The sequence below is a fragment of the Struthio camelus genome, chromosome Z, assembly GCF_040807025.1.
Source record: "Struthio camelus isolate bStrCam1 chromosome Z, bStrCam1.hap1, whole genome shotgun sequence".
Classification (NCBI taxonomy): Eukaryota; Metazoa; Chordata; class Aves; order Struthioniformes; family Struthionidae; genus Struthio; species Struthio camelus.
In genome coordinates, this window is record NC_090982.1 from 39,241,526 (window position 1) to 39,385,704 (window position 144,179).

General features: G+C 40.3%; 3 long non-coding RNA genes across 3 annotated transcripts; all 3 read left to right on the forward strand.

Moving 5' to 3' along the window:
• Window positions 1–5,617: 5,617 nt before the first annotated feature.
• On the forward strand, window positions 5,618–93,761 carry LOC104150262 (uncharacterized). Its single transcript, XR_695560.2, has 17 exons — window positions 5,618–5,913; window positions 6,277–6,485; window positions 7,301–7,362; window positions 32,539–32,596; window positions 35,782–35,871; window positions 37,503–37,567; window positions 38,472–38,734; window positions 39,977–40,126; window positions 52,250–52,351; window positions 54,569–54,607; window positions 54,739–54,834; window positions 55,675–56,856; window positions 73,097–73,591; window positions 74,505–74,599; window positions 77,189–77,383; window positions 78,829–78,938; window positions 93,606–93,761. It is a non-coding gene; the product is annotated as an uncharacterized lncRNA (long non-coding RNA).
• A 1,681-nt stretch (window positions 93,762–95,442) lies between these two features.
• Window positions 95,443–117,246, forward strand: LOC138064724 (uncharacterized). Its single transcript, XR_011137973.1, has 3 exons — window positions 95,443–95,536; window positions 95,637–95,756; window positions 117,061–117,246. It is a non-coding gene; the product is annotated as an uncharacterized lncRNA (long non-coding RNA).
• Window positions 117,247–125,363: 8,117 nt separating this feature from the next.
• Window positions 125,364–135,945, forward strand: LOC138064723 (uncharacterized). Its single transcript, XR_011137972.1, has 4 exons — window positions 125,364–125,572; window positions 126,523–126,587; window positions 126,971–127,106; window positions 133,827–135,945. It is a non-coding gene; the product is annotated as an uncharacterized lncRNA (long non-coding RNA).
• The last annotated feature ends 8,234 nt before the right edge of the window (window positions 135,946–144,179 follow it).

The following is a 144,179-nucleotide window of genomic DNA, read 5'->3' on the forward strand; positions in this document are numbered from 1 at the left end:
CCTCTGCTTCTACCATCTTTCTGTTTCTGGCATGGCTGCCCACTCAGTGTTTGTTTGCGATCATTCGGTTGGGCTCCAGTCAGTCCTGAAAAACCCTTCTCCATATGTTTAAAGTTAAATCATGTGCATATGTATTTAGACACCAAGTGTGGAGATACTACTTGGTGTGAGTAAAGAGTGCAGAAGCTGTACTTTACCTACCAATTATGTAATATAGAGCTTTATAGAAAAAAAATACCCTTATGAATCTGGTATAAATGAGTAACACCAATTATGACAATCAGAATCCCTCAAATACAAGTTTTTAGGGAGTCAGAAGCTCTCAAATATACAGTATTCTATTTATATAGAATACTTTCATGTAAATCTCTTTTGGGTGCTGCTTCTGTTTTCGGTTTTAGTTTTTTAAAGGGGTGGTAACTCTTCATTTGCACCACATGCCTTTCCAAGGCAGCATAACTGATCTGTTCCCCTTTGCAATGTTCCCTATTTTATATTCTCTTCAGCTCCTTCCCTTTTTTCCCAGCACTCCCAATAAATTCTTTATTCCAGAATTATTTTCTCAGAAGCTTCCTGACTTATTGTTTCTGTTTTAAGGAAATCCATAAAAAGATAATTGGTGCAGACATTGCTCATTTCAGTTTACAGTGTTACGACCTAACTTGAACAACGCTCATTTTACCGAGAGGTATGTGGGTTAAATCCAAAATTCAGGAGAAAGGAAGCCGTTACATTTTTGTTTTAGGAAAAGATATTGAAATGCCCCATATTGTAGCTTGTCAATTGAGACTGTGAATTTTCAGTAGCTGGGGCTTTTACCCTCAGTGAATAAATGCCTCAGGATAAGAGGTCAAGGACAAAGACCTCCCTCAGCTGTCAATATTCAGGCAATTGATCTTCTCATTGTATTTAATCTCACCAGTCACTTCCCTTCCTTTCCTCTGCCTTCCCTCCTGCCTCTCTGCCCCCTTCCCCCCGCTCTACTTAGAGCAACTAAATGTCCTGGCTGCCAGCAGTGCTTAGTGTAAGTGTAATATTACATGAATCAAAGGCCCTTTAGGCCATGATATAGACTGGTAATTTATTACTGAAGAACAGAGGCTTTTTTGAAATTTCCTTTAGTTGAGGCAGATCACTGTGAATTAACTAGGCAAGAGGGCAGCAGGTGCTCTCATTAAATTTACAGTCACTGGCAGCAGATAGGAAAGTATTTAAAAAAGGGACATGCAGCTGCACCGACACACGTAATAGCAACCATGCGCCGGCACGCAGGATGCAGCAGGGCGGCCGCAGGCTTTCGGTCGCCGCGCTCGAGCCGCGTCACGTGTTCGCCCCCAAGGACTGCTAGTCCTTATTGTGAGGCCCCTAAAATGGCAAATAGCTGGCGCTAGACGTCCGTATGGCGCGCAAGAAAGCGAAGTGCCTTGCGGAGCTGGGCTTGGTCAGCTCTCCCAGCCCAAGCGGCCTCCAGCTTCGGGGAAGCGCGGAGGCTGAGGGCAGCTTCGGGGATGAGACGTTTCTCCGCTCACCCATTTGCGCCTGGAAAGTTATAGCTCCAGCAGACCTCTTCGTCTGTTTTCTTGGCTCAGTTTCTTCTGCTGTCAGATAGTGTTTTGTGTATAGCAGGTATTTGAAACCACGGAAGTGCTATTTTCTGCAAAGCCAAACATGTATTTTCCTTAAAGGAAAGGAAATTCCATGCAAAGCTGCTTCCAGGGCAGTAATGATACCTTCTCAGTTTACCTTTGGAAGCGCTTATTACCAAAAATAGCATGGAAATGCTTATTTTGTCCTCTGAACTTTGCTTGGAGAAACGTTTGCAAAAGCAGCTCTTGGCATTGATCCAAAGCTCGTTTAAGTCAAGACTTCCATTGACTTTGCTAAGTTTTACATCTGGCCTTTAATACCTGGTTTTAGCTTGAGAAGTCTGTGCTTTGTTTTCATTAATTTCCATGGGAGTTGCACACACATGTCCAAAGCCACTATATTGACCAGAGTATTATGCCTTGTTATCTGAATTCAATACGCTCCCTCAGTGCAAATCTACTGAAGAGATATAGCACTGTCTACTTTAAGCGCCTTGTACTTTGGGTACTGTTATGCAGTGTATGTGGCTTGTATACTGCATATTGTTTTAAAATTGTACTTGTTTTTTCCTATGCTTCCTTTCAAAATATTTTAACTCAGAGATGAAAAAAATGAGTTTAATTAGAGAAAGTCTAAATTATGCAATTTATCATGAGTCGCTACAGGGAAATAGCCTTTTAGCATTAACAGACATTTTACATTTGCTTCTCTGTGACCAGAAATTAGCATTCTGGCCTTTTTGTTATTTTTGAGAGCAAGAAAATAACATAAACAATTAAATGTAGATTCAAGTTTTCCATTCTTTCTAAGCTTAAAAAATAAAGAAGCCTCTTATTGTGCTTTCTGGTATGTCTGACCTTTAAAGCAAATACAAAGAAGAAAATACTGCTACAATATTTTGTCTAAGTGTAAACTGCCTTTCAGGATTACAAATCACCAAAGACAAATACAGGCATCTGCACAAGGCCTGAGGAAGATGTTTCTTCTCTCGTTTCCTATTTACAGTTTCACTGGGTTCATAAAATGGTCAGATGCTACAGAGCCATGAACAAACTATGCTGCTTTTAATAGAGCCATTTATCTGCTCTTTGAGAAGGTTAGTGTGCAATCCCTAGAGACATTTCTCAGATAATCAGAATAAAATGAACGCTACTTGAGCACCTGTAATCAAATTACCCTTTATTCCCTAAACTCTTGTCAGACTCTGAAATCTTGTCGTTTCCTAGGCAGGCATTTTAGGGTTCCCAGTAGCGCAGTGCTGGGACTTTCTTTCTCCTCTTTCTTTTTCCCCATTTCCCATCCATCATTACTTGGGGAAAAAACCAAAAACAACCAGCCAAACAGAAGCCCCTGTCAGGATGCAAACCTGAGCGTTTTGGAGGGATTAAGCATGCTGCCAGCTGTTCCTCTGCAGCTGCCTCAACCCTGTCTGCAGCGGTGGTGGAACAAGGCCAAAGTATTATATATATCTTTTTTTGATGTGCCATGCTGTTTCAGGCTTGGCTGTTCCCAGATAACTGTCTCAGCAAGACTGAGACATCTATTAAAAAAAAAAAAAGATTAGTTTCAGGGAAGAAAAATAATAGGTGCACGTGTGTATGTATGTATTAAACCCTCTCATAGTTCAAATAAAAGCAAAACTCATTCTGTGCAACGTAGCTGATTCTCACTGAATTACAGCAGACATGAATTTGGTCCAGTGTCTTCAGACAGAACTGTGAAAATTCAGCAGTTTTAATTCAAGATATATTAAATGGATATTCTAAGCTTGTTATATGTGCATTTATGAACGAGGAGGGCCTTTGTTGCTAAACTCTGATATATTTTTCTCTTTTCTTCAGGGTCTGGAGTTTGGTTTTGTCTCGTCATACTAAAAAGCCCTAGTTGTGATACTTGGATCCATCTCCCAGATAGGGAAGCAGAAAGAATATTTTGCACAAAACTCATGGGTTGTTCAAGTTGGAATCCTGTTTAGATGTCTGTTGTTGTCCCTCTGAAGATGAATTCATCTAACTTGTCAATTATATCCTTAACTAATATTATTGCCAATAAATTTCCTAGACTACTAGGAAAAAAGCCAACAGAACAGAGCCAAAATACCATTAGGTTAAAAAAAAAAAAAGGCAAATTCTTGCTGAATTGTAAGCGATGGTTGAAAAGTTAGTGCATGACCATGTCAGATGGTCACATCAGAATGTCTTTTCACAGATTTCCGATGAGATGTGATGCCAATCTGAGAAATATTGACCGAACCTTTTATTCTAATCTCACTTCCTGTAATCTGTCAGCATAGGGCCCCCAAAAGCTTACGCTAACTGTATCTTTATGATGTAAAACACTCTCCTGTCTCAGGTGAAACTAATCAAAAAGATTCAGTCCAAAAGGACTTCTCCATCTGCCCCCACTTTCTGCGAGGATAGGCTGTTATACATGTTTAGAAAAAAGAGGAAGGAGTTGCTTGCTAGGAGTGGCTCTTATTAGCTAATACCTTTGAATTTATTGTAGAAAAATCTGGAAATGAACTCTTTCTCCCTATGAAGGACGTAGGGAAAGTATCTTGATTTTAGAACATCTTATTAAGACATGGTGTCTTGTGTGCTTCAAGAAAAATTGCATGGAAATGCCTCACATGACTTGAAAATCATGATGTAAAATAGGAATTGCTGAATGCTAGAGAATGGCATAAAATGCCCAAATCAATCACCTTAATACTGAAAATTTAAAAAATCAGTTTGATTTCATCATTTTAGAGCATGCTTTCTAAGTCAGGTTTTATAGGAAGTCACAAGATCAAAAATGTGATCCAACAGTTTCTGATTTGTTGTCTTTTTTTTTCCTTTTTATAAATAAATCCATCTTTGAACTTTGAGATGCATTCTATAAATCAAGCAGGAGTTGGCGCATATTACCCACAATGAGCTCATTTCCATAACAATGAACTCATTATCTTCATGGCTGTTGAAAATGGATGAGGCCACGCTCATGCCAAAAGCAAATGAGGTCCTACAGTGAGGGCCCTTCTGCTGCGAAGCTGCAGGAAACCTTAGTTTGTTTGTTTTTGAAGACAAAGAGCAAATTTTCCTTTTTCTTTTTCATTCTTGCTACTTTTGGCTGACTCGAGTTCACTTTTTTATGCTCTGGGTACTGCAAGGCAAGTTGAAACAAAGGGGAAAGGCATTCAGAAAAATCTGCATGGTCTTCATTAGGATTGAAATAGTAAGAATCCTTGAGAACACATGCTCAGCCTTAGAACGTAGTTTGATGATTTCGGGGGTTAATAGTAGTTTATGACCAAGGAAATATTTCACCTTGTTAATAACTCTTAAATGTTTATTTTATACAAAGTAATTGGAGCTTAAATTTATTATGTCCTTGATGAGTCACTTGCATTATTGAAAACCTAGACCAATTCTTGAGGCATCCTTCCAAATTTATACAGGAATAACCATTATCAAAATCTGGCACATTTTTTTCACTCCTCTTAGCTGATGTTCCACAGCAGAAAAAAATAATATGTTATCAACGACTTCTCTTCTCTTCAGAGGGTCCAGAAATTTCAGTTGGCTAATATTGAGACTCGTCTCTATAATAGCAACAAAAGCTATTGACCCTAAATCTCATCTGATTACCGTGCAAAAATCTGCTCTCAACAATGTCTTGTTACATGCCTGCCTAAACAGAACATTTATCTTTGCAAACTGCATGTAAGATATGTGACATTTAATGCACCTTTACTACAGAAGAGCTCATAATTTTAGCACGTATGTGTCCAAAGGGGTATCTGGTTTACCATCAGTTCAGTTATTTTGTTAATAGACATCACCATGACATTTGTTTTCAGTGCTAAACTCTTCAGATGCTTAACCTAGAAGCGACCAGTTTTACTCATGGTAAACACAATTTCTTTCCAGAGGGCCATATGCTTTCCATTATATTTATCATACAGACCATTTAATTAAAATTTCATTTAAAAGAATCTTTTGGCATGTGCTGTCCCTTTTTTTTGTCCCTCCCTGCAGATGAATGCCCTGCTTTCATGTCTCATTTTTAATGTTTTGCTGAGGAGCAAAAAGGGAATAGATACACCAATAATGAGGTGGGATGCGACTCGACCAAGATTATGAAGCACCAGGTGTTCTCCTATCAGTCCATATCTAGAATGAATATACTGGGACGCAACACCTTTAAGCGCCTTTGATGGATAGCTCCTCAATGCTGTGCTGCCTGGCTGACCTCCAACAAGGTTCTGCTCCACTCATCAGAAGTCGTGATGAAACTTGGTCATTTTAACCGCTGCTGTCCTACATCACCTCTGTCTTGTGTATGGTATGTAACTCTTCTCCTCGCATTAGCCATTCAGAATGTGTATGACATTTATTTATCCTGTTTGGATTTTTGCTACTTAAATTGTGACATTTAATGTTTTTTGAAAAAAATCACAGCATTTTACTTCTAAATTAGGATTAGGGGACAAAGTGACAGTAAAAATCATTATGACTTAATAAAATTTTCTAAGTTGAAATCCTAAAAAATTCTATTTTGGCATTGTTTTAAATCCAATTACAATCAAAAATTGTAAGCATATCTATTACATTAAAAAAAGCATAATTTAAAGGTATAAACCATCAAAGTAAGTTAATTATATGAATTCCTTATGTTGTTTTTTTTTATGTTGTTTTTATGTACCAGCTTAAACGTAGAAAAGTCCTAAAGCATTGGACCCAGCAGTGTTGGGATTCTGTATCCACCATTGTCTCTGAAATGCAGTGTGCAAACCATTTTGTGGCATCAAGAGTGTGTGGGCAAGAAAGCAGAGACTTAGCTTCTCCAGTTGAAACTCAAGGCAGGATTTATGCTTTCATCCAGGAACCTAAAAATAGTCCTATTCATGTATTCAGGTGAGTAGGTTGTATTACTAGAAACCAAAAGTGTAAGAAATGTAGGATTCAGTGGAACAAAATATGCATATTTGCCAGATATAGAAGGAGATGGGCAATGAGGGAGATGATGATGGCATTTTGTCTTGAAGCGTTTACCAATACCTTAAAGACAGCTTTATCATCAGGGGACCAAAATGAGTTGTTCAATCACCATGTTGCCTCAACTCTTTTATGCTTTCCCCAGAACCTTAAAAAATACAAATTAATTAAAAAATACAATTAAATAAACCAGTGGCTGACACACTAGTCATGTTAGGAAGGTTTGAATAGTTGATGCTGAGATGCACCAAATTATGTGGTTTATATATATATATTTTTTAATATGTACTTTAAATAGACACCATGTGTCACTGTCTTGCTCTAACCCAAATACATTTTTGGATGTGTTAAACCGCATAATTTTCAGTTTTTCAACTCAGTGTAGATGGCCAAGAAGTATTTGTCTAAAATGGATAACCAGTTAATCCTTTCCATTGTGACAGAACTGGTGTTATACTCTTTTTGGAGTGATTTTGTCAGTGAAGGAAAAAGAAAACAAAAAAATCTGTGTTATAATATCCTGTCTCGAGAGGACTCTGATGAAAGGAAAAACATAGTTTCTTGGTTTTCACTGGGACTTCAGCTGAAACTTTCTAACAAAAGTGAGAAGGTGATTACTACCTTAATGTTAGGTGTTTTTACTGGCCTACAGTTCTTTCATGATGACACCAGTTTGAATGACTGATTATTATTTCAATATGACAGACGAGCTTGAAAACTTCTGCTTTAAACAGTGTTTGCACAGAGCACGGCTTTGACACGAAGACTGAGATGCTGCTTCTCTCTGTGAAGACCGGTGAGTACTTGGACCCCTCTGTGTCTTTGCAGTCCAGGTGAAGGCATTCACCTGTTAAATGCCTGTCAGATCTTGTGCAATATATGCTTGTATATGTAATGAAAGACACCCGTGCATATTTTAGTCTGTACTTTAAAAAAATACATTGCTGTTAAGTAATCCTTTCTGAGAAAGACGATATTTTCCTTGGGATTGTGGAAGACTCATCTAACGCACACCGATACATTGAGTAAAAGAATACGTTGTATTTAAGTAATCCTTTCTGAGAAAGATGATATTTTCCTTGGGATTGTGGAAGACTCATCTAATGCGCACTGATATATTGAGTGAAGGGCTCAATGGGCATTGCAGGTGGGGTAAGTATAATTCAGCCATGGCGAGAGATTGGCTCGCCTCTAGTCCTGCTGAAGTGGAGGTGTTTTAGGGGGCTGTTCTGTTATCTTTGGGTTTTATTGTCCTTTTTCTTCCTGGGGTTGTGAATAATTCTCTGCAAATTGAGTAGTAAGTGTACGCTCTACAACCAGTTCCTCTCCTGTGTTTGCACTGGATGCATACATGCACGGGTTTGCTGAAATGTATGCAGCTAGCCAAGATTTATCCAGTCAACACAAGGTATTGTCTTCTGAATATACAGATGTGTTCAGAAGGAAATAGTTTGTTAAGGTGGTTGAGGTATCTGGATTGTAGTTCTAGTTATGTATGTCCCTCTCTCTGCCTCTTCTTTTTTCTTTTTTTTTTTCTTTCCGTGTTGCTCCTTCTATCTCTGTCAGCTGCAATATGCCTGGTAGGTAGTCCTGGAGGTAGACGCAAGTCTTGCATGTTTGCTGTACACATAAGTGAGGTACCAGCCTGTTAAAGCCTCCTGTGGCTTTAACAGAATCCCAGAAACTTTAACCACTCCTCCTGCTTTTTTAGTTTTTTTTCCTTTTTTTCTTCCAACCCCCACGATCCCATTCGGTTGGTGTGGTGTCATAACAATATAATGTGACTGAATGCTTGCTCTTTTTTACATAGTCACCGCAGGTTGGTTTTTCTAAAGAAAAGGAGCAAACTTTTTTTGCTCTGTCTAGGATGCTCAGTGAAGCAGTTTATATATAAATAAAGTTATTCACTTGCCAGCAGGGTGAACAGCAGTCCGTAAAAGTAAGAGCGTGCACAGGAAAGGTCCGTTCTTAGTTTTATCTGAGGCCTGTTGCAGGTTGCTTTGCGTTTTAAGATATTTTTCCAGCTTGGTCTATATTCTCCCACATGAATCTTAGTTGCTCACTAGTTCCCTGATACCTTTGATTATGTTTGGCCTTTGTACAGCGTCTGTAGTGTTCCAGTTGCAGACACCTATTCCAGATTAGATTTGACATCTTTTCTGAGAGAGTTTCAGTTCTCAGTGAATGTCTCTCTATATATACAATACTCTTCTGTACACTCATTTCATCTTAATAGTATCAGTGCGTTGAGGAAGCAGATGGAGCTCTTCCTATAGTGTCTGCCCGCTCTGACAGAATGATGGAAGTGAGACCTTTATCATAAACGTAGTGTATTTCTTATAAAGATAGAAAGTAAACCTTGATGTTTTATTTCCCCTCAAATTATTTCTAGTCCCTGCCTTGAAGTTGGCATACAATTGCTTTGATTAATGCTTTTTATCGGATTGAGGATCCTATATTCTTGTTCAGTAGCCATATTTCTAGGCTGCAAAACTGTTTTGTTGTCAACTATGTGCATAAACGCACAGAAAATAGGACTTGCATTCTAGTCTGGTCTGTGCCCCAAGTCAGATTATACCAGTCTGTTTCTAAAACTTTCCAGTGATGGGTATTTGACAACCTCCCCAGGCAATCTGTTCTAGTACTTCACCTTCCTTACCCTTAGGAAGCTTTTCCTAATCTAATCTGACGCTCCCTTATGCAATTTAAGTCCATTGCCTCTTGTTCTGACTGCCATTGATGTGGAGAACAAGTTATTTTCTTCCTTTCTGTACCCGTTTTTTATATATTTGAACATTGCTACTGTGCTCCCTATCAGTTTTATCTTCTTTGAGCTAAGCAATCCCAGTTCTTTTAACCTTTCCTCATGGTTCATGTTTTCTAGACGTCTGCTTATTCTAGTTTGCTCTCCTCTGGACTTCCATAGTTTCTTCTTGATATTTTGTGTCATTTTGTTCTGTTTTTCCATAAGAAGAGGCCGAGGAAGCTGGGTTTGTTCCTGGCTTCAGCTAGCTCTTCTTAGAGGTGCCCAGTGGAGGAAAGTGAGGCAATGGTCACAGGTAGCAACAAAGGACATTTTAGCTGGATATAACCAGTAAAAGTGGTCAAGCACTGCAACGGGCTCTGAGAGGCTGTGAAAGCTCTGTCTTTGGAGATTTTCAAAACTCAGCTGGACAGGACCTTGAGTAACCCAACCTAACTTTGCAGCTGGCATTGCTTTGAGCAGAACATTTGACCTAATGGCCTCCAGAGGTCCTTTCCAGCCTAACTTACTCTGTGATTCCGTGTTGCCTAAAACTTATCATGATACACTCTGCATCGGTAATAGGGGAGAAGATAACTGATTAATTCTGTAGTTATAAATTATAGTTTTGTTATGTATCTGCAAATTTTGTTCGTCTTTTTTTTTTTTGTGACTTTATTGACTGATGTTCACTTTATGAATCACTATAACCTCCAGACTGTTTTCCATAGAACTGCTACCCAGTAGGTTCTTCATTTTCTGTTTATTCAGTAGATTATTCCTACTTAACCCTGTTAAAGTCTCCTTACTTGATTGCATCCCTCTTTCTTTTTTCTTTTATCCAGTTTATGAGGATCATTTTGAATTCTAACTCTGCCCTCAAGAATGCTTATAGCCCCTCCCACCTTGCTTAGTATTTGGTAAAATTAATAAGCATCCTTTCCCATCTAGGTGATTAATAAAAATGTTAATATTACAGAAGCAAAATACATGCCTTCAGATTTGATAAGTCCCTTCTTTAAGATGGTTAACCATTGATAACTACTGTCTGAATACAGCTTTATAATCAGTTTTACATCTACCTTAAGTAATTTCATCTATACATGTTTTGCTAGCTTGCTTATGAGCCTGTCAGACGAGACAGAGTCAAAGGCCTTACTTAATTAAAAAGATGACATCTTCTGCTTCTGCTCTATCCATAAGGTACATTATTCTGTCACAGAAAGAAATTAGATTGGTTTGACATAATTTGTTCCTGACAAATCCTTGCTGACTGTTGTTCTTCCCTTTCTTTTTTTTTTGATGGTATTTTCTGATGATGTTGGCAAAATATTTGACTGTTTCAAGATTTTTTTTCCTCAGAACTGAAGCTACATGTCTGCACTAAAATTTTCACAAAGTCCTTTTTCTTTGTAAAGATACCCATATTTGCTTTTTCCAGTTTATTGGTTCCTTTTCTGTCTTCTACGATTTCTTGAAGATCCTAGATGACACTGCTTCTCTGAAAACCCAGGAGGGTGACACACAGCAGGACTACCTGATTAGAAGACTTTAGGTTTTCAGATAATCTGTAATCTACTTTTTGTTGCCTTAATTTTTATCCCAGAAGGCTCTGTAGTGAAGACTGAAGCAAAAAAGCAGTAAACTCTGTTTTTCTCAGCATGATCTCTTTCTGCTCGTTCCTCCAATGAGTAAGGGACCAATGCCCTCAATGGTCCCTTTCTTGCTAGTAATCTACAAAAAGCAGCATTTCTTGGTGCTTTGCTAGTTATTTTATGCCATAACCTTTCTGATTGCCACTGTGCCCAGTGGTCTCATCGAGTTTTCATTTTCAAGTTGCTTCTGTGAGAGGCTGTAGAGTGATACAACCTGTTTGCGTATAGCGTGTTGTGTCCGCAGCACTGTTTGTGCACCCCCAGAGTACGCAGCAGAGAGGGGAGCAGCTTGCTGAAGTCTATCTCCTAGGTGCTACATTATCTTTATGTTGTTCTTCTCCCTCTTTCCCTTGCAAGACTGAGGAGCAGTGTTCATTTCCAGGCAGTCATCCATGGCATCTTCTGTTTTCTTTTTCATCAGTGGTTTCTCTCTATTAGACTCAAGTCTATACGATCATTCTCTTTAGTGGTTTTTCCTCACCTTCTCTGTACTAATATCCATTTTTGAAATCCTGCAGTTGTGATGATTCCACTAATTGCTTTATTCGTCTGAACTTGTTGCTTGTTGGGCTCTCGAGTTGTGTCTTAATTGTTATCAGACTGTCATCAGGTCTATATTCCCCCAAAGCAAGGACTTGCTTGCATCCTTAGCATGCATATAACACTTTCTGTCTACTCACATCAGTTTTCCTAAGAAGTATGTCTTAGTTAAATTGCAGATTTAATTACAAATGAATACTTAGGTCTCTTCTTGATTGTTTCCCCTTCTTCTTTTATTAATAGACAGAAATCTGAAGCATTTGAGTCAGTGAGTCAGTTCATAACTTATTTCCTTTCTATGATGTTGTTATGAATAACTTTATCCTTCTTACTTTATGGGTCTTTACCCAGATTATTACACTTCCCAGCCGGTCACAGCTGAAGCCTCCCTTGTATAAAGCTTGTGAATGGCATGCAAAGATGTTGTAACCCCTTTTTCACGACGTGGAATCCATCCTCTGTCAATGGCTCATGGAGCATCTTCCTAAAGCCAAGGAAACTAAAGCCCTCCTGGTGAACCATCTGTGCAACCATACTTTCATCTGCAGGATGAATCTGTCCTGGCCTGATCCTTTGACCCTTGATGGAGGGATTAATGAAAATACCATCTGAGCCTCTGACTCTCTCACCCTTGCTCTGAGGCTCGTTGTCACTTTTGATGTGTTTAGAGGCATTCTTGGCGGTATCGTCAGCATTCAGGCCCTTTGTTATATCACTTCTACTTCAGTAGCGTGTGCTATTGAATAGCCATTTGGAGGGACTACTAGAGGATTTTCAAAAGTCCTCCTTAAGAATTTGCCATTAGTCTTTGTTCAAATAATCATCTGTCCTTGGGTATACTGCAAAATCTTTTTTTACATGCAAACACCATTGCAAGGCATTCTTTTTTAGTCGGGGCAAGTTCATGCTCCATTGGTGCAAGAGTCCTTCATTAAAGAAGCAGGACTGTCTCTTGTCTAGCACTTGTCTCTTACGCTCTGTCTCACTACCATCACACGACAGCTAGCTTGTTCACATCATAAAATGTCAGGATGTGATAACCATCAGTGCTACGGTAAGTAGGCTGGCTGTCTAGTGGAGAAATTTGTTCTCACCTGAGAACCTGGAAAAAAGTTATTTGACTTGAGTAATGAAAATAATGGCTTGATAGTCATTGAATTGATTTGATTCTTTAGACATGCACCTCAGGAGGGAAGTTAAAACACAGAGAGGTTGTAAAGTGTCCCAGGGATGATACTGTACTTACTTTTAAATTTTTTCTTTTTTTTTAATCAGTTATATTTATTTCCTGGCTGTAGCAAACAAATGTGAGAATGGCAATGATATGTTGTATCTACCTGCAAGTGTCCTTATGTTGCAAGGAGTTGAGTCTGTTTTTTTGCCAATATTTTTCTTTGGTACTAAGTAACTAGTAACCAGATTTAGAATAATTTTTCTGTGTGAATATTTCTCCAGTGATGATAATGATATCAGGAAGTAGGCTTTACCTAATTAAGTATTAAGGTTGGATTCAGCTAAGGCACTTGGACCAAGAGAAAGACTTTTCACTTTAAAGTCTAGACACTTTTCTTCAGCGTTTCCTTAATGGAACATTTGATTTCAGAAATGCCAATATTTTTATTTTTAAAAACTGCAACAAACTTTTTCACTTAAAATTCACTATGATGTTTTTTGTTTTAAGGTAATTTAAAATGTTAAACATAATGGATAATTTAGTTTTGGGTCAGATAGAGTATTAATTTCTTCTTAATAAAATTACAAATTACAGACAACTTAATAGAGACGGATGCAGAAGAAAGCCCAAGTTATCATCTTTGAGGATAGATATATGATGTAAAGTAGAAAGATCTGATCTTTTTTAAGACGTTCTGTGGGAGGAATGGTTAATCAGGTTAGGTGAATCCTCTGTGTTAAAAAAGGAACCAGTTGGGCTAGGTTAGTCAAGAGGACATGAGGCTAGCAAAAAAGGGGAACTGGAAAGGGAAGGCCTGAGGTAGCTGAATTCTAAATAACATAAATGTACTCAGAAAAAAATTAACTTGCTGTATCGAAGTGTGGTGGAGAGACCTGCAGGGCAGGGATGATGAAATCAGGGGCTCTGAGCACTGTAACTGGATAGGCGAGAGGGGAAAGGCGGCAGCCATCTGTCAGAAACGGCATTGCTTGTTGTGAGGTGACTGTCAATTTTGTCGCAAATGATGCTGAATAGTGTGGGAGCAAAGTCCTAGTAAAGCACAAGAGAGCAGATACCCAATAATATGCTACAAGCCACTAAATCACACTGGAGAACAAGATGGCAGCATCTGAAGCATCTATCTAGATATAAAAGAAAGAAAGCAAACTGTGTTACTGGGGAAAAAATCAATCTGATTGACGTGTGAGGTCTCATGCAGCCAGAGCAGGAGCATCCCAAGAAGTACTGAAAGGTAGTAATGACAGTTTTCTCACATAAAAATGGTTGCATTCAGCGTGGGCGGGGACTCAGTACTGGTCTTCACCTTGGCAGTCGGAGATCATGACTTTTAAAAAACAATACTTGTCTCAATGTTGCTGTGTATCTATTGTGCAAACAGAATGATGACCAAGCCATTAGAATACTTTTTTTTTTTCAATACAATATCTCTGTATCCTAAAGAGCAAATGTTTCATAATGCTGAAAACAATTTGGAGACAAATCAGCCAAAAATTAATTTGAACAAAAAAATATGAAGGATAAGTAGATCCCGTTACAGGAATATCATACTATGTGCCCCCAAACTGCACTTCTGGAATTAAAACAAGCAGCTGTTTAAGGTACTAACCTTAAGGGGAGCAAAAGTACTAGTTAGAGTAGATAACTGAATATTCAAGTAGTGTATGAGAGAGAGCGAGAGAGAAAAGATGAAAGTAATCAAAATGTATAGAAACTAGTACAGGGAATCAGAGAAAATTGTCTGGAACAGAAGTCGAAAAAAAGTCAAACAATGCGTTTTAAGTCTACAAGGATCAGACTGAATTCTAACGATTGTTTTTATTCCTTACCAAAGAGAAATGATAGGATTGTCAGCCGTAGAGTAGAGGGAAATGTTCAGTACGTGTTCTTATACTGAGACCAGACACTGCACTGCTATCTGATGGTGGTGGTGGATTTTTTTTTTTTTCTATTCTACAAGTAACTCTGAAAGATGTTACAGTTAAATCAACAGGTCTAAATTAGTTGAAGAGTTTTTAAATATTCTAAATAAGAGTGCTATAAAGAAGTTAGCTGATGATCTCTCCATTAACGCTGGTTTTCGTTCTGTTTTGAAACATGGGAAATTCCATAGAACTGGAAAAAAACCTAATGTTAAGATAGTATTTTTAAAAGGATGCTTTTGAATGCTGTAAATAATTAGAATCTGTCAAGTAAAATAATAGAATCTTTGATACAGTCCTTTTTATAGATAGTAAAGAATTAATAAAGAACTCAAGGCAAGTAACATTAAAACAAGGAATTTTTAATTCCAGTTGTTTGGAACAGGGTTTTGTTCATGGCCCTGCATTTTTTTAATGCTATTTTATTTATGGTGAGCAAGATATTTTAACAGTCATGATTGGGAAACATGCAGTTGATGCAACTGCTTGGTAAGTGAGAGGATAAACTTTATAAAGTGATCTGGTCATCCGTGCTTATAGGTAGATGAACATTAACGTATGTATATAGTCAATCCATACCGAATACGAAAAGGACAAGTAGTCTTTCCTGGGCAGCAATGCTTACAAATACCTTTTATAAGTAAAAAGATTATGTAGTGGATATTTGTGTCTAGCTGCCAGCAGTTCAAGAAAGATGTAGAGAAACTGCAAAGAGGAGGCATGGGAAAATACTGCTCTTTAAGAAGAAACTCAAAATTCTCAAGCTGATTGATCATAACAGAGAGAGTACTGAAAAGCATTGATACAGGGCTTTTCTGTTTAGTAGGAAAATTTTAAAATTCAGAGTAGAACTGGAAAAAAAAATTATAAATCAGAACTTTGCTAGGTCACACAGCCAGAGCTACAAACAAGTTAAACCTAGAAAATCATGTTTCCTTCTTAAGCATTTTCTGTGATTTTTATGATTGTTTCAATCACAAAATGTCAGTGATGAGTGAATTCATTTTCTTACAGCCTGGTAACTGCATGTCTTATATGGATACTCTTTTCCCAGATTCTTGATCCTGCTTTTTGTAGATATTCTTCATAACGGGCTTTTGGCAATAGGAAAACTATTTGCGTGCTTTCTGAATTGTACGTGTGCCAATGCTTTTTGTTATCAACACAATTAACTAACAATGGGGCATGTGGCAGTCTTTGCCGCCTGCAACAGCTCTTGCAGTTGCTCTTACTTTGCTTGGCTTTGTGTTGAGCTTGGTTGCGAATTCACATTTTTCCCCTTGTCATCCAAGGAATGTCCAGTTGCAAAACACATCCTCCTCTGCGCCCGTCTGCTCGGGAGACAGGAATTTGTTATGCTGCCATGATTATTGTTTTCCTTCCTTCCTTCTTTCTTCTTTTCTTTTTTTTTCTTTTTTCTTTTCTCTTTTTTTCCCCCCCCTCTCCCTCCTCCACATACTTAGTTTCTGATTTCATGCACCTGCAGGAGCTGGCTCATTGCTGACCCCGTGTTCAGTGTCTCTGAGTACAAAGCGAGAGAGAGTGAGCCAAGACAGTGGGGCATTTCAAGCTTCACTTTTTTCCTTCACGTATTCAGACTCCTCTCATTAAGCGCTTCCTGAAAATATATTTCCCTACTTTTCTAGACATAACTCTATACTAACATTACCTTTACATTTCTATTCCCATGTTGGTAAGTTATCTCTTGTAATCGATGGGACCAGTATATTATACTAATTCACCCTCAAATATGTTTATTCAGGTGCTTTGTAAATAGGTAAATTTTGTTTGTTGAAGAAAAAAATGCAAGATTAAACCTTCATTTTTCCAGTGCGGAAGCATCTCAGTTTTCTTTTTTGATAGTTACAGTATGCCTTTGACCTCAAACAGCAAGACTGAATCTCACTGTGGAACATGATAGGCATTTAGAAGTGCTTCATTGCAAAATACACGTTTTTTAAAAAAAATTGGGGAAGTTCTATGTTACTTTTCCCTTTGAATGTGACTTCCTTTGCCTGAACATGGTTTCAGAGGTGCATCTCCCTGCACGCCATCCTGCTGTACACTTAGAAGCCTGTTTTAAAAGAGGCTTAACTTTGCAGACATGCTGTTTTGTTTCCTTTGGAAGAGTTTGGAGAGATGCTGTCAGCAGATTGGTAGGAAACAAAGCAGCGTGAAGGAGTGAGGGGATAGTTTTGAGCATTGCCAAGAGCTAGTACAGCTTTTGGAATCCCAAGAAAAGTAATTCAGCAGGTTTTGGAATGCAACATTTAAAATTAACATTACAAATCCTTTTCCTATTATTAGTGTTATTATTTCTGTTACTCTTCTCCACTCACTTGCCAGAATCGTTCAGCTTGTGAGAAAGGAATGGAGAAATTTGTCCCAGGAGTCCCTAAAGAAGTTCTTAAGAATTCAGCACTTGGCTTAAAGACTTAGAAATTATGTATTTAAAAGCGGGGGCCAGGCAGCCTTGTTGCAGAATAGCCCTGTTATAAAATTCCCCTTTCTTCAAACTGTTAACATTACATGAGCTATGCCAACAGAAAATAGAGAAAGCAGTCATTTTATTATTAATTAAGTAAAATGTAAATGTTATTTCACATTTCTTCCGTTGTGCAACACCGCCAAACTCTGTCCAGCCTCAGGCAGGGTGCAGAGCTCATGCATTTGAATGATGGAGCTGCATAATGTGCTGTGGGAGCATGAAGTGCACATATATAAACGTGGAAGGAAGAGCCATTTGTAATTAAACACAGCCAAGGGAAAAAGATGGCATGTTTTCTGGGGCTGAAAATGTAGCAAATGCAAGGGAGCGGGTCAATTTAATGGAGCCGGGGGAGCAGACCTTTTGCCATCTGATGTGGCAAGTTTAAAGTTTGCTGAGGGGGACTGAGCTAAAGCTGGCAACCTGGAGGAATCAAGTCCTTTCTGAAATGAGCTTGGCTTAGTGTTATTAATCAAGCATTCAAAAATAGTTTACCAGCTGTGCATGCACCCACATGTGTACGCCAGCAACGGGCTCGTCCCTGTTCTGCGATGTTTGCTTGTTTGCAGCTACAAATTTTATTTTCCGCGCGTTGATGCAGAGCTAGGTAAGGACCGGGCAAGAGAAGTCTTTTCTCTGACCCTTTGTGTGAAAGCTAATCTCAGTCAGGGGTCTCCTGAGCCCCAGGCGTAGGCAATGAACCTCCTGGATTGGAGACGTGGGCAGTGCGTCGGGGCTGTGCTCGGGAGAGGACGGGCCATCACGTGGTGCCTCCGGAAAGCACGCTTTTGTGTTAACAGACACCCCCGGTCCGGCTATCGCTTTACGGACACAGTCTAGCTCTTAATCACTGCACATTACAAGCCTAAATGGGATCATTTCCAGTGCTATACACTAATAATATTTATTAGAAGGCCCAATAAAGCTTTCCACTATAGTCAGGCTCTTATTGTATAGTGTCATTACATAAACAAGCCTTGGAAGACTGTTTCCAGTTACAGACCTTCAGCAGAAGGCTTAATCTGAGAGGCTCAGTAGGGTGCAATTTTAGACTTTTTTTTTTCTGTCTACGTTATAGCAGACTAAATATTGAGGATAATTTGGGGGCTACAGCGTTTCAGCCAAAAACATTCCTTGCAATAAATTATTTCCTTCCCCCCCCCACCCCGCTTCACTTTAGAGACTTGGAGGTTTTCATCTTTTCTTTCTCTGTTTTATTCTTGGGTGTCTGTTCCAGCATCAGTTTCCCATATGTCAGAGGCATCTCAGGGTTTATTAGTCAGCCTAGGTCAATTGAGATTTGCTGTATTTGCTTTCATAAAAGCTGTGTGTACTATATACTTCTTGAACTGGAAATCACACAATGCTCCTTATTTGCCTTCAATCACTAGCAGATGCAGAACGGTCAGATCATTTCCCTTTAAATTGACCTAAGGGATTAAAGGAATTCAAAGGAATTTCCAACTAACTAGTGTCTCTGCTTTCCCTGACTTTACTTCTTGAGCCTTCAGGGTCAGAGTCGCTGGTAACTTAATCTGTCTCTCCCTCCCTCCGATTTGTTCACTTCCTTCCTTTTGTTTGCCCCCAGAGCAGCAACTGAGGAGCCAGGCTCAACTCCTGTGTTTTCTGGGCTCCAAATTTTTAAAGCAAACGTTTGTGTAAATCTAGCGGGAAGTGGGCGCTCGGTGAAAGCGCAGAAATCTGAAAACCTCTGTTGCTGCAGCGTGCAACCTTTAATCCGTAGGTATCAAGAGGTGTAAGATTGCACCAAAGGTAAATGGGAAAAGCAAGCCTATTGGCAGTAGCTTAAATTTGCAGCGCAAGGGTCCCAGCTGCCACTGGAAAAACGTGGAGGGATTTGAAGAGGGCTGAAAACTGCTATCAATATAGCAGATAGCGTACTGGGAACAATAAACAAGCACTGGTTTTCGGAGGTCATGAAAGCTGCCCTGAAGGGGAAAGTCAAGAGGTGATGACTCGTGGCAGAAGATGCTAGATGCAACAGGAGAGCGGGGCCGCAATCTGCTTCCAGTGAAAAATGTCTAATGACAGTTCTGCATCTTTTGCTGTTTTTTGTTTCAAAAACTAGTCTGGAGGCCTTGTGCAGATTGTCTTAACTATGAGGGGACAAGAACTTACTTAGCAGGTGGCTGCTTGAAAAGTGGATTTTTTTTTGTAATGCCTCGACCCCTTTTGTGCCCTCTCTGCTGCCATAACTTTGATTTTTCTAGTTTTGGCATCTGCTCTTCATCCAATTACTCATTTTGCCTATGTAGTTGTAGGGCTTGAAAGGGGCTTTCTTTCAATGGCTCTGCTTTTCTCTGCTGACTGCCATCTCTATAAATCAGTGTCCGTTAAAAAAACCCCAACTCTCTAACCAAATTAGTGATCAAAAACTCTAGAAGAGCTTTCTCAGCAGTTGTTCCATGAGGTCATTTCTAATGTAAAGAGTATCGATTATATTAAAAAAAAGAAAGGCATTTAAAAGGTCTGGCAGTGTATCATTGATGTATGAAAGTTAGAAATTCCTAATTGGCTGAAGAAAAAGAATTTCAAAACATGAACCAAATCTTTTTGAGGAAGATGGTGATTTACAACCCGTGTTTGCAAAGAACCTGAAAAAAAATCTTGTCATGCCTAGAACTGCTGTCTTTCTGCCCAATGAATGATGGTCATCCCAACAGAGGTAATTTAAGTGCTCATTTTACCTACTTTATTCCTTATTAAAAAGAGGAAAGCATGAAAAATAGGAGAAAGAGTATTATGCATGATTTTCCTGCAATAATATTTGATTTTTGGATAGTGAGCAGTTGGCACTCAGAGCTATCACTTGTGTTGTGTCTTTGTTGTAAACCAGGTGGCCAAAAAGCCATACGGATGAAGCAATGCTCAGGGTACCTCTGAATCCACCCAAAATAGTTGGGAGTTCTAGGAGTGTTTCCAGCAATTTGGGTATTATTTTAGGGGAAATAGAGAGAAAACTTAGATTATGAATCTGAGAAGCAATATTATAACTGTGATGTAATTTTTTTTGAAGTTCAGTCCTATTTTTACCTGTTTGGTTTCTAGAAAGGAGGAAAGAAGCGTGTTTGAAAACTGCTCTATCAGCATAGCAGCCTTTTAACCATGTGGTTTCTCCTTTTGTGCACTACTTTAGTAAGTGCAAGTGCTATCTCCCATCATTTGTTTCTTTCTGGTGACAAGGAAGAGAGAAATTACTTAAGTAATTATATAAAGTAAATAAAGCCCTAACTACTATGGGAAAGATGGAGGGAAAGGCACATTTCTTCCTTTCCACATAGGAATCTTGCCATAAGTGAAGCACTAAGTTAAAGCAGCCTCACGTGAAAAGCAAATGTCTAAATTTGCCTCAGAGCATACAATTGTTTCTACTAGCTTATCTAATTTAACCCTATTAGCCTTTTCAGAAATGCACATACTCTTAGATTTTCAGTCCAAAATATGGTCTGTCTGTCTTTTGTTTGGAATTTCTAACCTTTTATGCTCTTGATGAATGAGGCAGACCTATAAGTTTCCTAGGCAGAAAGCGATTTGTTAAATTTTCCCATTCAGCCCTATTTAGGAAGGAGGTATTGGCAGCTTGCTGGAAGCTGTCCGCTATGGATAAGCTCGTAGGCAGGAGGAGTGCGAAGGGGCCTTTGGCCTACTGAGGAAAAATGTGGGGAAATTTACTTCGTCCTTGGAAGTCCATGGCAGAGTGGCAGACAGTTATGGCCAAAGCGGGGACCTGCCTGGCCCCACCATGTGCCACAGAAATACCTTAGGTCACAATCTAAATGATGAGCGCTGCGTGAGTCACCTACGTAGACTCACTAGTGAGACCCATCATCTAAATCACTAAAAACTGTTCTTTGTAGTGTGGTCTACTCTTTTGTTTTAAATGATCCAACAGATGGTGTTACTTTCTTCCAAGTCTTCAGAGAGGCTAGACTTAGATTTCAGAGTAGGGATGTTTTTTCTGATATTCAATCTACATTTATTTTGGCTTACTTCCATCTTCTGACTCATAGTTATACCTTCTTGGACCAAGAACTCGCCGCAGCTCCGTTCTGCAGACCACCAGGCAATCTCCTGTAGCTCCAAGCTTGTTTTCTTCTGTGGATGATGAAGAGGAAGCGAGGCTCCAAGCATCACTCATAGTCAGGTCTTGACCAGAGTAATTTTGATGTCTCCCTGGTGGCTGCATCCTGCAGTTAATCATAGCAGCCATTATTTGTGATTTAGCTGATCTTGCTCCATTTTAAGTCCATGGAAATACTGTTACTGATTTCCACAGAAGAAATCTCAGGACCTGCATTCTTTAACACTCTGCACAATCATTATTTATGGAATTGTTGGTGTTTTCTGAATATTTCCTGATATGTTAGCAACTTTCTGTTTTCTCTGAATTGCCAAGAAATGAATCCTGATGACTTAAGTTCAGTCCCAGCAGTGCTATATAGAGTTGGATTGTCGCCTCTTGCATATGAGAAATGACGGCTTTTTCATATAGTTCAAAAAATGTATTGGTCTCTTTTGCCACTGCTTTTCGATTACAAGTTCCTAGCTGATTTTCAATTTTCTCTTCTTTCTTCTTTCTTTGTTATTATTCTCTCTTGCTGAACTTTTTTACCTTTGCTATTTTGCAAGTGCCTGCCTCCTGCTGAGTATCTGTTTCAATTTATTTTCCCTCAGACACATTAGCCTGCATTTTTTCAGGTTGATTCTCATTTTGTTACTTCCTGCCTATGTTTCTGACCCCTGTAGGACACTTTGATTAAACAAACCTGCTCATGAGCTCTATGAAAGAAGAGATCATGCATGTGTAGGTTTATTTTTATTGAATCATAGTGAAAATTGCACCTTGAGGGAGGGCTTTATTACATTTAACTACTTAGCCAGGATTTATTAAAATAAACAGCATTGGAATCAAGACCTTCCAGATGGGATCACACTCTAAATTGTGCTTCGAAATATATATGGACTTGCGGTTATCTACCGATGATTCCTGTGGTTAAAGAAGCCTAGTTACCCTCAGCCTAGATTAGTTGCCCATTAATATGGGATTAGGTACTCCAGAGCACTTTCTCCATCGTGGATTTGGACTGGTTGAGTGTGGCGACTGAGGGGGAGTTTCACATAAGAAAGAATTGTCCCATAGCCTGTGTTTTGCCGTGATGAAGATGGTTTCAGTGTTTTCTGGGACTCTGCCTTATTCAACAAGTATTAGTTTTTGTCCTGCTGAGCTGCACAGGGAAACTGTAGCTCAAAGCAAATTAGAGGCTGTGCAATATTGTGGGAGATGAGGGAGAACTGGATTCTGCACTGAAAGTGTCTTTCTATCAGACCATAACTCTCAGCATATTTAAGAATATTGCATGGAATCAATTCCATATTTTCCTGCTAGAGCGTTAAATAGTGCAAAACCTACAGTTACAAGATTGGATGGTTTGATTTTATAGAAACTTTTATAGGAAAAGTATTTTGCCATATAAATAGAAGAGTTGCACTGGGCCGGATTTTCATCTGTTGCATTAGCGTAATGTGAAATGAATTCTCCTGATCCTAGAGGGATGACGTGGGATTTCTTTCTGGATTCACACTGGTCTCACTGAAGCCAGCTCACTGAGTCCAGAGCACCATTTTTTAACGGACTTAAGGGAAAGTATTGAGGATATCTGAAGGATTTCTGCAAGACATGGGGGCTGTGTGAAGGTGTAATTTTTGCCTTACATATATAGATGACAACATTTAAGAGACAACAGCAGGGAAAAAAGTCCTTGACTGTGGGTGAGTTGCAGGCAGAGCATCTTCCCCCCCTCCCCAGCCCTGCTGTGATGGTAAAGTTTAAATAAGCATACTGCACAGCTATGGCAGAAATAAAACTCACAACTGTATTACATCAAAACTGGAGCTCAGGCAAGCTAAAATCAAAGCCTGTGTCAAGTACATCAAGATCACCATCAGGCTTTGTCTGCCTGCTCAAAGAGCTTACTCGTGATAAAGGGGAAAGAGGCGGGAGGGAGCGCGATTTTACACTCATAACTCACGTTCCCTATCAAATAGCAGCTGCTCGAGGCTTTGCCGCCTCCTTTAAATCTATTCTTTGCTGAGAAATATAAAAGAAAGGAACGCAAAGGCCGCTGGAGGAGGTGTGCGGGGAGAATCGCGCCGTGCTGACGGGGGGCTTGCTGTAACGCCGTTTACACGTAGCCACCACGAGCTGAGGAAACAGCAATACTGTGTGCCGCCTGTGTCTTCCCCTTACCCCCTACACACTCCTGCTCATTACAGCTCTTTCTTTAAACTGCTGGCTAGACAGCTGGCAGCGCCTCAGAGGAGCATCGAATAAGGGAGCATATAAATTACTGTTGCGTTTTACAGCCAAGATAAACTCAAACTGCAGGGTTATAGCCTGAGCTGACACACACAAAAAGAACCTAGCAGGCCCCTGAAAAAAAAGAAGGAAAGAAAGCGTATTTTGGTGAACCTAAAAATGACATGGCGGGTGGGGGGGGATGGGAAATGCACACAAAACGTGCTCCTTCGCTAGGCTCGCTGGAAGAGTTGAGCGAGGTTAATATGTCTGTGCTTGCATAAATGTGCAATTAAAAAAAAAAAATTTAACTAGCTTTAGGGTTGCTTGTCATTGCTGCGGGCTCTCAGAGATGGCAATGGATGTGTAGTGCTGATTTCAATAGCGTAAATTTTATTAGATGATGCTTAATGTACACGCCATTTTCAGATAGGTAGGGCATGGGTAAAGCTCACAGACAAACGCAGAGCAGATTGTGCTACTTGGCTGTAGCACAACCTGTGCTGGCTGGGTGCCTCCCGCATGGTATAGTCTAGAGCCCATTATTTGAAACGATGGGTTCAAGATATACTGGAGATGAGTGAAAGAGTTACCAGGGTTAAAACATGGTTCCACGTCCTATTGATTTGCTATTGCCTTTTCACAGGAAAGAGCAGGCTGTGGTTCCTAATTTGAATGACTTTATTTAATCCTGCATCCAGTACTGGGCAGGTTATCCTACAGCACATACCGGATTTGTTTGGATGCAAACATGGTTCTGCACTGCAGCTTATAATAGCAGTTGCCAAATATTCAGATATTTTTATATAGACACTGCAGTCCGTTACTTCACACTACTGCAAGTATTCCCTGAGAGTACTGCACGGTTTGTGCAACAAAGAGAAGCTGAAAATACATGCAATTTGATTCATTCTCTCAGGAAACAGTACTCAAGTGTTGGAAGACCCACAAAATAGGTACTGGACTTATTTTCAAAAACCGAAGGGCTGCAGCACAGTGTGTGGTGTGTATGACTGCTCTGCGGCAAGGTAACATAAAGCATGGAGCTTTATCTTTCAGCCAGAAACCTTCGAACCTCTGGGAGAGCACAGTCTAAATCAAGAGTCAAAACGCTTTCCCAGCGCAACTGCAAATTGAAAAGAGGCCCTTATACTGTGCTGGCAAAGATATAGACCTCCATCTTTAAAGGTTCTCATGTGCACTTGGTGACTTTGTGTGAAAAACATTAATATCAGAGCTCTATTTGTGCTGATTTGTGGAGGTGTGAGAAGAGGTGAGAAAGCGAGCTCTTAAGAGACGCAATTATTTGTTTGCTGGATTATTAACGATATAATCGTGTTTGTTTAAAAGTCATTACAGTGGGCATATAAAATCATGACTAATGAAAGTGAAGCAAAACTTTCTACGCAAGCTAGTATAATAAAAATGCCACAAAGAGGAGCCATAAAGTGGATTTGGGTTTTCAAAATCAAAACCATGCTGCCTTAGATCAGCGCTGTATTCTGTATACTAAGCTGAGTGAGACCGAACTGAACAAAACTCTTTAGATTTCAGCTCAGCTTCAAAATGTCATAGTACTGGTACTTAGTGCCAGGAGAAAAGTGAAATAATAAGTAGCACCAAGGTCTCATATCTTAGGCTCTTGCCAGAATGGAAGCGCATTATAGAATCGGGATTGTTCTGCTTTTCCCCCTGCCTCAGTTACAGTCGCCAACCCGCAAGGTAATTTGAGACTATTTAGACATAACCAGTTTACCAGAGGTGATTCTAACACTAAACTGAATTACTTACGTAGATATTAGCTGGGAGAGGAAAAAGCCTCTCAGCCCTATCTAGAACATTAAAATGCAACACTGAGAACATTTGTTTTAAAGTCTGGTTGTTGGCTGTCCCTGTGACCTCTTTTGCACGAGGCAGCCAGCGGAGAAGAGCCTGGGGAGCTGTGGGCCAGGGTGGTATTACTTTGAAGAAGTCCTGTCTTTGCAGCTTAGCTTTTCCTTTTGACATTTCCTTTGCATTAAACACTTCTCTATTTCTGCCCTGCAGCTAAAGCAAGGTGTTAAGTTTTCACAGTCAAAGATGTATATTTAAATTGGTTATTTAGGTAGGATTTGTAGGATTCCCAGAGATCATGTCTTGCTTTTCAGAGACGCTTGTTGCCTCTGTCCTCTGGAGATGTTTCTAGGAAGGGTCCCTGTTAAGTCAGGGATGACTACACTATGGTGTGGCCATGCTGACAGTTTTGTGATCCTGAAGGATACTGAAGCACAAAAATGCGCAAGGGAGGCGCGAAAGAGATTGTGTTCCCTGACACTTGACTCGGAGCTGACCTGGAGCTCACCGAAGCCTTCCTGAGGGGCTTCAGGTCCCCGCTGGTGCTCGTGCTCCCTGCGCCAGGGTCCATGGTGGTGGTGGGATACTGTGCGTGGCCTGGGGACCTGATTGCCCCAGCAGTGAGCCGGGATCTCACTGGCAGCACCCACGTGGTCCGTCTGCTCTGCGGCGTCCAGCATTGCTCACATTTGAGGTGCTGAACCTCTGTAAACATGGTGGGAAAAAAATCCAGCGCTGTGAAACAGGGCTCTTTTGTGCTATATTATTAGAGAGAGGAAGTCTGTATTTTATAGAGAACCTATGCGTTCCCTTCTTTACAGATGCGTAAAACTGCTGGGAGAAGCCCTGTACGGTCTGAAAAAGGTGGACTGAATCTGCAGAATTGCTTGTCCCGAGTGCAGTTCTCTCTCATACATTCACCTTATTTTGCTTATAGGAAGAATGTCGTATCTCTAGAGTCCAGCAGGCACCTCTACAATGCCTTAAAACTAGCGTTGATATATAGCGTCACCCACATGTGACCGGACATAAAAGCTATCTAAATACTGTAATCTGTTCTCAGCCCACAGCAACACAGCACATGTGCTTCCTTTCTGCTGTCTGTCATGAATCATAACGCTTGACAAGTACAGGTAATCAGCTTCCTAACATGGCACACGAGCGCGTAGGGGTGGTTTTTTTTTGTTTTTTTTTGTTTTTATCCCTAAGGAAACTGTGTGGTTGTACTTCTGGGGCTGTGGGCTCTTATTCTTCCAGGCACGTAGAGGCAGCTATTGAAAATGTTTTCCATTTTTTAAAAACTGTGCTGTCTGTAATTCCTGGCTTCTCCCATTAGGCTTATTTTAAATGAGTGGTAAATCTTACCTGGAGTTCAGTTTAAGTTCTTCGTGTGAAGCGATGTCTTTAAATAGAGTAACGTGTAGTGGTTTGGTAGATAACTATTTCCAAACTTGACTGTACTGAGGTTCTAATACTAGCTTTGCTTTGCAGATAGCCTTCTAGTGACTAAATTAAATTCCTGGTCAATAAAAGAAAAAAAAAACATTTCTATTAAATTTTTACTTTTAACATCAAAGTCCTACATACTAGTACTGTGCACTAATTTTGTAGCAAGGAAATTAGAATATTTCTTCAAAAGAATTTAGAACTGACATCACGATTTGCTTTCTCAAAACATTGCATACATTCAAGGCAGCTTTCAGCAGTTACTCGATATTATCTCAGATTTTAAACCCATGCTGTAACTTTTCAAAGACAAAACTGGAATCTAAACCAGATGGGACGTAGTAATAAATTGCCTTGTGATTGAAATAGCCACATTTTTGCCTTTAAAAATCATGCCCCCAAAACCTTTATTTTTTTTCTCCTAAAGACAGATATTTGCTAATGATAGACATTTGCTGTACCACCTTTTTTCGTGGGAGGCTGCCTTTATAAAAAGTCTGAGAGTCACAGTGCCCACGATACCGATAAAGCATCAAGTGCTATCGCAGGTGATACACTTCAGCTTTTCCTGCCAAATTTTAATTGTCTCATTGGTACCATATGCTATCTATTTCTCTTCCAAATCTCATCTCCATTCCTCAGTAATCTCATCAGATTTTTCTGCTTTTGTCATCTCCCACTTGCATCCTTTTAGGACAAGTCACATCACTGCAGTGTGTAAATGACTGTTTCCTAGCTGAATGGAACCCTGCTCACTTCCTTGACCTTCTTAATGACCTAAATAGGCTTATTTATTTATTTATTTATTATTGGGTTTAATTTACTGAGGTGAAGTCCAGAGGATGACAATGAGTTGTAAAACTTAGTCCGTTATGGTTTCGAAAATCAAAGCTAGCTTACTTACTTACTTTGGGATTGCATTTTTCCTGGATCCTCTAAACTTTGGCAATAATTTCTGATGAGATTCGTAGCACATCAACTGGTTATCTATACGGGCCTTGCTACACGTGTTTAGTTCGTTTACACACTGCTCATTTTCGTGTTTTTTGACTGGGACATATTCTGCAGTAACAACTTTCGATAACGTTCACAATTTACCCTTGATTCGAAGGCAAACAAGAGATTAATAAGCAGTAAAGCCAGCATCATTAAAATAAATAACGATTGTGTGCCATTTTCAGATGAACTTCATGGGATAGACAGAGATATATAATTCAGCTGGGCTCCATGTTTCCTGACTGTCACACCATTTGAGACAGCATATAGGTATTTCCTGTAAATATAGGGATAAGCAAATTTTGCAGGTGTTTTAGGGTTCCATTCCCTAGTAAACAGTAATGGTACAGACAATAATATTCTTAATGAAAAAAGACACATGTACAGAAACGTATGTTATTTTTCAAAGAGATGTATGGTCTTTCAAAACAAAAGTGTGTGGTCTTCGAAATCCGACTTAGATAAAACTGTGCATAGCCAGAGCCAAAGTATGTCAATCAATTCCTTGCTGGCTTTTCTTTGAAAAGGAAATAGAATAGCAAGTACACAGAATGTGGAACAAATTACTGGAAGCATGGAGATAAATCAATTATTCACTATTTATTATAAAATAAAACAGCTCAACAATTCATAAATTTAAGGTATGCTAAATGCCTAAACTATGACTGTTACACATGGTTTTATTTCTGCCTTTATTACATTTTGCTTTTAATAGAGCTCTCTAAAAGAGAAGGAGTATTTTTATGTGGAAAATTTAGTGGGGGAAAAATTTCCATTCCATTTTTGGTGATTTCATGCTCCTGAGATTTCACTCTTCCACAGAATTCCTCTGGGATAATGGAAATTTTTCACATTGAATCATGTGAATGTTTGAAAAGCCACTTCTGTGTGAAATGTCATGCTCCGCAGTTCTGATCAGATGCTTAAGAGGAATTGTGGCCACATTTTAAATTTGTCTTTTGATGGAAGATATCAGTAAAAGTGGAGAAAAGATCATTATCTACGCCGGCTGGCTGTTGAAATGCTGCTATGTATTCCTAATTTGCTACAAGACTTAAATAAAAAAAAAAATCATTCTGTCTTTAAGAAAGGAAACAGTGTTCCTGATACTCCAAGGGAGCCTTAATGTATGACATATTTGTGAACGGAGTGGGATGATTTCACAGAGCCTGGTCTGTTGATAGATCATCTGCCACAGCACTAGTTGCTGATAAATTCCTCTGCTTGGAGAAAGATAGGGATGTGCTGTGATTGAAGTTGCTGAATGCCTGCTTAAGAAAGAGGAAATGGAATCTGGTTTTCCTTTCTAAGGATTTTCCTTTCCAGATATAAGTCTTGGGAGAGCTGATTGTTTATTCCTGTTTTGGAGAGGAGGGCTCGTGCGCTGGCTCGAGCAGAGGGAGGAATGCCGCAGCTCCCGAGGTGAAGTCTTCGTTCCACATTGGTCCCTTTTTCTTTAGAGTGAAAAAGGTCTAGAATACCTAAAGGCACCCTAAAAACCCCTCCGTGTTGGTTGTAAAGGAGTGTCCTGCGGTGGGTCAAGCTGGGGAAGCCAGGCAGGCCCTCAGGGCTATTCTAATTATGATGGGGACCTAGTCCCTGGAGCAGACAAAGGAGTGGTTGCAGGCTGTGCTCCTGCCTGCTCCCTCCCTTGGCACCAAGTCCTGGACTCCACCTCTACAGGACACAGCTCTGGGGTCTAAGACAACGTCCAGCTTTACGGAGCTGTGGGCAATTCACCGTGCCGTGTCTTCCATGCACAGTGGTTATAAGGTTGGAGGCAGCACGCAGTCTGTGACAAAGCATCAGCACAAGCAACATGAACGTATATATCGCTAATGCAGGCAACTCCCAATGCTCTATGAATCAGGTCTTTAGAGCAAATAGTTCGTTCTGTGATCGCATTTCCTCATATTGCTAGTTATGATCTAAATCGCTTTGAATGAGTTTGATGAGGAGACACAAAATTTGTGAGCAATCAAGTTACTCTGGCTTTGTGGAGTTACTTTAATCCCTCTGTTTCCTCAGTTTCTCCACTTCTGGGATTTAACTGCTCTGTAAGAAGTATCATAGCTCAAAGATAAAGCTGCATTTTAAACAATCGCCCTGGCTTTTAAGGACCTCTGGTGATGAAGGAATAGAAGTAAATCAAGTGTTGTGAAATTGGGCAATCGTCTATTGGCTCTTTTTGAAACAATAGAGATTTTCCGTAGTCTTTTTGAATCAGCTTCACTGTTCCTCCAAAAGACAAACAACTGGAAAAGAGTTGCGGACTTATTTTCTTTACAGATTTTGAAGAAACCCTTCAATTGTAGCCTCTCTGTTTACCAGAACACCAAGAAATACTATGTTGGATGGTGTCAGAATTGATTTTGCGGTGCTGGTCTGAAATCCGTGGTAGAACATAAGTGAGCAATAGGCAATGACATGGAAGTGGACAGCTTTGCAGCTCTCATGCTGCATGTTTTGCTGCTCCTGGGAGTGAAGAAAAGACAGCAAAGTCAGTCAGGGAAGCATAGGGATGTTGCTTGGACATGCAAAAAGAAAGTTGGACATGAACGCAAGAAACACGTTTTAAAGGGATCTTAAGAGAATTAATGGACTGACTTCTCAAAAGATTCCCACGATTTATGATCAAGTTAGCAAACGTCAGGTAACGGAGCTGTGAAGGGGGCAGGTGACTGTCAAATCCAGAAATTATATTTGCATTTGCATTGAGTTTTCCAGTGAGTGAGTCATTACAGCTTTTCAGTAGCTGTGATGCCAGGCAGAGCCTCATGTGGAAATAAGACTTTGTTAAAAATATACTTGTTAAGCATTTCCTCTTTGCATCTGATGCATGCCTCAGTGGATGTCATAATATTTAAATGGTTGCTTACTGCTCAGAGTGTGTAAAACGCACAGCTTGGGAATGTACTTAGTCATTTGTGCAGAACTGTGAAGTCAAGGGCAAAAGGCAAGAGTGAGTTTCCAAGCTGAAGACTAAACTGCTGGATGAAAAACAATAAGGATGGTGTTGGATACAGACTCACAGCACTGCTCATACATCTTAAATAGATCTTTGTCAGGCACAAGAGCACACAGTCCCACAGTAATAATAAAGCAACATGCCTTCTGTTTTTTACACTCTTCTCTCTTTGAAGAATTATATTTAGGAGCCAAGTCTTTTGACAGATTTGACAAATTTTTATTACTGTGTGTCCAGCACAGACAGTTCTTCTCAATATACTCAGAGCACAGCAAAAAAATCTTTTTACGAACACAGAGGTGCATTCAGCTCCAGTCAAGTGAGATTGGCCAGTTTAGCGCGGCTGCATGGTTGCTGTCATTAATTGAGAGCCAAGGGAGAGCTATTCTACAGAGAGCAGAATATTTTACAGCGTATCTCAGATAAAACATCTTCTGGTCAGTATTAAGTCCCAAGCCTTGTTAAACAGCATAATTGAAAGAAAAATGTCACATAATTTTGCTTCTAAATAATTGATGGCGGCTGAGCACTAGACAAGAGGCCTGATTCTTCCTCCTCCCTACGGCTCTCCAGGCCAAGTCTGTAGAAACCTGCCTGCAGTCAATGGAAATGTTGGGAATGTAAAAGTATTAGGGCTGATAAAAGAAACAGGCTGGGTACGTTCCCGCACAATTCTTGCTTACTTCGGAATTTTTATTCTTTTGTATTTCTCTGAGTTTTAAAAGCCTTATTTTCTTTTGTTTAATGCGCAGATGCCTTCAAGAGAATGTTGGGGTAGTAGGGGAAAATACCTTCAAACATGCAAATGAAAGACAACTGACAACTTTTTCACAAACAGTGCTGGCATGTCTGTTGTGCTTAAAGCAGCTTGAGAGCTAAAGAAATCTAGGATTAACTTTTCTGTTGAGCGTTATTTTCCAGTGAAAAAATGAGAGCGAAATCGGGTTACAGGCAGTCAAAGACACTTAAAGGGGAAAAAATATATATATTTTCCTTGTATGAAAAGGCAGATGGACTTTAGAAAGAGAGATTATAAAACAGTTCTTTTTTCACATAAGAATTTTGAAAGCAATTCATTTACAGACTTAAGAATCATTTCCTCTAATGCTCGGGTGACCTTTCCAACTTTTTGGATTCACAAAGGACCTTATTCACAGCATGCAATTCATACATAGCTATGAAATTTTGCATAATGCAAGTGACACTTCTTGATCCATTTTCCTCCTCTTTCTCTTTCTTGTGAATTGCAGCTGTTACATCTGTAGCAGTTTCCATAGTAACAGTCAATTTTGGACTTTACTAAAGGGTGGGAATGAGTAGCTTGAGAATGATTGACCAGGAAATAGGTTTAAAATGAATAATTATAAAACCTTTAGAGGCTACTAGGAGGAGGGAAAAAAAAAACAACTGAACAACTGAAAAACCTTAAACCTTTTCCAACCCCTCAAAGTGTTAACCCACCCTTCCAAAAAAAACCCCCAAAAAACGAAAATCAGAACACCAAACCAAAGAAACAAAAACAACAAAAAAACCCCACCACCAAACAGCAGCTCTGAACAAATAAATCATTAGTGCTATGACCTGAGATTTGGTGGCTTGATTAGATGATGGTTTCTCCTGTGAAGATTGTGGTAAGTTAGCTAGGTACTAAATTTTAACGCTAAAGGCTCGTGTTTTTCTTTCTCTCAGGAGCGATGGAAGCATGTGAAGTAGAATTGAAGTGATCTGGGAGTGCATCAGAGTGATCTCTGTGCACGGAGATTTAATAGTGGTCATGGCTTGACCCTTCCTTGTTGCACGGAAAGGAGTTTGGAAATTTAAGAGGAGGCCCTTTCCCATATTCACTTTTCCTGTTTCCTTTTTTTCCCCGCAGTGTCAGCTGCGTGAGCTCCAACCATTGTCTCAGCCTCCACCAGCACTGCCTTAACAGGGTAGGTATATGTATTGGGCTAAAGTGGGAAAGAAGAACGGTGACGTTATGAGCTGGCAGAACCTGAAAAGAGTAGAAGACCGTTTCAGTGCGTCTGCCAGGACGGCTGCATAAGCTCTCCTAGTATGAATGCTCACTAAAAATAACTATAGCAAATAACATCAAAAGGAAAGGCAATAGAGGAAAGGGCAGAGATTTGAGAGCTTAGCAGCTAAAACCCTAAACCTTTCACCTTTGGATGCATGCTGAACGTCCAATTTGAAGTTCTCAGAAACAGCGTTTTCTGCTTCAAAATAGGAAGAACTTACCATACATAATTAGAAGTGATTTAGGATAAGAAGCTAGAATAGGAGTTTTATGGGGTCGTGACCTTTTAACCTGCACATTTTGTCATGGTGCTTTTTACAGCTGGTGACATTTAATCCAGGGAATAATTTGTCTTTGCATGCTTTTGTTTTGGTTTGGTTTTGTAGCAGTGGCATTTTTTTCGCATAGATGCTTTATGTGATAAGTGTTTAAATGTCTTGCATTTAATTACTAGAAGGTTACTTTATTGTGAAGATTATCTAGCTAATCTTTACCTAAATGGAATTCTATTTATTATAGCAGATAAGTTGCAATGTAACTGTATAACTAAAGCCATCATTACCGTAGCATGATTAAATTTATGTGGAATAAAATTCTCAAACAGACTAACTGGAAAAGGTGGGCTCTGTGCCCTCAATAATGCCTGGTAGGGATGGACCAGGTGATAGTGCCAGGTCTTCCCTATGCCCTCACTTTTGTGTGATCACAGTGTAGGCATCTCTTAGAACGCTGATGCAAGTCATACGATTGAAACTAGAAAATAGCATTCAAGTTTATCTTCTGTTATCATCCTCGGCATTACACAATTATTTCTGCATAAGATGACTTGGCCCTTCCCCAAACTGTGCTCTTCTATCACAGCTGGGCTTCTGTATAGGAGATGAAGATGCTTGGAAGCTCACACAGCTTCTATTTGCACTGTTTGTGAATAGTGGCTATAGTTCAGTTATTAACAAAGCCAGTGCTTAAATCTTCACCAGAACAAACATTGCATTATACACAAAAGTAATGAATATATATGTGTTTTTAAGCTAGAGTTTAAAGGTTGGAAAAAGATTTCAGGTTTAACCTGATATGACTTTGTTAATATTACTCAGAAATACTATGATGAGAAGAAGAAAAGCATCTTAAGAAACGACTGAGCAGAAATTTAGCCCTATGAATCATAATAGCTTAGGGAGAGTGGGAGAAGGAAAAACATCCCCCCCACCCCGCAAGTGAACTACAATAAGATGACTGGTGTAAGAGAGTTAAGTGTTTCAGTTCATGCAGCTTGGCAAATAGAGGAACACAAATCACTGCAAAGGAAAAAACATGCTTGGAAATCTCTGGAGACTGCCTTCACATGGCTAATTTACAACCACATGCTGCATCTGTCACTTTTACAAATCAATGAGAGTGCCTACCCTTTAATAGCATAGGGTCACTGGTAAAGGTTGCCAGTGTCGGCCATACAGACGAGACCTTTCAGGATGTCAGAAAAGAACCTTGGTGACGCACATTAACACCCACACGCTCCTTTATGTCACTTCCAATTTACTTTATCTTAAATTGTCAGCTAGCAGAACTCACTCCCATATTAATAACTAGAGGTTTGCATCCAAGCCAGGAAAAATAAACCCTGCTGATAGCTCCATGAGGCAGCTGGCTTGCTTTAAGGAAAGCCAAAAGGGGAAGATTGAGCTCTTAGTCTTAGCGGAGAGTCTGCAACATTATGGAAAGGAAAGAGATGATATGACTTACAGATGGCCCATGTGCAGTATATAGAGAAGCATTTGTGTTTTGTTATTTTCTGTAGATACTGTTCAATAAGAGTGATTCAGTTCTTTTGCAGTGCTGGACTGCAAAAAGAAGACATTAAGGCCAGATATTAATACAAAATGTTCCCATGAGCTGGAACAAGTTTTCCCAGCCCTGAGTTTATATTTCTCCATGGTATTACTAGGTATTTAATTCTCTTTCATATTCCTTTTTCCAGTCTTGTTGGAGAGACTTAATAGGTTTGATTCCCTTTTTGAATTCAGCTGGTGGAAGCTGAGCTCTGGGACTTGGTGCTGGAAACATTATTTGGGTAAATCAACAAGCCAAATGTGTTTCAGCCCAGCTAGCAGGCAGTTCCCCAAAGCGCATAAGTATTCTTACTCTTTAATAGCATAGGAAAGGATGCAGAGCTAAGTACTGTGGAGATGTGCTGATTCAGCTGGTCCCATAAGCATGCTTTGCCAGAGTTACTCCAGAGGAATCACAGCTCTCCACTGGGGGAATTCGCGGCGGCCCCCTAGAACAGCGCTCCCCATGGTAATTGCAGCTTCCTCCTTTCTTGTGTCTAAGCAGGTGAAAAACACCCTGGGTTTTCTTTCCAGCTCATTCACCTGAAGAATGTTTATCTGCAATGTTTGACCGAATTCACAAGCGAGTACTTTGCTATCGCAGACAAAGCTTAAGCATGTTCACTGGAATGCTTAGAAGTGTGGTAGAAATGTATTTCTATTTGGTTGGTTTTTAAACCTGCTGCTTGATAATGTTGCTGGAATCATTCCCTATTTTTGATTTCATTGACTTCAGCTGTATCCCTTTAGTCATTTCATTTTCAAGCTAAAGCATCCTGGTCCTTTTTATTTCTTTTTGTATGGAATCCATCCTTGCTTCTGCTGTTGTCGACAAGTTTTGCCACCTACGTAATTGTCCTGTTTTCCAGTTCATTTATAAATAGGTAAAATGCAAAGATCCCCACAATGATCCTTGTGTAATCCTCCCTTTTGAAATAAATGAGTGTATCTTTCTGCATTTTATTTCCTATGTGTAATACATTGCTATTTCTTGGCCATATCTTGTTTCCTACTTGTAATAGTTTTATAAATAGTGTTCGATGAGGAACATAGCTGAAGGCTTTTCTAAAAGTTCAACTATATGATGTCAAGATAGCTCATCCTTATCCACGTGAACTAGGTGATTTCCTGAGATAATTCTAGTAGCTTTGCAAGCTATAACTTCCAGCTACAAAAGCCACGTTGATTCTTTTTCAGTATGTCATATTGATCCAAGTGATCATTAATTCATTTCTTTGTCTTTCTGGAAACCAATTTCAATGGTCTGAAGTTTGACTTTCAAGTATGCAGTTTTCAGGATTGCCCTTGAAGCACCTTTAGAGATTGATGTCACATTTGTCACTTTCCGTTCCTCTAAAAGGTAAGCTAAATATGTCTGCTTCCTCAGCAGTCACGCTTTTGGATTGTAGTATATAGTCTAAATAGCAATCAATGTAGCAACTAGATACCTTTTGGTGTGGGAAAAAGATTGAACTAGATCCCGTCTGTGGAATGTTAGGAAATGACTAAGTGCACGTCTACAGACAAACACCCGTAACAAGTTTATGAAGGCTTCAGACTTCTGGTAAGAGCTGGCTCTGTTCAGGTAGCTGTACTCAGCTGACTGAGTTTTGCATAGGAAATAATAACTGAAGTACTTGTCAACGGTCTAAGCTGCGCACATTAAACAGCACCTGAGCTCAAGTCTGTTGGCAGGCAGGTGGAATAAAAGTGGGCTGTGACCACATCTGGCAGAGAAGCCCCCAAATTATGCTATTACGGAAATGATTTTTAAATTACAATGGAAATTTTGCCTGCAGATGTACCTCTCAGTTTGTTAGGCTGATATAGTTACACTACTTGAAGTGATAGCAGAACCAAAAATACCCTCACGGAATCGTTGCTGTTGTTGACAACAAAATGCAGTTTAGCTATTCTCCAGCAGCGACGCAAAACATTTTCTCTGTCAGAGTGATTTGCAAAAGTATATGATGTTGTATTAATGAAAAAATATATGGCTATGAAGGAATTGTGCTTTTGCAGCAGAATGCAGAACTTCAGATGGCCAGTTCAGTTCTCAGGTTCTTATGCTATCCTCATGGTCACGCACTGCCTCTCCAGACATAGGGCCGGAGTCGGCTGGGGAAGAAACTTCCTCAGCAACGTGGTGAAGGCCGTATGCTATTTTCTTTCAGGAGCGTATATATTGTGTGGTTGGGGTCAGAAGAAGGTGTGTCATAATTCCCAGCGCTGCTGCATTTTCTGTACGTAGCATAGGCTGTAGGCGAGAGTGGAGGCTACTGCAATTTAGAATATATTTCTGGACTTCTTTAAATTACATGAATGCCATCTTGGGTTAAAAAATTGGTCCTTCAGTGAACCTTTCCTCATGATTTGCAGCACCGAGGGACTGTGTTATACTGGAGTAATCATACTTTAATTACGGATACTTGGTTTCCCTCCGCGTACTTTGTCATGAACGTGTATGCTCCGTAGCGGGTGCTACCCCAATGTCGGGCATTTCAGTCATGTTTTTATTTAGCTTCTCAAGAGTTTTCCACTGCAAATACAGAGTGGAGCAACAGTTTGATAAAGAATAAAACATGGATGCAGTAGAAAAGATGCACTCATTCTTCCAGTGTAGGTAGAGGCTGGTGTTTGATCCGTCCGTGTTGCCTTTGCTTCAGTTTCTTACCAACGCTTTCCAGCTGACCTCACATGGAGGGGCATAAACTCCTCAAGAAGTACAGTTGGAGACATCTGCTCAGTGGCATTAGTGACCTATGTTCAGATTTTATGCAGTTGCTGTCAATTTATTATTGTCACTTGTTTAGGCCAAGTTGACGTTCTTGCTCATGCCTTCCTGGCTTCACTTCAAGTACTTCTATAAAAATATACTACTTACTTGGGGGTGAGATGCAGAAACTGTTCCTAGTTTGTTCTTTTCTTGCACTAATAGTAATTAAAAATGTATTTGGAATCAAACATTATTAAAAATAGTTTCTCTTGCAGGAAATCGACACGTCTGCTGAAAAATGCTGAACCACATTCACATACAGAGGAAACAAGTATTAAAGGTAGGCTAAAAGCAATCAGTGCCATTCAGAGATAAGTGCATAGTATTAATTTTAGCTTTTGAATTATCTTCATCCAGAAGATGTTGTACACAGGACCAGTCCTGATGTACCATATTGAAACCTGTTAATTTTATGAACTGTTAACAAATGCAAGGATCCGAAACCGCAGTCACTGACTGGTGAGGAAAAAATGGTGTTTTCAGCTACAGACTGTTTGGCTTAACAATGATAGTATTAGAGTTCCACGAGTTCTGTTACATATATTTTGGGCAAAGAGATATATTTTTAAATTTAGATACCTAACAAAAATAGGCATTATCCGTATTTCTCAGATCTCTTGCCTGGAGAGAGTTGTACTTTATTGTTTTAGACCCAGTTCTTGCCGTTCTATCTTTTTTCTTAATTCAAAGTGCTCCAAGGGTTTTTCTTCCCCTCTCCCTTCTCTCTACAGTTTTTGATGTTCTCTAGAGAATATAGGTGGGTGAATAATATCAAATTTTATCTCTGCATCACCCCTGCTCAGCATGATCCTACAGAAGAAAATGGAAAGAATAATTGACACTGGTCAAGGAACTGAAGGCTGAACGTGATCCATAATTAAACAATACTTTCACATGGCTGAGCAAAGAGCAAGCAGCTATCACTGCTCTCTGATGTTCTTTTAGAAGGCTCATCTCCATTTGAAAGCTTACTTTAGAAGGATTTTTTCCTGCCAGCGTTTTTAGCAAAATTTTAGGTTGTGCTCTAGATATGAACGTTATTTTTTCTTTTATGTATACTCTGCTACTTTTTCATCTGTTGATACCTAATATTATGGCATAAATGTGAGAATGTACTGAACTTAATAATAAATGAAATACCGGCACAAATAATCCAAGAACTGCTTGTCCTTTGCCTCTCCTAGGAGGAAGCAAGGAGAAGGAACTGTCCAGAGGGATTTGCATTCCTCACTTATTCAAGGCATGCTCTGGCAGTAAGGTGTTACCCAGAAACAAGATGCTCTTCAAGCATCCTTGGGACACTGGCAAGGTTCCCTTAGGATGGAGCGATACAGAGTAGAGTATCAGAACAAAACAACAGAAATCAAAGCCAAAAATAAAACCTGAGACATATACATGTCTGCGTCTATTATGCATGATCAGCAAGATGTTCTTGAATACATAACAGGTATCCTACCGTCTCTTTACGTGTAAAATTAGTTTGAACGCTACAGTTGTTAGCCCAAAGTTTCATCCTTTCGTTTTAGATGCAAGTCTGAAATCACAGGCCTCATGACAGCTCCAAAGCGCGCTCTCTGACTGTAGGTGCTCTCAGTACCCATGTTAGCAGTGAGGTTCCCACTATAGAGATGACTCAGAAATGTTGCTTCCTGATTTTTTACTTAAGCTTTATCTAACCAGGGTCTGACTGACTAAATGAGACCAGGCATAGCCTAGGAAAGGTGTCAGCACCCCTTGTGTTAGACAAAAATTAAATAATGGTTTTTCCTAGGGCAACTGGTTGCAAACAAAGATGTAGAAGCACTTCAGTGCTGAAGATCTTGTACCAGTTCTAGTCTTTTATGGACAGAAACATGTTGCAAAACGCCCACTTCTCACCTGGCTTCCCTACTGGAAAGTCTAGCTCAGACTCAGACCTTCAGCACTCATCGGGGGCCTAAGCTTTTTCCCAAACCTCCCAATCTGTCCTGTGTCTACCTGCACAGTATCCACCCAGCTCCCCATTTGGACCCCCTTTTTGCAGAGCATCTGGCTGCAATTGGGGGTGTGTAGCACCCGGAGGAAGATTAAATCACGTCACCAGTCTCGTTCACTTGGTGTTTGTAAAGAGCTCTTCCACTTGGGTGTCTTCTGCCTGCTAATCCTGGCAGTACAGGCCACCTGTCAATTTGTTAACATGTATTATTCAAGAAGCTGTATTTTGAGTCAATGAGAATTTTTGTCCATGTAAATCTACGTGATCCTTTTTATGTTGCCCATAAATAACCCTTTACTAATCACTTACAAAATAGGCCTAGGCTGTGCTATTGTATACCAGATAACTACCGTAGCATCATCTTTGCCATATGAATTTCAGTTATGCTCCTACACACTATATTGATAAAACTGATTGTAGGGAAACGATGCAATAATTTTTTAAAAAAGAAATAGGGTAGTAATTCTGTTAGTTATGATTTTTCATTACAATTATTCCTGAAATGCTTTTGGAGGCATGTACCCATACTCCATTCCAGTGGGGAAAAAATTAAGCAGGAAAAGCTCTGGGCTGAATGAATTCTTAATTTTTTTGATGATTTCCATAATACTCTGTTCTCTTGGTGTATTAGCATATTGCCATTCCTGCTTTTCTTTTTTTCTTTAAAAAAAAATCTGTTTGCGTAATTATGTTGAGTACAAATCTGTCTTTCAGGTTGTTCTTGGATGCCATGTATTTAGCATTGCATATTACTAAAGAGGATAAGCTTCGGTGTATTCATAATTTTCTGGACCTGGAAGAAACAGCACCAGTGATATTTACTGCGCTGTTACTGCTGTGCTTATGGAAAAAAACAGCCTTTGGGTAAAATCATTTTGGATGCTTTACTAGTATTGCACAAAATCTGGAATTGTGCTATTTAACTTGAGAAAAATTGCTTGGGATATGTGTGAATACAAAATCTTATTTGTTCCTAGAAGGAAAACTGAATAATTTTCCAAACCCAAATTTTGTCATGTGTTCTTCCTCCCAGATGTAAAACAGAGGTGTGTATCCATACTTAACCAGAGATCTTTTTTGAGTCTGTATCGTAGAAAATATGAAAAGAAATTTTGTTTTCTGGGATTCTGTTTCCCTTTCTGGAGAAAAAAGTGGGGGATATTACTACTCATGTTATTAAGAATTGATCAGAACTTAAGCATGAAAGCAAAAGAATAAGAGGCGAATAGATAATTACAATGAGACAGAAATGAAAAGACTTACAGGAATCCCATGTCTGTGTACTGAGATAGTATTACTTTGAAGGTCCAGTGAGTATTTTGTGATAATCATTAATCCATAAGTAGCTTTGGCTGTAATAAAATGTATCTGATAACTGCTGTAAATACGTTACCTGTATTGACAGAGAAATTAATTATTGTGTTAGTCATAAGGAAAGAAAAGAAAGAAGCTATGAAGATTACTGTCACTGCATGGAGAGCAGGATAAAAAGGTATGAAGAAGCAGGCACTGAATTTTGTGTAAGAACTGAGAGACAGCACCTACTCTGGAGAGCTCCTATATCTGCAATGCAAAGGAATAATATGATCTTAACCGTGTAAAATAGAGCCTTGAGAGCAAGACTGTAAAAAGCTGTGATTAGAAAGAGCAATAACAGGGCAGAAAAGATAACTGACCACAAAGAGTATAGCTTAGGAAAGAGGAAGAAGCAAGATTAAACACTAACTAGGAACCTATTTTTGGAAGATACTGTCAGAAATGATTGCCACCATTTTGCTTAGGAGAAGCAGCTTAGAAACGGCTGGTAAGTGTAAGGTAAGAGTCACGGAAGTGTATGATGTGGCTTAAAAATACGCTTTTCATCAATATGATACTAACAAGAAAGGGTGGGAGGCAGAAAGAGGTAAGGCAGGAGGAAACAGACTGTGGTTCTTTTATTTGCTTAAAGGATGTAGGGATCCTAATTAAATAATCACCCTTGATTTGCATTGAGCAATAATGACGTTTTCTTCCCCTGGCACTGAAGTGTGTTTTACAGTTTCAGCAGCACTCTGTGTTTAAATCCTATTATTGCCTACCAGAGTAAACAAGAGGTTTAACACGATTATTTGGGATGTTCCACTTATTTAAAGCTGGATTTGTTACTGCATCTATCAATAGGTTCAGCATTTTCTTAGACTGCAAGATAGACAGTAAGCATCTGTTTGCCTTTCTCTAATGCTTAGGGTGCTGTTTCATGAAAATTATGTGGGGATTAGGGAGAAATTTTCTCAGAATATTTTTAAAGGCCTATTTCCAAAGATACTATTCTTGAGAGTTACAGCTTTTGGAAACTAAGGGATCATGAAAACAACAACTAAACCTTGTACAGAAGTTTAGGAGGGAGGAATAAGATAGGTATGTCAAGGTAGGAATTGTTATGAAGCAAAGAAAAACTCTTCAGCACTGAAACTAGACATACTCTAGTATCCTCTACTATCCTTAGTTCGTATGGGTGACAGAGTGATCATATTTTTATTTCGAACTGAACACTGGGAAGTAGCTTGTATAATAAGGGGTTGACAAGTAATATTAAATAAAATGCTAGTGAATTTTTTTCAAAGTCAAAACGGGGGAATAAATAAGGCTGCCCAACTCTAGGTACTCGTCTTCAAGTATCCTGTCCGTGACCCTCATGCCGAAATGTAACTAAACGAGCCTCCTTGAATGCTGAAAAGTAGAACTGTAAAACTCTACATAGTCCTACTTTGAAATGTTTAGAGTGATTGAAAGGGAATTTCTTCTACCTCAAATGGATAACGCCATCGGGACTGGTTGTCTTTATGGGACTCAGATACCCTTTTAATGTGCCCACTGCTGCAAATTAGATCCTGAAGCAAAGGACACAGGTAGCTTAACCTTGTGCCAGGCTGCAAGGCTTGGTTGGTTTCTCTCACAGCTGCTCTTCTGTCAGCACAACCATAATTTCTGATTGGCTGCGTTTATCTCGGTGTTTTGGGTTGGCCTGGCTTCTTCGTTCTCCTAACAGGGGCTTTGGACTGGTGTAATTCTGACTTTGGCGTATCGTACTGTATCTGGTCCGAGCTCCTGTGAGGCTGTGCAGGAGGGAGGCAGGCTGTGTACCTTTACCCCATCGCTTGTTTCTGGTTTTCTGTAACAACTTTGTTGCAGCTTGTGTCAAACGTGGTGTTGGGATTTCATGGGCTATTGAGCGCTCATCCTGATGTTGGTACACCTCACTTTTCACTGCAGGACATCTCCACAAACACATCATCTTAAGCAAATGGGATTCCCTAAGAGTAAATTTATAATAGACCGAAATATGACTTGACCATCTCAGTGTTGACCTAGTGATGGGACTTAGCACATCTGATTTGACTGAGCCTCTTTCCTTACTGAGCTGCTGGGATGATGGGGATATGTGACACTGTAAAGCCTAGGATCCTGCAGGGGCCAGCGTATACTTTTAACTTATGCGGTGGATCATCCCATTAATTTTTGTGTCAAAGCACCATCCCCATTCTTCAGAATATTCATAAAGCAGACAGTTGACTGAAAAAAAAGGGCTAACAGTTTAACATGTGATTTGCCCTAATAATGTCAAATTTCTCGAAAGTAATACTCTGAAACCAATTTAGGTGCCACAGTCTCCATTGATTTTCTTAATATGTATATATCTTCAGTGAACTTTTTCACTCATTAGTACCCATTAGCTGGCTTAAAGCATGATATCATAATCATTAGAGAGTTACTCATTGCTAATTGAACATTTAAGACTTTTGCAATCCGTAATGGAGTAGATTTCTGTCTAAGGTATGAGGACCCTATCGATAACTTTCCATATTTGTAAATTTTAAAGTAAATGTTGTAAGTTAAGCTTGTTCCTTGTGAATACACAAATGCAATATCACAGCTATTTGGTTTTGAATGGAAATTTTGTGCAGTTTGGAAGGAGGCGGGGGATATTCATTAAATTTTTGCTAGAGGGTTTAAGCTGGCTGCTATTGGTAATTTTCTCAAACTCTTTCAAGCTTGAAATCATCAGCTGGCATGTGGTAAAGTTTACTGCAAATTTTGGTTTGCTTTTGTGATTTGAACTCAAGAGAGCATATAGCCTGGGATCATGGCTCTTTTTCACTGTTTCTTCTTATTAACCAAGTAAATAATACAAGAAATGTGTGTAAAAATGTTCCCATCTGCAACTTAACAAAGCTACAACGTAAAACAATCAGATAAAATTTAGCATTGATTGTAACTGAGCTCAAAGATTGTTTTAGCTTTTATTAGCAAGATGCCAGTATAGATGGACTCGACTAAGTTCTGATATGTTATAGGATCACAGTACCTATGTATTTAAAACTGCAGGGCATGATCAATATTTAAAGGCATGTCCATGAAACACAAGGTGATGCCATGGGATGATCCCGTGCCCCAGCACTTTTATCAGTTGGCTTATTGTATTAAAAATGCTATCGCTCATCCTAGCGGTAGCCTAGGCAGAATGCTGTGCTAACATGTTTGTGCTGTTTATAGTAGTTTTCATGTAAAATGACTTTAATTTTGTATTTTGCTTTATTACTGGTCTTCCAGTACCAAACCTGCTCTGAATTTTATTCAAGCAGTACTAGGTCTTTGTTTTGGTTTTCTGTCATCTCTGCTAACATGGCCTCATTCCCTTTTATCATATTATTGTTACGTTTTATCAAACAGCACAAGCATCCTCTGCCTTTTTACAGAGGGGGATTCTCTTTGGGAAGGGAGGTGCTAGGCACTCTAAGTTGCATACAGCAATTTACATTTAAAATTGGCAAAAGTGGGTGAGATATGATTTGTATATCCTTAGTGAATAACACCTATGATCTTCAATATATCACATAAATTCAGACATCTGTTCTGTTAAACTTCTGATTGCTTGAAAATTGTCCTTACACACAAAGCCCCTGTGACTAAAGTATCTGGATATCTTTAGTGCTACAGTTGTCAGCTCTAGTTAGATATAATAGAGACTGACTGTAACGTGCTTCAGAGAACCTTAAATGAGGAAGTCAGTGCTGTCTTGAAAAATAGAAACTGGAAGCGTCTCTGCTATGATATGATAGTGGGTATAATCGAAACTCATCTGATAATTCCCTATTCTGTGCTAGATCCCATTTTGCAAAACTGCACATATAAAATATCTGAATCTTTTACTTTTCCTTCAGTGTCTTGGAAAAAAAGCTTTTTGAATCCTTTAAAGTCATCACCTTGGAAAACAGTAAAAGATTTGGACAAGGATTTTCAAAACTGACTTTTAACAGCCGCTGTTCCATCTCTTCAAATTGGGGCTGATTTTCAGCCCACAGGCACTCAGGATATGCTGAACAACAGAGTTCTTCTGTGAACAGACTTTAAGCTTCCTCAAAATTATATTTGCTTTCATCCTTAACTCATGGCTTTTACCTCTGAATTCCACTTTTTTCAGAGCATCGTGTTCTGATTTGTCCCAGACATCATTCGTAAGTCTCGATCTAAGTCTGACCGCGCTACTTTTCTGACCTGACTTGTGGTTTTGCATTGTCTGCTGTTTCCACTTGGCCAATGATACCACTTTTCCATTCTGAAAAAAATACTCTTTCCTGGTATGGATTAACTTCATTGAATGGCTAGGTGATCTTACAGCCGTTGTTCCCATTTTCTTATGTAATTGTTATATGCTACAGAAATAGATTTTTACTTAATTAATGCCCAGAAATATTGTAATTCACCTTCTGCAATGTTTCAGAAAAGTGAGGAGGGTGTAATGGGGGTTTAAATTTATTTGATGTGAGGAATATTTCTGAAGACTCTAATTAGCCAGCCCTTTACCCTATTAGCGTCCTGTACTCTAATCTTCTACCCTCCAGCCTTCGAGGAGTGTTATAGGATAGAAGCTCATCCCAAGTCGCTCCCTCTGGCATCTGGGAAGGTAACTGGTAGATTTATCCAGACTTTCAGGTATTTGTCAGCTTTGCTGATTTTCTTCTCAGCTGTTGGAAGATTTCTTCCCTTAAAGTAAGCGGTGATACTTCTTACGCTTACTCACTTACTGTGATACTTTTCTGATTCTAGTTTTATTTCACCTCCTTTGGCCAAATCTTAAGGTGCTGCCTGCGTACAAACCTCACAAATGCAAATAATTTATAGCTTTTTTCCATTTCACAGAGCATTTTTAGAAATTAGACTCAACGACCATTTAATTTAATGTTTTCACCATGATTTTTTATACAAATATACTATATCTTCTTTTTTCTTTGAACTTCAGTAGCCATTGTCCCCTTTTAGAATAAATGAGAAGGAAGTGTTATTAAATTAAAGACAAAGCTGCTGCAAATATAGATAATGATGCTGCTAATCCTAATCACCAATGCAAAACTGATCTGTAGGAGGCTCACCAACTATGAAATTTCGTGTCTGTGGGCCCATACATGTGTGCCTATGTTCATATATAAATTATACATATAAATGTATGCAATGCAAGGTGCAATAAGGAGATAAGTATAAGTTCTTTTAGTTAAATAAGTTCTATTGTAGTCCTTTTTTAGTTTCAGTTTAAGTGGATGTAATCTATTTGAATGTAATCATAGGAATTTGACCCTTTACATTTTCTGATGAGAAATTCAAGAAGCTTTCCTTCCTGCTGTTTTGGTCAGACAGTGATATTATGAGGGGGATGTATTTTAAAATCCTGTCGCCTGGCAGGTGTCTACTTGAAATGTCCACTACTACTCTTAAAAGGAGATATCAGCAAAATAGAAACAAATGATTAAAGTTTTGCTGTGTTACAATTTGTTTTTTGCAGCTTGCCTAGTGGAATGTCACTGTTCAGCACTATGGTATTTTTTACAGTTCTCTTAGAATCTGTGAGCATGTGACTTTAAATGTGTTTTTGTTTCCAAATATGTTATATATTTGATATTGAAATATTCCTACATAATCAAGTAAAAAAATCTATCAGCATTTTTTAGCTCCTAATGAAGTGATTCACTCATACAAAATTACTATTCAGATTTTAGCGTTAGTCCTTTGATCTTGGGGTTTGCCTTAAGACTGAAGGCCTCGATGCTTTAAGCCTTAACGAAGAATCCTCATCTATATCTGTGTTTGCATGACCATGCCTCTTCTAAAGGTGGGTGTTTCCAACCTAATACACGTATACAAATGCTTTATTTTATTGTTTCCCATTTCTTTGGAACTTCTTCACATCTGGGTCCAGAAGATAGTCCTAAGCTATTTCACTGTAATATCTTCTTTGAGATCTGAAAGCAGTTTTTTATTAAAAGATGTATCTTCATAAATATAGATTTATCTGGCCTTTCCTTTGCAAATCCCAGAAGAGTTAGTATGGGCACTAATAAGTGTTTCACTGGGCCCTGAAGATTAAAATGAAGAAAGTCAACATTCAAATCCCGTTTCTTTCTGTTTAATTGACTTAAGTCTTAACAGAAATTATAATTATCTCTATTATATTTAAAACCTTGTTATAGGCTAATGAAGTTTGGTACCCCAAATTACATAAACTATATTTTTTTTCAAAATTAAGTTAGAAATAGGGAACAAAATATGCCTATAGTAAGATGAAAGATAAAAAGTGATTTTATAAGGTAACATCTTCAAATATCAAAATTAACAACCTCAAGAACCAAACTGATTCTTGCTTAATGTTTTCTTGTCAATTAAATATGAAGTAGAGCTCTACAAATTCTCCCTTCAATAATCTGCAAAGTAACAGTTCCTTCAAAGGAACTTGGACATCTCTATCTGCTTCTCCGAAAGATTAAATAGCACACAGCAGAGGCACACTTTTCCTAAGAGTTTAGCATGTTTAAAATGTATGCTACATAAATACTAGAAATGGGCTGAAACAAAGACCTTCAATGTGAGTAGTCCCAAAGGTGTAATAGCATCTTTGGGTTTGAACCTAATGTCAAACTTATGATTTTCTAGTGGAGATAAACCAAAACCTTGACCTTTAGGGAAATTGGGTCCAGAGGTGATTTTTTTTTCATCCAGCACCAGCAATAAATATGCCACATTAAATAAATACTATTCTGCGTAAAGAAAGTCTTAATTTTTAGACCCTATGCATTGATTTCTTTGCTTCTCCTGGGCAGATATTTGTTTCTTTACTTCATAAATATAAAAACCAGTCTTGAAGTTGGTCCCAATCATCTTTAATATTAGAATAAGGTAATTTTTTAGGACTCCTTTGTGATTTGCCTTATCATATCTTCGCAAAATAGGTGCTAAGTAGGAAAATTGCCAATCTCTCGTCTGCACTTTAGTAGTTATTTCTTTCTCTGCCTATTATTCCACATTTATCCTCACTTACAAAACACCTTTTACATTCTTTCTCTATTTGCATAGCTATATCATCATAATATTGTTCACGTGAGAAATTATCTCTCCTGCTCATGCTCTTCTCTATATCCTCATTTCCTTTTAAGCCTGTTTGCTGGCTCTATGTAATTTCTTTGTGCGTCTATGCACTCTCAAGCTTAATCTGATCCAGGAAGTACTGTTAGCAAAATTAACATATGCAAAGCTATTCTCCTGATATTTCTGGCCTATGTGAAAGTGGAAAGTGTTGGAAAAAAGCCAGCAGAGTCTATAGCTGACTCCTAGACTCAAAAGGGCTGGTAGGATTAACATTTGAAACAAATTTAAAACCATTTGAATGTCACCTAATACAAAAGTAGATGAAATATAGTACTTTCTTTTGCCTCTTAAAAGTTCTTATGAGTATTTTCTTTGGCTTTGTTTCATGTAGAATTGCAGTAGCATCTCTTTGTTATGGCTGTGGCGGTTAATCAGACCTATATTCATTAGAATTTTTGCAAGAATCTATTTTACATACTTATATTTCATTTGTTTTTGTCTATGAAAGGTGTTTAAGCTTAAACAGTTCCCAGAAGGAATTTTAAAGAAAATACTAGGACATAAAAATAAATAGTACTGAAGAGTAATTTTGATTTCAAATCTGTGAGTGTGCAAAGTACAAATATACTTGTAAGAGTCATATTCAGTCAGGAATTGGAAATCATCTATGTAAATTGTATGTCCAAGCACAAATAATCAAAACAGCTCTGATTTTGTATATCAAACACACAGCATATCTTTTGAACCTTTTTACAAGATAATGATTATTTACAGAAATTATCCTATGAATAACTTAGGGGAACAGATACTCAAATGAATTATAAGCTATTTTTGTAAGTGTTTTAGCTGAAAAGAGACAAAACGTATTGGCCTTTATCAAAAAATATTTGTCTGTTTTCAATGAATGTAAAGCAATGACGTTTTTTGCCCTGTTTTGCATTAAAATATTAAGATGAGCTTTGCTACAGGATCATAAATCATCCAAAACTCATCTGAAAGCCTGCGTAGGCTTATGAACTTTAAAGATCTTTTTAATGAAACTAGCTGAATTCCAAATTGAAAACCACACGCAAATCTAGGTTTCTTGTTATTTTAGTTTACACGCTAATCACATTCATCTTTTCTCAGCTATCAAATACACTATGTTGTGTCATGCCCTTAAATCTGCCCCATTTAGAAAGCAAGAGAAAAATTCAATGTCTCCTCCGTAGAAGACTACCACCCCTTTTGAAATAAAGGGTGATAAAGGGGAAATTTTTGTATAGCAAACGTATTTCCAGAAACGGACTCCAGCCTATGACAGGACGTGAATATGTTGACACAGTTCAGCCTTGTCATGCTTTGTATTTGATCTGAACAACACTCATTTGAAATGGTACATTACTTTGTTACATAAAAAGCAAGAACTCCCTAATTATGATTACCCGCATTATATTCAGGGAAAATACAGCAGCAGATGTATATAGTATCTTTTGTCTCCTTGGTTTTAAATGACAAAAGGAAAGAGCTATAAATGCTTCAAATAAATGTTCAAACACTTAAACATAAATAATTTCTTAAAGCACATGTTTTTTCTTGAGCAGCAGCATTTAGCCCTAATGACGTTTGTGGCAGGAGCACAGATGATACGTATGGGTTGGGATTTTTTTTTGTTTTTCTAAAGGGATATTATTCCTGCGTGACTAGTAAGCATGAGAAATAGAAATAAAATCCACAGAAAGCGTTTCAGTTTCATTTAAAATGTCACACAGTTGCCTCTATTATTCCCGCTGGCTTGCAGAAAGAAAGTCCTCTTTGTTAATAACAGCAGCACAACTCATCCCATTATAGTGCCTCTAACCTAATAAATCAGATATTTGCACATTTCTCCTGCACGCTCTTCCAAATACTATTTTGTTCTCATGGCCATAAACTCTAGCGCGGAATAGGCGTTGCAGCTGGATACTTTAGGAAATATGAATGAATGGAAAGGCCTGTGTCTAATTCCTCGCAGCATGGAGGGCTAGCCGAAAATATCCATGAGGTGGAGATGATGTGAGGTCCTGTCTCCTGTTCATGCCTGTGTATAGTGCTCAATAATGCTACCATAGCAGTAAGGCCTGAAAGTCTGTTTTGGAAGGCCAGTAATAGGTGCCCTAAGGATATTGTGATGGCTCCTATTCTGTCAGTAGCAAAAGCGTGCACTTACAAAGTGGGCAAATACTGAGGTGTTTAAATAGCCCTCTGAAATCCCTTAGAAGACCTAAGTATCCTATCGGTAAGACTTACAGAGCCTTCTGCTGTCAAGGATCTGTACAAGCAGCCATACATTTATTATTAAAATGCTTCCTCTGGCAGTTTTACTAGGGTTCATTCATGTATCTCTAAACATGGGAAATGGAATAGTTGCTAGGGCTGTTGGAGAGACAGTGTCATAAAACTCACTTAAAAATTGTCAGAATCTTAGTTGTTTTACCAAAGGAAAAGGGAGATGCACGCTGATGGTATGGTTTCTTCCAGGCAGTAGGGTGAGTTAGAAGTTATCATAGGCTCCTGGGCTTCAGTAACGTGCTCAGTGCGTGAGGTCAAACTGCTTTTTCTGATCAGAGCATACTTAGGAAGAAAAACTGTGCTAGTATGAGTCCTCTGACTTACCGCATGAGAAGGTTCGGTTGGTGCCATCTTCCCAATTGGTGCATGCAAGCCATCACCTAGTTTTTTTTTCCTAACACAGATAAGGGGTACAAACATTTCATTACACTTTAACAGGCTGCTTTGAAAAAGGTAGAAAACCCACAAAAGCTGTATTATACAGCCCACGAGTGTGCATCCAAAGGAGAATACGAAAGAGGCTACGCAGGAGCCCTGATTATTGGAAGGGGAGAAGAAGAGTGTCATGAGTGGCCTCAGCACAGGACAAGGCTGAGCAGCCCTGGAAGCAGCTCAGCCAAGCTTCCTGAAGGCAAGGAGGAAGGATGGAGCTGGGAAGGGAACACTTTGGGGCGAAACGGTGGCTTTACTGAAGTCAGCGACAAAACCAGAGCGAAGGAGGACCCAGGGAGGTCAGTGTTTCTTTGGAGGACTTGTGTGAGGAAGAGATTTATAGTGGGGTTTTGAAGGGTCATTCTGCTTGGCTCTGCTTGGTCAACCAGTAGGAAATTACACTACTTTGTGGTTATTTCTGCTGTAAATTACTCGGCTACTCTTGGCGCTCGGTGTGCTGAGAAAAGCAGCATCCCCCTCACTCCCAGCAAACGAACCCATCGTATTTGCTCTCCACTTGCTCACAGAAAGTAGGAATGAACAGCCCATATCCTTGGTTAGCAAGAGAACGCGTGGCAGAGGGGGAGGTAAGCTGCAAACTGCTTACGGTGGGCAGATTTGTTGGGTTTTTTTAGAGCTGTTTTGCATAGTGCATGCTCCCCAGCCCCTTTAGTTCAGTGTACTCAGAAAAGATAACTGTGAAGGCTTTCTTGTTATGGTGAAAATAATGGCGTTATTTAAACGCAGTCATATTCTGTGCTGCTTGTTTGCGGCAGCCCGGGGTGTCCTTTCTGCTGAGTTTCTTTTGCTCGCCAGAACCTGGTCCTGCTGCCATAAAATACCTGACAGTTTTACCACCGATTTATTGTTGAAGCTGGATTGGATCCTAAGAAAAGGTTATTTTTGCCTACCTACAAATAACTGCCGTCTGTTCTAAAAGATTTCTACTAACAAAATGGAGAATTAATTTCTGTGTAAAATACGAGAGGAAACACTGTTGATAATAACTTGTATGTGAACCTTCACAAGATAGAACTGTGCAGGTAACGTGAAATAAGTATGGCATTAAATATGCTAATAAGATAATGCCATGTTAGATTGGAAGGCAAAGACGTACAGTAAGCCTCCAAATATCTCCAGGATGAACTACATGTTTCCAGGAGCCTGGACATTACCTATAAAGGCATTTTTTTCCCAAAGTATATATACTGTTTACATTTCACGAATAAGATTAATTGAGCAGTATGGGCCATATTATTTCAGATGCCCGAAGTCAAAGGTGCAAACTTTGGAATTGGTCACAAAGGCAGATAAAAGTATGATTCAGGAGAACACAGAGGAATTGTATTTCCTCTGTAGAGACTCCCTTGTTGAATCATGCAGAAACTATTGATTATATTTCAAAGGTGTTTTTTTTTTTAAATACATGCCACTGACTTCATCTGTCTAGAGCTGTCTAAACTTCAAACAGATTTGGGAAACACAGTAGATAAAAGGAACGTATGAGAAATAAATTATGTCACCAAACTGGCAAAAGTCGTTCCCCCAAAAGAGGAGTCTTTTCATAGAAAAAGTATCCTTTTCCCTGCTTATTGATAATCAGGAAGTTTACACATAGGCTATATTTATCTAAATAGATAATTTTAAATGAGCGTTGCAATATAATCATTTTAAAATTCTATGTAAGAATCTGTCAGTTCTGGCAGATTATTGTGGAAAAAATGCCTTGCTTTTTGATTTGAATGTGTTATTAGCGTTTGCTAATTTAGAGTTTTCTATTCTGAATACGTTCACATCTGCAAAACGTTGATATGTGCCTCCCATATTTTTTCTGATCACATCCACGGAAAGATATGAAGAACCATAAGGAATCGAAGCTGTACTGTACGGTGTTCATTGTTCGCGATTAAAGACAACTCCAACAGTGTGTTGCACTGAGCCAATAGCTTCAAGGTAAGGAGGATATCCTGGGCAGCTCTATACTCGAGTCTCTGCTTAAAGTTGGGCAAAACAGTGATTTGAAAGCAGCTTGCCAGGTGGCAGCCCTTCTCACCAAGCCCCTGGGGGTGAGGTGAGATGAGATGTGAGCAGCCTCAGCTGTCTTTTTGTGAGGGGGCTAAGCCAGGCGGTGTGCTCCGATGTCTCCGCTTGAACCTCATACAAGCCTGCATCTTAAAACCATTGCAGGGTGCTGTTCCTGAAACAGCTACATACTGTTATTTGCACAAACAATAACCAGTTTGAATAGATAAATTAGAAAACTGTGATCTCCAAAACTTATTCTTGATTCAGAGAGGCGATATGTTTCAAAGAATTTATTCACATTAGCTGATTTTGGCTAAAGATTCCCAAGATATTAACGGCAGAACTAGGAATGAAAGCGATGTAAAAGCTTTAAAAAGGCCATAATGGTCAAAGGTCCATCTAACCCTGTGTCTCATCTCCAGCAACGATCAGAAACAGATGCTTAAGGAAATAGCGTAAGAACAGGGCGAGCATATCTAATACGTATGCCTTTCCCACTTGTTGCCATAATTGCCATAATTCTAAGTAGAAGGAATTTTTTCTTAGCTGATGATAAACCATATGATAGCCTATTCTGATCATAACTCCATCACCTTCATGAAATACTGGAAACGCTCAAATTGTTGTCAGACCCCACTAATAAAGCAAAAAAAATTCCATTAATTAAAGAATGAAAAGAGAACAGTGAAAAGACCATAGGATTTAAATGAAATATAATGGAATTTATTTCTGAGTGGGAAGGAATTTATTTTAAAAATGCAGTAATCTGAGGGTGAAGGCTTCCTCTCACAGCACCATGTGGGAATAATGAGTTTCCTGTAAGGGGGAATATCTGTAAACTATGCCATCCTAGCTTGATTGTTTTTTTTATGTTACTAAACATCCATTTTCAGGGCGATTAGTATTGGGGAATTATTTCATCAGCATTATCCTAGAGCGCCTGGTCGGATGGAGGAGGTGGCGGGGGAGAGGAAACGCGCAGCAAAGAGCGCAAAGGGAAAAAGAGCTTCTGCTCTGTGCAGTTACAGGCTCTCCGGGGACTGTTTGTCTGCCAAATGTTTCCTAAATTCCCGACTCTATCCTTTAGACGCTCAAACGTTAAGAGGCGGCTCGTAAAAAGAATAACAGCGATGCTGTGCTGGGGCTGCGCTGACTCGATGCGTCTGTGCTGGTGGTTCTCCTGTTTATTTGACATGGTTGACTTAGGACGTCTTGGTCACGGCTTGTTTTTCCAGCCCGGCTCTTCATCCTGGCAGATTTGCTTTCAAGTGCCAGCCACCTTTGTGAAGCTACCTTTAGATCTGCTTTTAGTGAAGCAGGTGGGGAGGGAAGCTGACAGGCAAAATTGCAGTGTTATCAGAAAGCCATGCGCTTGTGTGCTCTGCGAGAGGCACTACTTCAAATGCCTTTTCACTGACAGGTTTAAAAAGCAATGTTTGTTCTTAGCCTTTGTTGGCTTAGTTCGGCTGTTTTTCTGTTTTAAAAAGAAAAAAGGTGGCCGTCTCACCCTCAGATCCCCTCATATGTAATCTGCTAAACTACCAACTGGATCCAAGCGAGTAGATTTTGTGTATGTTTATTCAGCCAGCAGATCAGCTGTTATTGAACAACTTGTAGGGAAATATTAAGGGATGGAAAATTCCCATTATCCACCTATGGAAGGAAGGGAAGAATCTTTCTGTGTCTTTGTAGCATTGCTCTAACATCAGCAATGAGTCCAAGGTGCCTTTTGGCATCACAGAGCTATTGAGGCGCATGCTCCATCTCCGTGACACACGACAGAGTAACACCACATCATCCAGATTTGCCTCACACCCCAAAATTGCTAGGAGAGCTCTAGCACCCAGAAGTTATTTGGTGACAGCCACCCTAGCCCTGTGGCCAAATGGTGAGATGTGAGCACGAGCTCGGAAAGGGTAAGCCTGACCTGTGTAAGTCCTGCTCCAAGACAACTCACCGTCTCTGGTCCAGCAGGTCCAGTTGTGGTCCTGGACAGCTTGGGATTGTGTTTTTGACTTCATGTGTTTCACCCTTGACTTTCAGGGTGTTTAATTTAACATTGCTTCAGAAACCCTTTAGAAAGCAGTGGACCTGCAGCATTCAATCTGCTACAGGTGATGTTTTTGATTTCTATTCTTTTTCCAGCTATTCCTATTGTCCTCAAGGTTGCAGGCAACTTGCTTTGTGAGTAAAAAGATCTGTTATTTCCTAAATGAGAACCTACCCCTCTGCATTATGTGGGAGTAATGTAGGATATAAGGAGTGGTGACCCTTTATAATGGATTTTCTTCCATTTGCTTCACTGAATCTTCAAGGACTGCATTTCGATTCTTCCTTCGTGATTTTACCTCAGAGGTTGGCACGTTAGGGTTGCAAAAGAAGAGCTCTAGTCAGATCAAAAGAGGTGGCAAGTAAGTGCGTTAAGTGCATAAAATCCTCCCCTTCAACAAATATATGTTTTATATGAGCGCAGCATCAGTGCGTTATACCACAAAATCAATGTAATTTACACAACTCTACACTAAAGTTCTCTCTACCCTGCTTCTACCTCTCCCCTCACAGCATAAAATAAAATAAAATGATCCTTTGTGCGTTTCTCAATAAATGTGCTTCTGATATGCTTCTTATCAAATCAATCTGACACTCTTCCCTTTCAAGCCTGACATGCCATTAAATTGACGTGCAAAGATTTTCAAAAGCGCACAAACCGTCTTAATTTATATATTTCTTAATGGTATAAGGTATAAATAGCTTTTAAAAATTTGAGATGGTCTAATCATGTGTTTTAAAATCCATATCTTTGAGGGTTGAAGAACGCAGCTCATTTTAATGTGTTACAGTTGCTGCTTCTCTCATTAGTTGCTATGCCTCCTGTTAGAAACGTGTAGCCACCGTAACCATGAAAATTCAACATTCATCCTCCCGCTTGAGGACATGTTTACTTTGAAACAAAAACCGCACTGTGGTTCATTTGTGCAACGTTTACATGGAAGCGTTTGTGGATATTGTGAAATTTGCAGCCCACGTAACGATGCCAACATTACACCTTCAATTTATACATTTCTTGGTTCGTTTCGAGGAATGTCTACTTGTGCATTCAAAAAATTACTTTTAGTACTCCCTAAACAAATCCAATGGTAACGAGTGTAATAAATCAGTTTTAAAAATCCATAAATTTGCTTTTGTGGGAAGAGAAGAGAAGTTAGGAAACTTAACCAGCAACTTACCTTTGCTGCTCTTTCCTGTTCAAGGCATTGTCTGAACAGACGAGGCATCTCTGGACGGCATTTGAAAGCCTTTGAGCTTGTGTCCTGTCTGGTAAGAGGTTGCAAATATCAGAAATCAGAATTTCCAGCAGGTACTGCTGGGCCTTATCACTGTAGCACTGACTTAAGAACAAGTAGCTGTAGTACAGGGGCACAATCAGGGACACAAGAAACTCTTGGTGGGGCTGGATGTACTGCTCCTGTTGGTGTAAGGGGAGACATCAGAGTCTGTCCACAAAATTAAATGAGCTCTGTCCAGAGCTGCATCCAGAAGCTAATAAGAGATTGAAACTGGTTTTGAGATCTTGGCATAGCATAATAACTAACACGGTCTATTTATTGAGGTGCCCCTTTTCATTTAAATGACATCTCCCAAATCTCTCCCAGTGTTTCCTCCTGTAAGTGCATTGCAGCAAACATATCTAGAAGCTGCAAAGCTTTGATTGCCTCAAAAATTACAGTAACCTTGGCAAATTGAAAGCAATTCTTTTATCAGTATTACATCGGGAAACACTATAAAACACAAACTAGATTTGTAATGCATTGGGATGTGCAAGGGGTGGAAATCTCCCAGGATTTTGCCTCGGGATCTTTCCCAGGATTTACCAGATTAAATTCTCACTAGTCTTCTGTTTACTCCTAGCATATATTCACAGGCTTGCCCAAGTGGATAAATGATCATAGAATGTCTGGGAATATAACACATATCTTCTTCTCTTCAGTCATAGTGACAAAAATATAAATATTCCATCAGGGATAATCAATATCACCAATGCCGACAACTGTTATGAAATATTCTGTTCATTCACCTCTGTTTCTTCTTCCAGGATGTGGAAGAAATAGTTTGATTGGTTTCTTGGTTAACTGCTTATTTGCCTGTGCTTGTGGGCATTTAAGTGAGTGGGGTGTGGTAAGGATACACTGAGATAAAGCTAATTTAAAAGAAACTCATTGTGCTTTTGATTGTCTAGTTCATTAATTATTTTTTCCTCTTTCGAGGGTAAGCTCCACAGCAAACAGCCAGCATGCGTGACAATTCTGCCTGTAGCACTGACGTTCCCCCGGCTGAAGTCTTCATCCAGGAGAAAACATCCTTCATCTCAGGTGCTATTTCCCTTTTCAAAAAAATCGAGAGCAAGCTTCAAAAGATGGGCACTTTCTTAAACGGTAGGTGGGCTGACTACTGCCTGACCCTTTGAGGAAGTCATGGGATAAATACAAATGGGGGACAGTATTCTCCAAAACTTTTCAGAAAGTGCTATCAGCCTTGGATTGCAATTTCATGGGACAGAGACCCCCCAGCTCCTGGACTTATAACTGAGTTGGGCTGTGGGCAACTGAAGAGATTTTCTTTGCAAAGCACTGCTACTGATCTCAACAGAGCCATTTCTTCAGCCCTGGTTTACTTAAATCAGTATTAGAACAAATCTGGTTTTATTTTAGTGAAACAGAGGGTTTTGTGTTCTTGATTACAATGTTGGAAGCATGATACAAAAAAAGTCACCCCAAAATCACAGAATCACAGAATGGTTGAGGTTGGAAGGGACCTCTGGAGATCATCTAGTCCAACCTCCCTGCTCAAGCAGGGACCTCTAGAGCATATTGCCCAGGATCACATCCAGACAGGTTTTGAATATCTCCAGCGAAGGAGACTCCACCACCTCTCTGGGCAACCTGTTCCAATGCTCAGTCACCCTCACAGTGAAGAAGTTTTTTCTCAGGTTCAGATGGAACTTCCTGTGGTTCAGTTTCTGCCCATTGCCTCTTGTCCTGTTGCTGGGCACCACGGAGAAGAGGCTGGCCTCATCCTCTTGACACTCCCCCTTCAGATACTTGTACACATTTATGAGATCGCCTCTCAATCTTAAAATGTACGTCTTTTTTCTATTTCTCTCCTGAAAAAGTGTTTAGGTACCCAAAAAAGTCTTTTCCTAACTAAATCAGCCTGACTAGTTAAAAAAAAAAAAAAAATCTTTGTCTGCAAACCTCGCCCGCCGGGGTCTTGTTCTCGCCGTCACTCATGGATTGTCTTTTCTTCATTGCAGGCAGTGTCTTTGTAGCCAGGTGCTAACCCAAGAGTACTTCAGCAGGCGTTGTGGCCTTTAGAGAAGGACAATATCGCAAGTCCTCTTTACTCTGGCTGTGCCTGAGGCATCTGAGGCTGCCAATGCAATAGAATCATCAAAAAGTGTGTTGAGAATAACCCCCCCTTTATTTTTTAAATTATTTTTTAACTCGAGCTGCCAAGGGCTGTGCATTTGGTGAGCCCTGGGGATGCATATTAAGGATGGGTCTGGGTGTGCCCGAGTTAGCTTTTGAAGGAGACGGGCGCTATGAGATGTCACTTTTCCACGACAGGGCCGCTTCAGCAAGTCGACTGAACGGCTCGTTCATTTGATCCCTCTCTCCTTGCGATATGATTTGCGTATTGGCATTTTCATGGCTCTGCAAAAGCGAAAATGTTTTACTTCGTAGGAAGTATTACCTACATGATGTTTCTGCTAGTTTCGCTAGACCGCGTATGATGTATAGGCAGTTTTTTATAGAGATCACAAAGAGCACATTTAGTAATAAAGCTGGCTGAGCTGGCATTTAGATTTTCTTGCCTCCCGTTGTTTTTTCTTGACAGTTTGAGGTTTGGGCCGTCACCGCCGGTCACGTGGGTGACTTTGAAAGTCGTTAAATGACTCCGGAGCTGGATTTTGTGAGTGCGGGGGCGGGAGCCGGCCGCAGACAGCGGAGCCCCGTACTCGCCGCGACGGGAGGCTGCGCAGGCAGGCGGCTCCGTTTCGGTCCACCTGGATTTTCTCCAAAGCATATGGCTTCGTTCACAGCCGTAACGAGCCGCAGTAATCAGCCGTGAAGACTGCGAACGTGTGGATCTCCCTGAACCGTCGCTGTAGCCCCCGCTGGCTCTGAGAGGGTGGGACGCGGTCACCGGGCCAGCTGCGGGTGAAGGATAATGTCTTCGTCCCACCCGCGGGTGAAGGATTATGTCTTCGGCGTTAAGAGCCCAATTAGACTTAACTGTCTGAAGGGAGTTAATAGTCTAATAGCAGGTGATGTTGATAGCTGGGGCTGTTACACACCAGGGGGCTGCTTGCCCCTTGCCTTCTCCCTCCAACGTTTATATTTGGCCGGCTACCTCTCGCCGCTGGTTTTGACGACGTTTTGCGCAAGATAGGTACAGCTCTGGTTACGCTTGTTGGAGGGAGGCACCGGAAAGGATGCCGTCCTGAGAGATTTGCTTCACCTTTTTGTCCTGTGGTTATAGCCTCACTAAAGGTACGAGTTTAGGGCACCGCTTCAGTATAGCCTTCAACTGAAGAGGGGATCAGGAAAGAAAAGCACTTGTGGGAAAAAAAAAAATCCACATCCAGTGAGGGATTTTCCTCTGGGGAAGTCTCGAGCCATCGTGTGTTACATGTGTCTCTCCAGCCGCTTAGAGGCATTTGCTCAGCTGCTTCTCTCTGAATTTGTCAGATTTCTAGCGTAATGTATAAATCTGTTCCTGCTTGACTCCCACAGCTGGTTTTGATCAGGCTCCTATAAAAAGGAAGTTGCAATTAGCACTGATCCAAACATCTTCTGGAGATGTATTTTTACGGCCGCTCGACGAACCGCGCTCTTTGTTCGCGCGGGTGCGGGCGACGCTGCAGCGAAGCGCGGCTGGAGCTGGGAGTCACGGCGGCGAGCGCCGTGCTTCGCCGCAGAGGTCAGGCGCTGCCGGCACCGGAGGAGTCAGCTAGCCAGATTGAATTAGCGGTGGTGGCACGTTAATTTACGCTCTGTAAATGTTATCGTGGCCCTGTGGGCAAGCGCTTAGGTCACGGGCTTCGTGAAAACTATTTACCACTAGCGGGCTTGCCAGCCGTAGGTCAGCCCCGAGAGGCGCCTTTGCGAAGCCGTTTGGGTGCCATGTCGCGCTCCCCATCCACCCTGACCCCGTTTTGTGGCGGCGCTGTGCGCAAAAGGGGTGGGTTGACGGCGAGAGCGGAGCCAAGACGGGGTCTAGCTGAGACCTGGCCGTTCGTTACGCTTGTGGTCCTGTGCGCCCCGGCAGCTCGCTCGCCCGGGGCACGGCGCGCTGACTGACCCGGCCCCAGCCGCTCGAGTCGGCGCAGCTGGGCCGTGAGCGGAAACCGTGGTTTATCTTGAGCGCGCGCGCACGAGCCGGCCCTGACAGGGCTGTTCCCCTTCTGCGGGAGGAGGGGAACGAGATCCACTTTTGGCTGGATTATTTTAGAAGGGGGAGAAAGCAGAAGTAAGTGTTTTCTGGCTGCAGAGCGCAGTAAGCGAGGACACACGCCAAGACAGAATTATGCATAAACGATAGTGTTTAAGCTTGTTTTTATGTGTTTGGATGTGTCTCTGCCAAAAATCTGACAGGGCCTCGTTGTTGGAGCTTTTTCATCACGAAGCCACTGGCTGCACCCAGCGAAGGTTTGATAAATACTGAAATAACCGGGAGCCTTTGGTGCTTGCTGCCGGTGTCAACGAGCGCGCGTAGGCAGGCTGCGCTCCCTCCCCGGCGAGCCAGGCGAAGGCTGCGGCGGCACCGCCGGCCATCCCGCGAGAGGAGCCGCCTTTCTGAAGGAGCCCGTTTCGCTCCACGTTGACGCTTCCAGGCGCTTGGGTGGCGCCGGCCTGCGCACAAAAGCCTCGCTGGTCGCCGAAGGGCTGGGCCAGCCGCTGCGCCGCCGTCCCCTCGCCACCCCACCGCCGAGTGCCGCCGCCGCCATCTCGTTCCTAAACGGCCTGCAGCGCGCGCGCGCCCGCCCTGGCCGGGCACCTGCAACGCCGCTGCTGTCGAGGGCGCGGCGAGCCCGTTCGTGCCACGCGCTTTGGCCCCGCGTTGTTTGGGACCTGGGCGCGGCTGGTTTAGGCAGCTCGGACGTTAGTCAGCCAGGTGCGGACGGCGTTTTTCTTTTATGCCCAACGTTTCCGCTGGATCGCGAAAGGATGTTGTTGTAGCGTGAAACATTCATGAAGTCACGCTAAAATAGTTAAGAGGATATGAAAGAGATGAAGCCTGGAAAGCATAAATATTTTATATTTTAATAGCTTTTTCGTAAGGCTTTTTTTTTTTTTTTTTAGTTTTCCTACTATAAATGAGCACGTTTAGTCTACTTAATAGTGATTTGGTTTGATTTAGCTTACCGAAAGAGAGAGAAAAAAATTGGTGCCTGACGCTGCCAGCCCTGCTTGCGTGAGTAATCTCCGTTCATCCTGAAACACTCCTGTGCTGACTGTTTTTACTGCAGGATCCAGTTTTACCGTTACAAGGATTGCAAGATGGCTCTTAAAACTGCCAGAGTGTAATTTTTCTGCATAAATAGCTTTTTCGAGAAAGCAAATAAACGATCGTCTGAAGTGAGGTTGATTTTCGGCAATAATGAATCCATATGTTTCCCATTAAACCTGTCTTCAGAAAACTCACGACAGAAAGGAAAGCCATTAACGGTGACAAAAAAAAAAAAAAAAGAAATCGTGTGTGACTTATGTATGAGTTTCTTCTCTTTGGTTTTTTATCGCGGACGTATCTCTGTTCCCTTCAGGAGAGGAGAAAGGTGGCGCGTAGCGTTGGGTGGCAGCGCTGGTGCGCTTCCTAAGTGACTGCTTAATCAATACGAGCGGTAGGCTAGGTATTTACTACGTTTCATTAATTAGGTTAAGGAAGCAGGGATATTTATGACGATTATTTGGAAAGCTGTGTGAAAAGATAGCCAGACAAACAAACCTCCGTAATCCACTTAGGCCTCGCAGATGCCAAAGGGTTGAACAAGCCTATTAACAAGCTGTATGCCTGTCTGTTTGGAGGAGCTGTTAAATCATGAATCTCTGCTCAGCACCTGAGGCAGTCAGTTAATAAAGATCTTTTGTAGCAGGTTTCTGTTCTATTAAGAGTGGACATAAAGCAGAATAATTTAAAATGTGTCAATAACTCAAGGCAAAAATGCTTAATGCAAGCCACATCATCTTCATAAGATGTGGTCCGCTGTACACAATGGTAACTATTAGGTGGCATGTTGCTCATGGACAACAGAAATCATTTTTTGGATAGATAATATGTGTGTGGGGTTTTTTGGGTTTTTTTTTTTTTTGGGGTTCGTTATTGTGGTGTCTGTCTGGGAGCCAGATTCAAGCTTTAAAAACGGAAATTAACTTATTTTCCGTCAGCTCTCCCTAGGAGAGAGTCTGAAAAGTTGGCTGACCTTTCCGGTGGATGAATCCACGAAGTGAAGACGTTTTTGCATTGTGTTATTAGAGAGGAACGCGCCGTCGTTCGCTCGGGGGAGCTTTTGTTTCCCGCGGTCCTCGCTACGCGCTGCGAGTTTCCCCCGCGGCGAGCTGGCGCGTTTTTGCACCCGCAAAAGCCCGCGGTGGAGGTCAGGCCTGCGCAGCGTCTCTTCGAAGGCGTAGCACTGCGCAAAAAATGAACGTTGCTGGTTAGGGGCTGAGGCTGGCTGGCCTGATTGCCCTGTGCCCCTTTCCAGAACCGCCGTTGTGCCCCTCCCCGGCGCGGCGGGGCCGCGGCACCCTCCGCCGTGGAGTCGGGGGCGCGTTTGTCCTGCCGCTCCCTTGGATCTCTCTCCCATCGGCCAAGAAAGGCGGGCCGAGGTAAGGCTTAAAAAAAAGAGCGAAAAAGGCTGCAGGCCTGTCCTTTCAGTTGTAGTTGGATTGCCTAGAGACTCAGCGGAGGCTTTAATTAAATTCACTATATTTAGTAATTTTTTGGCAGTTTTGATTGATTTATTATGTGTTACATCTGGTCTTGATTTACTACATTGCATTTATACTACTGTTTTGTTTTTGTCGCTTATGCGCTGCGTATTAGTCATGAGTTTTTGTGGTTTGCAGTTTTTAAGTTACATTGTGCAAAACATGCGCGCTACAACTTGAAACCAGGTGTTTCAATATGAAAGCAAATCACTCCAAGGTTTACACAAACCACTGGGTTAGCAACCCACAGAGTTTGTCAAAATGTATTTGACTAGATTACAGTTTGGTTTCTAAAGATGATGGGGTCTGCAGTGAATTTTTAGATGGGAATGTTTTAAATATGCAATATATTTATATATCTTATAATTATGTATTTTATCAGTTAAGGGTGTTTATTGTTTTCAAGGCGCTTGCCCTGTCCCCATGCTAGTGTACTTGGCACACAACCAAGTCAAAGCAACCCCCAAATCCTGACAATCCTCTTTGACCCCTTCATTTTGATGGTGTGTTGTAGACTTGTGGAAGGGGCTTTAAAATGAACGCTGACACATAGCAAAGCGAGTTCTTTGGACCACCACTAAATTTAACAGGATGTTTACCGTGAAACACAGCATGGTTATGATGTAAAATATCTCCAATCTTAAGTGTCAGGAATTGTGCAGCTGCTTGAGAAATCAATGTACTTGTTTAGCTCAAAATGCTAGTAAATTATTGTAGAGACCACTTAATAGAAAAATCATCTCAGCCACGGAAGCACTGAAGAGAGTATTCTGAGCCTTAATAAATTGCAGTATTCATTGTGTCAAGCACACTGTCAAGGTCACTGAGGGCAAAGGAGGCATCGCAAATATTTTTAATGTGCTCATCACATCACAGGATTGAAAATGTTCCGTGATTTCTCTGCAAGGGGGTAGAGGATAACTGCCGATTCAAAGGAACATTTTAATGCTTTAATTATCATGCCTTTTTCTAGCGGTGATAATGTGGAACGGAAATTCCTCCTTTTTGCAGATATGTAAGTATGTTTGTATTCTTGGAGGATACTGGTGCGTTTCAAGGACACTAACCACGCTTATCGCTCTAAGCTGCCCTGGATTTTCTGAACCTTCGTGCAGCTGGCTCGAATCAGATCTTGTTTGCACCAACCTAATAATAGTGGTTTCACGGTTACACTGATTTCGGTGGGATTTCCATTGATTTGTGCTGGCATCAGAATCAGGTTCTTGTTGGTAAAAGAGGACTTTCTATTTGCTTGTTTTCTAACGTGGATGTTTTCATTATCCTCTGTATTTTTTGCTGCTTTGGATTTTTGGTCTCATTAGTTGTTAATCTCGGCTTTGTTCCTTTCTGTTTCCTTTAAAACATGACATGTTTTTGGAGCCTCCTCTTTATTTTTGTTTTGCCAATGCTGCAGTTTTATAAACTAAGACCTTCAGTGGCCGTACTGGAGTAAGGTATTTCTGCTTGCTAACTCTCCTTTCTTGCTGCTGCTCTGTATCACCGATGCGTACCCTTACACCCTCCTCAGTTGTGCTGGATGACCATTTGTGTGACTGCAAACAGACAACTGACTTGATATATATATCATTTTTTAATACATATTTTGCCAGTTTGTTTTTAATCCAGATCAGTTCTCCAATGCAGTTTGCGTCATGGCATAGCCGAAGAGAAGCGTGCTAAAGCGTGGGGATACAGAGAGCTCATGCTGTTAGTGGAGGCTACTTCGAGAAACCTGCCCTAGTTTCCGCTAATATTATCTAACAGGCAATCTATGAGTGGCTAATCCCTGAAGTCAAATAAAGAAAAAGAATAAGATGGAACTCAGTATCAGGTAAATCTTAGGCACAGGTCTCCAAAGGGTAATGTGATTTTAGGCTTAGCTGTTAGGAGTCCAGGAACATCAGCTGAGTCTAAAACAGGGGTCATTTTATAGCAATGTGTAGGACCTTACTGGTCAAGAGAAAGATAATAGAAAAATTAAATCTCTGTTCTGGAGAGCAGGGTGCTGACATTGTTAAAGAGGAGATGGTTCGTCGCTGACTCAATTTCTGGCTACTGTTATCTGAAGAGCTTGGGTATTTGCCAGTTTATGAGGGAAGTGAGCAGAAAATTCAGTGGTGATTATTTTTTGCCCATGTCTGGAGACCTTCAATTCCATGGATCCCAGTTGTTGCATCTTAAGCCTACATTTGATAGGGGGGAGAGTATATTCCGTTATTGTAACTACTGCTTCCACTGTTTAAGGTAGCATGGGAACATGCCCTGTCATTAATGCGCTAGCCGAAGCTATAGACAGCAAGATAAGAGAAAGAGACAGGAAGCACTGTAGAGGTGAGGATGACTGTATCTTCAGGCTGTATCTTCATTTTGTACAGTCTGGAGGTTGCCAGTCACCTTTTTTTTTTTTTTCCCTTCCCCCCCTCTTCAAAAATCACATTTAGGCCTACCGGAGAAATTAGAACCAATGGCATCAGTTCTGGAAGCCTGAGGAGCTGTTGATATGAAAGCTTGAATCTCTGAAGCTTAATTTTTGGATAACCAGCTGAAGAAATGAAGTGCGTTAGAACTTGTTCTTTTTTGGTTACGGAGGCCACGTCCTTATAGTTCAACTTGTAACTGAGGATCTTCAAATATCTCAGAGAGTCCATACTGCAGCTATCAAACAAATCCGTAAATAATAACTATTTTTTAAATTCTCATTGAAATTATATTTTTCTAAATGCCCTTTTTCATGAGTGAAGATACAGGCTATGACTAGAAAGGGAGCTGGGAGGAGAGGTAAAGAATTGGAAAGAAAGGGAAGCACTGGGAAGGAAGCAGTCAGCACTGAGATATCTGGCTTTGTTGCTACTTCCAAAAGCAGCAGTAATTCAGACACTGAGTACCGGTTCAAAATCCAATTTGTAACTGTGAGAAGAAAGGACACTATAATATTGTTTGCAAGTTTTCTTATTTCCTTCCGCTCAAAGGCTTTCCATTTTTGAAAATATGCCAATCCAGATGTGTAGTCTGTTGACCTAACTGAATGCTTTTTATGAATTCTTAGATAAAAGCTGGAAAAAAAGAGGACTCAAGTTAAGTTACAGCTAAATCCCTGTAATACAGCCTGGAAAAAACAATTTACATTTTTTAACCATGTGAAATTTGGCAAATGTAAATAGTTTTACAACGGTTCTATGAAGCAGCCTCTTACAGTCCCTCTGCTTTCAGAGGGATACAAGCCATCACATGTACAAAATATGCGGTCCTTACCCCTTGTTCAAGTCCACATTTGTATACGCTGTAGGTTTTGCTATCCAAAAATTGTATGTTGAATGTATGATTACTTGTTGTTATATGCAAATACAGGACTTTTAAAGGACAGCTGGGTAGCTGGGTATCCTGCCTTTTGTCCCAATCATTCGCTGCATATCATTTGATGATTTGTGCTTTAGAAATGCTAAATTGTGACTGTCCGTATCATGAATCTCACAATTGTCTGGGAAATAGCTGCTTGAGAGATTTTGCAAACATTTAGAACTTGACTACTTGTAATCTCAAATGCCATGAATAGAATAAAAGGAAATCAAGGGAGATTTTCCCTGCTAGTGGCTCGTGGCTCTCCACCATATTTTCTTACTTTACCTTAAATCTCTGGGCTGTCTCAATAAACTGTCAGGTACCACCTTTCCCTGAAATTTTGAGAATATTTAAGCAGCTTGTGGGGAAAATAAAGGTCATGATTCTTTTTGTTTAACTGTTTTGCGGCTACTTTCCTGAGATGGAGCTCCATATATATTGATATTGACCTTTTTTTTTCTCTGCACGTGAATGCCAAGAGGTGTGCCAAAATAAATAAGTATGCAAAATGTATGGAAAGATAGGCAGCTTGTGTTTTTCTTCACACACGAGATTCATCTCTTCATTCGAGAGATTTTACACAAGCTCCTACTAGTTACAGACTTTTTTCAATTGTACTGGCTCAAGCTAAATGATTGCATGATCTCCTTTGTAAATCACATGGTACGTTATTTGTTGACATATCAAGTGTATTACCATTAGAGAAAAAAGGTTTCTGTGTTCATCTTTCAACCATTACCGCATTAGTATTAAAATTGACAAATGACTTCTATAGCGATATGGATCCAAGGGTCATATGTGGTAGGTTATATGATTTATCCTACGGTTTTGATGTTATGACCCATAGTGTTTAATTTGCAAAATATTTGCCTGGCTTTTTCAATTCAACTGTTTCCTGGGTGAAATCTTACTTTGCAGGTAAGCAGGGTTATTTTGTAGTATGTCAGTCTGTTTTCTCGAATTTCCAAATGGCTCTTCTAAAACGTTCTAAAATTTCTAATTGTCTAATGTTTGGTTTCCATTTTTTATTATATTTCTAAAATACAACTTCCTTGCTATGAAGTCACAGGTCTAGTATCTAGGATAGCTTGCATTTATGTGAGCAGAATCTGATAAAAACAGAACTTCCTCCGGCTTTCTGGGGATTTACATTCACGGGCCCTCAGAGTTCAGGCCTGTATCTTCTATTTTCAACATCACTTTAAAATAACATATATTGTGGTTTTATTTTAAAGCACCACCAAACCTTGCAGAATTCTTCCAGCACTGCAAACTCATTTTTGTCATGGTGGATGATTCAGTGTTAATGAGCTTGGTTAAAAGAAAAGGAAAAGTAAACAAGGTGTTTCCTGGGAATAAGTTAAGATTAGAATTCCTGGAAATGAACTCGAGCTTACACTGGTAGATAATAATCAGTTTATTTTCATCTGACACCTTCAGGTATTGGAATGTGATATGGTAAATCTGCTGCTGTTTTGACTAAAAAGGAAATACAGCGTTTGGTCAGCAAAGACTGGGAGCGGAAGTTGGAGAGAACGAGGTGTTTTTCTCTCACTAAACCTCATAAAATTGCTGGATTTGCCAGATGTGTTCAAACTGTATCTGTATTGTACGTCCTTTATGTTTAATCTGTATGCATGTCTAAGGACAGATAAATCAGCAGACTGATTAGCCTGTTAACCTGATCCGAAGCCCTGCGGAGTCGACCCATGCGCGGTCTGCAGCGTACACCTAAAGTTTTGGATTACTGTATGTTCTGTGCGATTGCGTATTTGTGGAAGGGGGGGCTTTCTGCTTCTAGGATGAGAAACGGCTCATGTGGATGGTGCGTGTTTACTTACCTGTGGTTTTATCTGAATAATTACGGACGCTTGTGCTTTTTGGCTGAAACAATGCAGGACTGACCTTAAGTCAGGTCCCGGCTGCTGACCCTTCTCCTCTATCCCTTCTCCTCTTTTCTCCTTTGCTTGATGAAGGAACAAGGTTGGGATGCGTGGAGTCCCCACGCTGCCCCGTTCACGGCACAGTAACTCCTCTGTGCGTTTTGTGACGGTGAAGGCTTGCCTCTCCCTAGGTATTCTGCAAGGGAGCGACGAACCACATTACTGCAATGATGTAATTCTTTTTAATTTGTTATGTTCAAAACTGGCAGTGTTACAAGAGTTTTTGAGGGCCATTTATGCGAGAAAAAAAAAAAATTTAACTGTAAGCTTCTGCAAAATGCTAGAATTGTACCCCAAAGCCTTTTTATGCTTTTGCAGCACGGATGTAACTATGGTGACAGTTTCTTTCTTAGTAATATTAGTCTAGTGCTCCCTAAACTCTGAGCAGCATATTAAATCAAATCTGATTAAATCGGGTTCCCTTGATAGAGCAGAAGATTGCTTAAACCTTTCTAATTTGTGACCTATGATTGTGCTCAGTTAAATGTGATATTAAGGTCAAGGTCTAACATAAAGTCACAGAGTACACCACAAATTCATTACTACATTTTAATTCATGTAGTGGCACATCTGAGAACACACTCCTTTACCTTTGACCCTCTGTTGTAAAGGAAATCCATCTGTTCGTACGAGGGTACGCGAGCCTCTGGAGAGCAGCTTGCAAGGGCTGGTAAGGATATAGAAGGTCACAATAAGGAGACATCTGTATAAATACGGCATCATTAATATTCTCCTTCTCAGTGAGTATTGGCGCAATCAGTAAATAAAGGCTGCATTCAGCAATGTCTCGTGACACCTTTCAGAGCGGAGGACACATGGGGGAGATTTATCAAGTCCTTTCTGCTTCCGGCATCTAGCTTGGCTGCGATTAAGGGGACCAAATAGGGCACCTGAATTTCCTCCGCAGCCAATGGAGATGGGTGGTGACACAGCAGCTGTTCACCACCAGAGTTAGGTGCCAAGCAGGCAACGCAAATACTTTCTTTGTTCTGAAATATAAGGCAGGTGAACAGCCGAGAATGGGCACTAAAGTGCAAGCAAAAAGCTGAAATAAAGAAGAAAGTACTAATTTATAGTAACAATTAGAAGTGATTTTACGACAAGATGACTGTTCCCAACTAAGACAAATTCTTTTTACACACTCACCATTTATTTGGGTCATTCTGCATGAGTGTTTTTCATAAGGGAAAAAAGAGGAGAGTTTATTGCTTTGTTTGCTGTAGCTATTCAGCTGGTACAAATGTTATATATTCGGTCATATCTTGTTCTTTAGCACTGTCAACTGCCTGTCAATCTTCATACTTGCGAAAAAGAAAAAACACCCGCCACCCCACTGTGCTGAATGTGACAGCATTGTAATGTCGGAGGACCAGAAGACAGGTGATGGTTTATGATAGAAATAAATCTTTTATGAGAGCAAACTTGGGAGAATTGCTTGCTTTTGTAAGGGATATATCTCTGCACAGCTATCACTGCCAGTCTTCTCAAATGCCTCAGTTCTGTAAGGCAAGGTTTTCATTGTGTCTAATCATGTATTGAGTCACTGGAAAAAAAGAGAAGGTATCTGCTATATATATATGTATATATGCATATGTATGTACAAGTACTCACATGTGCATGCATATGTATACATTTGAAGAGAATTACAATCATTAAACGATCTTTAAATGGACTCCCCCATTTTATGGTACAATTCTGATTGCTACACAGCACGCAAGAATGCTTTGGCTTATTGCATTCTGAAATGAGACAAATGCTTTTTGGAAAAAGACCTTAATTTAAATGAGAGGACATGGAGTTTAACTGTATCTTTTTGGAATACAGAGGCATGCTGCATCTTTCACATCTTTCGAACGCTTTCAGTAGGCTGCCTGTAACTAGCTTACAGAATTGTTAAACTCAAGGGTCTTTTCTGGAGGAGGCAGGGCATGTATATAAAGAGAGTGACAAAATCAAAGAGCAGCTGGGGTTGGCGAGGGACCTCTCGCAATGGCCTTGTCCAACCACCTGCTCAAGCAGGGTCAGGTAGAGCCAGCTGCCCAGGACTGTTTCCAGTCGGATTTTGAATATCTCCAAGGATGGAGCCTCCACAGCCTCCCTGAGCAACCGGTGCCAGTGTTCAGCCTCCCTCACAGTGAATGTTTTCTTGTGTTCAAGAATTTCAGGTATTTCAGTTTGTGCCCATTGCCTGTGAAACAGGAAAAAATTCTTCTGATTCCTTGTTTAGCTCTTCCAAATTTTTTTGCCATTTTGTGCTAACCTTTCCTCTTCTTCTTATAGTGATGCTATTTTTATTATTGAATGTTATAGTTTCTTACATGACTGGCATAATTACTGCATGGAGCACTTAGTTATGCCTTTACCACAAATCCTTAGCAAGGGTCAGTACAGAGTCATGCAACCCAAGGGGCAGACAGATGTTAACAGTGTCTTTGTATATTGATCTAATCTTACTGATAGGCGAATTATTTTCCTTGATAGTTGCTAAGTGAAACCAAACTGGGGTCCACAGCCTGCATGGTTTAGGTACAAGGCTAGGAAGAGAAGCAAAATAGAGAATAGAGCTGTGTTTTATTTTTTATGGGATAAAAGATCCCATTTTGTTTGTGGTGCGAAGATCTATGCCAAGCATCCTATGTCCATGCCTAGCAAAACTCGATAGTTGCACAAGTTGGTGTGGTAGCAGGCTTGGGTGCTTGAGTGGGCCAACAAGGGTTGCTGACCTACACATGACATGTTTCCTTCTGATGGCATCAGCTGGGAGCCTGGGAAATTAAAGAATATACCTACATGCAGACATGTGGAAGGTATCCCAGTCTGGCCCCTGTGGCGTCAACCTTGTTCAATTAATTCCATCTACCAGTCCAGGAAAGTAAAACATATTATTCCACATATTATTTTGCCAAATAATCTCCATTAGTAAAATTGTTAAGCTCTGTAGGTTTTAGCTCTGTTTTATTTGCAAAGCAGTTCAGTCATTCTGCGGGTCTGTTGCATACAGTCTCGTGGAGATGCTGGTGATCATACTCCCAAATTCTGGTTATTTGTACAAGCACATGTTTTCAGAGACCTCTTTCTTTCTCGTTTTTCCATGACAGGTGTGATTTTTAGTAACAACAAACTCAGCTGAAGAAGGGTGGGAAAAGGGAATTCTCAACCCAGACAAATTCCCTCTTTCACTCCTTTTTTTAATGCTCTGTTTATTTGTGTGTTTTTTGTGTATGTAGTTTTTTTTTTAATTCTCTGAAACCCATCTGGTGAGCAGCACAAAGCGTCTCTTCCCAAAACTCCCACTCTGGGAAGGTTGCGTGATGCCAAAGCATGGGGTGTGCTGATGCAAAGGCCAGAGCTAGCCCACTCCATCTTCACTTCATCTGCTGCCAAGCACTGCTCCCCCGAGCATCAGCACAGTGGACAAACATCAAAGTTAACAAGCGTAGTTCAGATTAGCAGTCAAAGGTTTGGAGGATTATCCAAACAGTTCATACACTTATCCAAGTACTGAGAATGTGTAAGGGTGCCCATGCCGGCACCCACAACCCTGTTTCCGTAGCTCTGCGTAATCCTCCTTATAGCTTTCAAAGATTTTCCCTCCCATAATCTTCCTTCCTTCCTCCCTTTCAGCAGTTTCATTTCTTATGTGGGCTGTCTGTGGTCTTCTCTCATCTCCATGTTGCCACATTTCTTCTGAAATTCTCTTCCACAGAAAAAATTTCTGCTTGCTGAATGGTTTTATTGGGGCAGAGACAATGAGTTGGGCATCTAGCTCTGATGACTTTGGAGCATCTTTTTTGCATTTTACAGGCTGTATTTGCTCCCTATAATAGCGCGTCTATACATTCTCTGTGTCGGCGAGGCCATGCTAAGTTGTGCAGCCGGTATATTCCTCTTTCATCAAACGCTGTTGCAGGCTGTTGGTTTATTTAAGCAAGCTTGAGAACTCGCACAAGGTCACATAAAGAGAATGGCTGAAGCCCAGATTTCTTTTTTTCTAGGTTAATGACTTGGCTGCATTGAGAGCAGCTTTTTTCCAAACATAAGCACTGTCTGACCCATTGAATAGGCAGGAGGTTTGCCACTCGTGGAGGTTTCAATAGAATAATCTGAGCCATATTATGGGATGTTTAGAAAAAGGCTGGGTATCATGAAATTGAAGTCTGTGTAGCTGTTATTTTTCCAGATTGAAAGTGAGGTCTGTCTAAATGTTCATTTTTCGTTTAAGTTGCTTCAGACTGAGCTACAGAAGAGGCTAAATTAGGAAAAGAGGATTAAATCAGTGTTTACTCACAGACCTATTGGTAGAAATAGTATATATTACTCCCTATATTTTAATAAGTAGAGAGAATTACCATGAATTTCTCTGCAGTTAAAAACACTTTTAAAAGGACAGTGAGCTTATAATTGATTTTATAAATGTGTATGTGTCCACATATATAAATTTTCTAAGACAATGACATATGCAGATCAGTCCCTTACTTCATCCCCTTTTCTTTGTAGCATACCAATAAAAAAGGAATTAAAAACCAGAATCCAAAAATCCAGATGTTGCTCTGGCTGATTGTACTTCCACAAGGAAAACAATAACTAAAAGTACTTGCTGCAGAACCGTAGGGTTTTTTTTTAATTAATTTTTATTTCATGTGAGGAAAGAAAACTGTGAGGAAGTCTGATAACAGTACACTCCAGAGGCTCCATTAATTTAGAGACTGCAAGACTTTGACAGGAGCTTTTCTCTTGTTAGTGAACTTGTGGCAAGAATGGTATTCAAAGACCGGGTAATTGCAATAAGCTCCTTCCTGGAGGGCGATACAAAGTACAATCTCCAAAAGTTTTATACAGACTAGAAAAGCAGTTACAAAACATGTAATGTCACTAAGAAATAGAGATTCCTTGAATATAGGTGTGTGTCAAACTCTGTAAAAACTCTGTGAATACTTTTGTATATATGTAATATGTATAATAATGTAGATTTTCTTTAATGTTAGACTGTATCTTTAGAAAGGGTCATTTTGCATGGGAGTTTGGTAGCAGAAATGACTTTTTCATCTTTTCTCTGTCCTTTACTTCTCCTCCTCTTGCATACTCCGTCACTCAGATACCCCTACGCATCTGGTGCCCCTGTTCAAAGGTTTGCCCCTGTCTCCAGGGGCTGTTTTAAGTAGTCAAGGAGTATTGGAGAGCAAGAGCAGTCTGTCCAAATGACCTTTCCTTTAATTGTGCCCCCTGCTCATACAAATTAACAAGGCTCTACTGTCCCTAAAAACAGTCAGTTCTAATCCTACCTGTCCTTTAAATGTACAGAATACATTAGGGTGTAAATTATTGTAATCTTGGGGCAGCTGGGATTTAACTACTAAAAATCTGTCACGGATTATTTGCTTTTCTTTTTCTCACAAAATAAGAAACATCGATAAAAATCAATATAGTCTACGGACAGAAGATGGAGAACCTTGCCAGTGAATTGATCTGTGTGTTTCGTATGTGACGTGTAAAATGAAGGATTGTGGGGAAGGGAGGATGTTCAGGGTAAGTAAGTAGATGCATTCATTTGGAAAAGTGAATAAATACTACCTTAGTTAGCGACACATGTAAAAACAGAAGGGAGAAGGGAAGCATGAAAAGGAAAACAGTTAAATGATGAAGTGATCCATGTGGTTTGTTGTTCCATAGCCTGTACCTATTTTCTAATTAATCCGTGTTTACATTCCTAGGAAACCCTATTGGAAACTAAAGATTTAAAAGTCTCCTCAAAGAAAAATATTTTGGTGAATGATTTGAAAAAAGGAGACAGCTGAGGCATGCTGACTTGCCTGGTTGAGGGAGGAATTTGAAGCTGAGCAGACTGGGTGAAGTACTAAGGGGATGACAGAAGGAGAGAAAGGCAGAACAGAAAAGTGGTAAGTTGTGCAGATCAAGGGATCTCCATACTGAAAGCAAAATTAAAAAACATGAATGTGGTGAGTGATAACAAGTCAATAAAGAGACTTGCAGATGGGATGGACGTGGTCAGAGTAATGATACCATTACTGCCTTATTTTGGTTACACTAGGATTGTCCTGGGCATATAGAGAAGGTCAGAGTGAGAGAAAAAGGATAGAGAGGATGGGATAGTTTTTAAATAAATTGTAAGAGCATAGGAGCCAAACTCAAGAGTTTTCACACTACCAGTGAAACAAAAAATTAAAAGCAAAGCGTGAAAAGAGAGCACCAGAGGGCAAGAAGGTCTGAATGAGAAATGACACTCATTTGTAGATGTTTTGCAAGACATATAGGTCTGTATTCAAATGGAGGGTTAGAGGTAGAGAGAGAGAGCCGGGAATCATTGGAACAAATGCTACAGTATAGGCCACTGTCATCTTCTACAACTGTTAACATCACTGGTCATCTTCCCTGGGCTTCATTAGGCTTTGAATTAGATCCTATGAGATGAGAACAGAGAGAATTAGACAAGAGCCTGAGGGACGGTGAGGGGAACAGCCACTGTCATATGCCAGGAAAGATGCAGAGCGTGAAGGTAGCAACATCGGCAGACCGCTCGTTGTCGTGGCACTCGAAATCAGCATGCATGGGAGGAGAAGAAGGTGCAAATTAGGAGCTGTGGGTGGACTGGAGGACATGGGACAACCTACGTGGAAGAGACCAAGGGAGGCAACACCACGAAACAAACAAAAAATGCTCCTCTTAGTAGAAGGAAAGAGAATACAGAATTTAAAAAGTTCTGTTTCCCATAACACATCTTATAAAGATCAGCCATTCTAACAGCTAATATGTAAAAGAAGCAATTTTTTGCTTCTCTTCCTCTTTCCACAGATGTCTCAGGATTTGAAGATGGACTGTACTGGGTCAAGGGGTTGAACGGACCTTTTTCATTTTTTTCTGGACTTCAGAGTCTGAACTTCCCTCAGGTTTGTTTTACAGTGTATACAGATTGCCCTTTTATCAGATTTCAAATGCTCTAACTTAAATATTTAAGTTAAAAAGCACTTGCAGTAGTTATCACTTGTCACAATGGGGTTTATGTATTTTCACACAATCCAAACTGCCTGTGCATATGAAAGCCAAGAGTGGATTCACACTTCATCTACTTTTAAAATGTTGTTTCCTTCACAGGAGTGGAAAAAAACCTACTTTGCCATTTATCTCTCAAAAGCCCACATGCTGAAGAGCCGGCTATCTACATCACAAAGCAGAACAAACTTATTAAAATTCATGATAAGGTACATTAGCTACAAAGGGAACTGTGGTGGCCAAGATTCGCCAGTCCCCTAGATGCTTGACTGTTTTTGGTACCTACATCTTCAGATATATTAGGTATCAAAAACTGGATTCAAACCTCCATAAAACAAACAAGAAATTTGTTGAAGTGCTTTTATAGATGTGAAAGCAATGAATACTTGATCACACTTGAGAGTTATGTGAAATATCATTATTTATCATGTATTAACTAGTCAGGAAAGAAAACAGGGCTGTGAGTCTCTTTGCTGAGGACCACACATACTCTCATTGCAGGAGGTGCCTGAGTGAGGTTCTGGTTCTACAAGCAACCTATATAGACAGTCATTGGGGAAACTTCCTCTGTAGCTTCTTATTAAACAGCTACAGTAGCCTGATTAAAATGGTCAATTTTCCTGCTAACCATGCTACTATCATGTATTGAGGAAAGTAGAAAAATATTTGTCAACTAAACAAAAAAGCTTGAAGCAAAACATATATATGGAATAGTCTTTGAATGAGTGTTTGCAAAATAACATGTTGGATGTTCACTTCTCTTTGCAAATGGAGTATCACAGATTGAGAGATAGCCATATATAAGGTGGGATACAGTTGTGCAAACTTTAAAGTGAAGAGCTTTGTAACGTAATTTGTATGATCTTTTGTTAAATTAACAAATAAAGAATAGATTAGAGACTGCAGTTAGGAAACAATTTTATTCTCACTCATGAGGATGAAGTGGGAAGTGTTTTGGGTTAATTTGTCATTCACAGCTTATCTACTTTTGTAGCTGTGCAATTTTTCTTTATGCTCTTCAAGTTGCTGCTTATTTCTTGAAGTCAGCCACTGAAGCTGGATTTATTTGTGCATTGGCAAACAGGCAGGTAATTGAGAGTGAGTAGAAGCAATATAGTGGTGGGGTATATGCATGTCCTCTAATTGTAAAGTTATGATCAAAAATCAAGACAATTTAGCAGCCTTAATGTAAAATGTGGAAACTTTATGTGTGAATGTAGCCTGGCTACAAAAGTTTTATCTCTGCCCTCTTAAGCTTTTCTTCTAGTATGCTTCCTAACTGAGAACTGCAGTGTACTGTTGAGTGACTTCAGTGCTTTATGACCTAATGCTACCTAAAGCTGTGGTAATAGAGCCGGGTATGTGCCCCCACATGTGGGAGGACCTGGTGCGTTTTCAGTAGTGGACATCTGGGTGCCTCCAATTCTACACTACAGCTGGAGAGTTCACGTGGAGGAATCACGTTGCACACCATCCGTGTGGAAGTTTAAACGAGAGCCAAACCTTTTCACTCTAAGGAAGAATAAAAATGCATGTGTATTTCCTGGTTTGCATTTATTCTGAAAAGAATGAATCTGAGCAATCTTAGTATAGTCATGAAAGTAGCTATGACTAGAATCAGCTGCCTCTGTTGACCAAGAGAAACCCTATTCTTTTGCACAAATACTTTACACAGTTTGTCAGAGTACCCTGGTGTTGAACACCACTTAGGATGTTTTTAGCTAGATTCAGAACAATGTATCTCATCACATTTGTACTTCACCAGTTGCCAGGATTCCTCCACAGGATACTACTTCAATCTAGGTTTCTTGATTCATACATACCCAAGAATAATATAGGGTTTGACGTTTGAAGAAAGTTTGCATCCCTCTTAGTTTGATTGGAGTCAAGAGTTCTGCCGTTCCGAAACTCTTTTCTTCTCACACCCTCTTCATTTTGATTTCTCTGCAACTAAATTAGACACATAAGGTTTGATATAGTTGTAATTTTTTCAAGGTAACAGAACTGTTAGAGGGTTTTGAAGTTAGATCCTCTTTCTATGCCTTGAGTATCAGCTGATATCCAGTATCAGCAGAAGGCATATCACTGCTACGTCCTGATTCAAATGATCTCATATTCCAGTCACAAGGGCTGGGAAATAGTGAGACTTTGCATGGAGAAAGGGGCTTCAGATGTCACTTTCTTGCCACTTAATAGACCCAAAAAGAGATTTCCAGGGTCATCTACTGCTAGGAGCTGGGTCCTTTGAACTCCTCATCCACACTGTGCAGTTGACTATAAATTTCAATGACATTTGTAAACTTTTTTTAAAAAAAGACCTTGTTCCTCACTAAGATATAACAAAGCTTTCAGGACTGTGAGAAACGAAAAGGACCCGTCAGGTGTACCTTGTCAGTCTCCTTCTCAGAAAGGGCTATTTCTTTGTGATCCCCAAATTAGCAACTAATCAGATTCCCAGTGCTATTCAAACTACATCTCCGTTACAGGACAGCAAGGGAGGAACCATAGATAATGGATGATGACTGCATGCCCTGAGGATTTCTTATGGGCAAGAATGGATGCAAGAAATTATGAACTCCACTTTCCCCACAGCTACCATTACCTCATCAGCAGCAACAGAAAGAAGCAAAGAAATTATGCCACCATCATCTGTATTTTCTCAAGGAATGTTGCCCTGAGAGGTCAAGCTTTCTCTTTTTCTTTGGGCCTAAGCAGTTTTATTTTTCTTGTCTCTTTAATCAAATATTATTCATACCCCAGGGTAGGAGGAACATTCATTTAGATGACTTTCATAGTCTATTTGCCTGACATATACCTTACATTGTTCTGTGTGATCATGTAACTGGAGACTATTATTGTAATCCACACACACAGGAGGATGGAGTTACAGTTGTGCATTCATCCTTAACTTTGGCATTTCTTGACATTTAAGTGCCTAACCATGTAAACTTAATGTTCTACGAACACAGTTTCTTTTTGCATTTAATTTCTTAAGGCTTTTTTTACAGGAAAAATTGGGTATGAGAGAATTAAAAATTGGGAACAACTCACAAGGGATACATAGACTTTGAGCTTTATAGTTTGCAAATAATGTGATAACAGCTTCTTAGTTCCATTGTCAAGGTAGGTATCTGGGCAGTCCGAGTTCAGCCACCCTTGACCAAGGTTACCGAAACAAAACAATCTAGGACCTCTTTAACAAAGAAAATATTCTTTTTTGTCTTCACTTTGCAACTTATTTATTAAAAGATCATCTATGTTTAAAGAACCTGTGTAATCACCATGTATCTATTTGTCACTAGATAAATTCACATTAATACCATCTCAGTTGAGCAGCAGTCATTACTATTCCCTATCATCAGACTAAATTAGTTTCCTGGGAGACAGCTTGTCCCATATACCACGTTCAGTTGCAATATTTAATGCCTTTCATTCCCAACCTGACTAATAGGCAAAGTATCGCAGAATCACCATTGCTTCTGCAGAGGACAGCAGTCAACTGCCTCAAAGATATAATGGGAAGGGCAAATGTTATGTAGCAAATGCAGGCAAATTGCTGCTCTTGCACCATCTGTTCCATAAACTTTGTATACAGCATCAGAGGATGGGCTTAAAATTCTGTTGTGGAATAGACTGTGGAAAAAAATCGCAAGAAACTGAATAAACCTATCTTTAATGCACATGGAGAATGGGCTGAGCACTGCCAACATAAAGGCAATGATGCTGAAGCCAAGAACAGGGTCTTCCCACAGGTTTTAAATGGGAGGAGAATAAAGCCTCAAAGTTTCCAAGAAGATTTTTTACGTGGGAGCGCTTGGTGGGAAACACTTTGAGACACAGCGGGACGTGACCTGAGGGCAACCCACTGTCCGGAGCGCCTCTCCCTCTCCAAATTACAGGCAGTGACTACCGATGCTATAACCCCAACTTGGGCACTGAGAATGAAAGTATGAGTCAACTCAGCTCTCTATAGGATGTGAGCCCCCAATAAAGAATAAAGATTTCAAGTGTCAAATTTTCACTGAGCCATCTTCCTGAATAACTTCTATGTCTATAAAGAAAGGATATGGCCCAGATAGTGTCTTCCAGCCCACCCATCCCTTCTGATTTTCTTTTGCTTCCACAGTTTTAGTCAATGCTGTGCACACTGGGCTCTGACGAAGGAAACAAAACCTGGGCCAAAAGGAGAGAAGTTTGTCCTCCTTGTACAGCTTTCTTTGTCCCTCCAAGTGTAAGGTAACAAATAGCTATTTAATCTTTTACGTGCTTCTAAGGTATAATGTTCAGGAAAGCTTTCATAAATAATACCTCCCTTATGAGTAATTATAAATGCTGTTATACAAATGTGGGGAAAACTGAATCTTTTTGCAAGGTTATACAGACAGCATGTTTCTCTACCCTGAATCCTTTGCTCCAAATCTGATGGATGTTTTATGTGCTGTAAAGAAAACAGTAATGATAGGTGACCTCACACAACAGACACTATGCAAGCAAAAGATAGTTATCTAGTTCTCTGCATTTGTAAGTTTAGAACAACTATAGGAAAGAGCTAATTACTGGTGAAGGGAAGCTGTGTGCATCTCACACATCTTTGACTTTGAGGAATTCACCACAGCAGATCTGCAAACGTTCATGACTCTGTAGCAGTAGGTTTGGGTTTCTTTCATATTTCCTTAGGCACAGACTACTCTTCTATAGATTTAATTATTTATTCCCTCAGAAAAATTGTTCTTTTTTTTTTTTTTTTTTTTACATTGAGGGAAATACATTTAATTTACATAAATCTAAAATGGCTGAAAGAATTTTTTTCTGGAACTGTTCCAAGATGATGAACAGTTTTGGGATGAGACCAAACATGGAAAGTTGCCACCTTAGGAATGACTGGTCTAGGTTGTTTTGAGTGTGTGAGTTTTACAGCCTTAATTACTGCAGCTACAACTGCTTTACTGAGTGTATATGCCTGTGTTGCAAAGCACTTGATGTTTTATACAGTAGTTCCCAGTGGTATAATCTAGCCAACATATGGCCTGTGTTGTGAATTTATGTTCATTAGGTGATCCATCCAAGAGTAACTGACCTGTTGCTTCTAGCCTTGACTTTGAGCATCACGTGTTTTGGAAGCAGACTGATTTTGCTCAGTGCCCAGGGTGCCTATAGCAGGTCTCTGCCTGCAAACACCAGCCAGCTTTTTTTCCTCTCATTTGCAACACTCTTCAATGAGTGCTAAAGAATTGCTTTTGGAGCTGGGGAAAGCTGTCAGATCCCCTATGAGATTAAATGAACACACTTGCCAGAACAGAAAGGCAAAAAAGAAAATTTGCCTGTTCAGGGCCTGCATGCTTTGTCTTGCTGCTGTCAGAGTGGGTGCTAGCAGTAAAAATGGACTCAGGATTAAGAAACTATTTTTTAATACTTGGTAAATTGGTAAGTGCGGAGTAGCCTGGTTAAATTTTGATCTCTTTGTCAGGGCACTTAAGCCCCCCCACAAAACCCCCTCAAGCTCCATGAATAGATAAAAGATAAAATATGAAGACATTGTCTTAGTGAGTTGTGAAAGGTAGGTGATAGCTTAAATCCTTATGCAATCCCATTATGTGGGTGTTTAGACCTACTATGTTCTTCCTTTAGAGTTTGGCTATCTCCTGAAGATATTCAGAGATATTTTTTCCATTCTGATGGTGTTGATCAAACCTATCATTGGCTTATTTGTCAAGGACTGGAGTGCACAACGTAATAATACTAGCAGAAAACATTGCAGATACTAGTCCTGATGTGAGAGTATTTCCCCAGGTGCAGTTCTGCTACCTTTTAAAAAGCCTACCTGTAGACTCATTGAATAACTCTAAGTGCATTGAAATAGATTTAAACTAAAGAAGGATATCTCTTTTCCATGCATGGAAATAATGGGGACAGGTCTGTCTGAATGAAAGTAACTATGCCTATGGAATTACTGTTTGAATTAGAAGCATTCGAATCAATTTATGAACAGACCTGAAACTAAAAGTGTTTTGGCAGAAATTCTTCATCAAACCATGTTTGTCCAGAAATTATCACCCAGGATGTAATAAGGAACACCGAGACTAACTAGGGAGCGTATAAAAAAAATGTTCATAAAGTTGTTATAATATTTAGTACTTTTCATCATCTTTGGTTCCTCGCTCTTCAAATACGGACTGCTGAAGACTACCTGGAGTAGATAGATGTTGCCCTCTCGAATATAAATTTGACGTTCCTCCTGTCTGGGACCATTGATAATAGCAAAGATAGTACTGGAATTTCCGACAAATTTGCCATGGTTCTAGGAATTAAAAACAAGAAAGGTTTGCTCCGATAATTACTTCTCAAGCTCTAGCATGGGTATGATCTCCATCTTCTTGAGAATTGGAATCAGACTTCCAAAGCATTCAAAGGTGCTTAGACCTACGGCTTGGCCCCAGGCATCTAGCAGACTAAAGTAAATCCATAAAATGTGAAGCTGGCCTCTTTCAAAATAATTTGATCCAACTAAGCCAAGCCACAGGAGCTCCAAATATCTGAATGATTAGATGAGAGGTCACTATTTGTTGAATACTGTGTACAAGGGGCTGACGGCACAAGTAAGTTGCTGGGGAGGCCTTTCATTATGTTTGTGACGTCTGTTGGAGGTACTGAGGGTGATTAGTAGGCATGATGTAGATGGGCAAAGGTTATGCGCAGGCAGTGACAAATCTGATCTGTTCTGCATGGGCAGGGAACACAAAACAAATGAATTTGAATGCCTCCTTATGCCTTTGCAGAGTAGCAACCAAATGTAGCTTTACACAGGGAGGTGGAGCGAGCAAATCACTGTGCAAGGAGGCAGCTAATTGCTGAACTTGATTGCAACTGCTAATCAGAGTCACAGGGAAAAAAAGTGTTGGGAATTAATTAGGCAAGGACCTTCAGAACAGCAGCAGGAAGCCTCCAAGTGACCTTTATTTACAGTCAGTTAAACAGAAGTGTGACTAAAAATGCCAAGGAGCAAATCAGATTATTAATATTGATTGCTTAAAGAAAATGAATAATTTAGGAGCAGAGTCAGAATAAATATGCAGTGACAGAGATGAAAGAGCACAATGTACTGCCTTCCCAACATTCATCTATCATGCAGCAGTGCCCCTTTGCACAGAAATGGAGAATTTCCACCATCACAAAACATAATTAGTTTCATGACCCAGCATGATTACTATATTGCTGCTACAAGGAGCTTTTTTTTATTATTATTTTCCCAGGGCACCAAAATGAGGTGGGGGGGGGGTGCGTAGGTACTGGCCTGCTGAACAGAAGCTTTATTCTTGCAACTTTCCACAGAGATTGAATTCAGGTACTTTGGGATTTATTTTTAGTTCTTTGTCAACAGAATTGCAGAAGCATGGTGTATCCTCTTTTTCAGACATACTGTCACAGTAACTGCTGGCATTAGCAGCAAAGCTTAAAAACAATTTTAAATCTGTAAATCCTACATTATCTCTCCTACTTGTCCATACTCTGGTTTTTCCAGTGATTTTAGACAGATTATTTTTAATGAGTTCTCCTTTTTTGCCTAATTTTAGTCTTGTGCCCTAGTAAGCTGGTATAATTGGTTGCAGGCACTGCTTGAATAGATTGTTTATTTTCTGTGTGAAGCTGTGGGGGGATTTTTTTCAAATTTGAATAATAGTGTTATAAAATATAACACTATTGATAATCATAAAGTTAAAAACCATTACAGCACTGAAAGTATAAAGCAACAGCATAGTAACTGTGTGTGTAGGTATACCTAATCAGTCCAGCTTTTTGTAACCTCTTCTGAATAGGAAACTGGGTATCACTACTCATATATCTATGTCCTGATTAGTTTCTGGCAGCTATTTCTCTCTTGGTTTTATTTGCTTGTCTTCCCCCCCCCCCCTTTTTTTTTTTGAAAGAAAAGGAGAGGGAGACATATGTAACCAGGACAAGTAGTCTACACAAATCTAAGACAAAATTGTCTTGCATCATTTTTCTGCTACCCAGTCCAGGAATCTGAAAGTACTGAAATTCCAGTACTGAGACTGTACTGAAAAATGTGCTTCTGACAATTTTCTTTTTTCCTTTGAAGAAAACAAAGTACTGCAGCCAAAGTTGTTTAAAAGGGGGTGCTTAGGTTAATTGTACTGTACGGTGGACATATATTCTCCTTTACTGTTAATGGTCTCAGAGGTGGCTGCATACAAGCTGTTACGCAGCCTTCTGACTACGCAAGGGTTGGCCTGGTGCTAGTGGGATTTGCTATTGATGGTATTTGCTGATCGTTGCATCCTTTTACAGGCGAGAGCCTTGGTTAAGTCACTTCCTTTCTCTGTAGCCCAGTTCCCTCTCTGGAAAGAATAAGGTAGAGCATTTTGATTTATAATGAGGGGAAAATACCTTTTAGGAGCTAGGTGTTACTGTTTTAAGAACACATGAGTGAACCTGAGGGTCTGATGATAACGTACATCCAGGGATTTTTGGTCCTGGTTTCATCGTGGTCCATGCCTATGCACACAGGCAACGCATACTGGGCACAGACAAAACAGGTTAGCGTATATCCTACATCTGTACATGTCCACATATATATAGCATATACCTACAGGGCAAAACTCTATTTCGGCCAGCAGGTTGGGTAAATTGGAAGAAAAAGCGAGTACCTAGAATGCAGTCCTGCCCCTCCCCTATGCAAAGAACCTATGAAAGGCAGCCAAAAATAAATGAGCCAAATAATCTGTGCAGAGAAAAAAACTGTAGTAATTATCCATAAACTCTTATACCAGTAAATCTGGTGCAAAGATTGTTTTTCTTATGTAGGTTTGCCCTGCTGCATGTGGGAAGCTGTGACATGCACTAAAGCAAGTAGGAGTACACTGAAATGTATAGTATTAGTAGACATAAATATTTTAGTTTTTGTTTTCTGTACTGCCACAGAAATAATGACTTATAGATGAAACAGTGAGTTTGCTTCTCAGATAATTGTCTTTAGTTCAGCAGACTTTCAGTATTTACATTTAAGTGACTGTTTGACGTCCCCCAAATCACAGAAAGTGCTTCATTTCTCTACTTTGGGTATGACTCAACAAAACTGAGAAATGATGCCAGCAGATTAATAAGGCAAACTAAGTAGCAGTGACCAAGGAAGTCATGGTTTCAATATGAATACAAACGTATGTCAGCCACGTGAGACCTTATTCATGTGAGTTAGGCCCATTGATTTCAATGAAACTGCTCGGATGAACTACTACTCACATACTGAACATCAGTATGACGACATACTATATCGTGTTAGGTTCACAGAGCGGTGAAATAACATTTGAGTGCTTAATTTCAGCCATACTGTGTAGCCCCTCAGAGCAGAGAATACTCTTCATTAACAAACTGGCATCCTCTTTCTTTTTTTTTTTTTCCTTTGGACCGTAGGAATACGACATTCATGATGAACGCATAAGGATAACATTAATGCATGGATAACATTAAAGCTGGCATCCGGGACTTGTCTTTGCAAACTAAAGGGGAGTCTCTTCAGTATAGCTGTTTTTGAACATCAGTGTAAAATTGTAGTTGACATGACAAAACCATTCTGATATGTGAATTTTAGCTGATAAAGAGAATTAATACCCACTCTTAAGAACAGAATACATCTAATGAATGGAAGCTATTGTAAAGTGAGGTGCTTTATGACATGTATGGCCTGACCTATATCCACCTGAATTCATGCCATCTCTGAGTGTTTCCTAATTTCTTGATCTCCACCAGACCAGAGAAAATCAGGTACAGAGCAATGACAGCGGATGAGATGAGTTCCCCTTTTATGTTAAGCATGGAAACATGCTTGCTGACCTCTCATCCTTGCCCTTTCAGAGCCATCTCATTATAAAACCCGCTGTAAAGTTTGACAAAATTGACAGCTTCTGCTCTGGGACGGGAATAGCGGGTGTCCCGCTGCTGGGGGCCCAGCGGCGTTGGCAGAGTCGCGTGGGAACGCCGGCGCAGCTCTGCCCCACGCGATATGGTACCTGGCTCGTTTTCAGTCAGTGCTGTTCATCTCTCACTTTCCTGAAGGCTGTAATTATATTGGTTGCCACTTAAAAGTGAGCGTTTGCCAAGCGCTGTCACTGAGCTGTGTCTGAAGCACCAGAGCTTTGCAGGAAATAGCTGCGGTAACTGCGTGACACCTGTTGACAAACACTGACTTTTAAGTGGCGCCCACTGTAAGGAAGCCCTCAAAACATGTTCTGAGTATACCAGTGAGAAGCGAACCATTTGTTTTTTCACATGCCTTTCCATTCAGTTTTCTTTTGGCACATGAAATGTCTGTAACTTGAGAAGGACTGTAAGAGCTTCTTTGGAAATGGAACTTGCGAAAGGTCCTTTTTCCTGAGTTGAAATATCATTATTCAGGGGATAGCCCCTGTTTCTTTGATGATAACTCATTCCAGTATATTTTAAATTAATCTATTTAACTTTTTTTTTTTTATAATTGCTATTCAGAGGAAATGACAAGAAGGAGCCACAGAGATTTAATAAAGCACAAGCTTAGACCCTTAATCACATTAGATATCGAAGCAATACAGTTTTTATTGAGGTGTGTTAAAATGGTTCTGGTAGTTGACAAATGGCTTACTGGTGGTTTATAGATTATATGGGTATTGAATGAGCTGCTATTTCCTCCTATGCAATGCCAAGACACCTTGCCCTCCTTCCCAAAAGAGGCTGTTTTAATTTTCATCATGCCACACAGTTATGCCAAGTTATTTTGCATCACTTGACACAATGAACCTGCATTAAAAAAAAAAAAAAGTGAGAGAGACATAGCTATGCAAATACACTTTTCTCAGGTGTGGTGAAATGAGCCAAGTTCTTTGGACAGGGAAATCCCTGTGCGATGTGGCAGCGTGCTGCCCTCGGCTCGCCTGGGCGGCAGGGGCAGGAGCTGGCTCATGAGGGCTGCAACGTGCCTGCTCCTGCTGCTCCCGGGCCGGCAATCGCCCAAATGCTCTCGTGGCATTTGCTCCACTGCATTTTTGGCTGCGGTAAATGGAAAGGAGGAGGGAGAGAGACAGATGGGCTGAAAGTGCAGGATTTATCCAGGGAAGAGCCGTTGTCGCTCCCAGAAATAGCCTTTCTCACGACCGCTGTCCCTCCTTCGCCGTTCGGTTAATCATTTTGCAAAAGTACTCAAACACATGCCTCAGTCCCATGATATTTGAAACGTATCTTGAAATTAAGCATGTGTTTAAGCATTTTCCCAAACTGGAGCCACAGTAATGGAGTTTGGGCCTTGCCAGCCTAACTCGTAAAGGAGTCTTGCTGCAAGGTAGCGTAGGGCTGTTGTCGTCGTGGACGGGCCAACTGTCTGCAGTTACCTCTCCCTTTAAAGTGACCTTGGAAGAAGCACTTTATACTGAGCTGTAAAAAGGCACTAGCAAATGTAGGAACTGATGCAAGACTCTCTGATACGTGAACATGCTAATGCTTGAGCAAGAATGTCAGTTATTTCAGTGGGATTACTCCCCTGAATAAGATCTCACATTTGAGTAGTATTGGAAAAATCCTATCAGTTTAGCATAATGATCCAATCACACGTAATACAGGGAATCCTCCAGACTCACTGAAATTTTTGTGATCACTCAGTGTTTGGTGGGTTGGAGTCTTTCTGAGTCAAATAAATGACAGCGAAGCAGAGCGGTATATGTGCCAGTCTGTACGTAACAGGAACCTAGCAGACAATTTAATTTCATCCATTTTCTGAACCAGACGTTATTGCAATGCTTCCTGACATCGCCCTGTAATAAAGTATCATCCTTAGAATGGGTACGTGTTTCTATTTTATCCTTGTGTTTGTACACAGATTAAAGCACAGTCTCCATTGACTGTAACCTATAATTGAATCAAGGATTGTGCTGCTGTCACAGAGAGCAGGAGCGGCGCTTGAGTGGTTTGTGAGCATGAACAGCAGAATCTGAAGATGAAATTTCATCTTTGATCTTCAGTCTGTGACCGTGAATTTTCCGTTGATAATATATAGAAAGGAAAATAATGCAGATAATTGTGAATAGAAAAGCAGTACAGGAAAAGAGCTTAGTCAGGGATCAAAGAATCTTATGCTCTCTTGGTGTGAGATTTCGATGCAAACCAGTCAGTTGAAATTGTGGAAGATTTTAGTGGAAAGTTTTTTCATGCATTATTCAAGAAATCTACTGAAATTTTGGAGGGTAGATCATTGGATCCACGTGGGTTTAGTAAATTGCCTTGTTAGTCTTTTAGCTTTGGAAGTCTCAGCACTATTTTGAATGAGGAAAAATTCTTTTCTGCTGCTCTTTACATGCGAGTCACAGTTTTCTTACTGGGATCCAAAGTACCCACAGTCTCAAAGTGCTAGTGCACAGCTGCCACTGCATATGTTGCTGCTGAACACTAAAACTTGCTGAAATAATCATTCCTGATGTTTGAAGAGGATGTGTTTTAGCCGCTGCTTGATGCCTCTTGTTTCTTTAGGGAGCGTGAAGTCATGGTGCAAAACAGCAGCGACATCAAAAACACAGGGTTGGCATGGGGTTTTGTTGTCCCCTTCCTATCCGCACCCCAGTCTCTGGCAATAGGAAGGACTATGAAAAACTGCTGGTGTCATAAGCCTTTATTCCAGGGTAAGGGATTGGATTTTCGTTCATACATAATTGCACATGCTAGTATAAGAGAAAGGGACAATATAGAAATGAGCATGGGTAAAGGGCTAAGAAAGAAAACCAAGGAAGATGTAATTTTTCATTGTTCCGCTGTCATAAAAGAGAAGTGGATAAAACATAAGCTGGCAGGATCAATCATACATATAGGTAAAATCAAATGAGCCATATAGCAACCTTGAGAGACAGCTCGCTCTTCCATTCCTCCCCAGTTTTTTCACTCTTCCAAGATAAATAGATGCAGTCTGGTAACTTGTCTGATGCAAATCATTATAACTCCACGGAAATCTGCTGCACTGTTTTTTTCTCTCCCTGGATCTGATTCTCGGTTGAGTTTGACCCACTGCAACGCGTGCTCTGAACGAGTGGTTCAGTAGGTTTCTGTGCTCCCTTTGCTCCCTTGAACTTCATTACCCACAGTTGTGACAAGCAGTGAGAAATGTTCAGTGATAGAACTGGGAAAAGGAAAATGTTCCTGTCCCAAACAGAGAAAAAAGCTAAAATAGACCCCAAAGTTATTTTTTGGATTCTTGTACTGACGGATCTGAGGCCTTATCTTGGCACCAAGCTAGCAGTGGGATGATATTTGAAAGCTGGCACGTGGTGACCTTAACAGATGCCGGAAACATTCAGTTGTTTCTGAAAAGCAAGCCTTTTCAATTTGATGCCTAAATATGGCATTCCGACACTAACTTTAGTCAGCGTGGTTGGAAAATTCCCAGTAGTGCCTGGTAGACCTAAGTCTGTGCTATTTTCACAATCACTTGCCTTTTCAAATTAAAGCTGAAGGGTGAAATCCACACCTGTGCGAAGCCCCTGCAAGGCTCGTGCGGTACTTAAGGGCTCAAAGCAGAGTGCTGCGCGGGGCTTAGGCGGTGCTGAGGCCAGGAGATGCTCCGTTGTGTGGGAATGAGTTTAATCCAAGGAGAAGAGGGCGACGCGCTGCAAAGCCGGCCTCATCTCAACGTGCTATTGAGGAGGACAGGGATCAGGGCGCAGCATGTGGTGGAAGGCAGGACGCAATTACTCCGCTTTCCTTCTCTTCCAAAAGCAGCAGGTCTAATTCTCTCCTGACCCCCTTTTTTACTTTCTCACACCATAACTTCAGTGGTTTCTGCAAAGGAATTTTAAGTTATGCCATTATAAATATAGCCAGCGGTACTTCAGCCTAACCTGAGCTCCGACGTTTTTTTGATGTGTAGTTGCAGCTACAGGAAAGGTGAAAGCAAATAGGAGCAGACAGCCAGAAGACGGTGCCGTGTTTCACGGAAATCGGTGCCCTAGGAGGAGTTTCCCATAGAAACTCGCATGCAGAATAGAAATCCTACTCTGTGCGTTTGCACCAGAGCTGGGAAAGTGATCTAACAAATGTTGCTTATGAATATTCATGTGCATTTTATAAGGCAGGCATTTATCCATGTCAACATCTCATTTATGTTTGCGTCCAGCCAAGACGTAATCATGAACTATCTAGTCTGCACTCAGTTTAAGGTAACTTTTAAAAACAACGGCAGCTATTAAAAACCCTATGCTTTTGTGGAACCTAAATCTGCACATCACCCTTTCTGACATTTATTCACTTAAATCATAAAAGAATATGAAGCAAAGACTCTGCCCAGGGTATCTGTCCTGAACTGCTTCCATCCACAAAATTGTCTGCAGATCTCATGGGAACATTGCTTCCTCTACTAGTCACCTGGAAACAGCAAGTATTTTGGTTTATTTGAAGACATATTTCCAGTTTAGCTGTAACTAGAGGTGTTATATGTGCCAGATATCAGAGAGATTTAGGGTTTCCTGAATCTCAGTAGTAGTCCAGCTTAATTCTAGGTTAGAGATCAGCATAAATTCTCTCATTTTATGTGAGCTAATAAATGTATCTCTGCTACAGACTGTGAATTTACAGTTTTGCATGTGGTTGGCTTGTTCTTCCTCATACAAACGTCCGTGGAAGATTTCCAGCACTTAAGGGAACACCAGCCTGCATAAGAAACTTAAAGTCTGACATTACAAAAACTGAACGCAGTGGAAATACCTAAGAGGACATAATCGTTCAGTCCTTTTCTCCTAAAGTAGCTCCTGAGGTTATGAGAAGTTTCAGATATGCGGCAAATCTGGCTTCAGTCAAGACAATCTAACCTGGCCCTACCGCAGCGGTCTCACAAAGAGATTAGTATTGTCTCAAACTTGGTTATCTAAAAATTGAAGACAGGGTACACTACGATTTATCTGCGACAAGCTTTCCGTGACTCTTAAGGCTATATAGCGTGGATGGCTCCTATTTGGAGACATGTCTTTCATAGCCTGCAGCTGCATTTGGCACTGCAGCTCATGCTCACTGTTGGTCAAAGAAATGATTTTGGTTTTTCATAACAAGCTGTAAGCGCTGGTATGTTTTTTGTTTTTATTTTTATTTTTAAAAAAAGGAGAACAGAGAAAGAGAGAGAGAGAGGTTATCTCAACAGGCATACTCCAATATATTCCAAGGTTGCTGCAGTATAATTAATGGCATTACCAAATGGAGCTGAAAGTGTAGAGTCTGCAAACGGCTAATAACAAGGATTAGATATGCACTCTCTTTTTCATTCATGTTCTTATGGTTTCTTGTGGGCCTAATTGAAGTCAGGAGGGTTTTTCCACGTGGCCATCTCAGATTCAGTTTTGATCAGTGACATGCATTGATTACACCCTATGGAAAAAGTTCTTAGTGTGTATTGCAAGGCACTACAAAAAAAAAAAAAAGAAAGAAAAGAAATTCTTGCCCCCTTTTATGATCAAAATTGCAATAGGATATGTTACATTAGAAAAGTGGGAAGAGTATTTTCAGATGGGAGGATCAGCACAGTGCCTGTGGGCCTTTTTTCTCCCTAGGATTGTGCTCAGTAAGCTTTTACTGATGGAATCATCCAGATATTGCAAAAACCTGTTAAAGATATCAAACTTGCTTCAAAAGTCTGTAAAACAATTGCACGTAGACCAACTCTGGAAAATACTTCTAAATGAATCCTTCTGGCATCAGATTATTTTGTGATACCAAAAATCCACTTTAGCAGATAAGTCAGAGTACAGCTGCTAAGGTAGACAGTCGGCTGCGTGGAGGTGATGGTTTTAAACACTATCAAAATGATTTTGGATTAATCGCCTTTCCGTCTGCAGCAAGGGTTATTCATAGAGCGTGCGTAAAAAAGGAGCAAGCTGAATATCTCTAATCTCCTGCTAACCTCCTACAGTAAATAGCAAAGCATTAGCTCTGTGTGCATCTTTGAATCCGGTCTTTAATTATATCTTTCCCGTGTTTACATGAACTTTAGTTTGCTTTTCAAAAGCCTCGTGGAACAATTCCTGCCGCTGACCTGTGTGTAGTGGTGAATTTCGCCATAAAGTGCGTATTGATGAGCTGAAAAGTTCAGTGAACAGGAAAATTCTGCTGCTTTTATTGCCAGTGTGACAGGTTACTTTATTACCATGCCTTTCACAGCAATTTAACAGTTACCCTGGTAACGGATTCAGTGAGGTAATGGGATCACAGGCATTAGAGGGGAGGAAAGGCTAGCGACGAGAGAAAACCATCTGCTGGCTTATGTTCTCGGGGCTGTTTGCTCACCGCGAGCGCCTGACAATCATTGGGCTTGCATGGAAATGAGGCAGGTTAAACCACAGGCCTGCCCTATTTAGCCGTACTCTGGTGATTTGTCTTTCTAATTCTATTGAAATAATAATCAGGATTTGTTTCTGATTAATTAACTAACCTTTTGGTAAAAAGATTAGATAACGAAATTGCTGCCTATTCAGAGATAATGAGATTTTTATTACTCTGTCGGGGGGGGGGGGGGGGAAGTACGTTTATGTGTCACCAGCCACAGCGTCAAGGGAGGAAAATAAAGATTTAAATCTTCATGTCAGACATTTATTTTCCTCCGCAGATTAGGTGTGTATTTAATTCCATGGGTGCACATCAGCTTGTTTAAAACATTTCAGAAGAGCTTTAAAAACCCCAAATAAAGTAATAAACACGTGTAAACCAGGAGGCGTTGGGTTTGGTGTTAATTTGTTTCAAAAAACGTCTCCTAACGGAAGAGAAACACTTGAAGATTCAGAAATCCACCTGTACTGCGTGGGTGTATTTATATAAGTGCAAGAGTGTGAAGAAAGCAGTAAAATCTCAGTGTGAGCGCTCTGGAATGACATATGTAAATAGGCTGCTATTATATCTTGCAGTACAGACACGTCTGATACAGCAGTTGTAGAAAATTCATTTACATGTAGGGGCTTCGGCTGTGTGCGTGTAAAATACCACGCAGGCCGTTGCAGGCAGCTAGAATTAAGTAATGAATAATAACCACATGTTGTATTTCTAGTCTCCTCACGAAAAGCTTCTCGAGAAGATGCAGCTGCCGCGTTAAGTGAATTACCCCGCTCGGTACCAGGCTGAACAAACGAGCCTAGGTGCGGTGAGCAGCAGACCCATCGCCTCGGCCTTCCACCTCCCCTTGGTTATTCCAAGTAATAGAATAGCAGCCTTAAAACTTCTAAAAGCTTACTACTGCCAGCTGGAAATCACAAGGAACAAAGTAAGGATGGATGGGATCTTCTTCTGTAATCCGAGGCCGTCGTGGCCTTCAAGGCTCGTTCTGTGTGGGCCCACAAAACCTGTAGAGCTATGAAACGCGTTGCTTGGGTGCCGGTTACGTAGCTGCGGAGCGGTTGGGAATCTCTTGCGTCTCCTGCTGCGTTATGGTGTAAACATGAACTGGTAGCGATGGGAATTTTTGAGCAGGGAGGTTGGACTAGACGATCTCCAGAGGTCCCTTCCAACCTCAGCCATTCTGTGAAACGTAGTGCAGGGACAGCACTGAATCGGCCAGAGAACGTCTTGGGGTTTGTGTGTGTCACAAGCAGAGCCGTGTGTTTTGCTGACTTTAAAGTCGCCAATTATGATCTGCTAATTAGTAAATCAGGAGAAAGAGTTGTGATAAGGACATTTGCTGTCTTGCATGCAAAGCGCGAGAAAACACAGGCCGCAGCAGAGCATTTTGTTGAAGCGGAGCTAATGGACGCCCCCTCAGATCGGAGGTGACACTTACACTGGTGGCGTTCGGCGCGCTTCATGGCTTTTACTTTTATACGTTAGCATGAAAGGCTCTTATATGCCGAAAGTCTGTGTTTCTCCACAGCGGCGTACCTCGCTGAAAGCCGGTCAGAAACCCGACCCAGTTAGACGAAATGTCTTTAGTGAAGAGATGTGACGCTGCGCCTGTTCCTCCCCGTTCCCCCGTCTCGTGGCTTGCAGTTGGTGATCACTTCGCCTTGCCGACATTCCTCTCTTCCTACCCAGGCTTTTCCATATTATAGCCCTGACAAAGAAGGCAAACGAGAGCACTTTCTTCTACTAAAAGAAAATGGTTTCCCTACCCCCCGCAAAAATTCTTATTACAGACTTCTGACCCTTGATAACCACTGGCCCTTGAAAGACAAACATACCTTTTTTGCCTTACTGTCAGCTAAGAGAGCTTTTGCTCTCCCTTTGTCTTTCCCCCATGTGAAAATTAGGTTTAGTATTAGTAATTATTATTAAAATTAGCAAAAAGTTATCAAATGATCTCAGTAAAGGAGAATAAGTATAGTTTTCCTTTTTCCAGACGATGACATCTGCAGCTCTACATTTTCATGAAATGACTATACTTAACAAAAACATTACTTCATTTTCATGGTATTTCTTTTGTGCCTAGGAGCAACCCTGTAATTGTTCACTTCAATTACAACATTACTATTTTAAACTGAAACCCATTTTATCTGCATGCCAGCTTTTTATTTGTTTTACCAACTATATCTATTTCCATTACTGCAAGGCTGATGGTTTGTCTCAAGAGGAAATCAAATCCATTAATTCAGAAATTTCAAGCACGGCTGCCTCTGCCATAAGCAGCATTTTTTATGCTAATAGCAAATGTGCTGAGACTGAGAAGAACTGACACAGCTCTGTTTTTTATCATAACTTAAGCATTTATGTAAAAAGGCAAATCTAATAGTACTAGGAAACTGTAAGTGTTATTATATATAATTCACTTTACTGGGCCCTGGTTTGTGCAACTGTGGGTTAGATCATGCTCTTTGTGGTTTTGACTTGCTTGACATTTGGGGTCTGATTTTGATTTTGGTTACCCAATGTAAATCTACCATTGTTCATCTGACAACAATAGAATTATTTCAGCTTTACACCAGGCAAAGGAAGATCAGAACCTGTTCATTTAGCTGAAGGCAAAGCACCACCTCACGGTTACGACAGACTAAATTACTTTTGGAGTATGCTGGTACAGAAGATGCATTATAGAAGTTGGATGTCTCTTTTCTCCAGAAAACAGCTATTTCAAAGGTAATTTGGGTATTTCCAGGAAGCTGCACCCTCCCAACATCACGCGGGTATAAATGCATCCCCCTTCCCACTGCCTTCTCATTTAACGCACTTAGCTCTCTTGTATCACATGGGTTGTGTTCAATTAGATAGCTTAACAAGATAAACTCTGACTTTGACCCAGAAAAAACAAACCAGATTGCTGCCGAGTTCTACATAAGCTTTTCCAGGCATCATGACCTGTTTATGTCAATGAAAAGTGCAAGAGATCCCTGTTACGAGGTCTGAATTAGTCTCTGAGTTGTTTTTTTTTAATATACGCGTATACAGACACACTATACAGAAAGCAATCTACCGTTCTTGCCCTTCATTTTTGCAGCAAAACCCTTTAGTGCTGTAAATCAGATCTCATTGGGAGATCTTATACACTGGCCGCCGATAAGCTGTTGAGAAGTAGACAGGGCTTTTAGGAATTGCTGAACCATGAAGCTGACCTGCTTAGTGTTTTGTTGTAGGCTATTAAATCCAGGATTGGTGTTTTAAGATGAGTCTGCTTTCTTCTTCCCTTGGCCTGGTTAAGCAACTCTACCCTCAGCTCATTATTTAGCTGATTAAAATAAAAACTAGAATGAGAAGCCTGCTGTTTGAGAAGTCTACCTTCCCCCATCAAATTAATGAGAGTGACTTATGCTGACGTAGTTTATGGGCTTTAGCAATTTGACACTAATTTTGCAGCTAAGAAAAGATTTGCTAACTGTACACACCACTCTGCTTTGGTGGCAGTGAATTGGGGTTCTTTTCTCCAAAAACAAGCTCTGGGTCTTTTGTAAACAGCATTAGTTGGTTGACTCATTGTAAACGGATCCTGCTTGGGTAACGCTACTTCTCCTTGCTAATATATTGGCAGTTATGCACCAAGAGAGCTTGGGAAAAGCTTGTATTTCATCTAGAATGCCTTTATTTTTTTCAGATTTTTCAAGTGTTGTAAATATGTTTTGCACTGTACCCGTTACTCCCTGGTTAGGAATGTGCTGGTTCTTTGTGCAGCCCTTTCATACTGAGAGAGAAATTAAATGTGCTATTTTATTTTTCCTGTGTTTGACGAGTGTTAACAAGTCCAGCATTTGAGAAAATCCAAACCAAATCAGGCTCTGTTGCTGTCGCTGCTAAGTTAAGGAGAAGCCACCTGGTGAGTAAAGTTCACTGGGGCTTGATTTCTTTGTGTGATTGAAAGAAAGAAAAAGAGAGAGGCTCACATGCATACACATGGCAGTAAATCCCATTGAATCCCATTCAGGAAATCAAATCATAATAATATGCATGCACATTTATGTGTACATATGTATATGGGTAGGCATGTGTTCCAGGTTCCACTCAGTGGGAGCTCTAAGGCATAATTAATTCAAATTTCAAAAAGGGGAAGAGACATACTTAAAATTAGAGGCGACTCTGCGTGCAAAATGCACAGCCAGTTTTTTCCAAGTTAGATGTATTTGAATCACAAGTGTGTTTTTATCCCTTTTTTATTTAGAGCTGCAGTGTCAGGTCAGCTCCCGTTGGAGCTGTTTTCATGTGATCGCTCTCTTTATTTGAGGACTCTTAGCATGATTTAGAGGGCTTGAATTGCTGTTGTTACAGTCTCATCTTTAATGGCGTTGTCTTGTTTCAATTTTCTCATAGTTCAAAAGAAAAGGTGGGAGAAGCAAATGATCGCAAAACAATAGAGCCTATCATATTGGAATGAAAAAGGGATTCATTTCTGTATCATATACCCAAGCAGTTATGCTCAGGTTTGTTTTCTGGAAGCAAAACAAATTACTGCACAACCTTTCCCCCCCTTTGTTAGCCTATCGTTCCCCTTTTTAATTGTTTATTTATTACTTTTAATAGAGATCAAGGATCGAATTGAAAACTCAGCTCCAGTAGCCTGTCCAGACAAGAGATTTAACCTTGGTGGTTCTTACAATTTTGACAGCTGCGATGGGACAGTTTGCATTTCCCACGTTCTGAGTAAGCAAAACTTGTTTTCCTCCCTCTATTTTATAGACTCACATTTCACTGCAAGCCTTATGTGTGCATACAGGCTTATGATGATGAGCAAGCTTGTAGGGCAGTAAGATCATAAGCTTGGAGGTGGGTTTTTTTTTTTTTTCCCTCCTTTACCAGGGTTCATACAACTGCTGCTCAGTTTGCTGCTGTTTCCTATCTGTGAAATAGTAAAATAATAACACTAATAGAACTGAACAGTATTTTACTGCTGTGGGACTGCTTCCACACTGCCTGGAAAAAAGGAACATTGTAGTTTATTATTGTGAAATCATGTGAGGCTACTGCAGGGAAATCTAGATTATTTCCATAGTAATTACTGGTTTCTGGCACCATAGCTATAAATAATTATGCTAGTACTACGTAAACTACCTGCCTTTTTCTTAAAATGACTATTTCCAGTTTAGTTACTATATTCCTCTATTAATCATGTCTTCTAACCAACATTTGGTGTTTCAGAAGAGATCTATTTAATCAGAAATGCGGTTTTATATGCACCTTATATTATTTAAGCTAGATAAAGGATAATGAGACTTCCTGACACTTTTTCGTTATGCTCTGCAAAGAGAGATGCAGTTTGCAACTCAATGATTCCCTTAAAGCCGTTCATACTCTGGGTGCGATTCAGCTCGTAATTTTAGTCGTGTAAAAGAAAGATATCCAGTATTGGTCATCCAGTTACTGGAAAAAAGAGACGTGTATTTCCCAAAGGAGATCGATTTTCAGTGTTTCTATGCCCTGGTTATGACTGGAGCCAGAATAATTAGCCCGGAATAGACAGCTAACTCTGTTTGGAGGGGAATGCCACTTTCTGTGTGTCCCACTTGGTGTGACTGAAGCAGCACTCAACTCTTAACAGCTTTAGGAGGGCTAAGTGTGACCTTCACCAGCTTAGGATGAGCTAAACTCACACCTTCGTGACGCCTTTATCCTAATATAAGCTTTTTATTTCCCCTTACTCTGACATCCAGAGCCCATAAAATATTTTTCTTGTCTAGCTACAACTTCTGATAAAGAGCACATGAGGATATCAGTTTGCTCAGTTGGTCAGCAGTGGCTAGTCAACTGTAAAGCTATTTACACAATATCTTAGGGGTCTGTTCTCAGATCAGTGCACAAACAGAATTCCCATTAACTGTAATAGAAGTTATGTGCAGGCATGGAAGTAAAGAAACTCCCTAATTAGAAAGAATGAAAGATCAGACTGCTGTAGTTCTGAAAAGCGGTGGTGCCTAGGGTTACTTCGAAATAAAATGAACATTGGGACTAAAAATGAGACATTAAACTCTCATAAAATGAGGCAGAAGGAACTTAAATTTGGAGTATTTTGCAGCCGTACATGCAGCCTCTTCATGAAGATATGTGCGGATTTGTTTATCTTGCTGCAAATACCTACTTTATGAACATCTACTTTACAAGGTGTATTTGGAAAAAACAAACAAACCAACCCATGGACCTGAATATATCTTCTATGGTAAAAGAAAGAACACTTGGAGATTTTTGTTTGGATCTTGGGAGTTCCTGGCCTGTTGACTGTACTCTGTTGTCAACCTAGAAAACCTTACTTCGAAGACCATACTAGAAGACTGTATTAATTTTGTCTAAATTAATCTTCTGTGTGTATGGGTGACCAGAATTGTTTTTCAGATGAGGGTCTCACCAGTGCTTTGTAGATTAATAATGTCAATACTTCCCTTGCTCTGCTAGAATATTTTTTGAAATACCCTAGATTTTAACCTACTTTATTTCATAGCCACTTTATATTGGTAGCTTATAGTCATTCTGTGCTTGAATAAACACTTACATCTCTTTTTTTCTTCATCTACTTAAAACAGATGAGCCTGCAGGTTATAGCAGAAATTCTTGTTATTCTCTAAATGAATGACCTTGACTTCTGTATCCCTTTTCTTTAGATAATCAGTCCTCAGCGTAATCCAGTTTGTTTGCGATCCTCTTGCGCAGTGATGAATGGCTGCTATTTTCATCCTCTTTGGGGGATGTGTTCCAGTATGGAATATATGGCACGCAATATTGTACCAGTATTATTAGCGGAACTATTAAATGAAACCAGTCCTGTGACTGATCCTTTAGACCTGCCCTGGTTAGCTTGTCCTGCTCAGGTAGCTCCCTTTCAAACAACCTACGGACGTTTCCCTTTAAGCGGTATCTCAGTGTTCTTACAAGTCTTGCCTCCCTCCCCAGAGTTTCTGTTTTCATGAATAATTATCCACGCGGTTCTGTATTGCATCAGTTTGGACACTGCTGAATTTGCTTATGACCTGTCAAAAGTTTCCACTGAGGTGTTTGAAATGATTAGACTATCAGCAAAATGTCATTTTTGGATATGGGCTGCTCACTAACTCTTTACTGAAAATATTAATGTGAACATTGATTATTTGAATATTTAAAATCTGAACTATTGGTTATATTGCTATGTTCTTTCACTATATGAAATTCTTAGAAGCATGTTCTGTGGAAATCTTACTACTACGCATCTGAAAAGTCTCTTCATACATATTCAACGATAGCTGCTTAAGCTATTCTGTTTCAGTACATGCAACTGCACGAAACTTGTTCTGTGGTGCTAAAATGTCTAGACTGTCTGCAGAAAGCACCAAACAAACCATCTAGAAACAGTCAAGTGAAATTTTCATTAAAAATTATCTATGAATGCTTGTGAATAATTTCAGCAGAATTAATTTCACTACTTTTGAGTGAATTATTAGGAATAATGTAATAATGAGTTTACCTCTGTAGAAAAGCTTCAGTGTTTTTATATATAGCACTAATTATGATTTGAACAAAGTTCTAATTTTTCGCACAATTTCACTAGGGTTTCTTTTTCCCCTTTCATCTACATGCCTAAAATGTTCAGGATGTCAAAAGAAGTTAAGTGCGTAAAGCTTTGTCTGAATAGTATCTGCTGCAGAGAGTTTGTGGTGAATGGCTTACCAATATTCCCTTAAATTTATCTTAAAGTTTGGAAACTGTCAGGCTTCAAAACAATAATGAGTGATGATTTTGAATGAAGTTGATTATGTATTCCTATGGGGGTGTGGAGACAGAAGATTAATCTGAACCAAATTGACTGTGGAAGATGATGAAGGCAAAGAAACCGAGTTTTTCAGATGAATTAAATGGCTTATCCTGGCAAAAATAAATCCTAGAGCCTGACAGGAAAGGGAAATGTGACAAACTGATGGCTAGGGACTTTTTTTACGAGAGCATAGGAGGGGAATCATTTTGCTTAATTGAGATCCCATCTCCTTCAGCTGCTTTGGGTTAATATGACTTTCTATGGGGACCTTTAAGTTAGCACAATGCTTGTTGTCTACCTTTGCTCTAAATCTTTTTCTGCGGGTTGTCTTTGACTTTATTAAGGCCAATTTGATCTGGAAGTAAAGAATATTAAATTGAGGGACTTGTGTTTGGGAAATTTTGCAAAGAAGATCCTAAATCCTGACTTATACTTTGACCTCAGAAGCAGCTGAGTGATAAACAGAGGGGATGGACTTCAGGATTCAGCTGGAGACAAAGATGACATAATTTCTTTTGCAGAAAGCTTCCGAGAAAGGGTTAGTGTTGGGAGAACTGGGTAATTGGAGTGGTACTAAGCTCTTGTGGTAGTTTTTTAAAGAAAATGCCTTTATTTTAGCAGTCTTTTGACAATAAGAGTAGAATTGCTAGTCAAAGCATTTGCCTTTTTTTATTTGTTACATAATCAAATGGTTATGACTTAAATCTGTCCACCACTAATATCAGTCCTGTATCTGTAGTGGACACGGCTTCCTAAATGCTTGAATCTGCTTTCTCTGCTGCTGAATAGAAAGATCTTTAAAAAATAGATTATTCCCAAGGGAGGAAAGTAATCTTCAGTTTTCAGAGAAAACAGTTCTCAGATCATTAAAACTGCATTCCTTGAACCACCAATGAGTGTTTGCTTTGGTTGCTCTCATATAAAACTTTTGTAGCCAAACCTAGAAGTCATGCCTATCTGGGGAATCTTAACACATTCCTGGCACATACCCAGAGTCTTTAGCGATGCAGAGAGTGGCCGGAGAAAAATAGATTGTCAGGAGGAGGAGGAGGAGGAGGAGCTATTCAAGCATCCAAGGGGAAGAAATAAAGAGTAAAACAACGTTTTCTGCTTTATACGCTTTGATCATATCACATCTTCTGTATTTCATTAGAGGGTGGAACTATCTTCATTTATCAGTTTATGATTCGTTTAGAAAAACTTATCCACTGTATTCCCTTAGACTCCATGGTCAACAAGGGGAGCAATAGGTAAATTCCCCACGAGCCTGAACTCTGAACACTGTACTTCAGACACCTATTTAAATAGTCTGAACTTTTTGAGAACTCAGCCTTCCCTGCCTTTTTCCCCTTACTCTGCAGCAGCAGGGCAGGACCTATAACTTCACTGCTAGCCATTATTTCTAGTCCTTTACACTTTACAAGCTAATGTGTTTCTGGGATTTCACCCGCCCTGATCTCGCTAACTGCTCTGAGCAAACACTGCTTGCTCCATGCTGCTCATGGCACTTTTAATGCTATATGACATTAACATGTCTTAGCCTTTGCAAGGTTTGGTTTTGCTCTTTACTTTTCTGAGGTGTGACATTGTTGAAGGGAAAGCTATGAAAAAGACTTTTTCTAGCTGTTGCAGGGCTCTTCTGTAGTACAGAAGTTTCTCTATTTTTTCTGCCTTGATCAGAACATTTGATAATTATCTCCTGTAAAAGATTTTAGAAATTGCTGCTAATTTAATCAAGTGGCATATCTGCATTTAGAGCCTTCATTGCAATGGATATCTCTGTAAACACATAAAAGAGGTAGGTAATAAATAAAAAAACTGATTGCCTTCAGAAGAACTGAAGGAAATGATTTTGTCCTGGATCCTCTCTAGCAAGCTTTGCCTTATGATTCTCACACTGCATTGATGTAGTCCTGGCCCAGCAAAGTCGGAGCAGTGCCTGTCCTTACTTAAGGCCCTGCAGAGTATTATGTCAGCCATAAACTACTTTGGTAGTACCAGAGCACTCCCACAGTGCCACACCTCAGTACACCTTTTAACATCTTTTTACCAAATAATTGGCAGAGGCTCTGTCTGTTGTAGTTCACTTTAGTCGAAGACTTCTCCAGGCGGTGGCAAGTCTTTGCTGTTTCCTTGGCTGCACGCTGGCTGATGCTCCTTCCAGCCCCCTGCGTTGAGCGCAAACACTGACTTAGGCTTTTATCGTCCCTTGTTGCGCTGCTCAGGCCGCCAGAACCATCCAGGCTAAGATTACCCTTTCAACCCTTTCTTGCCTAGGCCTTTCAATCACCTCATCTCAGTGATGCTCCTTTTTTTCAAGCATTGGTTTCACTCTGTGAGACAGTGCAAAAGCAAAACTATTTAGCAGGTGTGTACTGAATATGTTCTCAGATGCCTTGCTGTGAGGGCTCAAAAAGCTCCAAACTTGATCAGCGCCCGCTGACCAGACCAGACCGGTGCCTAGGATTAGGCAGGGCGCAAGGCCAGGATGCTGGTTGGGCAGTGGCACCATCACCAACCTTTGCAGCACCCAGCTGCCTGTGCCGGGCACTCACCTTAGTCTCAGCCGCAGTCACTGTGCCTCGTATTTCATGAATTATTCAGCATATGTGGCCCTTACAGCCTGGCATGGTGGTTCCTGTCTTTTCTCATGTTTATACTGCTTCTGTAATCTTTTCTATTCCTCCTTTTTTCCTGTTTTTCCTCATATTTATGCCGCTTCTATAATCTTTTCTATCCCTCTTTTTTTTGTCTCAGTTTACATGACAGATGTTTAATGTGACTAAACTGATCAGCTCCTAATCTTTCAACATGCAAAGAGTATTACCTTTATCCCTGAGCCCTGACTGCAGTTATAGGAAACTGCTGTCTCTACTGCTTTCTCTGTAGGTTCTTTAATGTAGTTTTCTATACAAAAAAAAAAAATAGAGGATCTGTCACTTGGGCTGCACAACATGCGCTCTTCTGGGTCATCAACGCTTTGGACTTCAGGAGTGACAAGGAGCAGCAGCAATCTTTTCTCCCATACGTGAACAAGCCACTTCTGGCAGGTTTTTTGAAGAATTCATCGTTTCCACCTACAGAAAGCACAGTCGAGTACGTTTTGGCACACTGAGAAGTAAAGGCTCTAAGTCTTTACAACTTGCTATGTTAGGAGAGACTGGCTGTGTTAGGGATCGGCACCCTGACGCCAGCTGCGAGGGGAGTAAAGGAGTAACCGTTCATTGGCTTGGTTCCGTAATGAGTGAATGATTCTTAGTCCTCCGCTCAGATGCAAACAGAAGTTTGGTCCAAGGTAGGAAGAAAGGACTGAAACTTTACTCCTGAATTTATTTGTTCTTGTAGAGTTTGTAAGCAAGTGGAAATCACATTGTATAAAGGAAAATGTTAGGAATCTGGCTCGCTGTTTTAGCATTCATCTACAACATATATATGAATCTTTAGGCACTTCTAAACATACTGGCCTCATTTGCAGACTTATCGAAGAAAATAGCTGTATTTTTACTCATTTTCCTGTTTGCCGTATGTGTTGAAAAGCCATCAAGATTTTTCCTTGATGAAAGTTAGTTTTGCGTGTATTTTCAGATGCTGCCGTTTCTAAAACATTGCATTTTGTGAATCTAGTGGGAGAGATTAGCCAAAAGAGTTATCCTGAGTACCACATCCACACACAGAGAATATGATTCTTTTCCAAGTGCAGGAATTTCTTGTTACAAGTGTGTATTAGAAATAGTGGAGAAAAATAAAGACTACGTAGTATGTATTTAAAAGATTTATATTGATAGTAGGTCTTTGTTTAAATGATCTATATGATCTTATTTTACCTGTATACATTCTTTCTGTCTGCTAGACTAAAAGTTGTGGGGGATTTTGGCCTGATTATAGACAAGGCATTATAAGGAACTGGTCAGAAGTATCATCAAGTACTGCTTTCATACGAACTACTAATTCTCCACTGATTCACCACAGGGAATCAGTCTGGCACACAAAACTTCTAATAACTATGTTAGGCTGCAACTGTGCACTAAGTGCATAACCTTTTGGTAAAATTGGCCCATGGTTTCATATTGTATTTGTAAGGTAAGCAGCAGGTTAAAAGATACAGAAGTCTGAAACAGTTTGTTCTAGCTGGAGATTTTGTATCCACTAAACGCATAATCAACCCTGTATAGCTATGCAATTGCTATTAGGGCATGGTAGCTTCACTGGCAGCTCAAGCTTGGAAAAACATACGTTTTATTATTGCAAAAATCTGGCCAAGATTTTGCCAGTTCCCTTCTCATTTCTGGTGTTTCAGTCAGGGTAAGAGGATCCCCTATAGTTCTGCTTCCTTCTAAACAGTGGGCACTTCTCAAGGACGAATGATGGATTTCGTAACGAAGATCAAGGCAGGCCATGGGAATAAGGGGTTTGCAACACCTAACGTTCAGGCCCAACTTAGCCTGCTTCATGGGAAGACGTTGGGGAAAGGGAAGAAATTGGCATAAAATATTGAAAGTGTCGGCAAAAATTGTAAAAGTACAATTCTTCCAATACCAAAACAATATAATGAATCGGTGAGAGCTAGCAGTGGTCAATGGCAAAATAGTACCTGTATTTAAAAACTATGGGGTGAAGGATGTATGTAGAGAGGAACAGAAAGTGCTCTGTCTAATGCAGAAGTTTTAATTCAGTACCATGTAAAATCTTAGAACAGATTTTTGTAGAAAAGTGTAATTAAGGGCAGGGAGGCAAATGGAAAGAATAAAATACAATGTAGTTTTATCAAAGGTAGATTGTGTGAGACTAATTTAATATTTTTTTTTGATAAGATAACTGACTTCTTTGACGAGGTTAATGCAGTGGACCTAATCTATCTGAATTTAAGTAAAGTGTTTCCTATAGTGTTCTATAGTAAATTATTATGTAGGATGGAGATGATGGCAATTAGTATGGGAATGATGAGGGAGGGAGAAACTAAAAGGGAAACTGCAAGAGCGTGTACTCTAGAGGAGAATTATCAGGGTGGTGACTAGGGATTTTCTTTAAAATATTCTGGATATTCTGCTCGGTATGGTGATTTCAGACCGAATAGTAGACAAGTGCAAGTACTTGAAACATACTGAAGATGCAGGCTACAAGGTTTCTGACAGTAAACTAAGGTGAGGTAGCATTTACAGAGGGGACAGGGCTGGGGAGCAGGAGTAGAAAGGAATAAGAAGCCTTGTTGCATGGCAGGCTCCCTGCCCTGGCCCTATGCAGGGCTGTGCAGGGGGTGTTTGGCGACCCTCAGCTTTGCTCCCCGGAGCCATGCACCTTCCTGTGTCCTCTGGTGTCCTCTCAAGCACTGCAGCGCTTACCAACCTGTTGCAACCCCAAAACACCCAAACAGGAGCTGAGTTGAAAGGATCGCAGCCCACTCACGCTCATGTAAGCTGCACTTAGAGCAAAAAAAAAAAAAATTGAGACCCATTCAGGCTTTTCTCCTTTTTCAGATATGAAAGTTGTATTGGGCCTCTGCTTCTCCTCCGCTCTGCCTCTGGGGCAGAAATCTCTGACAAACAGTCAAATTCAAAAGAAAAACCCTGACCGGGAATCCCTCTGTGAAAAGTGTGGGCATGGATTCCCTGAGTACCCCCCTTGCTGAGGAAGATCATGTCATCGTATGGAAAGAACTGGGTGGCCTTTGAACTGAAGTAATAGAGATGGGAATGAAATTTAAGAGAGTGAAATGCCAAGCCATGCACTTGGGCACTAATAACGGGACTTCTCAATTTGAAGTGATGATGAAGCATAAGTATATCGATCATGGGATGACTAAGAGTTGCCAGGTTGATGTAGCTGTGAGAAGGATTAATGAGATTTTGGGGTGCAGGAAGAAAGGTATTTTCAGTAGACATAGCAAAGTAGCAGGACCGTGCTACAAAGTAAGATCTCATCTTACTGTTGTGTACAAATCTGGTCACTTATATTCCAAAGGACCTAAACCAGAAGGAGGATGAAGTCCTAAAATACTAGGAAAGTTGAAAATCTGTTGCGGGTGAAGGGATCAAAAGAACTTGTTGTGTCTAACCTACGAAACCAGACACTGGTGGTAGGGAGAGCGTGTGTTCATTTTACATACTTCTGGGAGGTCTATATCAAGGAGGAAAGAATACTTATTTAAATGAGAAGATAAGACAAGCACAGGGCGGAGAGTTATGAATTTGTCATAAATATGTTTAAACTAGAAATTAAAACATTTGTAACCATCGGAGTGCTAAAATCCTGAAATGATTTTCACACAGGAAAGCAGAACCTTGATAGTTTTAAGATAGACTTTGAAACACTCATTGAAAGGGATAAAGACACAATAAGGGTGATCTTTAAGTTAGAAATTAAAACTCGTGGTTTGTGAAAAAATCCAGATGCTTCAACATAAGTGCCTAAAACCATTGTAGGTGGTCTGCGTTATCTGCAGGATCTGCATGGGACTGGCATTGATAACACAGGGGATCCTCCCCCTTCTCAAGTGCCAGCTGGAAGCCACCAGTGTACTGGAGGGCACCTAAATGGCTCTGGGGACATTTTGGCACTTGTTTCCCGGTGGAATGAGATTTGCTGGTATCCTTAAAGAATTTTGAAGAGAAACTCGGTCACTGCTGATTGTCTGTGTTTGAGACATATTTACTCTAAGAATTTTTCTGATTCCCTGTGGCAGCAAGAAAGGACTTCTCTCTCTTTCTCTTCCCTACTCCATGTTCCCCGATACCTAATTTTGTTTCCAGGAGGATCTGTTTTTTCTCTTTTGTATCAGAGATTGGTCTTGGCCACAGACATGGAATGTGTTGATATTCCCAAGAGTGTTAAAAAAATTGCCCAGGGTTTAAGTGAGATTTCAAGAAAAGAAGGAATCTTTTCTCAAGTAAAATTAGCTGGCACCTTTGGGATTTCTTTGCCTTTCTTTGAAGCACAATGCTTCATATACTTGCTGTGTCATATGGGAATTTTATCAAGTGATATCCTGGCTGTTCTGTGGACTGAGGAAAATGGTGGTGCTATTCCTTCTCTTGTGTCCTTCATCTGGCATGTTCTGCTCCTTCTTGCTGTTGATCCTTTGTAGTTTTTGGGGGAGTTGTTTTTTATTTTTTTAGTATCATGCTGAGAAATGCTTTTGCGTGTGGGGAGCAAGTGAGATGTAGATTCTAAGGACCCTTTTGGACTATGCTTGCAGACTACTGGGCTCAGTGACTAGGTAGTTTGAACCGGTCTGTGGTTCCAGGTGCATGAGGCATTTAATAGGTCACAGTTCTAGCATGGTATTTCCATACTCTGCTGTTGGTTGCCCCATAATCTGGCGGAGTCGATGAAAAACTGACAAAATAATTGACAAAAGGCAATTAGAATACCATACAAGGAAATACACTTCTCTCCTCATTAAAAATGAATTGTATTTAGTTGTGATTTGTGTTCTTTGTGATCCGAATCCAAATTCTTCGTGATTGTTATTACTTAGTAGTACTCATGGTGTCTTCAGTATATTTGTTGCCTCTGCTGTATTTTTCTGTAGAAAACAACTGCATAGTGTTCAGATCACTCCCTAGCCATGTGTGCACCCTAGTGCTGTGGACGTCTTGACATTTGCAGAGTCCAGATGTCCGTCTTCCTGGATGATGCTTTCAGCATCGACATAAAGGCATTCATTTCTCTTCTTTGACCTTGTTGGCAGATGTCTGCATTTGTGTCTCAGGATCATGTAGACTCCCTACCTCATGTCATTGTCAATCTCTTGATTTCATCTGATGTGTCATTCGCTGCATCCTGCCTGTTGTCAATACACTAGAGAAATTCGTTAAAAGGGTGGAATTCACATAACATATCCCAAGCTTGTGCCCAGAGCGGTTTAGGCCAGAGAAGCTGGTGGAGCAAAAAAGCTACCAGACTACACTGCCCATAGGCTGAAACTTCTGAGACCTTGGTTTATAAAAGTGGGCTCTTGCCCCTTTGCATCGTTAATGCCCAGTTGTCCACGTTCAGGAGAGGCCTTTGCTTCTTCTCTTCCTATCCTGCCTCCCTGCTCCTATCTTCATCCATATGTTTTAGAAACAGAAGGGGTTGTCTCCCACATACAAAATAGCCATTTCCCGTATAACTGTTCCATGACACAAGTACATTAAGTAGGGGTTATGCAAATAGAGTGATTGCATCGAAGATGCAGTGGTCTAAACCACAGCACCATATGTCTCATTGATATAATACTTTATTCTGGTGATGTGAATGCAGTTTCTGAATCAGAATGAAAAATTATAGCTTCTCTAATGCATAGTGAGGTTACACATTTCATCATGAGTGCACAGAGGTCATGTGAGCTCTATGTTTATGTTCCAGCATGTTATATCTGGACGCACTCCCTTGCTAATAAAAAATGGAATATATCAACATGACTGCCACCAATCTGAGTCTAAAACTGATACAGTTTGTTTTTGCTTGTAGAGTTTATGCTCTTGCTCTAGTGTTGAAAGAGCTAACCAGGGATGATTTATAACTGTGAAAAATAGCATTACCAAATACAAAAGATATAAACTGTTTTTACATACGGTCACCTGGCAAGAGGGAAAAGTGTAATGAGACTGGGTTTTATTTCTTTGAGTCTTAAATTATTGCCTTTCAAGAATCTTAAATATGTCAAAACACCAAAGACAGGAAATTTAGAAGTAGAGTTACTTAGATTTACTTGCCCAATAATTGCCTGGAAATTACTCTGGAACCTTGGAAGATTTGTGCAAAAAGAATCCGTAAGATTCCCCTTTGTCGGCAGTGTTAGCAATGATACTGCAGTAACCTTCTTCACCTTTCTCTATCTCTGCTCGGAGCAGAATTGAAAAGGCACAAAAGTCAATGGAACATAGCATATTAACATGAAAAAAAAAAATCTGGTTTGCATTCAAGTAGAAATTGAGATTAGGCCTTGTTAGTCAGGACTAGTCATTCCGTCCTTTTTCACAGCATCTTTTTTATGATGTATGTATCTAGGCCCTCTCTGATATTACATGAAGCAGAATTAGCTGCAATAAGCTTTAATTCTCATTTTAACTTTCTGTAGTTTCTCTCCCTTAATTTCCCTCTTGCAAAACTAGGCTGGACTCTCCTAAACCCATTCAAGTTAATCTTGGCTGAGACTAAAGTGTTGCGTTAAAAACTCATTTTTTGATCCCAAGATCATCTCATAGATACCACATTATGATCGCTGAAAATTTTTATTGTAATGGAACTTGACACATTCTAAACACCAGTGTAATAACATATTTTACTACTTCCAGTTTCACTGGGTTTTCAAATATTAGCAGTGAATTAACTTCAGAAGTTTTCTTCTGCAAGGACTCTGGTATTATTTGTTCCATAACGTAATGCACAGGCCACATTTTTTAAGGTCGTTTTATGCCACAAGTAAGTGCAATTTATATATAATAAAAAATCTACTCCTTATTTTTCTTAATAGTCAACTTAATAATGGGTGAGGGGAATTTTTGTCATAGAGGCCAGAAGTATGATGTCAGCTAATGCAGGCATTTTAGCGGTACCCCATTTATTATACACAACTCTCCTGAATGACAGAAAAAATGTGCAAGAAGTAATGCCTAATGATTCACCTGTGCAGCACCTGAGAAATATTTTAATGTTGGCTGGCAACAATGTCAGCAGGAAACAAGGAAAACATGCATGAACAATGACGTTTTCAAACATGCCAAACTGTTGGAAAGTACTGTATAATTTTGACTCTGCTCACAAGCATGAAGAGTGATGGAAAATGCTGTTCTTCTTTCAGTATGGCCCTCTCTAAATGCTTCTGATTTGTAACACCATTGCTGTAGCATTACACTCATTTTGCTATATCTTAAACTGATTTATAACATTTGCAAGAGCCTGATCTATTCACAGAAAAATGATCACAGCAAGCAAATATAAGGCAAATCCAATATGAACTTCCCAGACCTATTAATTTGCTGAGTAGGTTTGGATGCTTTCCTAATTACTACTTAATGTTTTGCAAAAGTCATCAAAACCTGCTATTACATCTGTTGAGTCCATGATTGGACAGATTTAATTTTAAGATACAAAGTGAATGTGCGAATGCGTGTTATTTCAATCTACCTTTTCTGTAAGACAGGTCAAGGCTGCCAACTTTTTTTTTTTTTAGTTTTGCGAGGTTTCTTGGCTTTCTTTACTGTCTTAATGCCAGACATGCATTAAAAGTGACATCTATCCTTGATCTTTCTATGTGGTTTTATTGAGAGTTCAGAATATTTTTCATTTATGTTATTCATTAATCAGTTAGTCTTATTTGGATATATTTATCATCTTGCAAATATCCTATTTTTTTGTTTTTAAAGCACTTGTGTTAGCCTAAGTACGGATGAGCCAAAGACTCACTTGGCCAATTGGCAAAAGCCAGAGAAAAAAGAATAAAATAAGCGTATAAAAGGAAAACTAAATTGAGTGATTTATGTTTGCTGTCGCAGAATTCACCTTAGACTCAGATATGGCTTAACTGATTCTTGTCAACATGTGCTATATTATTTCAGGAGTCATTATTGTGCATGATTAAGATTCAGGGTATTTTTGTGTGTGTAATACAACGGAAGCAATCATACCTTGTTAGAAAAGGAACGCAGATTTAGACTATTAATTGAAAAGGTAAAGAAGTGGAAAATTCCTGCTGCTATATTCTGGCACGGTTTTTCCTGGACCTCAAGCTACAAGTTTATGAGCAGCTAAGGGAGGATCTCTTTGGCTGCAGAAGACTTGCAAGGTAGGAGAAGGGAGATGCTGCAGAGGAAGATTGGTTGGTTTGCTTATATTTAAACCAGCTCAGGTCTAAAGAGCTCTGCGACCCACCCTTCCACTGCCTTCGTTCAGGAAATAATGATGCAAGTAAGGTAGAGGGTTCAAATACATTAGAGCAGCAGCTGTACAACCTAGATGTGCCCATGCACAGCTCCACCGCTGGAGCGCCGCAAGTGTGAGAGGGCAACCGGGGATCAAAGGTGAGCACTAGATATTGGAGCCGGCGCCCTTGGATGAGCCCTATGGAGTGTCCCTTGCATGTGGGCCGCCTTTCCTGGGTGCTGCCCTTCCTGCGGGGCCAGGAGCAGTCCTGGCAGCCACCCGCGGCACTGTGCTCCTGCATCGTCACTGCGCCGGGCTTCCCTGCTTCGTACTTTAGCATAACGAGTTAGCAGAGTTAGGCTGGCTTACCCCAGCTGTGCTTCAGGCCGTAGTCCATATAAATATGCCAGCCAGCATGATGAAGAGACCACTTTTGCTCAAACATGCACATACACTTTGCTTCAAATTCAGCAAGAGCGGAAAGAGTGCTGCAGAAGACCAGATTTCACTTTAAACACATGCACAGATGCAACTAAGTATTTTTGTTCTCAGCTTTGAAATTTACACAGTTTTACAATAATTAATGTTCAAGGGACAGAAGATCATCCAAAAAGTCCAATTTCATGAAACTCATCCTAAGCTCTAGCCTTGAGCTCTGCAGGTGTGTTTCCTAGGGGAAGGGAAAGCCCAGGGCTGGTACCACGATCTCTCTGGAAACAACAGAGGAGAGCTCTTGTTCGTTTTGATGAAAAGCTGTGACAGCAGAGCTGAGGTGAATCGAGTCTGATCATCTCTGCTTGTTTTTTAATACATGCTGCTCTTTTGCTGTGAAACTCAAAGACCATTTAAGCATATTATACCATTATGAAATTCTCCAGTGTTTAACTAAAAAACCAAAAGCGTTACTGCTTTTGGAGATCAGAAAAGATGTATAATAGACCATTATAAGTGGATTATTTGTATCATTAAGGAGGATTGTTATGCGTTTTTCAATGAGCAAACATAGTGGAAGAATGGGATTTGATGGTGAAAGAACGTTTGCTTAATAGTAATGCAGGTGTGCACTTGCAGAGAGATAGTTACTTTTACATGATGTTTTAGACAAAAGCATTTGAAGTTGATGTAAATGTCACACAAAGCATTTAGAAATGCATTATTTTTTTAGGCTAGCTGAAGGGAAATTTACACCTCTTAATTTTGCAATATACTTTTTTTTCCCTTCATAATAAGTTAAATTACTCCCAGAAAAAGATTTATGCAGTTGCCAGGTGCTTCTCTACATTTTTCAGTCAACATTCAGTATTTAAGCCATGACTTGAATGGACCACCTCTCCAGTATTATGAATGGTAATTTAATCTCCATCCTCAATCAACCATGAGCCCGGAAGCAAAGGTTGCCAATTATGTTGAATTGTACCAAACTATGCATAATTTTCTTTCAGACATACACTTCTCATTGCTTTAATTCTTACTTCTTTTGTCTTTGGCACAAGAGATGGTTTTTACTAATTCAAGTGTTTCAAAATGGAGAAAACCCTGCATGGATGGAATAAAATACAAGGATCGAAACAAGCAATTTAGCTATACTGCATAATATGCATCCTTTGTAGAAAGCAGACAGCTCGACCGTGCGCCTGTAATTCCCAGTGGGAGACAGGCATGTGAAAGGGATACGACACTTTGATTTAAAAATAATCTTAATCAGTTTTGTTTCTCAGTAAGCCTTGTATGTTTGGATTGAGGCAATCTCATTTCTTGAACACATTTTACTTATTACCTAGCTAGTTCAGCAGTAAACCTGCATTCCCCACTTTTCCATATAATTTGATTGGGATGTAAACTTGCCAGTAGATTCATATGGAACGTTATGAATTTCCAGGTGTTTACTGTGGGAGTATCAAGTGTAACTTTTAAGGATAAAAAAGACGATTTAAAAATTTGCTTTCTGTATAGACAATGATCCTTATAGAGAGACGTCACCCTTTCTTGTTAAGGTGATTAGTCCTCCATTACACTACCATGAAATATATGAAGATAATGGCAAGATACTTACTTCTCCAAAACATATTTATACACTTGGCAAATGTTGGATTAATTTTGCACTCATCAACTGTATAATGGTAAAGAGCTGCAAGACTTTATCTTGAAAAGCTGAAAATCTGTATAATTAACTGTCCTCAGGCAAATACCTGCCGCGACAGTTAAATGAATCTGTGCTAGCGAGCGGCTAGTGTAGCACAGAGAATTGTGCCATCAAATTAATACTGCAAATACTGAAATGATATATCTTACTCTTTCAACTGTTCAACAGTAGATGACGTTTTTCCTAGGGTATCAGATGGCAATGTTGTAACCCATAACACAGTTTACAGGAAATTCTGGCAAAGGTTGTTTACTTTTGTTTTCAGAAAGGAAACAGGGCGCATCTGTAAGAGTCATGTGTTAGCTTTTCAGGAATGCAACTTCAGTGAAATCCACAGCCGCAAGACCAATGGGTGTTGTATCATAAGGGCACAAGCAAACAAGATCAAAGCAGCGTCATGTTAACTGAAAGAACAAGACTTAATTGTCACAGTCAGCCATGAGCCACCTTTTACCCTGTAGTTCTCGTTCTTTTTTAGAGATTTTCAAAACAAATACCTAATTCAGGCCACTCAGGACCAGCCTTTTTCTCTAGACTTAGGTGCAAATATCTTTTTATGCTCTGGATGTGCAGGGCATTGTGCTATGATAGAAGTGGCTGTACCCTAATTTACATGTTGTTCAACACATACTAAACCCCTGTAAATAATATGATCATAGCTAAGTCATCTTGAACTTTGTCTCTGCGTATGAGTAAATAACTAATGATACTTCCCAGTTTGCTAAAAAGTATATTTTTATTTTTAAGACATTATAGTGTTCAGTGAATCTTTATTTTTTCTTTTAGCAACTTCTTCTCCGTTAAAGACTGTTAAGCCCTAGAAACTGGATCAGCTACATAGCAGACTCAGTAACAGTAAATGAAGTGCTGTAAGCTTACATCAGACTAATTAGTCTGAGGGATAAAATAGGGGGAGAAACTTTTCAGGTTGCTTTGTGAAAGGCAGTTTGCTTAATTAAGCCAACCACTAATTGTTAAATATTTTTCAGGCATTAACAGAGCTACGCTGAGTGTAATTAAATTTTGATTTTAGTGGTATTTGCAGGGATTAAAGTCACAATCTGCTGAGGCGCTGAGGTTAGTTAATATTCACTTCACTGCCACAGCTGTCCTCCATTACATTACAAAGGACAGGAAAAGAGACAGCAGAATAGGGTGAAGTAATGAGAAAGCTATTCATTCATTTGAACCAGCTCTGCACTGTACAGTCTTGTACAAATGGATCTGATCTGCATGACACACAACTAGGCATTAAATCCGATTTAATTTGATACAATAAAGGACAGCCTAAGCTCTAAATGCATTTTTATTTTTATACTTAGGCACTGTGCAATGTATCAAAAAATATAATCATATGATTATCATATGATTCCATTCAAGTGGTATTTCTAGACTTATTAGCTCTACAGGAGTCCACAAGGATTGTAAAGCAATTCCTGCTAAGCCGTTATTTGTCCCGTGTGTGTGTGAATGAACCCTTCACATTTCTGGATTGTGAATTTTTGTCCCCAGTGGAATATTTACTGGCAGGATCAATGTTTTGAAGGTTTAAATGTGGCTTTCTTTCGCATGTGAGTTGCATAAGGGGAGTCATGCAGATGGAGCAGATAACTCATCTCTCCAGACCCGAGGTAGGCCATAGCTGCCACACCAGGGAGGAATCAGTGCTGGTGGTTTTCAATGTTGACACTATTTCATTCACAGGGATGCCCTCCAGTAACTGCTAACATTGGGCTTGGGGTTGGGTTCAAGAAAATGCATCTTGCGAAGAAACGCCAAGGTTAGCAACCAACACACATCCCTATAAAATTATTCTTCTCCATCCCATGAAGTAGCTTGTATGCTCTTTACTGTATTACATCCTTCCTCTTGCTATTCCCCCAGAACCTGCAATCACCGTTATGTTCCTCAGCCTGCACCTTTAGAAACTGTCAGTATTAGCTTATAGGAATAAGGCCAATCTCTTTTTCCCTCTTAAGAACGTGGCAGACAGTCCCTAATTCTCTACCGGGGGTCACAGTAATCTCCTTTCTTTTCTTGTTGATGCAGAGGGTCCTCCTGGGGAACAGTTGTACCAGTGGGAGGTGGAATAGCTGTAAGTATGCCCTTATTTCCCATTGAGAGGTAGAGGTCATGCCAGTTACCGTAAGGTCTCTGAACTTAACGATATCTGGCCATGCTTCAGCCACTCCATGGCCTAAAGTTGAAGGACAGCAAAGGAACCCCATGGCTGTCAAAACATTTGTCATCTTCATCCTTTTTCACTTTGCTGTTTCTGTTAATATTCCATTTTACTTCATTTTATTTTCTAATACTGTCTTCTGACATCTTGTATCTCACGTACCTCTTGCCATCTGCTCATCAATCAATTTCAGGTTGAGTGTCTAGGTAAACTTTTAAAATGCAAACGCGCAATGGCATGGTCTTCTTTACTGTAGTGTCCTCCATAATGTTCATTAGTCTAGTTCAAGTTTTCTAAGGGGGCTGTTTTTATAAATGCTAATGAGAACGTTATCACATAAAACTCTAACCCTGGGAGTATATGGTCATTCCCAAATGTTCAAGATTTTTACAGACTCTTTCAGGAATCTTTTTCCAACTGTAATTTCTAATTCACAGCATACTGAGAGATTAATTTGCTTTGTACTTTTACTGAACATCATTTTCTCCATCCGCTTAATTCATCTTGCGCCTGAATTTAGAAAAGAGTACTACATTTATATCATACAAACCTGTTATATTAGAGCTAGATGTTGTCAGAAATTGCATTTGTGTGCAGTGTAATGCAGCTCATTATATGCTTCAACTAAGTACTCAAGGAATAACTTGTTTGAATAAATTTATGGATGCAGGTAAGTTTTTGCAGGATCCTGGCCCGACACTGGAAGCCGCAAGTTCAGTAATATAGCCACGCTTTCAAACCAAATGGAAAGTGAAAAGAAATAGTGGAGATGACAGTACTTGTTCAAATAAATATTGCTGATAATTAGAACAAGGAGCATGGGAATTTATCCAAAAACATGAGAGGGAAATGGATTTATGTTTAGATATATTATATTTCAAAGTTTTCTCAAGTACAAAGGTCTCTCTTTAAAGAGGATCTTTTCACTAGCTATCTAACAAGTCATGTTGAAGAAAAACGAATATTAGAGAATATAATTCATACCAGAACTATATAACATAAGTAAATGAACAATAAAAATGATAAATTGGGCAATAGAAAAGATTACAGAAATAATGCTTTCACATATTGGGCATTCATTAAATTGACTTTCCAGGGTAATTACTTTAACATTTCTACCTCTGATTCAGCACAGGCTTTCGGATCATTAAACTAGATAGTAAATATTACAGAGATTCAGGACCAGCTCTTGCAGACCTGTTCCTGGAAATTCAAGAGCTACGTGAAAGGCTTTACTCAAGGCTGAGTCTCTTTTGTAGGTCCAAATCTTCTCGACTGGAAACTCAATTCTCTGAGGGCATTTTCCTGTCTTAGAAACTGTTCTTTTTATGTAGGCTAATAATCTTCAATCCTGTGTAAGAAGACGTAAAGGGCAATGTCTACACGTATAGGCTGAAATAATTTTAAATTGTATAGTAAAAGTAGTAACTGGTTAAACTGTAAGTATGATTCTCATTTATATTCTTGTTTTTGTGTGTTCTGATAACAGCTCGAGGCCTAAAGTGAGGGCTGAGTAAAGCATTGCAGTAATGCAAAGTGAGAAGAAACTCCTATTGTAAAGAACTTCCTAAAGTTTCTCTTCATGTGCTCTGGAGAATTTTCCAGATGTTAATAGGAAAACCAAGCTGGAAAAACGACTAGTTCCGAAGGCACCTAGAATTGTACGTGTGTATGCTTTCTGATTGCTGGCAGAGCTGGAATTTGCTACTAAATAGATCTGATTAGTAATTGTCTGTAAAAATTTTCTCTGGAAAATGTTGATGTTGCTGATATTTTTTCTAGGAAATGATTCTCCCCTGTAGTTATGACCCCATCTTCCTTAATGCAGCAGTCATCCTCTCTCACTGACTCATTCAACATACAGTGGGGGTGGTGTGCTGTAAAGACTTCAGAGATTTGCAGCTTGAAATTTAGTTTGTGGAAAGCACTCTGTACATTTTCAGTGTCTGTAAGGATAAAACAACAGAATTTATGCAGTCTTAAAGTAGCACTCTTTATTTATTTCTCTCTTAGGCTAATATTAGACTCCTCTTGTGGTAAGATAGTTTTCCTTTGGCCAGAGCTAGGCCATAACATAAACCCCACCCAGATCCCTCTTATGGGAAGTTTTTAGCTGGATTTACAGGTCTAGCAACTGGGCTGTTCAGGAAAAGCTCGGCTAAGAGCTTGAACTTTAGGATTACTCTCTATAAACCAATAAAGCAGAGCACACTACTTTTTGCTTATCTGCAAGGTGTTTTAAAACTTCCCAGACTAAAGATACTGACTCTGATATGACAGCCTGATGTTACCTCTCATAAAGGTACGCTATAAGAGAGTGCTGCTTACCACGTGACGGATGCCATTGCTTTGTACGGTGACAACTGAATGTCACTAAGCCAGAATACAGAGTAGTATGTCATACTGCAGCAGCTTCATTCTGGAGAAAAAAGTGGGTACCTGGTTGTTAAAAACTACTAATTTCACTATTAAAATTTAAGAAGGCTACCCTGTTGGAAGAACTGCTGCTTCTAACCGAGGCGCTGAACCAGGGATGTGTTAGACACATGCCTAACTTGAAATAAGAGAGACCTAATGGTGTCCAAAGGACAGTTTGGAAGCCTAAAGCTAAGGAGATCCTTAGAATTTTGCCAGAATGGAACTGCAAGGCCCAGTTATATTATCCAAGAGCAGATTTTCATGGAAATGTAGAGGGAGTGGGATAAAAGAAGTCTACTCAGAAGCGCCACAAGATGCATGGTTCTCTTCTTGTTACAGGGTGTTGTGCTCCTCATAAATCACTATCACAGCTCCTATCTAAGTCTATCCCTATCCAGATCCCTGATCATAAATAAAAAGTTAAGCATGTTAATATACTTTTGTAGGGTTAAGTAACCCCTTTTCAGTCAATTCAATTAGAAAATGATTCTCTTATTGATCTACTTTTAGAATTGCTTTCCCCTTTCCCCTCCCAATTTCATTAAATCAAAAATATATCCTATCAAGACTGAAAATTTCCAGTTTAACACAAGCATTTTGGAGATCTTCTTCTGTAGCTTAGTCTCCTCCACTTTTCTTTTAGAAGCTGTTTAATTTGGCGTGACTACACGGATACTGCCTGTGATGCCATCTGAAAGGATATTTGCAGACTGACTCACAGAAGCAACATGGAGTAAAGTAGTGCTTTGGATTGTATGACTATATATCAGATGATCAAGCTAGCATGTTTTAAGAAGGTGCCAGTCCTCAACTGGAAAATATCACGTATTGCTGGAAACATAGTAAGTGAACAAATGCAAGTATTTTTTCTCTACCAAAGGTAAGGAAAACTAAATTTTGCTGATATCACTTTGAATGTACTGTGTTTGCAATGGACTGGGAGGCCACTGACTGTCATTTACTGTCGCTCAGGAGAAGAACGAAAAAGGAGCTGCTGCAGTTCGGTGTCCTGTAATCTGCAGCTGTGTTCCCACAAACATTTCTCTTAATGGCAGTGCCAGCGTTAGCACTTCCTTAGTCGCTTTTTCCTACCTAACGTAACCCTTGCTCATTACATAGCCCTACAGAGGTACCAGCACAACCGAGAAAGTACACTGGGTTGAAAATGAGCCACCAGAGGATATGGAGAATGAGGAAAGGCAGGAACAGTTCACTGGTGACAGCTTTGGGAGAAATGTCAATAAGATTCCAGGCTCAGTGTGGGTAAGAATGGAAAAATTTAGCCTATATGTGAACAAATTAATTTTTATTATGCCTATTGTATTTTTTGAAGCTTCAGCTGACATGTTCTTTGTGACATCTATCTATCTACCCATTCGTCTACCTATCTATCTATAAAATAATAGCATTTATAACTCATTCCACAAAAACTGTTCCGTTTCCTAATACAGTAGTCACAGTAGAAAAGTCATTTAATTCAAAACTCTGTGTAGATGAAGTAATGGTGACTGCGATAAAATACGTATTCAAGTCATATATATTTGCAAGACTTGGATATAGGACAACCAGGCCTTCGTCATGAGTCCGGTGTTTTTTCACATATAGCAATCTCTGCTTACCTAAACTCATGCAATAGTAGAAGAGCAGGCATCTAACCTTCCCCTCCAATCAAGAATAGATGTGAAGACGGGCTTTTTGTAATGCTTTTTCCACCTCGGTCCAGCCATTTCAGTTTGCTCCCAGCCAAAGAGGATTGCTGTGCTGGTAACACAGCATGTGCTGGAGGTATTACCCTTTTGTGGTATGGTGGTTTATTCCATTTTCAGCAGTTTGACAATTCCTCACTCCCTTTTGTTAGTGGTCTACTAGAATAAATAAATACATCTGCCTTTAACTTCAGTTGCTGGTAAAATAAAAATAGGTTGGGCTTATAGATTCATGCTGACAAAGCAATTTGTTCTAAATCGAGACCCACACCCCAAGTCATCAGAAGCGTACTGGCTGTGATTAAGTTGTATTTTATGACAGAGCGAGTGAGGAAAAGAAATGAAACTGATCTAAAATATTTATTTGTGTATGTAAAATGAATGCATATACTGATATTTGGTCAAGTCTCATAGCTAAAGATAATTTCTATTGCCCTTGCTGTCCCTCCGTGCAATGTAAATGGCTTGTTTGATCCAACCCACAGTGAGTTATGCAGAGCAGAATGCGTATCATAATATGATGCTTCCTCTCTGTTCTTGCATATATTGATGAATACTGAAAGAGTCAACAGTGAAAGTATTTTCTCTATTTTGGTTACTCTATTTGGTGCAGAATTCAGTCCTCTTGTCTCATGCATTCAAGTAGTATTTGAATTTAGATCCCTAACGAAGCAGTCCTTTTGCACAATCAGTGGAGAGATGTATTTCTGGAGGGCTCCAGGAGATCTGATTTGACCATCTCCGGCTCTTAATCTCCTTAACTGAGGAGGACGGATTCTTCTTCAGGGAGCTGCCAGGACACCCAGCTTCTTTTCTCGGAGCAGGGGAGAAACTCCTTATGGGAACCACGTCTCTACGCAGTGGACTGGACCCCGCTCTTGAACGAACAGGTCAATCCATGTCTTAGATGCTATCAGGCTCTCTGCGTGCTCTGCTAGGGGAATTGAAGTAGCCACTCTGGGCTTCATTTTTAAGCTCTTCCCTTGAAACCAGAACACGGAGCCGAAAGCTGAGATTCTGCTCAACTGAGGAACATGTTTACATCCTGCCTTCCTCGCTCCCTCATATGAAGGCATTACCCCCGTTCTTGCTCACTCCTTCTGACTCATTTTTGCCCCCGAGAGAGGAGCTTACTCCAGATTTTAGGGAGAAAAAATACTGCTCTATGCTAAAGATTTAGAGGAGCAAAGCTGAAAATCTTGAAGGGAAGAGGGAGACACCCTTTGACCCTAGAAGGGCTGATTATAAGATCAGCACAGAAACACAGATTTTTCTGCAATTAAACCTTAGCAGCCTTTGTTCAGTGTGTTGCTCCAGCAACAGCAATCTAACAAAAAAAGGAGAAAACTGCCCTAAAGGGTGTGTGAAAAGAGAGAAAAGTGGAAGAATGGGCAGATTTACATCAGAAGAACCAGATTCTTCACTAGTGTAATTCTCTGTTGCTTTGAAGGCCATTGTCACTGAGAATTTGGCCCCAAACTGTATTTTAAAAACAAATGAGGAGTCTTAGGAAATGATTCGCTAGGGCAAAACACATATTTTCCCCTGTAAAACGCTATAAGGAGGGGGAAAAATGAGACAGCAGGCTACTGAATGTGCTTGGTGCAGAGTGCTCTGTCTCTCCAAAGCGTAGCATGAGTAATGCAAGGTTACTGCAGTAAGTACACATTTCTTATTGGATATCAGAGAAAATAGGTGTGTAAAATCCATGTAATTTGATAGCACATACATCACCACTGCCCCTGGGAGTACTGAATCATAAAGCTACATATTTAGCACAGTAAAAGAATATTTCTCATCTTTTCTCTGAGAAAATTCGATGGAAATGAGTGGGGGAAGGGAGAAAAAGCTTATAAATCACGCATTAAAACAACAGGCAAACTGTAGAGATGCTGCGGAGACACAATATATATCCTTTTTTTTTGTTCCATGACATTTGATTTTAAGTGCCCCTCTCCCCTCAGTGTTTTTTAGTACCAGTGTTAAATTACAGTAGCGCTCTTATGGAAATACATGCGAGATTCACATGAATACCAAATGCCTTCATTATGATCGGTGCTGAATTCCAAATGAGAAGCGCCTCTCTCTCTCTCTCTCTCTCTCTCTTCCCCCCCCCCCCCCACGTTAACCTTCAAGGCAAGTCAACACATTTCAAACATTCCGGTCTGATTTTAATTTGGAAAACAGCCTTAAATATAGCACCGACAAGCCAGATCGGCTCAAAGCTGCGAGGGACGGGGCGGGGGGCCAGAAGGAGGGGAGGCAGGGCTGCCACAGCGAGGAGACACCGGGAGAGAAAGAGAGGTGAAAATGAGAGCTAACATCAGCTCCCCTGGGGTCTGCTGTAATCAGCAGACAAATGGTCTCTACTCATGGCGTGTATTCATTCTGCAGCGAGGGGCTGCCAACAAGAGCCTTCCCATGTCTGTTTGGAAATACAGTACTAGCCTTGCTCTATTCAGATGCTTTGAAATAAAAAAGAACTGCTGACAAACACTGCTTTGGGCATTTGACACTGCTTTTAGATCTAGTTACTCAGGCAGTGTAAAATGAACAAATTAGGAATTTACTACAAAAGAGTCTCAGTTCTAGCCTGCTAACGTGTCAGGGTTTATAAAATTAGGGCTTTTTTTTTTTTTTCTCCCCCTCCCTTTCTCTCTCTCTCTGGATTGTTTAAAACCAAAAAACTCCCAACCCTCTCTATCATTTTTTTTTACATTGGTAACTGGCTGTTTTCTTCCGTTTCCCAAACGTGGGTTTTTAGACGCATGTCCGTACATGAAAAAGATATTGAGATATATATGTCACACGTACCAAATATATTTACATATTCATCCTCTAGATAACTGCATCATTTGTGTAGCTCCTATGTCTACATATGTGGTTTCGATTGGAAAATGTGATAAATTTCTTTCAGAAGCTCTTACAGGAATTTTTGCTTTCCCAGGAGGACTCCACTGTTAATTAAGTTAACTTCTTCTTTTAGTAGGACAAAAATACCTTTGTGTCAGTGAAATGCCCATAAACAGGGTTTAACAATGACTCTGGAGCAGCACAACTGTTCTTTTCTTCAAGGAGATTATTTTAAAAATGTACTTTTATACATGACATATTGTATATGGGGCATTACCCGAGCTCCCATGTGGAGTAAGGTTACATCATGTGCTTTGAAGTACGTTATGTATGCTCATGGAAATGTTGAAAAGCTGCTCTTTTGAAACCACATCTCATTTTTGAGAGTGAGCAAAATGAGGTAGGCTGTTAACACAGAGCCAAAAGCAGACATCATACAATAGCCCCCAAGACTCATAATGAAATTAGATTTTTTTTTAATTCAATGATCCAGATGGATTCATTGATGGAATAGCAAACCATTTCTGAGATCGCTAATACCCTAATATATAATTGCAGGAGAGCAACTACTTATCCATTACATTCAGCTGTTCTGCGAGTGCTCCTGAGTTTAATTATCAGTCTGCCTTAGAGAATCCATTTCTCCCTCTCTTTCTGCAACAGCAAAATCAAATTTCAGTCACAGTTTGCATTATAATACCGTATCATAAATCCACGGTTTAGGATGAATGATTATAGTCGTAGGTGCCCACTGATGGAAAACATTTACAGTGTGCGACTGTTCCCCAATGATAGCAGCGCTGAGGGGAGAGCACGTGGAAGATCATCACCGCTTCCTGATCCGCCTGTGATAAAGAGACAGGCAGAAAACAGGCTGATTTTCCACCAGTGACTATCCCACTTACAAGCAGCCTGAAAACCTTACAGTAATGTAACCACAAAGGCACAAGGACTGCACAAAAAAACCTTCCAAGCAGCGGGTCAACGGAGCCAATAATACTGTGTGATTTTAATGAATGAGACCTGGGCTGTGTCCCATCCCTCGCTCTTCTGGATGATCAAGTCCATGCTCATGCATATGAACAACAGAAAGCAGCTTGTCCTAGATGTGGTTTTTTTATGTGGTGCATATGTATGAACAGAGGCTTGCTCGTCAGCGACAGTGCAGAGGAAGGGCAGAGCATGGATTGTAGATCAAAGGAAAACATTTTTTTTCTTTCCTGTTTTTTAGCGAATGTTGTGGTTTGGGTAGGAGCTGGATTGGCAGCCTCGGAGGCTGCCTTCCCGCTTAGCGAGAAGGAAGGCGCAACGGACAAAGTGGAAACCGAAGCTGTCCGTGCTGGCTGTTTGTCTCCCAAATTGGAAGGACTGTGCTTGCAGGTGCCACGGCAGGGCAGTCTCCAGGACTCACTCAACAGTGAGTTGCCCTGTCCAGCTGTGAAGGAGGCTACTAACTGCTACAGCTTCTAGAGTCTTCTCTTTCCTCTGTATACATAGTATATGTACGAGTGTGTGTGTGTGTATCTTCCCATCTCCAGAAAGCCCCGAGGAGTCGTGACACCAGGCATGGGCAACGTACACTTAGTACTCAAAAGTGATCTGTAACTTTTTCCTTCTTGTTATCAGTCACCTAAATGTTTCAGTCCTTCTGACAGCCTTTCTCTGAAACATGATGTCATAGGAGAGAGGCTATAGAGCAGAGACAGCTGGTAGTGCATCCATGGGTTTTCTTCGAGAACCACACGATCCACGTGCAACAGATATGGATGTGAATGGGCTGTGAGAGCCACTGTTAATGAGACTTTTGTGTTTGCACAGTGTGTTTAATACTTGACAAATAAGGAGTCCTAGTGAGTTTTTCTGAATAAATATAGTACAATATTTGCTCTGCTAACCGTGTCACCAAGAAAATGGAGTGGGTTTTGTATTTCCTAGGAATGACATAAATCAGATACAAGACCTGGTATCAGAATGATGGCAACTTCCGAATGATCAGTAAGTAGTTAATCCACTAAAGTTAAGGATTGTGAAGATTATCTGTTGCACCCTTTGGTGATCAAGTCACAATTGTTGTGGCAAGGGGTTAGGGCAGCCAAGTCAGCGTATAATTTGTTTGCATGCCATCTGAATTGCTAGGCTTTTAAACTCAGGAGCAATGTGAGGATAAAATACCAGAAAAGCATGGTGATTTAGTTTAAAGCAAGCCATTGCAATGGGGTTTGAGTGGGGATTTTGACTGTCTCGGGCTCACTCAGAAATTGTCGGCAGCCAGTGGAGCAGTGTGAGCTACCCATTCGTCCAGCCCTCGCTTTGCTGGCTAGAGATGGTAGTCAGGCATCCTGATGGCCTTCGTGGAGGTTTGGGCTAAGTTCCTGTTTTGCACCCCTGATTGTGCATAGTGCTGTTTGAATGTAGCTTAGCTGCTGGAGTGTCAACTGCAATAGCTGTCCTGCTGCTTTGGTCTCCTACCTCTTTCCACTCACCTAAGTCTAGTATCAGAGAAATTCTGTCATCTTTAAATCTCCGCAGAGAAGGCCTGTTATCAAAATTATGCCGGTCCCTGCCACACGAGAAGTAAATGCTAAATCACAGTGAAGTGCTATTGCTGTGGAAAGGATCCCTCTGAGAACTGACCTGTGAAGTGAAAACTGTGGATGACACTGACTACGCCTTCTTCCCTATTCTTAAATTGTCCTGCTTGCATCATTTATTCCAAACACATTTCCAGGGCAGCTGGGAACAAACTGATGAGCAGGGCTGCGAATGCTGAGAGCGCAGAAGGATTGACATTTTAAAGGTAAACATTGAGACTTTCCATCCAGAAGATGCAACAGCTGCTACAGATGCTGACATAACTTCTGACAGCTGGTGATGAGTGACATGTAATGTCAGTTCAAGATGAGAGGCTACAACTTAGTTAAAAGCAGTGCCCTGAATGTGAATCACAAGGCTGGCGCCCGCCACACTGTGGCCACACTGCCGAGCTCCTCCTCGCCTGTGCCTGGGAGCCCGCAGGGGAACCGTGCCGAGCACGTGGCTCTGCTCCAGTGCTGGTGGGTTGTCTCTGGAGAGGACCCGGCTCCAGGAACGTCGCTGGTCGGCATTCCTCTGCCGTACTGACACTAGATATGGGCTGAAGGGCTCATCCTTCTGTGGCATAAGCATTATCCTGTGCTTGATAGCTTCTTTTTGCAGACAGGGAAGTTAGCATCTGGCTTGCGTAACCTTGACTAAGAGATGGCAAATCAATGGCTACATCACTTTTCTGTCATCGCCAGAGACAGTTAAGCTGCATAGAGAGTTTGAAATAAGCCTCCAAACTTTCTAGAAGTTTAAAGCTTTTAAATTTAAATTTCCATGCCAGAGGAATCACATTGAAAGAAGGTGAGAACCGCTCAGCTCCTCGGTACTTCCATTTCAGCTAGGTCCAGGCATACCAGAGACACAGAAAGATGAAACAAAATTAACAGAGCGTGAATTCAACTATTGCAAGCCATGCAGAAATACTGTACTTCTGTTCAGCAGTAGATCGTAACAAAGATTCCAATTAGTTTTCATTTTAAACACACCTTTATTCCAGTCCCGCTGACTGTCTAATCATATTCCTTTCACTTATTCTCTTTGTCAGATGCAGACACTCACTGCACAAAAAGCACGTGAAAACAAAAAATGAGCAGTGGAAATCATAAATCTCAATAAAGTTGGTGTGATGCAGCTGTAAAGATGCTTTATATTTTGAATCTGATCACATTTTGCACTGTTTGTCTCCCTCTTTTTGTAGGTATTTACAATTTTTTATTCTCTGTTTAACCTTCATTCGACTCTGGCTAACTTTGCTAATCAGGGGTTTCTTTACCAAAGTATGACTCAGAGACCTAGCTGTTATCAACATGGACGTAAATTAATAATTTAAAGAGGGCTACTTAAATACGTAGTTTACCCAGTTCATGGGGTGTTTCTATAACCTTTGACACCAGGATTTAACATTAAGTGTTTAATGAGAGCTTCCAAAAGGAAAACCATCTACTAGTAAATGTCTTTAGTTGTAGAATATATGGGTTTAAGGCACAGAAGCACTTAAATAGTAAGTAGTATTTTAAATCATTAGCCACAGCATGTTTTAGTGGGAAATTTCTTTTTTATGTTAATATTAGTCATTGCATAATATCTTCCAGGCTTCTGTGTCTGTTTCCCAAATGTTTATGCTTACATATGTTAAGAACAATAAATCTCTCTGATTCATGAGCAGTAAATGCTGATACTGCTCTTTTATTGAAAGTCTTCAAATTATTATTCTTTCTCTTTCCCTGCAAGTCTCCTATGAAGAAACAATCACCCCAAAAAGCTTGTAAGAAGAGATGGATTTTGCTGTGTCTTTTTAATGTTTCTTTTTGAAAAAAATCACACAAATAATAATAATTAGAAGGCAATATTTGTATTGCCTCAAGGAGTTAAAAAGATGTTAGCTTTCCCTTGGGGAGCTTGAGACTGGTGTCTACAAGACTGCTCTGATATTTTGATTTATTAAGAGAGAATAAATGAGACTTCAGCAGCTGAAAGAAGAAAGCTGTTATCTGGAGGAAGCAATATTTTCAGGTCTGTCCTATTTTCTTACGTTCCTTTTTGCTTGCTCGCTTGCCTTTCCCTTACCTGCTGTTTTTTTATTATTTTTTTATTTTTTTAAAATAATACCCGCACAGTTGAGTCAAGGTTAAAGAGCAGCTGGCACCATCAAGGCTTTTCAGCCTCATTTTGTGGCTTTTCCATACCTCTGCTCTTGACACTGATAAGCGTATCAAATGTTTGGTTGTGGAGCGGCCGTGATGGGGGTGGTACTGTACACAGCCACGGGGATTTCTCCCGAGGGCCAAATTCATTCTGCACATGAGCCCCCTTCCCCGTCCTTGCCTTTTAGCTGTGTGCTTAGGTTGATTCACTGGCAGAAGTATTTAAAAATACATTTGATAAAATAATAGATTATAATAGCACTTCCCCACCATCCAGTTAAAGCACATGGTGTGTTAATCTTGTAACACGAAGAATTAGCACGTTTCTAGTAAACACATGACTTTGCAGGAAATGCAACTGCTTTAATTAGGCTTTCCTTTAGAGGCTCCAGTTTTGGAGGCGGATATTTGTACGCAAATATCAGAAGTAGCATGGACTGTGTGCTTTTCCCATCATAGTCAAAGACTTATTTAAATTCAGGGTGAAGCGATTGGAGCTAAAAAATTCAGAGCTAAACAATCATTCAAATATCAAGCTCAGTCTTGCTGATGGGAGGTTATTTTGAACACAATGGGATTACTCACACGCGTAAAATTACTTCTGTGTATAGGTGTTTTGCAGAATGAGGGGCTTCAGATTGATTCTGAGCTCCAGTACTCAATAGTTTTGCCATTTCGTTCAATGAGCCTGTACTGGAGCGCTAATCAGTTAGCTTGAGCTGCAGCTACTCTCATGTCAAGACCAGCAATTGATGCAGAACGGAAGTTAGTTTTGCAGTATAGAGAATCCTATATGCAAAACCCCCTTGTGTTTTGCAGGCTTTGCGTGGAATATGTTGCACGGATATAGAAATACAAATTTCAGAAGAATGGAGCTGGAGAAGGTAATTAGGAAGTCACTACTGACATGTTAGTGTAGGGAAATGCCATGAGTAATTTTCACCAAGGTCAGGGGAAGTGTGCTAATTCATTAGAGTGTGGCTTTCTTATTTGGTAAATTTGAGATTTCTTTTATCTAGTAGATTAGAGAATTTTGCCATCTGGAATGAAATTAGACTGAAGTAGGCTCCGTTTTTAGATATATTGCTATTATGAGGACAGGGCAGATATGGGTGATAGAAGAAAATGGGATCAGGACTAGAAATTAGCCAGAGCTGCTGACACCATGTGGATGAGGATAATATAAAAACAGAGAAAAGCCTCATTTAAGAATGGCCAACAATCAAAAGGCAACCCAATCACTTACTGAATGTGTTTTCATTTTCAGGTGGAGTTTCATTATCAGCTAAAAGGATTTTAAACAAATCAGAAGTTGCCCATCATTTTGTTCACTGCCAATATGAACACTGACTTATCAAAGACTGCTTGTAAAGGGAGCAAGAAGTCCAAAATTAATGTTGTAGGTGAGCGAGATTGTCAGAAAGCATAGTTTCGTAAAAGAATAAAGATTATCTCACTGAAGTGGAGGCAGCCCTACTGGTGACAGCAAAGCCAATATCTCCTTCTCAGTCCCATCAGCTTTTTGCAATTTAACAACATTTTTGTTTCATTCCTAATCAGGATGTATTCATTCCCAGAGGACAATCACAGCCAGCAGGCAAGATAACTTATTATTTCACTCGGAGAAAGTTTCCATAATAATGTCTTGACTATAGAGTCACAGAAATTCTTTATTGTTATTTTTGTGCTTGCTTTTCATCAATACAGCAGAGATGAATAGCTCTGGAAAGCAAATTCTTTATTTTTTCTACATAAAAAACATAGGTGGCAGCCAGATATTTTTTCTAATGCAGCCCTCGCATCGCTCCTGTCTGACCTAGAGTGGCTGGTCCATGGCTCAGAAATTCAGTCTTCTCAGCTAAGACTGCACCAAAGGAGTGTCAGTTGTGAAGGTGCTTATCATTTGTGCCTCAAAGGAAACTGGCTCAAGCCACCGACTCATTATAAAGAAGCACAAAGCCATCCTCGGATGGTAATGACTCTTGGTTCACTGCTGACTTAGACTTGAATCAAACCAGTGACCCAGAGTGAAAGGCTCCATAAACCCTTAGCAATTCACTGAGCCGTTCAGGGCTTCAGGGGGAAGGGGAGGGAGGAAAGAAGCCTTAAAAAAAGGGGCCTCAGATATACAAAGAATTCACCAAGAATATCCTAAGCATTAGCTTCATATATACTGGCAGCACTCACTACTCCCAGTTCCGTAAGTGGGGTCCGTCCGTACAGGAGAGTGCAGAATGAAATGACAAATATAAATGTTACAAATAAAAAAAGGGTGGAAGCAAAATATTTATTTTTAAGAATTTTCCCTCATTTGTCTTTCAAGAGGCAAAGAATTTTCAAGGCAAAAAAATTCCACCCATTTAAAGACTCTGAAATACCCAAACCCTAAAATTTAAATGTGAATAAAGAAGCAGCCTTTCAGATATACCTGCATCTTTAGTTCTCCGTAGCGTGGGCTACTAGGTGGACTTGTTTCATTGTAGCATTGGCATTTGCTGTTCATCTGAAGGAGAACACAGGGTGTTTGTGTGTACGTGCACATGCGCACATATAGATCTACGCAATGTATCACTAGAAATATAATTAGTGGTTTTACTAACCTTGCAAATAATGATAGCTACTCTTACTTGATAATCTGTGATATATGTTTTTACCATTGAGATGAACTAATTTTTTCCTTCTTTTATTGACTCACTGTAATGATTATCAATTCCCTCTTTGATGCTGATTAATACTTCCCTTTTCTAGAAGTTAGTTCTTTTGTTTGGTTCTTATTCTTCTGGATGAGCTGCAAATTGTCTACAGTGACAGGATCAATTTGCTTCTTTTTCCCCATAATGTCAAACCCCTACACTTTCTCCCCTATTCACAGGGCTTTTCTGAATTTCATTTAGTGAGCAAAGTTTAATTAGGGATTTTTAGACTTTTAAATTTGATATTATTTTTGATTCCTGCATTGATTTTTGTTTTCATTTATGACATTGCATTGACTGACAAAGACTCGATGTTAGCAATTAGTGCTCTTTCTCAGATTCATCTGTCCCTCTCTATTGAAATTTAAACATTCTCTAGTTTTTTTGGATATCAAAACCTGGTGCTAGACTACTGAGATAATTGCTAAATTAATCATACTTGCCAGGCTCTGTGAAAATACAGCTGTACTTTAGTTTTAGAGGAAAGAGATGAATAAATTAATCCAAGAGATATATACATAAACGATGTCTTTCACTGGCTATTAAGCCATTGAATCAAAAGAGAAGTTCCATGTTTTTAACAGTAATCTTTAGCAGCAGCCTCTGAAAATGGCAATTCTTGTTTTACATCTGAGGTAACAAAGGAAATCAAGCAACTCACTTGATGTTTATTTTAGTAAAAGTTAACTACTGACCTCCCTACCTGTTCTATAGACTACTATTAACCTTGTCTGCAAGAGGGTGGTGATTTTAAGAGTTATGATTGTTAATGGCCTTTGAATGCAGCAGGCTCAGACCGCTCACTCCCCAGTGTACGGCCTGGCTCAGACTTTTCCAGATGGGAAAATGATAAGGAGACAAGGAAGACAGCAGGTCATTCTTGAGGCAGCCTTGAGAAAATTGCTGCAAAATGAATCGTGCAAGTCTGCAGTGCTTTACCCAGCATTTTTCTGTTTTAATTTATCAAGCCAAAGCTTGTTGACATGAAAGTGAATGAAACGGTTGTACTGCATGCCCTAAAAAGCCAGCGCAGAGGTTTTGTGCAGCAGAGCTCAGCTGTAAATAACAAAGAGAATCCAGGGAATATGCTGTATACTGGTGTTCTCCATAACGTTTTATATTCATCTGCCACATGTGGACATCCCACCATTAGTATCAGCTGTCAAAGCAAATAAATAATGAGGTCCTTCAAATTTGAAAATAGGTTTTTTTTTTTTTAATGCCTATTATCAATGAAATAAAACCTGAAATTGGTGATATTTTCTCACCTGGCTACCTAGGCCTAGATTTATTTGTTTGTATAATACACAAATTGATTGTATGAAGATGAGATAGCTTTGTAGCACGGGGGAAGCACATTCAGTTGAGCACAGCATTACTGTCGGGAATTTTCATACTCTAGTCCAGATCTCTGAACTAGGGGGAAAAAAAAAGTGAAAGAAGGTGCTGCTATAGGAAAACTTCACAGGTGTCGGTTTCCAAACTTTTCCTTATAAATAACTTTTCACATGGAGGATAAGTAGGCCATCAGAGATCACTTTGTGCCACTGTGACACAAAACTGAGCAAGTACGCTATGCCTACCTTTTCCCTTTTAGCTCCTTTTTGCTCTCCATAAACCAGGGCATATGGAGTTTTCCCCGCAGTCATCAAGCCTCGGAAACCTGGCCTGAAGGTTGGCAGCCTAAAGGGCGTGTTGTCTTTGCGCAAGTCGGGAGATTTATTTAGGAAGCCTGAGATTTAACAGTACACATTTCAAGCTGCTGTGTTTTGTTTCTTGCATTTGAGTCTTCCCGAGTTTGGTGTTTCAAATTTTGTGACTCTGATAGCTAGCAACTTACTATTTATTGCGATGAATCTCTCTGTTTATTGTCATACTGCTTCATGGCTCCCAGTGCTGTAATTTTAAGAACCGTACTAAATGCTGCATGACTCAGAATAGAACCACTGGAAAAGAGCAATAACGTGCAGTTCTGAACAATTTCCTCGGGGCTGGGAGAACAAGTATGTGTTTCACCTGCTGTTGCTGCCCTCCTTACCCTATTCCGCTTGTAGGAACCTGGGAGAAGCCCTGCAGAGAGAGAGAGAGAGAGACAGAGTATGGCCCCTTATTACACAGAATATGCTGGTATTAGTGGTTGAGATGCGTTGTGACTGGTTTTCGAGAGCTCTGTGCTGTATAGCGCAAAGGGTGGTGAAATAACTCATGCAGCACGGTTTACTCCTCTAATATGCAGTATGACTATAGTCGGTCGTGAACAGCGTGGGCACGACGTATTATTCCGCACAACTCCGCGTGAGGGTCCCCATCGCTCCTGGATGACAAGGGCAGGACAGAAGTGATCCATTATAACCCGGGGAGGTGGATTGGCAATGGGGCATGGCGGGAGCTGGGTACGAGGTAGCTCTTATTAAATTATTACAGTGTTTCTAATTGCAGAGACTTGCTCAAAAAGAAAACGATTTAGTAGATTAGGAACTTTTGCTCAAACTCTTAAATGAAATCTTTGTCAGTTTGCAGCTTCTATATTTTACACACAAAATTGAAATGACTGGAGTTTCAGTGGTGCAGGCAAGACAATCATGGAAAAATTCCTCTCCTGAAAACTTGCTCTAAATGTTTTATCACGTCCTAGATACTAATATATGACAAAATCCTTTTGCTCTTAGCGCTGTCACATTTGTGTGAGATGAAGGTTGTTGTCTCACCCACACAGACGATAGGATGACACTTTAATTGGAAAGTGACATTGTTGAGAACGTTTATGAATAATTGAGTATGTCCTCCCCACTCATCTTTTTATATGTTCTCCAAGTCATTATTTTATTTATTATTTATTAAGAACTGACATTGTGCTGAGAGCTGTACAGAATAAAGGAGAACACAAAGTTCTTGCCCTTGTGGATCTTACGCAGCAAGAAACGTAGAAAGCTTTTCCATCCTGCTCGTAAGATAGTAAACACATTCTGGCTACGTTCCAGACCTTTTCCTCTCTTGGAGGTTGCCTTTACTGACAAGTATAATAATAACATTAATAATAAAAATATCTCAGCATGAATGTTCTGTTAAGCCTGGCTGTTTTTAAGATTTGTCTTTCCCTCGGAGACCTTTATATCCCGCTCTAGTTCCCCCTTCCTCCTAGAAATACCTGGATCTTCTTATCTCGTTGGACTGAAGTTAATAGGACTTGCCTGGGTTGACATCAGGGCAAGTCAACAGAAACAGTTCTGTCTCTCTCTCTACAGGGAGCTGAAACTTGCTACCCTTTTACGAAGCAACAGTATTTCTTAATTGTTTGGGTCTCCCTCCCTCCCTTTTTTTTTTATTCATTTGCTCATGCATACCAACTCGTTGGTGCCTGCTTGGATTAAAAGCCTCTGCCTCTTCCTTTGGATGCAGAGTCCTGGCACTTCAGGGCCTCGTCTTGCATTGAGGCCCGTAACACAAACGTATCATGAGGCAATGTAGTTTCTTCTGGGTTAGGTAATTTGTCCATACAACCTCTTTCCGATGCAGGGTTGCCTTGCTGATATTTCTTAATCTCGAAACAACTCTCATCCTCCTACATCAGTTACCTGATGCATTAGCTTGTTAGACATGAAATATAGGATGAATTTTTGGTGCCAACAAAAATTGTGAGAACCCTGCTTAGAATAATACGCTTAGGATCCCTGGTAAGTAACTGCCTACATCCTGGTATGTAGTATGAGGAACACATTCTTCTGGTTCCTTTATCAATTTCCGCTGAAAGACTTAATAGATTTTACTTTTCTAAACCTCCTACTTTTTAAATAGGCAATTTTAAGCAGCTCTCATTCAGAAAGTTTTTGATAGCTCACAGAATATGTTTAGGATATACTCCCAGCGTATGTCTTGATGTAACAGGTGCGCTTCCCTACAAGGTGTTTACTTTTAGAGCAGCTGATGCCTAAGGAAAAACATTGCGTTAGAGACAGCTAAGCTCATGTGCTCTGCCTGTATGCGGCATTTTCCTCCCTCATTCGTTACATTTCCATAAAAATAGGTTCTTAGTTTATTGAGTTTTTATCTATATTTGCTGCTTTTTCCCTGCTGGAAGTCAGACTCCCCTAGGATATCACAGTATTTTCTACTGAAATTATCATCATGTTGCGTACATGGAGTATATGGAGGCCCGAATGAAAATTTCAGCTCAGAGTCACCAAACCATCCAAATTAGATTTAGTTTTGAGGCAAAAATAAACCCCAGCTAGGCACAGTAATGAGTGGAAGATGGTATTTGACATTCTGAGCCAAATTTTTCAGAATCTGCCATTATGAAAAAAGAAAAAAACCATTGCAGTTGTTTTCACCCCAAATTTGGCCTCACGCGAGCGCTGGCATTTCAGTATCAGATAAATGGCAATTTTTGCTCGGGTTCAATGCAAAAACCTTCCAGGTCCTCCAACAGCAACCAGTCAGCGATCGCGGGGAAGAGACAAAACGCAGGAGAGGGGGAAAGCGGCGGGGCCTGGTGCAGCAGGCAGTCTCCATGCGGTGGGAGCGAGATGAATGTGCGTGAAGCCAGCCTAATTATCTGAGAGTGAAAGGTCATCAAAATCAATTTGCAGCATGATGTACAAAGGTCATTAGCAGACTCACATTTTCTATGCCCATTTAAAGCACAATAAAAAATAAAGTGGTCGCTTTAATAACTATGATTAGTAAAGAAAAAAGGCATATCATTGAGCCATCTGTTTAAACATTTGCGCTACCTTCGTTTTTATTCAAAACATTGCGAATAATGAGAGGTGGTGTTTTCGGAAGGCTGTGTTCCTGAAACGTTCCCCATTCATTTTCAAGATTTATAAGGCTGACAGAATTGAAAGCACCTCTCTAAAATTATAGTCCTTTGAAATCAATAGTGTAATATTTGTAATTTGTTTCTTTTTTATTACAGACCACTTCATTATTATTTTTATTTTCAGTTCATGGAACAAGCTAGACTGGAATCCATCATTTTCTTATCTGCAGTTAAATTGCTTACTCAGGGGTGCAGATTGCCCGTTTTGTTTCGCCCATTTTGCTATAACATCTCAGTGTTAAAAACCTCCCTTGCGCAAGCAAACACATAGCTGTCTCGCCAGCAGAGAAGACATCGCAGCTGCAACGCCTAAACCTAAAGGCATATTCATGTTATTAACGTTAAGGCTGAAGGCAAATATGAGGTTTCTAAGGAATTGCAAAATGTCATAGAAAAATGAGAGGATCTGTCAGAAGAGGATGGCTACTGGACGGTTTTCCTTATGATGTTTTCTTTCAATTTGGGTATGAGGAGTAAGGGGTCCATACGGACAGCTGCCTTCCAGTGGGAACGGGCTGCCGTCCTGAGCACGATCACTTAAAATGTAAATGAAGTTCAGCAGCTTGTGCGTTACTTCCCTTTGTGTTGCTTCCCTTCTTTCCTGACAGGTGGACACCCCTTCCTTGAGGCCCCAAAATGGGACACTGTTCAAAGTGTTTGAAGAACCCGGATGGATATGGTGTCAGAAGGTGTCCAGTGTCCACTGACTACCTACGGCTTGCAGCTGCTCCTGCGTTGACCAGCCACGTGCACCCAATTTCTGCTTTCTTGCTATCTGACCTGCGTCTATTAACTGGAGCAAAATCAGTACTGAGACAAACGTTCCCCTGAAATATCAGAACTGTTTGTTCCCATATAATATGTAGGCTCAGAAACTATGTTATTCAATATTCGTGTGTTAATAACTGTAATCATCAGGCTTTGAACCTTAAACAACAGAAGCTATTTCTGCCTGTATTCCCTTGCTATTTTCTGTTCTCCTGTGCCTGTTCACTACAGTATTATTTTTCAATATTGAACTCAAAACTTGATGCCATAATAATGATTGCTCTTGTCATTTCGCTATTAACATCTTCCTTTTTTCTACAAACCAGAAGGGACCAAAGTGTACTTTTCTCTCTTCATTTGAACAGTCTTTCAAAGATATTTTTGTGGATGAGGTGACCACCTCAGGATACTTTCCCTTTGTGCCATGCATGGAAATCTTCCTGCCAAGGAAATGAGATTCAGCATTGTTAGTGGGAAGATAGAAACACTCCGTTTTTATTTTACATTTTGCTCATAATGAAGCAGACTGAGAGGACGATTGGTTGAATGCACTTGGAATAATAATAAAGGGTAGGGCAGATGCTGAAAGATATTTTTCATGTTTCTTCTTCTAATTGATGTTGGTTTCTCATGTCCTTTGCGTGCATTTCCTGAATTAGTGCAGAAATCTCTGAGGGTAAATCAGCCTATTTTTCCCTTCCCAGTAGCTACATCCTTGACAATACTCAAGAAATGGCTTCAACCTTAAGATCTGGCCCCCGTGTAAAACCTGCACTGGACTCTACTGGTTCTGAGGGTCTGGTGCGTTACCTTTGCAGCCAGGGCTGCCTGCTCTTGGTGGCGGCTCTGAGCCTCACGAGAGTCTGTCATGCCTTATTTGTGGGTGCTGTGCTAGACCTAATATCAGGGGTTCCTGAGAGCCAAGCACCTCCTCACCAAGCCACTGTGCTTTGAAGTCGGAGTTTACTCATATCTAGCTGGCTTGGAGTACCAGACCGTTGGCAGGAAACGCTACTGATGGAACCATGTACTTCGATAAAACAGATTGCTGTGAAATCCCTGCAATGGACTCGAGTTAGGGTCACAGAAACAAATAGATGGCTAGGTCAGGGAAAAATTTCAGGCCTAGCTGAGTGAATTTAGTAAGAGGAGGCTCACAGTGGGGCCTGATCTCAGCCCCAGTGATGTCACGGCAAGCCTTTGTGTTGATTCTAGGGAATGAGAAAATGACGTGAAACCATAACAGTAATTTTTACATTGCAATACATTAAAACTCTCTGCACTTTTCATTACAGGTACTCGCAGTACCTGTTATTAATGAGTACTAATGAGTTACAGTACCTGTACATGACCAGTATCATTACAGGTACCAGCAGTGGAGCTAATTTCATGTCTCATAGAAATCAATGGAAGTTTTGCCACTGAGTTTAACGTTTCTTTCACTTCAGTTACTAAGCAAATGGAGCTATTTCCCCTAAGCTTTGAGTGTTCCAATTACAAATGCAAAACTATAGCTCAACTTCAGCGCTCCACCACCAAACCAAGTCCCACCTCTACAACTAACTCCTCAAGTAGCTGCTGGCACAGAGAGCTAAGTCCCATCGACTCCTTGGTACCCATCTCCTGCACAGCCACCTTTCGCAAGAGCCTGTAGGAGGCGACGACCCATATGACGGCGAACTAGAGCTTTCCCTGCCAGAGGCAGGCTTTAGAGACGTAAGGGCAAATGGGCCGATTGCTTACTTTACTGCAGTGGGCCATATACTTACGCTGTTGATCAGGCCCTCGCTCCCCTCTTTGTATGAATATCTTTATTGGCCGTGTGCTCCAATTACACTTGAACACGCAATTCAAATCCAAAAAGATTTTTTTCGTATGTGTATGCAGTTCGGTGTTCTTCCTTCTTCTTATGTCTTTACGTCTGTTGAGGACTTTGTACTGGAGAGAGAATACTTTACATTCAAGCATGTTTTATGAATAAAATACAAACTTGGTTAGCCCACCAACATATACTGTTTTGCAGAATTTATTTGTTATTCCTGCCCACCTCAAGCCCACTGCATTGTGTTCAGGATTTACAATCTCAGCAGCAGTCAGCCTGCAGGGAATTTGGCCTCACCCACATTTCACTGCCCATAGTCCTCTTCATGTTCTAATCATGCAAATATGTTATAAGTAATTAAATATTGCTTCAGCAAAATTATGGTCTCGAGAGGATGCACTTGTAAATAAGCATTTCATTTCAACCACTTTAAATCTCAAAGTGGAGTTGAAAAGTGATCCCAGGTATTCCACAGAGCCAATATGAAAACAGGAGGCTCTGCATGGCTGCAGCCCTACAGAGGAGCTACAGGATCAACAAGTATGTTTGATGGACAGATGTAGCCTTCCATACCACATACAACCTGAAGGTTTTAAATTATTTTAATGAGACTACCTAGGTGTGGAACTCACTAATATGAATTCATTCATAGTTTAGCTTTTAATTATTTTTACTAGCTTCTGCCTCTCTGTAAGGCATGATCAGTGGGGCACTAAGGGTCTTTTAGGGGGTGTTATTGAGCACTCTCTGAACTTATGAGGAGTTTTCATTGCTGTGATGGACAAGCGTCATGAAGCAAAAACTGAAGACCAAAAGGCATCACTAATTTACCACTGAAGGTGCATGAAATACTAACAATTCCTTAAAAATACATGTCAAGAGCATCAAGGTTGTGCATTGAAGCATTTAAAAGCAGGAAATGCCAATGGTTAGGTTGTGTGGTTAACTTCAATTTGCCTCCACCAGAGCATGAACATAACAATTCAGGCATTAGTGACAAGGTTAAGTGTAATTTCTCAGTAAACATCGTATGGTATCCTAATATTTAGCCCACATAAGATAGCCTCGTCTTTCTAACCTCCCTCTCTCTCTCTCTCTCTCCTTTTATCTCCTGTTTTAAACATTTCCCGCACTCCACAGAGAATAAATTCTATGTCTACTGAAACGGCTTTTTACCAGCTCTTGTTAGTGTTATAGCTCTTTGCACTTCTTATCTGGTGGCCAGAAGGTCCATGGTTTTCTTGCCTCTGATGCGAAGTTTGATTGCACATAGATCCCCGAAGGTTTACGGCCAGTTCTGACCAAAACAAAGCCTTCTGTAAATATTATCTTAAGGTTATACATTTGTCTTCCTGTTTGAAGAGAAGCTAGGATTGCTGGTGTCCTTGCAACAGAGGGACTTAAGCGACAGCTAATTTAACTGGCTTGCTGCCTTTCAGCTAAGGTCACCGTGTTACTTCCTGTATCCTGTTTTCTGGTCCATTTCAAGTGTCCTATCAATCGTTGACATGGAGTTTGTTGATGAACGTGCCCTATGAGGACCATAAACCAATTTGTGGTGCAAATAAGAAGGTTATGAAAGCAATGTCATACCCAGTGATTTTCCACTCTGTGTCTCGTATATGTATCTTAATTTTCAGATAGCTGCATCACAAAATGAAAAGAGCTAGTAGCCTTCTTGCTCTTTGTGTACCCCTCCCCCTTTCACTAAGGTTTCAGTGGACTAGTTCAATAAAAGGGAAAAGGAACACTTTTCACTAGAAAACAGTTATTTAGGTACAATAATTTGTACTTTATGTCATATTATAATGGTGAGTATAAATTTTCCTTTGAACCATGTTTTATTAACATTTTTTTTCCACAGAGTTACATCAAAAGGCTCTATAAATAAGTGATGTGCTCAGCCTGCCAGCTCTTACATGCATACCAATTACCTCTATTGGTTTCAGGACACGTAGTCAGTACTTTAAACAACCCAGATAATATTGCAAACTGAAATATTCAACATCTCCATCTTGGTATGCTGTCACCATGCAGAGAATGATTATAATTGGTAATCAGTTTCACTGCTGGTAAGTTGAGTGGCATGATGCATTTTATATCCATGCTTATGTCAAACTCAATTAACATTCTAACACAGTGTATTTCAAACACATAGACCTAATCTGAGAGAACAACACATTTATTTTTTTGATGTTCAAAATTCTCATATTCCATGAAGAGAAGAACTTGAAGCACAAATACATTTATTAATGCTGTAGCATTTTCTGTTTTAGCTTGCTAGAGAAAAAGGGGACGAAAATATATCTTCAGTCTCAAATTTCGGTTGTAAGTGGGGCATGCCAGTGGCATGAGAAACTGCAGAAAAATCAGAAATATAAAATGATCAAGGTTTTCCTTGAGATTACACACTGCTGCATCAAGGTATGACATGCATTATGATATTATGAACAGAAAAAGGGCTAAAATCTCTTTTTAAACAAACTCAACTGATCCATTGAGACCAATTTTTATTGATTGATTTAATAGTCACAAATATCCCAGTGCTTTGTCAAATTCCACATGAATGGGAAAATAAAATCATGAAGACAAAGCTAATATATTTAACTAGTTTAGGTCAAACTATGGTGTTGATGAGGGCAGATAAAAACTGCAACAAAGTGGAATTCATCAACACTGAAAAATCTTGCCCCCTTCCCCATTCCCCTTCGTGTGCTATGCAGTTTTCCTATCGTTCTTAACATCAGTTTGTAATAATGCAGCAGTCTTTATAGCACAAAATAGAAGAGCGAAAACAGAGAGAAGACCTTTAAAACAAAAAAAACCTGGCTGATAGGTGTTGTACTTCTTGTCTATAGTTAGCTTGTTCTAGTATCACGTAGCTGGTCGCTATGACTGATCTATCCGTCCTGATGGAGGTGACAGCATTTTTCTGGCATGTCTTCTGCACACGAGCACTCTACTACGCAGTAACTGCATGAATCTTGTCTTTTAATTGTCATTGTCATTTTTAAACACTGGAAACCATGTGAAAACATAACTGCTAAGATGTAGTTCTGTGGTTCAGAAAGGAAATGAAAGGATGATAACCTCTATCTTGATTCTTCTGAGACAGAAGTAGCCCTCACTTGGCAGCACATGAAGTCAACTGAAGTTGAAGTAAACGTAACCGTATTTTGCCTGAAGTATACTAATTTCTTGAATCAGCAAAATTGGCCTGGAAGTGTCAAAGGAGCAAAACTGTCTGACAGTTCTAGCATAATGAAACCTTTCCAAGGAGTATTTCTCCTTTTTTTTTTTTTTAAATACCTATATATGTCACAGCTAATTCACCACAAAATCATCAGGGTCCAAATCCTTTGACAAGTTGTGGAACAACCAGAAAGTTCCTCAGTAGTTTTCACTGGCAGACAGAGACCGAGTTATCCCAATTGATGCCTCTCATCTTAAAAACAAGAAAAAAAATGTCACGGAAGTAGCTGACCTCATCTGCAAGTTGTATGATAAGCACCATATGAATATGAGCTGGAATACTTCCTCCGAGCAGAGTCCTCAAAACCTGACTACTCATGTCCTTTGATCCTCCAAAATGGGGAAGCGCAATTAGTATTTCCTAATGAAACCTGACAAAGACTGCCCTGACCAGTTTCTGTGTCATGATGTCTGGCCCACTGCAAGTTTTTATGAACTGTTGACCTGAAATTTGAGAAAGAACGCTCTTCCTGAAAGTAACGGAGAGGTGTTTTATTACTCCATATCAGCAGGAAGTATGGAGCAGGATGTCAAAAGTTCATCTCTTTACATCTTGTAAGCAAAATCTTATCCTTACTTGCTGGTAAGATAGGCCTCTGGGCTTCCACTTACCCCTATACTGCAGAATTTGGGGAGAGTCCTTTATTTTCCTCTTCGTCACTCTCGCCCTTCCTCCCTAGCCCTATCTTCAAGGTAGTGGTCTCTTCTGTTTAGTTCTGCTAGTAATCATGGGCTGGTGCAAACCTTTTCTGAACATAGTATAGAATATAATTTCTGTGATGATGATATATGGGTGTCCATCTTGTGTTCCTGACCGTTAAACCTTAGATGTAGCCTAGGTGCTACCTGATGAATTCATCAAAATAATCCTGTGTTTATGGGAAGCTATTGTTAGAAGTTATTGATAAAAAGATATTTTATCTGTCTCTGGGTACCAGCTTTGTCTTTGATTTCAACATATTGATTTCTCCTGCACTATTTGCTACAATGATTCCTTTGAGAGTATCCGAGTTTGGTAACAGGCCAGAAAACAGGTATCTAAGTCAATGGCTATCCCTTGTGTTTCTTTACCTCAGTAGACAACTTCAACCTGAAATGAATGAGTTTTTGACATTCAAGTGGAACATTATAGTTTCAAAATCCACACTGTATGAATATTAACATTCAAGCATCCTTAAAAAAGAAGCTTTAATGCCGTTCCCTATGTTCGAAATGTATCTTACATGAGCAATCTGGCTGCAGACTATGGGAATAACGTTTGCGCTACCTCCTAACAAATAACTTTTCTCTGTCAACTTAGCTGCTCCTGAGAGGGACTAATAATCCCGATGTCACATCTGACCATTCTTATTTCTATGAAAAGCAAGGTGTTCAATAGGGTAAGAACATTTTTTGTAAGCAGCGCCGTTTACGCATACTGCACTTTTATTTGTCCCGTGACTTAACTTACACCAGCACCGCATGGTATTTTGACTGTGAGGCTGTTCGCTGCAACACACTCTTAGCAGGACTTCAGTAACCCCACTGCGTGACACCTGTTCAGCATTTCTGTATATTTGCTCAGTGGCTGAGGCTCCTGTGTTTCGAATATTGGCTGTCAAATAGTCACCGATTCAATTTAGTTCGACAGTTCTGAGCATCTTTTTTATAATTTGTCAACTTCTGAGAATGTCTAAACAGTTATTTATCTGTCTGGATACGGCCTCCCTCACAGTAGGAGCAAAATGCATGATGTGCATTTTTCTCCAGTAGGCTTTTATAATTGCAGTATACAAATAATTAGTATTCATGTGGCATGTTTACTTTAGTATGGGAAGCTGAATCTGATATACTATATGAGACTGTGAGCAATGTTCATGCTCATTAAGAGAAATGTTTGGAGAATAAATATGAGACCTTGGAATCTGACACAATGATTATTGCTATAATGTTAATTAGGAAAATAGTAAAATCATAACAATTTATATGGTGTCTGCTGCACTAATGCCTGGACAGTAATTATTCTTTGAAAGCCCTAGCATTGCATTTTAAGTTGCAAACGCATTTACTTTTAATGATCACTGGGAATGATAATAGGGAATGCCTTGCTATTCCCAGCACTCTCCTTCTTAAGCCCTTTTCCCCTCTCTTTGCATTTCCTTTCTAATATCAAAATGGGACTGTGCGTACCGAGTCCATATTCATTTCATAGTTCATACAATATGGTACAACATATAATGACCTAAGCTAACAAAAAGGATTACAAGACGTTTTAGAAATACAGTAATGATTATAAAATAATTATAGTGCCATAACATTCCTGGCATCGTATAGCTCGGTTCATGAATAGAATTTCCTTCATTTTTAAAAAACAACCTCTGAGAAATCTGTGGCCCCATCTATCAGGCTCATCTTTCATTTCCTTTTTGCTTTTTTCACTGTCTGGATTCATAGAAAATCTAGGAAATAATAGTTCACATTAAAACAATGGAAGAGAAGGCATCCTGGTACCATCTGTGTGTCTTTTATTCAGAAACGATTCATTATTCGTGTGACTCTTTCAAATTTCCAAATTTGCAAGAATTGACATATCGTTTGAGTACCATTGTATCTCCATTTCAAAAGGGTGATGCAGAACTGACCTCCTTTACAAGTAGACTGTGCCCAGAAGAACACTTAAGTTTCAGACATACCTCCACAGTAGCTTTTTCTGGTAAAATATTTGTAGAAAGCTAATTTCAATTTGGAAAGCTCTGTGAAAATGCATTTTTATGCGTGTATTTCGGCATGTTTTCACACAAACATCCAACCAAAGAACAGAAATAATACCACACTATTTCTGTGATAAATCTTCATGAAAACATTCTCACATTTTCAGCAAACTGAGATCAAACACTCATAATAAGTGACTTGTGATTAATTCAGTAGGTAGGTGATTTCTGAAAATTTTTGTGACATTTAGCTGACAATATATTTGGCATGAAACACTTTCTTCATAGAAATTTCCTAAGTGGTGACAGGTACTCTTCCACAATAATTGTTACACCTTCTCTCACCTGCCCGCTCTCATTTCCGCGACTTTCTCCCTTGTACTTATTCTCCCTTATTTCATATCACTTTTCTTCTGTTCCGCTCCTGAATTACTATCACCTTGATCTTCTGTCGTGACCCAAAGCCGTCTTCACGCTTACTCCACCTTCACCCGTGTGGCGCGCAGGCTCTGAACGCGTCTCCCCCTTCAACTGACTTCCCAACACCCGCCCTTTAAATGACACCTACAAACAATCAGCCAGAAAAGCGAAGACAGACTGAGGGGCATGAATAGGCAGAGATGCATAGTTTGATTATTTGTTTTAAATTATCGTACAGCTCTGCAGAAAAATCTTTGTAAAGCACACCAAACTTTGCTTTGCAATTTCCTTGTGCTTTATTTAGTAGCTTACCTTCTTCGCTTCCATTAGACAATTTTTTCCCTTCTCATCTTTTTGGTGACGATAATATCACCAAAATGTCAGGTATTTCTACATCATCTTTGCGCCCAGGTCCTGCCTGTGGCCTCGGCGCTCGCAAGCTTAACAACAATAAGTACAAAAACAAAGCTCGAATCGGTAGCTGCCGTTAGCGGTTTTATTCACCTCGCGTAGCGAAGATGTAAGGAGGGCTGCCATTACGAACGACAGCGAGAGGGTATGGTGACAGCTCTGGTACACGTCCACGGAGGTCTTCGGAGAAACCACGTACAGCACGAATAATGGCAGACAGACAGCGGAGAGCCTTTGCGGGGGCTTAGTTGGAGTTTGGAAGCGAGGAAACGGGCAGGGTTGAGGCCGTTTCAGGGTTGGTGGCGGCCAGCCTGGCGGGCCCCTCACCCCCGGGACACACCGTGCGGGGGGCAGGGACACCCCGGAGGGGACGGCGGCCGCGGGCGACCCGCGCCGGCCCAGGGACGCCGAGGAACAGGGCGGTGGGAAAACCAGGAAGCAAAGCGTGGCAGGAAAACCAGCACAGGGCAAAGAGCGGCAGAAACCTCTCAGAGAAAGGACGGCCGTCTCCCGCACCGCTCCGGCCGCGGGGAGGGGCTGTGCGTGTAACCTGTGGTGAAGCTGCCGCTGGGGAGTGTTTGGGTAAATGCTTACGTCCTTTTTGTTTTTAACTCGATACCCGAATCAGTGACCAGCAGTTTGTGCTGGACGTCAGTAAATGAAGTGGAGACGGTTCGCACGACGGCGCCGCGGACCACGCGGAGCGGTGCTCGGCGGGAGGTACAGCCTCCCGAAACTCCCAAACCTCCTGCACCAAGCGGAGCCGCTGTGCCGGTGCCATAGTTGACACGCCACAGGAGTAAGCACCTGAGACAGAAACAGGCAAGGATTAAGCTTACTTTAGAAAACACTGGATCTGATATTTTAATGTTTCCTTCAGGCCAGCTATCCAGCTCCACGAAACATCAAACATCTTTTTTTTTTTTTAGCCCCAGTGGAAATTTCAAAACAGAAAAAAAAAAACCCAGCTTAGTGACAGACAACGTGTCGTGAAGTGAAAGCATACAGGAGATGGTTCGGAGCCACAGAGTACGCCAAGTTCAACCTGCTCTAAAACTCGGATGTATTCATTTTGTCTTTTTAAAAAGAGCGAGTTATGCAGGGATAGTCATCAGCAAGCAGCATGACCTTGACCTAACAGCCTGCAAGGCTTGTTCTCTGGTATACTGCCGTGCGTGCAAACAGATAAATAACTGGGAGTGGAAACACGGGCTAGAAACAGCGCTGAAGTCCTGCTCCCAAAGAGCATGTAGGGCGTACAGCAGTCGTTATGGCCAGGCAGGGGCATCTCTGGCACTGCAAAGCCTCGCTGAACACGGGGAAGGCACCGATATCGCCCTACTAAGTAGTTAATGTCCTGTCACACACACCTGTGCTCACCACTGGCCGAGACTCCCAGATGTTCATATTGCCTCTGCTTGACGGTCATTCTGGGACCCTTGGCATGTGGAGAAGCAGGTTGTTAGAAGAGTAGGATTTCACACTGAAGACAGATCCAGGAACATCCTTAGGACAAGAGAGCAAAGGGATGCTTTGGAAGTGCAGTGGCTGTTATGGAAGTGTGGGACTGTACCCCAACCGTAAAGGTAAATTCTTTC